At 41.5% G+C, this 121,908-nt stretch overlaps 9 protein-coding genes across 13 annotated transcripts; 6 read left to right on the top strand and 3 right to left on the bottom strand.

The window, feature by feature from the left end:
• Positions 1–9,070: 9,070 nt before the first annotated feature.
• ccbe1 (collagen and calcium binding EGF domains 1) lies at positions 9,071–36,871 on the top strand. Of its 2 annotated transcripts, XM_053850641.1 has the most exons (11): positions 9,071–9,349; positions 9,430–9,510; positions 26,969–27,021; positions 27,228–27,362; positions 27,704–27,841; positions 29,114–29,223; positions 30,305–30,410; positions 30,477–30,607; positions 33,138–33,173; positions 34,654–34,689; positions 34,996–36,867. In XM_053850641.1, exons 1-11 carry the CDS (start codon positions 9,246–9,248, stop codon positions 35,269–35,271), a joined length of 1,206 nt encoding a protein of 401 aa, XP_053706616.1. In that variant the 5' UTR covers positions 9,071–9,245; the 3' UTR covers positions 35,272–36,867. The 2 variants fall into 2 exon arrangements, with proteins under 2 accessions (XP_053706616.1, XP_053706617.1); XM_053850642.1 differs by lacking the exon at positions 27,228–27,362 and having other exon boundaries at positions 34,996–36,871.
• A 6,583-nt stretch (positions 36,872–43,454) lies between these two features.
• On the top strand, positions 43,455–52,821 carry lman1 (lectin, mannose-binding, 1). Its single transcript, XM_053850640.1, has 13 exons — positions 43,455–43,671; positions 44,248–44,402; positions 44,892–44,999; positions 46,544–46,605; positions 46,917–47,016; positions 47,100–47,223; positions 47,615–47,673; positions 47,821–47,953; positions 48,127–48,314; positions 49,061–49,131; positions 52,076–52,238; positions 52,413–52,537; positions 52,621–52,821. Exons 1-13 carry the CDS (start codon positions 43,461–43,463, stop codon positions 52,655–52,657), a joined length of 1,536 nt encoding a protein of 511 aa, XP_053706615.1. The 5' UTR covers positions 43,455–43,460; the 3' UTR covers positions 52,658–52,821.
• A 2,792-nt stretch (positions 52,822–55,613) lies between these two features.
• Positions 55,614–61,653, top strand: cplx4a (complexin 4a). The gene is made up of 3 exons (XM_053853777.1): positions 55,614–55,919; positions 56,839–56,926; positions 60,478–61,653. The coding sequence occupies exons 1-3, from the start codon at positions 55,756–55,758 to the stop codon at positions 60,703–60,705; spliced, it is 480 nt and encodes a 159-aa protein (XP_053709752.1). The 5' UTR covers positions 55,614–55,755; the 3' UTR covers positions 60,706–61,653.
• Positions 61,654–61,810: 157 nt separating this feature from the next.
• rx3 (retinal homeobox gene 3) lies at positions 61,811–66,536 on the top strand. The gene is made up of 3 exons (XM_053853776.1): positions 61,811–64,464; positions 64,608–64,843; positions 65,755–66,536. The coding sequence occupies exons 1-3, from the start codon at positions 64,206–64,208 to the stop codon at positions 66,190–66,192; spliced, it is 933 nt and encodes a 310-aa protein (XP_053709751.1). The 5' UTR covers positions 61,811–64,205; the 3' UTR covers positions 66,193–66,536.
• Positions 66,537–68,234: 1,698 nt separating this feature from the next.
• Positions 68,235–69,452, bottom strand: grp (gastrin-releasing peptide). Its single transcript, XM_053853757.1, has 3 exons — positions 69,256–69,452; positions 68,489–68,721; positions 68,235–68,419 (listed from the first exon to the last, which is right to left on the bottom strand). Exons 1-3 carry the CDS (start codon positions 69,419–69,421, stop codon positions 68,348–68,350), a joined length of 471 nt encoding a protein of 156 aa, XP_053709732.1. The 5' UTR covers positions 69,422–69,452; the 3' UTR covers positions 68,235–68,347.
• Positions 69,453–74,297: 4,845 nt separating this feature from the next.
• On the top strand, positions 74,298–86,250 carry znf532 (zinc finger protein 532). 2 transcript variants are annotated; one of them, XM_053854441.1, is made up of 10 exons: positions 74,298–74,513; positions 75,461–75,752; positions 78,086–80,255; positions 80,322–80,503; positions 80,809–80,985; positions 82,373–82,535; positions 82,630–82,929; positions 83,005–83,117; positions 83,236–83,362; positions 84,738–86,250. In XM_053854441.1, the coding sequence occupies exons 3-10, from the start codon at positions 78,117–78,119 to the stop codon at positions 85,215–85,217; spliced, it is 3,681 nt and encodes a 1,226-aa protein (XP_053710416.1). In that variant the 5' UTR covers positions 74,298–74,513; positions 75,461–75,752; positions 78,086–78,116; the 3' UTR covers positions 85,218–86,250. The 2 variants fall into 2 exon arrangements, with proteins under 2 accessions (XP_053710416.1, XP_053710417.1); XM_053854442.1 differs by lacking the exon at positions 84,738–86,250 and having other exon boundaries at positions 83,005–83,121; positions 83,236–83,363.
• A 1,030-nt stretch (positions 86,251–87,280) lies between these two features.
• On the top strand, positions 87,281–92,465 carry oacyl (O-acyltransferase like). Its single transcript, XM_053873525.1, has 15 exons — positions 87,281–87,431; positions 88,288–88,421; positions 88,500–88,578; positions 88,652–88,787; positions 89,860–90,050; positions 90,109–90,312; positions 90,386–90,488; positions 90,581–90,682; positions 90,753–90,918; positions 90,993–91,072; positions 91,168–91,278; positions 91,591–91,714; positions 91,782–91,968; positions 92,127–92,269; positions 92,340–92,465. Exons 1-15 carry the CDS (start codon positions 87,281–87,283, stop codon positions 92,430–92,432), a joined length of 2,004 nt encoding a protein of 667 aa, XP_053729500.1. The 3' UTR covers positions 92,433–92,465.
• A 763-nt stretch (positions 92,466–93,228) lies between these two features.
• On the bottom strand, positions 93,229–104,136 carry LOC128752922 (O-acyltransferase like protein-like). The gene is made up of 15 exons (XM_053854723.1): positions 104,017–104,136; positions 100,873–101,006; positions 99,814–99,892; positions 99,177–99,312; positions 98,625–98,809; positions 97,908–98,114; positions 97,742–97,844; positions 97,438–97,539; positions 97,185–97,350; positions 97,012–97,091; positions 96,839–96,922; positions 96,576–96,699; positions 96,304–96,490; positions 94,192–94,334; positions 93,229–94,121 (listed from the first exon to the last, which is right to left on the bottom strand). Exons 1-15 carry the CDS (start codon positions 104,081–104,083, stop codon positions 94,023–94,025), a joined length of 1,896 nt encoding a protein of 631 aa, XP_053710698.1. The 5' UTR covers positions 104,084–104,136; the 3' UTR covers positions 93,229–94,022.
• Positions 104,137–109,001: 4,865 nt separating this feature from the next.
• Positions 109,002–120,328, bottom strand: LOC128752921 (O-acyltransferase like protein-like). 3 transcript variants are annotated; one of them, XM_053854721.1, is made up of 15 exons: positions 119,912–120,325; positions 118,410–118,543; positions 117,410–117,488; positions 116,750–116,885; positions 116,198–116,382; positions 113,833–114,039; positions 113,667–113,769; positions 112,399–112,500; positions 112,146–112,311; positions 111,971–112,050; positions 111,798–111,881; positions 111,533–111,608; positions 111,260–111,446; positions 109,343–109,485; positions 109,041–109,269 (listed from the first exon to the last, which is right to left on the bottom strand). In XM_053854721.1, the coding sequence occupies exons 1-15, from the start codon at positions 120,036–120,038 to the stop codon at positions 109,171–109,173; spliced, it is 1,908 nt and encodes a 635-aa protein (XP_053710696.1). In that variant the 5' UTR covers positions 120,039–120,325; the 3' UTR covers positions 109,041–109,170. The 3 variants fall into 3 exon arrangements, with proteins under 3 accessions (XP_053710697.1, XP_053710696.1, XP_053710695.1); XM_053854720.1 differs by having other exon boundaries at positions 111,533–111,656; positions 119,912–120,324; XM_053854722.1 differs by lacking the exons at positions 111,260–111,446; positions 111,533–111,608 and having other exon boundaries at positions 109,002–109,269; positions 119,912–120,328.
• Positions 120,329–121,908: the final 1,580 nt, after the last annotated feature.

Consider the following 121,908-nt stretch of genomic DNA (forward strand, 5'->3'; position numbering starts at 1 on the left):
CAGCCATCTAAATCCCTATATTCCCAAAACCAGGACCTGTGGTTTGTCAGTGGGTGCTGTAAGACTGCATTTGACCTGCTGTATCGCAGAGTGCATTTATTGATTCACTCGTGGCTCGTAGCTTCAGTTGTATAGCGTAAAATCACATGGACCCTTAAGCAGCAACACATGCAGTGGGTGCTGTTTAATAACAACCATAAGGACAGTTTATAACTAATGCACACAGTGTAATAGTGTAATAACTGTAACTGTTAATCCTGCTCCCCCGTTTTTATCCACCTTCCAGTGCCAACCTGTACAACAGTATAAGCCTGCTCACACACACACACTTCCATCATATTTATAGATTTTCTCCTTTTATTGTTATGTGTTTTGTCTTAGCGAATCAAGTGGTGGGACATGAACACGTGATAAGCCATGTTTTGGTATGTGACACGTTAACAACAAGCATTTCGGTTGGTCAGATGTGAGGTTGTGGCAAGCCACACGTTGGAAAAATCCATCTCGGTCATAATGTTGCTGATGCACACAAAAACAACAGTTCGAAAACGATAAATAACGTGCAAAATATTCACATGAAAAATACAAGTAAAATCGGACTTACCACTGGGATTGGTTCCGACCAACCGGCCGTAAGTAAGATTGGCATTGGTGAGAATGCCATTCAACATAGCTGACGCGAGGGTTAGGTACTACTGTAGAGAATGTGTAGTGTCTTTCAGAACTTTCAGTCAACAGCTTTGCGTTGACTGACTGACATTAACTCCTTTAAGTAAAGACTGATTCTAATTCTCCGCACACAGTGAGGTCAAAACAAAGACGCATTGCCTGTTCTATTTTTTCCAAGTTAATGTATCTGAAGGACTCACTCAGGACTGCAGCCATGTCTCCCCTCTGTCACGAATCCTTTCAGGTAATTCAATTACCCGGACATGAATGTTCCTTTGGCATCTCACATGTTTTCGAAGTTGGCGCCTGTTCATTTGATGGACACTGTCCTCTGCGCCGTCAAAGTCACATTGAAACCATCTGGCAGAACAATGGTGGTATGAAATTCTTGGACAAAACTATAAGATAATATAAGATTGGTTCTATTTACTAAAGAACAATTTATTATTCTTGTTTTTCCATCCAACATGAAGAACTCTATTCAAAGAGCGTTCCTCATCCAGTTTTGCCGACTTTCTGAGTGTTAATTTTCATCTCTGTCACCGAACATCATCAATAATTGACCAAGACTCACTGTTATATAATCGCCGGTGTGTTAGACTTTTGAAAGAGAGTGAGCCGATCATGTGGCTCGCCTCAAAGCCGCCAGGACAACAGTGACCGGTGCCCCGCTGGCTTATTCATATTAATGCCGTATTTACCCTCGCAGTCACCACTAAGCTCCAAGTTCTGGTGCGATGCATAATTCAATGTGCTGAGGACCTCAAAGGGTCTTAAGGTGGACACGAGAGGATGTTGGAAGGCTTATGTAACTAAGTAGCTGTGCTAAAATAGATTCCAAAACTTGTCGAGTAATGGAGCTGTAAACGGAGAGCAGGGAAAGTTGACACGCAACATGCCAAGGGTTTGAAATGGTCCCTTTTTTTTAGTGAGTGATTTCATCTGGTACCAACTGTAGCCTTATTAGAAAAGTCTTCCTCAGTCTGAGGGAGCCGTGATGGGGACACCTGTGTCAGTAGTTCCCTATTTGTTTATTGGAGACACCAGCCGATTTTTGCAGATTTAGAGATTGAAGGATTACAATAAAATTCCTTGTTATTCACTCTATATGAACACTGATGAAGGTTGCTAGGTGTGTTAATATTTTCAACAGAGACTAAAATTCTATAAAGAAATATCTTAAATACTAAAGTTGATATATATTCCTCATCTTATTGTGCATTTTTCCCATTTTTTCTACTTTATTTAAAGCAAAAATAAAACTTTAATTTTTAATTCAGACTGTGTTTCATTTATGAATATAGTAAAAATAATTTTCTTGTATCATGGGTCTACATTTTACCACAAAAAGGTACAAACTACTTCATGATATAAATGTGTTTGCAATAGAATAAAGTGTCAGTTATCTCATCATACTTTATTCTTATGTCTTAAACTCTTTAAAATTAAATTGAATTAAATTAAATTAAATTAAATTTCCACTACTCTGAATGTATTTGAAATTCTTATAAAATTGAAATTCTTATGCAAATATTTTCAAGACATTAATCGAGCTTTAGTTTAAATAAGGTTATATAAAAAACTTGAATATAGCCGCTACTGTGATTTATTGTTCTATTGTCACAAAACAATATATAACAATATTTTGTTGTTTAAATGTATGTATGGGTCCATAATTCAATTCAGTAATATACCAAATTCATTCAAATTGAAAAATGTGGCTTATGTCTTACGTCTATTCTGGACAATGTTTATGCATTTTGCTACTGAACACACTGTCATTGTGTTGTTTTTCAACTTTCTACTTTTTCATATTTAAACTTTGCATCTGCTGTAATAATTACATTTCTCTTCAAGTATGAACAGGACGGCAACTAGAACTGGCCGAGTGGAATCTGCTCTTGTTGTAGGGCAGGCATGACATGGGACATTCAAATGGGAAAAGACTGCATGATAAAACCAAAGCGAAGGCCCATGATGGAGACAAATCGCAGTGAGTGGACTCGGCTTCAGCTCTTCACAGACACTGAGTTTGTGGCGCTGTTTCACGGCCACTTGTCATCTGCGATCAAGGTCAAAGTCCTCTGATTAAAAATCAGCAGCGGAAATCTGAGCGTGGAGATGGACATGTTCCATGAGTGCTGGAATTGCAGCTGGGTGGTTGGCAACCCCTGCCCTGGTGGGTCACGGGGGAAGCGCTTGTGTGTGTTTTGTGTTAGTAGCAGGAGACGTGGCATCACAACCTCCACTCAGTTTGTCTTACATCAGATAATGTCAGTCAGAGAAGAACTTCTGCCTACTTAAAGGACAGGGAGCCAACGCGCCGCCCGCCATCGCAGATTTACTTCCCTCCCTGCTGAAGCTGCAGAGCTGGCATTTGAAATGTACGACTATTCCATCAGAGACATTTGTGAGGGCTACATCGATCAAAAGCTGGAACAGGTGCAGGTTTTGAGCCGATGTGGCTGAAGATTGACATCTTGACTTGCTCACCTCATACACAATTAACATTAGGAGTCTGAGGTCACCAGGGTGAGGTCATAGGCGTTATCTCTTCTTACCTTGTCAGTCAATGTCGCTAGATTTTTGCTGCTAACTGGGTGTCAGAAAACTGTAAAGCAGGAAACAAGACTGTCGCACCTTCGTGTGACTTTCTGTCCCGGCGTCTATCAGAACACAGGGGCAATATTTTTATTTTCATTTAATAATTTTTTATTCTTTTGCTTGTCGCTGAGGTAATTCAGTCAAGAAGTCCTACTGTTGATGTGCAAATTGAGTGATTGAGCTTTCTCCTTTTCTTATTTTTAAAATGATGATGATGATGATGATGATGATGATGATGATTATTATTATTTTATTTATTTATTTATTTATTTTTAACCTCGCAATTTATGTTTAGTAAATTCAGTGAAAAAATGAATTGCACATAACCTGCACCAATACCCACATGTATTAACAGTGCTTTGTCCAAAGTTAGTGGCATATTCTGAGAGGTAGACATATTTTTTATCGCATTTTCAATGAATGACTGTGAATGATTTTATTATTTCCCTGTCACATTATCATTTCCCCCCAAACTCATTGAAATTGTATTTTCCTTATAGCTAACCCTTTTCCATGGTGACCTCTGACCACTGCAGAGAGCAACATAGCTCATGTTAGGGTTGCTAATGGTGTACATAATGTTATCTATTATACGCATTGTTCACTCATGATCATATATAATGAGTGAGTCATGCAGTCTTTAAGACGACTCCATTACCCCCACAATAAAAGGACTCTCTCCTTTATCTGCATGTGATGGGCTGATAAAGAGGAAGGATATATTTAAGGGGATGTGCGTCTGTGGACGACAGCGAGGGGGGAGTGAGGGTGGGCTGTAAACCAATCAGCAGCACCAGAGGAGTTGTCGTCTCAAGGACACTGCGCTGTGCTTATTGTTATTGATCACTGTGATGTTGCGGCGAACGTGTGCCGTTGGATGGAATGGACAAGGCTTACTTACTAACCATGCTTCAGCGGTCAACCACGGTCATTAAATGATCTCAAAAGTGAGTCGGGATTAACTCAAACTCAAGTCTGTCTGCTTTCTTTGCTCCCCCTGAAACTGTGCGATTGGTCTGAACTATTGTCAACTAACATTTTGCTTAAACATCCTCCAACATCAGCCAATTGAAAGCATGCGTTTTGCTGTATTTCCCAACACCTCATGCACGTGTGGGCTTCAGCCCGTGGCCAGGCAGGAAAAGACCATGCAGTTTTTTTGTGTTGCTGCCTCAGGAAAAACCTCTCGACCTTTTTGCTGACAGTCTTCCGTTCCTCCACATGCAAAGAATGCAAATACTGAATATGGAAAATACTTTCTGCACTGAGGAACTTTTTTCCTTTGTTTCCATAACTCTGTTCCATCTGTTCAGCAGTGCAATAATAGAACCTCAGACTTCCCTCTCCCCTTAAAGCTCCTCTTCTTAGTGACTGCTGAGGTGACCAGTGGACATCTTTTGCTGTCACAGTTTAGACGTGCACAGTGCCTACATACAATAGCACCAGTGAGGGACAGTCTGTTTATATGTGCTCGGGACGGAGTGGTCCGGGGTGACCTCCGCTCCCCTCCATTCCTCTTTCAAGAAACAAGAATACTTCTGTGTGAGCAGCGACCAGACCTGGTGAATACTGCAATACATGCTGACTTTGTTAATAGATAAATGTATAATTCAACACCTGTAAATCCACAAGTCGAGGAACCATGCTGAGTAATTTACTGTTCTGGGACACCATTAACATAAAATTATGGAACTACAAACAGAGCTAAACGTGGCTATGCAAATGCTGTTATGATACATCTCTTGAGCTCAGATGTTTATAATAGTGTGGTTACTTTTCAGTAATATAAATGTAGTAAATAAATCTCCCCGGACTGACGTGAGATCACTCAGCAGCTCAAACATAATAACGTTTGTCTTAGAAGCATCCGTGATAGTTTGATTCCAAACCTCCGTGCCTGGACCCAAACAGCTTGTGGGAGGTGTAGTGACCTTGAGACAAAACACTGCCTCGCAAAACCACCGGTTTAATCCCAGTGACGCAAATCCATCGTCAGCCACTACGGCACGTCACTGAGGGATCCATCGAAATAAGAATTTACCACCTGATCTTAAAGAGAACTTGGGAAAGTGTCTGTCAGGCAAGCGGGATATAATGTTTCTGGTGAGAGTCGCGGTGCCGGCTCGGCTCCGTCTGGGCATGTGCAGAAAGAGAGGCACTGCAGTGCTGCACAGAGGGAACGACACAGAGAAGAGTTATGGCAGAGAAACGCATGTCCACTGCACTAGTCCGTTTGCTGTCCACTGTGCCATTTTAACTGAGAACAGTCGGTGAAAACTGATCTTCATGGGGGAAGAAACTCTTCAATTCAGTTGGGATTCAGAGACAAAATAAGGACATAAGTAAACATAACACATCAGGAGCCATGCTTTTGGTAAGTAAAGTTAACGTAAAAATGGGACCAACAAAACATCATACCACACAGTGAAGTATTCTCATGTTTTCAACTCGATCTTTCTGTCCATTTATGCCAAATTGCCACTCAGTGAGAGCTGAGGGTGCGACTAAGTACTTACTAACACACTTGTTTGTGTGACTATATAGAATGCACAGTTTAGACTTAAGAGAGAACGAGGGGAGGCATGAGCAGTTAAAGAGCAAGGTGTAGCATTTCAGGCAACTTTTTTATAGTCAAGTCTGTGCAAAGTTTGATCATTTCAGTTTTTGATAATCTACTAATTTGAATTACAGACACACACGACTCCATAAATATGCATTTGTCTCGATGGCTCGCTTATATAATTTTTTAGCATGAGGAAACAAGTTTGCACGTTTTTGTATGTGCATATTTGCAAAACAGCCCAGAATTCCAACTGGTAAACAAAAACATAAATAAATAAATACAATTTAATAAATAAAAAAAATATAAAAAATAATAATAATAATAATAATTCTGAATGGAAAAATATGAAAGTTGAATCTAACGTCATGATTAAAATACATGATATTTTTTTTAATTTATTTTAACAGCCTGTTCTAATTCTTTATCTATTCTTTTCTTGTTATAAGCGGGTATTCATACAGTTTAAATAATGTTCACATATCTAACACGACACATGCTGAAGCCCAACTCCAAGTGAAAGTAGAAAATGAATCTGACACACACCGAACGTGTAAATCTCCTCCTTTATATCACGCCTTGTACTTTTGGGTCATAATGTCTTGGCAAGCGTAACTGTTAATTATTTTGTGACTCAAAGGCAAAAAGGCTGTTGCAGGAAATGACTGAGGTTTTTTAGCCTTGCAACATTAATTGGCCGGCTCTGCTGAATGTTCATTTCTCTGCGTCACAAGCTGCTGAGGCATCAAAACAGGTGGGAAACGAATGGCACAGCGTGTGTACCTCAGAGTCGTGACGCACCCTGGTATCTACACGCTGTCATCCATTTTGTGGGCAACAATGACGCCAGTAAAGGATGGGTGGGGTGAGATGTGCTGGCTGAAAGAGCCATCAAGTGGAGAGATGAGGCGCTGCACCAGGCTGCACCACTGAAGGACCGTGTTTCTGCTTCAGGTGCCACGGCCACGCTTGAGCTGACCTTTAGAAAGCGCCTCAATGGGTCGTTTTCTGAGCAGTGATACAGAGGGCCGTCGCTTTTCCAGCTATAAATGACAAGTGCGATATGCTAAAGAACATTTGCATGACAGTTCTAGCGAACAGCAACTGCAAAAATGAGCCATTTTCTGAATCAATTTCAAGAGTTAATTCACCTGCCTGACCTCACCATCACATCACGGCTGTAAGCGACACCGCAGACCTCTTGTTTCACTCAGATATACTTACAGACTCCTCCCTGGCTTGTAACGTCACACTGCGTTTGTGGGAAACTCAAGAACTCATGGAGATCCACTGATGTAAGCAAGCAGTGGTTAGATCCTGATCAAGGTCATTCGAAGGTCAAGTTCAGTGATGCGACCTCAAATTAACCACAAGAACAAACATATTGTGCGAATATGAAACCTTCTACAGCCTGTCAGCCACAAATACAAACCAAACATGTTCAGGTTTTGTTGCACTGGCCATGTTTTTATTCTCTTCCTGGACTTGCACACTTGAAATGATTAAAGATATGAGTTTGCCTGGTTCTAATAAGGAGACCAGATGTGAGTTGATGGCGCCAGAAATCCGTGGACAGCATTTCTTTTCACATTTTAAAATACACAAGATTCAACTCATAACACATATCACTGGAGGAAAAACTGCACATTTGTTTAAAAATCACAACTGTTGAAGTTAGAAGCTGTGGACCTTTGTTGTGTTCATCATGCATGGTTAGGCAACACTGGCGACTGTGCAGTCTGCCGTCACCGTGACTTCACTGCTACGTGAGATTGGGCCGCTCTTGAAATGATTCATGGTGATATCATTGAGCCACTTGTCCTTGTTGTCAACAGAAATATTGCACCTGTGATACACTTTATTGAACATTATTTGAACCTATTATATTTGTATATTTACTATTGTATGTAGTGTTTTCTAGCTAATTGAAATCAATAATGCAATTCTCTCCTCAAATATATATATATATATATATATATATATATATATATATATATATATATATATATATATATATATATATATATATATTAGTGCTGTCAGTCGATTAAAAAAGTAATTAATTAATTAAAAAAGTAATTAATTAATGGAATTCATCGCATTTTTATGTCATATCTGCTAAAGGTCTCCTTATAAAGAATTTGAGTTCTACGATATTAAAAAATTGTACTGCATGACTAATCAGTTGAATACAGTAAGAAGAGAAGATTTGAAATCCATTTTTTTATTGGTGAACTGTGAACTCATAAATGAACTCATAAATGAAATCCAAAAGTAAAAGTAAAGGTCTAGCACATCCGCAAACCAGTTAGGCCAGGTGCATTATTCAAAAATGTAAAACAAACAGCAATACAGTTAAGTAAATAAAATGAGGCTGTTTTCAAAAATGTAATACAAATACAGCGATTCAGTTAAATAAATAAAATTGTGAAATAAAATAAGGCTGTCTCAAATAGGCATTTAAGCTCAATATAGCAATTCAACAATGAATAATAAAAATATAACATGCCTCTAAATGAGGCAAAATGAAGAACCGTTGATACTCATAATTAATTGCGTAATAATTTTTAACGTGTTAAATTGTGGCATAATTAATTAATCGAATTAACACATTAAAATGACAGCACTTATATATATATATATATATATATATATATATATATATATATATATATATATATATAATCTCAATTTATCACAGTTTAATGGTGTAAGAATATTTGCCACAAGAAGCCACATTTTTCTATTTTAATGACTTGAAACTAATGATGGACCCATACATACATTTAAACAACACAATATTGTTTATTTTGCATCAATAACACAATAAATCACGACGGTGGCTCAATTCAAGTTTTTATATCACCTTATTTAAGCCAAAGCTCTTTTAATGCCTTGGAAATATTTGTATAAGAATTTCAATTTTCTAAGAATGTCAAGTGCATTCAGTCTAGTGGAAACTCTGGCCATTGTGTAGTGAAAAACGGCCCTGAACAAAAGCAAACAGATGCTTTTGTTTGCTTTTTGTGTATATATATATATATATATATATATATATATATATATATATGAGTCATGGTGGTATGAAGAAAGGTGTGTTTTAGGTTAAATTCTGTCCTTTAACCGCACGGGGGCAGCAAAGAAGCATCTTATTGCGCATGCACCCTGCATCTATTTATGTTTACGCACGAATTCGCCTGAACGCGCTCCCTCCGTTCATTGAGTTTGGTTGACACCTTCCGGGTTCAGTGAGATGTTCGTTTCTGCGAGCGTGATTTTACAGGGTGATGACGAGTTGAAAAAAAGAGTTGATGAAGGAGGCTCAGCGAGGAGGAGGGTCACAAACTTCCCCGCGTAAAGCAGCGACGAGCTGCTCCTTCCAACATTCTCAGTCTGGAACAGCGAGGAGGAGATGATCCCCGGACAGCGCGGGAGTCCTCTGCTGCTGACCGTCACCTGCTTGTCCTTCTCAGGGGGGCTGCTGTGGTCCTTCCAGGAGGAAGATGCGTCCAACGGGTAGCTTTACCAGACAAATGCCAGCCTTTTATTTCGCATTTGAATGTGACGCGATATTGTTTGTGTTGCTCGATGCACAGGGACGGTTGTTCTGAGGGTCACATCTCCACCACCAAGTATCCCTGCCTCAAGTCCTCTGGCGAAGTTACCACTTGTTACAGGTGAGTGGCAGCTTCTGCTAGCAACCACGTGGGTTCTTCCAATGTTTGAATGAGATGTGGCTGGAGTTTTCTCTGGTTAAAGCTCAGTACAATGAATTGCATGTAACAATGACAGCAGTGTGACTAATGTGTGTGTGTATACAAAAGTCTAAAGGTCTTGAGGTACTGACTTTTTCTGTACTGTTGGTATAGAATATTTACGTGGTGGGAACCCTTAAAGTTTGCTGGAACGGCACATGAAGCAGTTACTGCAGCTTTTTGTTAACTTATACTTGAGCTCTTTTTTTGTATTTTATGTGAAGCAACAAGACTTAACGGAGTTTTCAACAACATTTCTATGCACAAATTAACAGTGACAGTGAAACCCACATGACCAAGAACTGTTTCAAACAGTGAAACAAAAAACAAAAAAAAATAAGGCAGTGAGTGTTGGGGGACGCCACCTTATGCTGGATGAGAACCCTGGACAGGCTTCTCTCGTTTTAGCTGCCATACTTTAGATTTGTTCCCAAGAAGGTGTTGCTCGAAGATTACAGCACCACTTATGGGGGACATCAGGTGACCTCACGCAACATGGGCACTTCAGTTCTCGCTCCGCTCTGGATGTCAAACTTTTATATAATGTCCAGCATCAAACCCAAAAACTATAAGTAAGACGGGGTGAAACAGAGTTCCTGTCCTTTTTTTTTTTTTTTTTTTTTTTTGTATCTGGACCCTCCATTGGAAAGCAGAAAGGAACACAACACCACCTATAGGCCTGGCATATGTACTACAACCTTTTTCATCAACCTGGGACCCGTCTGAGAAAAAATCCTGGTGAGAATCCAGTTACCAATGTATGAAAATTTTTCTAGGCTCAGTGTGAATTAGATCTCTCATAGCTCCACAAGCTAACCTCATCTTACGTGTGCACCATAAACATAATTTGGTTTGCGTGCTGGAAATTTGTGGAAAATGGATTGAGCTCTGAAGGGAAGCCGTCTAGCAAGCGATCTCCTCTGAGAAATTTGATCCAAAAGCAGATTCACCATTTAGAATATTTCTGCCCTCGGTTCAAGCCGAGAGCGACATCCTGTTTGATCCGGAAATCTCCGCTGCAGTAAGTTTCCCACAAGTTTTATTTAAGGATGTGTAAGTGCTCGCAGACTGAATCTGGGTGCATTGCAGTTCACCTGTGGACTGTCGGCTTGTAGCAAAATATGAAGATTTAAAAGACAGCGTAATCCCCATTAGGAAGCTTTGATCAATTCTGTGCTTCATTCAGGAAGAGTCATAAGGCTGTCACCTGTTAACTTATATGTCTCTCACACTGTTTATGTATATAATGAATTTGCCCTCTAAAGACCAAAGGTAAAAATAAAGGTTTTCAAGACTTTGAACTGGGCCATTCATTACTTTAGTAAGGCAATACAATCCACATGGGCTGCCTAAAAGCATGCTTGTTTGAGGAATGGCAGAACAGACGAGAGACAAATCTGAACTGGACGGCACTTTGATCCAAACCTAACCCCCTCAAAGGTTCCCAAATCTGTCCTGTAGCCTTGACTTATTCTTTAGGAAGGGTTGTGCCACTGAGCGCCAACGTGAACTCTTTCTTTGTTGCAATCTCTCAGTCCACACACTAAAGAGCACGTCAAAGGCTGCAACTGCAGAGAGGTCATGTGATTGTTGGTGTCTTTCTGTTAAGGCTGTGTATTGTTTAGAATCTTTCGATTCAGTTTCAGTTCTTTAGGTTGCTGTTCGATTCTGTATCCATTCTATTTCATTGTAATTCAAATGCTTTGATGCAAATTCAGTGAAAGATTAGAAAAGAGAGAGAGAATCTTGTTAAATATTCATATTTGAATTTGATCATATGTCACATCACATATTGCACAATGAAAAAATCTGAAACAAAAGTGTTTACTATCAGCTATTTGTACATATAAAGTATAGATGTGTGAAACATAACAGGGATTAAAATTCTTGGAAATGTGGGTGAGCTTACGCCTCACTTTGAGCATGAAAATTTTTGTTTAGGAAGAGCAGCTGGCCATTAAGTTCAGGCGTCACGGCGCATCTCTGGGCTGTGAAACTTTCAGCTGTAGCTGAGCACATTAGCGGGGAGCAGACTTGTCACCTCTGCATTACAGGCTCGCGAAGACACACAAAAATAATGTGTACAAAGTGCGAAATTGTACCTGTTGCAAACGTTGTTACCATCACTGATCTCGTACATGCATGTGTTCTTTATGTCTGTATTGCTGTTCGATTTAAAACCAGTCAAAACCAACATGGTGACTGTGGAAAAAAGTATTGATAATGTTCCTCTTGCACAAAATAGTAAAACAGAAGCAGTGTCATAGGAGGCGGTGGTTGGTGAGGCCATTAAATGCATCACACCATTTAAATATACTGGCCATTTCCACCCATCCGTTGCAACTCACCATTGATGTCTGGGATGATATAATACTCGACAATGTAAACAAAACATTCCGAAGCTGCTTTTCCGGTCGGCGACGTGTTTTTGGAAAACTATTTACAGCATTATGTTTATTGAACATACAAAGAAATAGCAAAGTATATTCACATGAAGTGTGAGTGAATACATTAGCTATGTTCTTAGATATGGCATGTGAGGTGTTTTTAAAGCGTTAGATGAATGTAAATAACATGTTCGTCTACACTTTAATGTGGATATGCTTTGCTGTTTGTTTGGACGTTCAATATAAAGCTTGCTGTTAATAGTTTTGCCAAAAGTCAGCATCGCTGAATAGTGGCGTCACTGAAAGTAACGTGCCGTGACTTCGGATGGGCAAAATTTGTTTGCCAGGTCAGAGGCAACTAGAGTGGAAATACGTTTTTTTTTTTTTTTTTGAATTATCAACGTTTCCCAACTATGATGTCAGAGTATCTCTTGATACAGCGCACTGATTGCACTGAACCAGACATTTGAATTTTTGTGATCACTAAGTAAATAAGCGGCTGGATGAAACATCATTGAAGAATGCTGCTGCTATAAATCAGTGGATGGAAGAAGACCTGGATGACTTTTTGTTTTGTGAGCGTCATTAATAAACTGTGAGTGATTCACAGGTCGACCTTTCACAAGCCAAGAAAAGGAATAATCAGGCGCTGTTTTGTAATCTGACTGTGCTTTTTTGTCCGAAAGCATTCGTCATTGGAGCATTTGCAAGTTGTGAAATAGCCAGGAGGAGATAGATAGTGCCTGCCACTGTCCAAACACATCATCTATATTTGAGCAGTGATACACTTTTAAAAAGTATGTGTTTATTCTCATATCTTTTGTACGTATTAGTGCCCAATGTGAACAAAAGACCGAGCGCCATTCTTCTGACTGCCACATTAAATGGCTGAAGCCGCGTCACTGAGGAATACGTCACACTGCTGCCAATGCTGTGCTTTCCAAGAGCTTATCGCACGTCACATTTTTCACATTTCTCTTATTTAAAACGCTTCCAAACCACAGTCGCTGCTCTGGCTGCAAACACAACCTCTGAACATTTTTTTCTGTGACTCATCAAAAAGACAGATTAGCTGGACGACCCCGCAGAGTCTAACCTTTAGTGTATGAGTGGTTTTGCTTGGAGTCCATGCAGCAGATTTTGCAGAGCTTCATCATTTAGTCAGCAGTTATCCTGCTAAGTGTTAAACCCTGCTTTGTGCCTGTGGAGCCCTGCAGAGAATATACCTGACGGCAAATCTCTGAGCTTTCAAAACATAAAAAAGCTCTGGAGATTTGCCAACCACTATTTAAAAAAATAAGAGGGAAAAGAAAAGCCACTGTACTTATTGGGTTTATCTTTCATTCATTGTGCAAAAATGGGCAGTTTGTTTTTTTCAATTTGCCCACCTGCTTAAACCTTTATGACGTAGGTGAACTTCTCCTTGTGGTGATGTGTTTATATTCCATCATAGTCTTGATAATACATTTTACGAATAGGAATATTGTTTGAAGGCTAGTTATAGTGACACTACTTATAGTGGTGCAGTGACATTCTGTTTACAGTAGAAGCTAACAAAGAACAATATAAAATAATACTGAAATATTCATAATCATATCATTTTTGTGAGTGTGACATGGATGGCAATGTTTGTTTTGTGATTGTGAATTTTTGCCAGACCACCCGCATGGTAGTGAGTTCATATTCATTTCATCCGTTATTTGTCCACTCGAGCTGATTATTTATCAGACAGATCAGATGCTCTCATATCACTGTGCTCTAGTTATTTATGATATTTTGTGTTTGCTTCTTCCTAAGTTGACTCATAGGAGAAGCTGCCATTTTCCCAGAAACATTTTAGTAGCAAGGACAACAGAGGCATGTTCTCTCAGGCAGGTCCTGGGTCTGTCCTCATCTGGGTCCACGGGTCATCCTGAGGAGATGCTCATCTGGCTTCTGTTGTTGATCAGGAAGCGCCCCTCATGGATGACAGTGCTCCTCCCCTCTTTCTAAGGGACTGTCCTGCCACTCCAATTCATTTCTGAAGCCATTTACTTTTGGCACCCACTCAACTTGTGACCAAACGTGAGCGGAGGAATTCAGATCGATCTGTTTTTCCTTGCCGTCACGATGATGGATGAATCTCAAAATCTCCTTAAAATGTTAGTGGCCTTGCTTTTTGTAAGGGACTCCCTTCCTTGAGGTCGTCCTTATGGAACATAGAACTTGACTGTTCCTGACTGTAGGACTGGTGTCCAAACGGCATAAGCGGCTCATGTGTTTCTCCTCTCTGTAAGCTGTTTTGTGAGTTATTTTGCTGCATGTTTGATATCATGGACCATCACAGTCATTACAAGATGCGATCCGATGTTTGTCACGTTCACAGTCTTGTGTGTGGGTAATCATTCTTCTGCGACTAAAACACCGATTACACTGACCTGATATATTGTGTACACAAAGTCTGCTCTCTGACCGAGCGCGCTCTCTCCTGCTGAAGCAGTTACACATAATTGATGTGTGGCATGTGTAATTGGTGCTTTGTTATGATTCCAAGTCGTTTGGCTGGTACTGAGCATTTTGTTGTGCGCCTCAAAACTCTTGTCCTCCTTTCTGCTCTTCAACTCAGGAATTCAAAGGAAAAACTTAAGGCTTAATCTCTTGGCTGGTCCAAACAACACTGTTTATACTCCAGGACATTACTGTAACAGTGTGCAAATCAACTTCATTGGTGTTTTTGGAGATGTCTTTGCTTTATTCTTCATCCCCCCCACACATTAGTCTTTCTTTTTGTCTGTGACATTGCCATAAATAATTCAAATTCAAGTCTTCTAGATATTGCCTAATCAGGAAGTGATTTATCATTGGTTAGAGTCCAACACCGGAGGGGGGGAGATTTTTTTCCGATGTAATAATCACTTTAATCTGATTATTCCCCTTGGCAAAAACAGCAAGAGGCCGTATATTCTTTAATTCACCGATCTGCTTACTAGATTTTCTCCAACATACAATTCCCATTTTAGCGGAACTTGTGTTTCCTCCATGACTGTGAGAGGCTTTCAACCTCCTTTTGATATGCAGTATTTCTGGCAGAGTACTATCAGGCTACTGCTTGTCTGACCCCCTGACTGTTACGCAAAAGAGTAAATTTATGGAATGTGTACGATTACCATCGCTGTTGCTGGAAAGCAAAGACATTCAGGTGCAACTCAATACTCGAAAGGTTCTCAGAGGACAGCTGGGATTCTTTAAGGGTCCATTGTGATGTACATTAAGTGACTTTTTGGCTCTGCATAATGTCTGTCTGTTTTGATGTATAGCTTCTGATATATCAAGAAATATTCGCCCAGGTGTATTAATTTACACTGGGGTGTTCTATATAAGGCTCAATAAGAATACATTCAAAGTTATGATCAAAGAGGGCTAACATACCCCCCTCCCCCGCACAATGTCAAAATATCGTCATTCTTGTACGTGCACATTTTCACGCTCTGTATTTATTGCTCAAGTCAGTGAGCTGAAATGTACTACATTATCTTTCATTGAATTATACTGAATGCATGTCTTTAATGTGTAACACATTAGCTAGTCGACTTGTTCTGTATTTTTTAAATAGATACATTTTTGAGTTGAAGATGAAAGCTGAAAGCTATTGGCATGCACAAAACAGTGACCAGCGCCAAAACATATACATGTCAGCTCTTGTTCTGTTGTTCGAAGGCAGCCACCTAGTTCAGGGAAATGATTATGCGTAATATCTTGATTCAAACCACATCTGGGATTACTATCAAAATATTTTTAGGTTTACTCTCAACCATAAATTGTTTTTAGGCAGGAGTGCATTGTGAGCTAACACAGCTTACCATTCAAAAAGTGAGGAAATAAATTACTCCTCTGAAGTGGAATAATTCCAAACTGTTTCCCAACTCGTGGAAAATGCTTTTCAGGGCTAGTAATGCCAGCTAATAAAGTCAAATGCTTTCGTACAGTACGCATCATAAATGCTACTTAAAGCAGAAGTTGTTTGCCTAATTGATGTTGTTAAGAAGCTGCCAGTGAAATATTGCACACTTCTTCTTTTGCAAATGCACTTGACACATCATTACTTAAAGTGAGGCCTGTCAGGGCAAAAACTCCACCATCTGTTTTTCATACATGATCAGAACGTCAAAGCATATTTAGAAATGTCTGTCTACTGTACTTCCTGCCACTGCTGCTACTTAAAATGGTGGAGCGTAGCTGTCACTTTAAAATCGCCGTCCTGGATTGATGTTGCGATAGCGTCACCAAATAAGCTCAGCAACAAGCGCGAGCACTTCCTGATCTGTCTTTTTAAGGCCCACTGTTTTCACAGATATGAATCAGGGATTAAAATTCTCAGTTGCAGGCCAATTATTTCCAACTCTTATCGGTTTATCACAGAAAAGAAAACCTGAATACTCCATAAACGTTTCTGTGTGTATAAGACTTTATAATTTAGTCGAAATTTGAAGCCGACCAGCCGAGTCATACAAAACTTGTATGATGATGACCCGCGTTTAAATTATGTGATTTACAAATAATACATTAGTACTGTACTTATTTATTTGATCAAATTTGGCAAGAAATCTGTCAATCTGATTGATGGTTTTAGGTATACAATAAGGTTCTGCGTGTTAAAGCAAAAATGACAAACCCGAGTGCAACATTCATTTAGCAAGTCATTTAGCAACTCAAGAAAAGACTACAAGTCCCATCAATTGTGTCATACATGTTGTTAAATACTAAGTGCAATAACATCAATATGTTGTTGAAAAATTTTTGATTTAGATAAATGCGTCAAAAGGTGCAAAGATACTGTAGCAACACTGGGAAATTCTACACAAAAACTATTGTTCAAGATTCTCTTTGTAGATCACGTGTGTCAAACTTACAGCATCTGGACTAAAACCAGTTCCCGAGTTTTTTTTAAACATTTTGACGGATATATATATATATATCCGTCAAAATGTATATATATATATATATATATATATATATATATATATATATATATATATATATACAGGAGAGGTAAAACAATACATGGATACATATCTTTTGTGTCATGCAAGGAAATGCTTTCCCTCATTTTCCACTCCCTTACATGTGTTGGAAGGATTTAAGTGTCAAGTGGATGGGAGGACATGTTGGGGGATTCCACGGCGATAGAGAAACAGTCAACATCCTCCTCATGCCTCTCTAGCTCAAAAATGAAAGTGGCATTTTAGGATGATGAAGTAAACGGTCTCATATACAATATGTTCACCAATGTATTCTTCTTTCTTTCATTAACAGGATGACAGATTTTGCCCTTATTTCTGAAGCTTATGTTTCCCCCTTTAATTTGGTTAGTGCTGATTGTGTTTAGCAAATAGTATAATTATTCGATTTATCTTTTGCATAAAGAAGAAAATATGGCGAAGAACAGACCAGGAAGGACCTGGGCATCATTCCATAACTGAGATTGGCCTGCACAGTAGATTTAAATAATCCCCCGTCTTTGCTAACTGAAACGTGCTGGGCTTGTCCAGACCCTTGCGGAAATATACCATGGATTACAATAAATACATTTGTTAAAAAAAATTCAATAAAGGACCAAGTGTAAATGCTTAAGCCAAGACGCCTAACGTTTACAGAATAACATGCCAAGCGTTTGGACGTGAGTAACAGCAGACAACAGCCAGTCATCCTTCAAACCTTGCGTCTAACTAAACCTGGTGAGCAGATTAATGAAGGGTAAAAGCGGTATTTCATTTTAACATTTCAGGTGGACTTTTCTGCTTCTCTTATGTGAGGCTTTGTTTTCAAATCAATCCTCTTTCACTCAGTTTGTTTTCCACTTATACACGTTGTCATAAAACCAGCTTTTGTTTGATTTGGCTGCCTCAAGTTGATCCATCTTTTTTTTTTTCTTTCACTGTGGTCACGCTCTGGTCATTCTGCGGGTAAAGACATGGTGATGTATAGAACACAGAATGCTAGGTTTTTCCCACCCAATTTATTTTGGGTTTGTTTAGTTGTCATGGGGAAGATAAATAATGTTTCATTTTTTTATGTCCCTGTTTTTTCCTGAATCCATTAGCAGTCCAAACAATAAGATGAGTGGTTATTAGAGTTTTCATCACAAAGGATAGAAGTATTTACAGTATTTTAACCCCACCTTATTTCAGACATCGTCTACATCTGTGTAGAATGTTTTTACCCACTAAGCCAATTTACCAGTTTAAAGAAATAGCCATTATCATGACTCTGGACGTCCTGCAGAAGACCTTCAGGTTATTATTGAAGTAACTTAGCAACCACAAAATTCACCAAATATGTTTCACATTAAGGGGAAAGAAACAGAAACCCAATATTAAAGGCCTGGATTACAAAATTGCTGACAGGAAGTTGCTAATTTTTCCCTAAATGAATACAGTATATCAAATAATCTCAATGTGGTTTCTGTAGGAAGGAAAGTCCATGGTAAAAATCTTTGTTGACATCTAGAGGTGTATCAGCAGAATGTTGGGAAATTTGAGGGGAAACAAGGGCCACCCTGGAAAGATGTTGATAGATTTCCCAAAAATATAGTTCTGCTGGTCAACACCAGGGGTGTCTGAGTTGGACTCCTGTGAATACTTAACCTTGCTTTGGATCTCTTCAATGTTGATGTTCAAAAGTGCTGGATTGTGCGCCCAAGAGTTCAAAAAAATAAAACTAACTGAAAAGCACCAACTGATTCTGGTTCCCTGCTGCACGATTATGGCCGACGTTATTGTACCAATTATTTTTATCGATATTATGATCAAGATTATTCATTTTTATTAATTTTTCATGATGGATTTTCATTTCTTGACTTTAAAATCATCCCATCGGCACCGTGAGGTCTTTAGTTCCTGACCTGATGTCACTGACTAAGTGGCTTCAAGTACCATTTGTTTTCTATCACACCTTATTTTATGTTCAGAAGTGTGATCACGCAGAAGCCACTCGCTCAGCAGTGAACGGTATTGATTTGTCTTTTATTTACCAGAGTGCAGTTACAGTCCAGTTTATTTGATTCACCGTACACTTTGTCAGTCAACTGCAGTTTTTAAATACTTGCAGTAGCTTCTGCCCTCCAGGTAGTTGCTGGTAAGAAAGCACTTTGTGATTAAACTATGTTTTGAAAGAACATAAACTTGAGTCATACATGGTGTTACGATAGATAGATAGATCTGGTCTTCATTTACCACTTGTGCGTGAAACAGCAATAGAGTTTGGAGTTTTGGATGTGATGATAGCAGTTAAAATTTGAAACTGATTTGTGGAGCGAGCAGAAATATCTCAAAATGTTTGAACGTTTTGAGTACAGTACAGGTCAAAAGTCTGATGAACCCTCAGACTACTTGCAACAGCAGGAGTAAAGGATTGAAATCGGCATTGTTAGTCACCATGTTGGGATGTTACAGTGCCTCAAGTTCTTTTCTCCAGAATTTGGGAGTATATTTTGCGGCTAGACAGTACGAAATGTTGTTGTTTTTGGAATGGATACACATATGAAGAGGGGAACCAAAACGACAACCCACGTTTGGCACTCAAAAAGCCCTTCAACATTAAGAGCTTTTTTACGTTTCCTCACAGATCACATCAACCTCTGGGGCTTTGCTAGTGTGGAGTTTTTAGACCACCCCAGTGACCTTAACCAGAGTGATTGATAATGATAGTCTTTCATCTTCGTGCTCCGCCGTGGAAGCAGCCGGAGTCAAAGTGGTCTTTCTACCCTTTGATAACATTCTCAACATCAACAATGTCATACCCTAAATGTATTGGCTCGGATTGTTCCCACACACACTTTGGTCACTCACTGTGGCTTTATAATTTCACATTGTGGTCGTGAGTTTATCACAGAAAATTGAAATAGCATTCTGTATTTGACATTCTGATTTAGGTTGTTTTTAACGATAAGTCTGACTCAGGTGCCTTTGTAGCTGTGAAACAGGGGCCAAGAACATTGACTCAGCAGTCATTTACCAAAGGGGCTAAGTTAATGTACCATGATGCAGATCAAATGGGCTGCCATTAGTTCTGTAGGACGAATGAGTGCAAAGATGGAAAGTGCACTATAGGAGGCCATTACTTTTCAATTGTGGTTTTATTTAGACAGATATCACTCATTTCTGATACTATTAGTCTCTTTACCACCCAGGTCTGCTACATTTAACTAGACCACCTATTCTGCTTTGTGGAAAAGTTGAAACCTGAGAAGTTCGTACTTCATTTTCGTGTTTTTCTTCTTGGTACGATGCTGAAGTGGTGAAAGTAATTACCACCACTAGGTGATGTGGTCAGCTGTGTCCGAAAATAACTTCCTATGGTGGTGATCTGGACCCTGGCCGTATTCCGATTCATTGTGAGAGAAGATGGGGGGGACGCTGCAGGGGTGTTTGTTGTCTTAGTGAAACAAAAACGATCAACCATCTCTTTGCTTGACCAGAGGTCAGCACTCTCTCTGTGATTTCCTAGTTAAAGCCTCATCAAGGTCAAAACTGTTTTCCGAAAATGTGCTCTGCACACTTGACACAAAAACAGTGAATGTCGATTAGGAATTGGGTCTATCCAAGGACAGAAGCCGCGCTGTGACATCACTTGGTTGGACAAAAATAAACAAGTGTCTCCTAATCCTAATACTAAAAAAAAACTTTGAATAGTTGTCTGATAACAATAATGCTGAGTGTCGTCGTTCTGCTGGGTATTTATTTATTTATTTCTTGAAGCATACATTCACACATGGGCAGAACTCAGCATGGTGTCTTTTGTTAGTGATATCCATACTGAAAGTGGGCCATTCATTTGATTTATTCTTGTAAATATGTGTTTTGATTTGACATGTTTTGTTGAGCATATGTCCTTTATATGACCATTTCAATCTTTTACATGAACCCATTTGATGATTGGGATCGATTAAAGAAGAATGCAGGTCAAAGAAAACAAAAGTGTGAACATAAAACGGATATAACTGCTGTTACAGTATGTTGTAATTCACTTGCCTAATCCTCAAAATACTGATCTCATGTGCTTTATGAAACCTGAGTTTCCATCCAGGAGCTCAAATCCTTTCCTCTTTCGATTCTGTTCCATCAAACTATGACTAAGCGCTTTTCTATCTCTGTTTCCCATCTGCGCGATGTTTCTCTGTTGAAGAGCTTTACTGGAGTTTTGGATCCTTTCGACAGATCTGTGAGAGATTGTCTGATGTCATTCTGTGTCCATAACTATCCTCGGCTACCTTTCAAAGGTTGCATCTTTAACTTAACTCGTCATTTAATTCCAAAAGATTGCGAACGTTGGTATATGAGAAACAGTTTCCACTTCAAGTGTACCATCATTTGCAGTTGTCATTCGATGTCCAACGTTTCCAGTCAGATGGTATCACTGTGCAAAGCTAATATGGGACTGCTATCTGTTCTATTGGCAGATCATGGCAGCAATTTCTTTTGTCTTTACCCTCATTTTAACTAATAGTCCAGTTCAAATTAATTTCCTTGCTGAAGTCCCCATTAAACACGGAGAGTGTGAATGATCTGTTCCTCAGTTTAAGGTCTTATTTGAAGGAAACTGTACACCATTGATCTCAGCACTCTATTGAAATGTACTCTCCAGTTCTTCAGTATATTTATGAACAAACAAAATCAGCCTTCAGGTTTTTGGTGACAAGATTTAACAACCGTCAAACCAGCAGTAATGAAGATGGAGCAAGAGCACACCATCTGTCCAGCATGGTCGTCTTTGAAAATAAGTGGTTTATTATTTCATGTCTCACCAAAACTCTCTGTTGTCCAGGATGTGTTCGAATTAGCACTCTCTTCATCAAAAAGCTTCAGTTTCTAAACTCCACAAACAGTGAATGTTTGGGTCAGGCCCCCGAGTAGCCTCCATTAGCGACAACAGTGGCTGCATCAGTCCTCAGAAAAAGGTCAATTTGCACTCACTGGCATCCATGCGGCTTCACTGTTGTAGCTATTGCAGCATCCGATGCCCATATGGTGATGCACAAGTAGGAAGACGGGGAGGCAGCCAAGCAGCAAATCAGCAGGGAATTACAGGTGGTATTTCGGGGAGTGTGACAGTGTCCAAATGCCATATGCAAGAGAATCAACCCATCCTATTTTTAGGGAGAGAGGAATATGCATGAGTTATTTAAAAATAGTTGTTTAAAACTAAGGGAGGTTGGGTTTTTTTAAGAGTTGAATGGAATAACTCAAACAATATTAGTGTAAGAGAACAAAAGAGGTTAGAGGTAATGACCATAAAATGATTCAAAATGCTAAATTCCACTATTAAAATTGAAGTCCAAGCCTTTAAGGAAAATAACACTCAACACCTACTTCACATGCATTTATCATCCCAGGGACCTCTCCATCACATTGTATTTATCTGGCGAAGGTTTAGTGCCAGTAATAACCATCCTCGCATGTAACTTTTTCTGCTTGCATGAATCTCTTACACAGCTGAGCTGATGTTGGAAACCTGCGGTCTATGAAATGTGCCTTCAGTTGCTGTGTTGTCTGTTACTCCAACAAGGACGCAACACTGATTGAGAGAACATATAACACAGAGATACACACTTTAATCTTGAATGGTTGTTGACATTAAATGGAGTAGCGTATCTGAGGGGAGCGTCATACCGCCGTGACGAAATGCTTTCCACTACAGAGGAAGCACAACCAGCCCCGTTGTCTGATTTGTCTCTCTCCTGAGACTGTTTTTATGGCATTTCCAAATTATTCTTTTCTGTCTGGAAGTTTGGGAAACACACTCATCCAGCCAGTCTGAAGAACCACATCATCATTCTCTGAACCCATTTTGTTGAGTTCTCCTTTTGTGCATTTGCCAGTCATTCATCAGACCAACCCACACAAATGTGGTGTGCTCCAGCACTCTCAGGAGATCATAAGCTGATACTGCCACACATCAGCCTCTCAGTTCCGGTATTAGTTGGGATAGCTATGCTGTTGTTGTATTGCAAAATTGCCAAAAAAAAAAAAGTACACATGGTAGCATCCTTTGGGTTGATGCTAGTTAGGGTGGCAGATGGGGTGGGGAGCTCAGTCTGACTAAGAAGACTGAGATATTTGCTTTGTTGTGCTTTTCAAATCTAGTGTACCCGAGTGCTTCAACAGTTCGCACTGGTTTGATGGCAAAGCCATTGAATAATGTAGGGATGCTCCGATCGATCGGTCAGCGATCATGACGCTCTGATGCTGGTATGATGCGTCCTACTCTCTGCTCACGAAGCAGCAGCATGTCTGGTGTGGAGCTTCTTTCAGTCTGTAATGTAAAGTTTGCATCCTGCAGCACAGAAAATGCCGCTCTGGGAAGCGCCTTCAAATTAAACACGTCATTTAAAGCGCCAGCACTTGACGGAGCACAGAGAGTTTTCTGGGCTCGTGAAAGTGAGATTGCTGGTAGAGTGATTAGTGAGGTGGCGGTTACCTATATTAATGAATCTAGAAAAATATAGCCACATCTATTGTCCGCTGCTCAAGTGCGGCCTCAGCCACTGGATCCCCGACGTCTGTCTCACCAGACACTGTTTTGTCCCCAGGACAAATGTATGTTATCCCTCATGCTTGTCCTGGACCTTCTCTCATTTATATCGGCAGAATACGATGTTCGTCATTGGGTCGTTCGCGAAGTATATGTCCGTTCTTCTCCCTGGTCTGCGGAACAACGCGTCGTGATTGGCTGTCATGTGTTGGTCATTGTTTTCGTTTGATATTGCGACAAAATCAGAATCAACTCGTCTGCAAGGGAAAATTTGCACCCATGAAGGAGTTAACCTTTACCGAATAGGTCATATGCAACGCATATTGTTTTCCCTGGCAAATATATAAAATGATCTACAGATGTGCAAAATTGCGAAATCAAATAAAAACAACAGTACAGCAGCCAATCACGATGCGCGGTTTGGCAAATGTGGTAGGGCCGATTCGGAAAAGGTTAGAACTCCTTCATGGATGCTCATTTTACCTTTGCAAATGAATAAAAATAGGTATAATTGTCTGCTCATTTCACATATTTCATTCCTCAGTGTGAATTATGCAAAAATAAACACACTTTTTTCAACCATTATGAACTATTACAACGGTCACCCTGACCCCACCATACCCCCCCCTTTTTTCTTCAGAATCTCACAATTGCTGCTGTTTATTTGTTACATGGTCATTAAACTCCAGAGCAAGTGCAATGGGTCGACTGGGTCAGTCCTTTTCCTGACTGTCTGTTTTTCTTCAATATCAGAGTTGAGCAACATCGGTAACAATCACATGCAAATAAAATGAATTGTGTTACCAGAAGTCAGGCCATGAGGTGTTGTTTATAAACCGTTTCCTCAAACAGCTGTAAGGAGATGATGGTGCAAAGATCTTTCACAGGAACTGGAAATTACTGTGGAAAAGTATCAGCAATTGCAGTTACAGAAAATTGTCTGGATGTTGTTTGGAAATTCCAGATGGTTGCACAAGAAATGGAGCTTTTATTGTGAAACTGGATGGAAACCTTTGAAGATTGAATCAGAGTCTGGCATAGAGTCACACAAATGCTGTCAGTGGAATTATAACTAACAACTATGTTGAGTGATTCTTATAACAAGAGAGAATTCACTCACATTTTACTCTGGAAATCTAATCAGTCCATTCAGTCTTCTGGTGTTTATAATTAAAATAATTGCCATGGTTGCAGTTGCTCTCCCAGACTTCCCACTCTGGAGCTTTGGTTTTTCACTGTTTCCTTGTAACGTAGAAATGACACAGACGTGCACTTTTAATAAACACTTTATTAAAAGTTTGGGTATGTGGATAAACTGAGGTTCATTTAATGTTGTATGTGCAACACAGCTGCTGAGGTTCAGTCTGAGCGAAACTTTCTTAGTAAAAGATCCATCTGTCACCGGGATGCACGCTGGCTGCTCAACTTAGGTGCTGAAATCTTCTGCTGTTCTGTCAAGTCACCTCCAAATGTATATCAGTCAACTTCAGTGTTATTGTGCAGAAAATCTACCAAAATAAACACTGAGAGGAAAGTGTTTTCTCACAGCTGTGTGTGTGTGAATTAGTGTTTTACTAGAAGACAGCTTTGACATGTTGGTTCAAGCCAGTTCTTTTGTTTATAAGGAGATTTTGGTACTTACTGGTAACCTGGGATGTCAGACGACGTCCTGCCTAGATTTTTAGTAGCAGCTGTAAAGTGATTCTCGGGTGACTAAACAGCCAGTGATGGTTTCGAACAAGTGACGAGAAAGTGACAAGGTCAAGTCAAAGGTCATGTTGTCAGTAATCTCATGCACATTACCTAAGTGTTGAAGTGTAAAATGAGAGCGTCAAGTCTCAGTCTGGAGAGAAGTGTCTTGGTTGCATTTGGGACGTCTGCCTTTTTGTTCTCGCGCTCATGAATATGGATGTATTCTACATCTGTTTTGGATTTATTTGCATGAAGCACATGTGCAGCAAGCAGCCAGCCAGCTCAGCACTTTCATTGTTATGAAAGGTGGTTTGCTTCCGTCTAAGTTTGCCGTTTGCTTTGTGTACTGAAGACTAATTAATCAGTCTTTCGGAAGTTACCAGCGGAACTGCTTGTCTCTTACATTACTTCACATGGCTTCGACTGTTTAAATGACACCAGGATTGATGTGGATGATTGAATGTGGGTTGTTATGAGTGTTATCACTCTTATTATTCACCCAAGGAAACCCATTTGGTGTGCTCCTATGCTTGAGCTTGTTCTCTCAGCTACACCCAAGCGTTAGATAGAAATACCAGTCAGAGAGCACAGTTCTCTGCCATGCATCTTTTGTCTGCATAATGAAATTCCTATTTTAGCCAAGGGCTATTCAAATGAGGTCAGTGGCAGAGCACGTGGGAGTAGTGTTCCGGAAGTCGGAGGTCAGTCAATCTTGGGTACAACAGTGGTAACTGTGCCGAGTCAGTGGTATCTAGTAATCCAGAACACAACATGTAACCCTAGAGAGGACACTCTTGAATCCAGGGAAGTCCGAAAAAACGCCCATTTGACCACAAACATGGATCTACTTTCCTTTTTGGGAAACTGTTCTCCCACATGGATGTTTGTATGCCATGATGTTGTGTGATTGTTCAACTGACCGTGCTTATTTTTCCTCGGCTTTGTTTGTTGTCAGAGTCCTCTTTCCTTTCCGGGATTTAATGTGATTTAAACTTGTGAGTCGCCAACCATATCGCCTTCCGATTGGCTATCCCTCTCTCACAGCCGCTCGAAAACATCTCATGTCATGCAGAACAAAATATGTTTCATTGCTTGTCTTGAAAGTTTTCAACACCCCAATCTTTCTTTGACAAACTCAATAACTCGTAGCTCGAAGGGCCTCGAAATTATATTTTTCTAATGTGGATGATGAACAGAAACCTAATTTTGGCACAAGAGGAAGTCTGGGAAACATTTTGTAAACTGTCTCAAGATATTAACTTGCATGTCATCTAAACTTTTAAAACATGTCGATGGCTAACTGTCAATGTGTGGAGTATTTGGCTGTGTAGATGTGACACTATTGACACGATCAAGGAAATGTGTCGACAGCTGGTGAATGAGTTAAGTCATTATACAGGTAAATCTCCCTCAAATTCATTAAGTCACTCAAGTGAAAATGTGTGGTAATGCAACATTCTTTTAGTGGTGTGAAATAAAGCAGCTGCTTCTGAACTAAATCACGGTCATGTTTTAGTCATGATCAGTAGAAGCGTCTATTCAGGCCAAAATTACAATAAGAACACAATGCTGTGTGCCACGAACACCACGCATCATTAGACAACATTCAGAGCTTTCAGATTCAGTGAGATGTTTTTTTTTCTTTAGTGACTTTTCAGACACTATTCAATGACAAGAAAGTCCTGACTTTCATGGCAAAACTTTGTAATGAATATGAGGAGTCCTGACAGTTCAGATGAGCTTTATATTTTTTAAAAAGTGGAACTTAAATATGTGTTTATCTCACTTTGCAGGAAGAAATGCTGCAGAGGATTTAAGTTTGTGTTGGGCCAGTGCATTCCTGAAGGTAGGAATTGTGTAATGTTCGTCCTCTTTGTATGGAGTAATTTTACTTGTGTCATTACCTCACTAAGTTTTTAATTATTCCTGACAGCCGTTGCGCTGAAAGTTTGCTTAACCTTCCTCGATTTTAGCTAACTTTCAGCGGCATGCCACTCAAAGCTGTGATTTAAGCAATGCACCCAGGAGTAGCTTTTGTTTTTCTTTCTTAAGAATTTGACGTGTGCGCCGGCGCCCCCTGTGAGCAGCAGTGTACGGACCATTTCGGGAGAGTAGTGTGCACCTGTTACCCCGGTTACCGCTATGATCGGGAGCGCCACCGAAATAGGCAGAAGCCATATTGTCTGGGTGAGTCCAGGTTTTGTTGAACTTTTCTTAAATGTAGTTTACATTTATAGTCAGTCATTGCTAAGTAAACAAGGCTAACAGTTCTGACACAAAATTTCTACCACCACGACAAGTGCTACATCTTTTCCAAACCTGAGTGGCCGTAACTATTTACCATAGGACTCTTTCAGAGATGCTTGGAATACCCAAGGTCGATATAATATAATAATCTTTCCCAAATTTTCAGAATAAAACCATGATTCTTTCATGTGTCACTGTGGTCTGTCCAGTAGGATTCAATGAGAATTTCTTTCTGTTAACTGTCAAATATAATTCTCCTCCTCCGGTCCATCACCACACAGACATTGACGAATGTGCGGAAAAGAACGTAAGCGTCTGCTCTCAAATCTGCCTCAACTCGGTGGGAAGCTACAGGTGTGAGTGTGAGAAAGGCTATTTCCTGGAAGAAGATGGGAAAACATGCACCAAGGGGGAAAGAGGTGAGGACTTTGTTTTATTTTTAACCCGAAACCCATTCTCCGCTCAACAGCTCTGCCTGTGATGTGAAGGTGATCACACACTGATATGTGCTTTGTGTCTGAGTGGGCTCAGGGAACTGTGCAAACACAGATGGCAGTCATTACACATCCCTCTTCTTTGCACTGCTTTGTCCTATAAACATCCATGCTGCCCAGTCGACTTCTGCCCTTCTCACATTTGCTTCAAAAAAACATCAGAAATGATCCAGGTGACCAAGCTCGAGTTACCAGTGGCACATTGAGGGTCGGCAGATTTGCTACTTCCTCCCATGAGCTTGTCTTCCATTACTCAAACATTTCACGGGGAACATGGGGCGAGTGAGAACAGACCCCACCGGCGGTCATGCTCCTGTGTTATGTCCAGCTGCTTCGTCATACAGTGAGAACAGAAGTGTCCAGACATTTTCAGTCATGCGTTAAATATATGCATCTTTAGAAATGGACTGATTGTCCCAGACAGGAAGCTAAACCAGCTCTGTAGTTCTTGGAATTCAATCCAAACTGCAGCAACGTATTGTAGAACCATCACCGGTGACATGCACGAATGGAAAACAATGTCTGTTGACAATCGATATGCTGCACTTTTAACAGTTTCAAGGAGCAGGGAATTCATTTAGATGCGTGTAAAAGTCACGACTATGAACACTTGTTTCTCTCTAGATTCAAGCAATGGCCATGACAAGTCTGAATGAATGGGGTAACATCTGTTCATTGTGTTCATTGATCCATTGATCAATCAACACCTCTAAAGCTCAGTTTATCCCACATGCAACGGTGCCACAGCAGGTACACAACAATACTAATCAATTTGGCAATTGACACCACCGCTGCTGCGGCTCGCGCCGCCCTCCGGCAAGTAAGGCTGCTATTTATGTTGGGGGAGCAAGTAGAGCACTGATACGAAATAAAATGATCAGGACACCTTGAAAATACTACAAAATCAATCTTGTTTCTTTAAAGTCTCCAGAAAGAAAACAAGCGCCAGGGGTCACTCCTTCATCGACTCAATACAATAGATTTATTATTATGCACGTGTCGTGAGATTTTGTAAACCTTTTAAGCTGGTGTGCTAATATTGCAGCTACTAGAAGATGCAAGGTCTTCATTACTGTTTTACACCCTCTGCTCATCTCATTGAGTTGACTTATACATTGATTTTTTTTTTCCCTGTGTTTTTCTTCTCAGTTATTTAATGAGTTCCATTCAGTACACTGACATCTATCTATCTTCCAGCACTTCATCTCTTTGATGAACCAGATAAGGCCAAGAACACTGGAACCTGCTCACTGTCCTGTGACGATTTCAACCAGCTCAAGATGTCAGTTCTGCAGCTAAAACAGAAGGTGAGACTCTCCGTTCTAAATATGGAAACCAGACTCGATAGGTTTCAAAGCTACATTAAATGTATTTGTAATGTCTTCCCTTACAGCAGAACACTTCTCTTGTTAGCCTACACGTCCATGCGATCGTATCGCATTAGAAAGAAAGCAAGTTTTATCATTCTCTGAGGACACGTTAGGCTGCTATAGTCCCCTTATATTTGTAATGTTTGCAGAAGACATTTTCACTGCAGATCATTGACTTTCATGTAAGTGTGAACCTGACAGTCACTGGTGCACGTTTCCCTCCGCCTTGACTCGGTCTACTTTACCAAAGTGCCTTTGCCAATTGGACCGCGAGTCCATCAACTGCGGCGCTCGGCAGCTCTGCGTTGCAACACATGATATATTGCTTCCAGCTGTGTGTTCTTTGAGCCGTCTGCTGTTACACTGGATATACATTTGAAAATTAAGCACTGTTTGTGTTGCCTGCCACGTCATATTATGTGTCAACGTTATTGCAAAAGGTGAAACTATAAATTCAGGTGCACTCGTCAGTCCATACTGTTGCGTTTAGCATGGGTTGTACTTGGCTCTCATCGAGGAGATGTCAGCCAACTCCTCGCAATGTTACACTTAGATCAAAGATACTAAAGATATCATAAAGCTTACGGAGGGGAAGATCCTCCACCCAGTTCTGAATAAAGCAGAAAGGTTGTATCGCCCTAGAGCTGTCGGTGTTGTTTCATATAGAGGACGTTACAACAAGAGTGGACCATTGAAATAACTGTTGTCACTTGTACATCACTCACTTATCCATAGCAATCGTCCACTCAAATGTGAAGTATGTCTCTGTTCAGAACATGTTTCACTGTGTTTCTTTCAGTCTGTGGAGAAAATCTTTACCTCAACTCATGTGAAAGTAGAAATGCCTGAGAGACGCACAACACTGTAGTCCTCGAATGCCAAATTGAATACTGTCGCTCACATAACATCTAAATTAAATGTTACTCCATTTAATTTAGATGTTAAATTAAATGGAGTTAGTGAATGTAATTAGTGAATGTAATTTTTTTTTTACCTTATTTAACTTTCCTTAATCAAGATGTCCATGCTGTCGAACAGCGCTGACGTCCCAGAGCAGATGACAAGTGAAAAAATCCTGACGCCCTTTATTTTAATGGGCCCTCCAGGACCCCCTGGTGCTCCAGGTAAGATAACCTCTTTATTAAACCAAATATATTTTAAGAAATTGTGCTTAAAACTAACTTTATTAGGTGACCAAGGTCCAGTCGGACCTCCAGGACAGTTGGGGAAGGCCGGCCCGCCAGGACCAAGGGGTAATATGGGACCCATTGGACCCACGCCAGACCTGTCCCATATTAAAAAGGGATCTCGTGGCCCTGTGGTGAGTGTAAAGAAAAATATGTTCATAAATTGTTCTAATAATTTGTTGGTCAGGAAAACCGACATTAGAAGACCAAAGTCAATCGGAAGACTGAGGTTAGAGTTCATAGAAGATTACAATTTTTTGGGGTGTTTAGGGTGACGGCAATGGATGGAGACTTGAAATTCTACCAAATTGTGTTTAACTCTGCAATGGTGCCTCGGTTTTTGAACGTCTCGGAATTCAAACAAATCGGAATTCGAACAAAAATTTCTAGATTTGGATTTCTTGCTTTGGATTTCGAACAAAAATCCAAAACTCGAACGCCCCCGAAATAAGCCGAAAAAAACATAACGTGCGCGGACCGATCAGCTGACCCACGACGCTCTTTGTTACTGTGTATAACGCAGCCTCTGTATGCAGACGTGTTCTGTTAGCTACATTTACTGACTGTTTTTTCTTCATATTGAGGTGTAAAACCTTTCCTGTCTCCACACTGGAACATGGTAGAGTGTCACAGGGTCGCTCCAGCCTCGGAGGTGTGGAGAGCCAAACTGCACAGAAGCGCACATTCAGAGCTGGACACGCACCGGGCACCTCTTCACTTCTGGAGAGACGTCACTCACTCTGCAACCCCTCCCACATGCAGCGGCCACACACATAGAGGAACAGCGCACCTGCAGCAGACACTCTACATTCACTCCGACAAAAGCCAATTTTAAGGCTTGGAACGCATTATTTATTTTTCCATTCATTGTAATGGGAAAATAGATTCAGATTTTGAACAATTCGCTTCTCAAACGGCCGTCTGGAACGGATTGTGGTCGAGAACCGAGGTACCACTGTATCTTGTTGCAACGCTACCACATATTATGTACTTCAATCTCGTATATGATGGCCACTACCGCTGGTATTGAGTAAGTTCTTCTGAACCAGGTGGTTCCCCTGCACCATGTCTCATCATGGCAACATCACTAAAGTCAAGAAGATGTCAGCAACATCATCCCTTTCTCCACCACAATTGGATGAAGGATGCCACGAGTTCCAGCATTGCATAAAAAATGTCTAAATGCATAACCAGGTCCACTTGTTTTCTTTGGCCTTGCAGTTTTTTGCATTGGCTTGTAAGCTCTGACCTTTCATGGCAGTGTGTGGGATAGAGTGTGCAGGACAGAGATGCATATCTGCATTTCAAGAAATTCTGTTTTCCGGCTTTCGTCAGGGTGATAAATCAAGCTATCAGCACCTATAATGGATCTTTTTCTTTTTTTTTTTTACCCACGGTTTCCAAACCAAGGAGTCTGGGGACATATGTCTGTTTGTACATTCTGGACATAGCAGTGTTGCTGTACATTAGGCTGGTGAGTTAAAATATCATCAAGGTTCAGGATGTTGATAAACAAAAAAAAATGAAAGTATAATTGGTTGGATTAGTAGCACAGTTTATAGATTTGACATGTCGGGCCTGTGATGGAGATTAATGTGAGATCACCGTGCCTCAGAGATGTTGGACCTCTTCGCGCTTCATCTATGTCACTTCTTTGGGAGACAGATCAAAGTGATTGAAAAGAGCCTGAAGGCGGGTCCTTATTATCGGATCATTGCTGTGATGCATTTTGATAAACTTGCCAGTCGTATGCTCCAAAATATTTGGGTGGAAAGAAACCTGAGATGTCCACGTTTAGCTGGGAAAGACACAGGTTACCCAAGTAACCTTTGGTGAGTGACCTGGCCACTTCATCTATAACCAAGCACATGACATCTCTGCCAGTTTATTTTGTCAACTTTTCAACAGAGAACAAAAAACATTGATATGGAGCTTTCCATCTATTGCATTTACTCGCATATAAATAGTGATAATGACAGTTGTGGATACAGAAGACATGTGCTCTAGAAATAATAATTCACTTTAACCAGGTTTATTGATGTGCCCTGACAAACTGCAGGCTTTGATGCGTTGACAGTCATCATAACTGATGTGCCGACAAAAACAAAACAAAACAATCCTGCATACTGTGTACTGTTGACTTTGCCGTTTTTGTATCCCCAATTAACCTCACTAATATCATGCCTGGGCAAATGAATGTGGCCTTGACGGCGCCAGAGAGGACCCACCTGACAAGTTCTGTTGCCAGGTTGCATCAATCAGAGCAAACAGCCAATGTAGTTTTCAGCCAGTCACTCTTTCACTTTGGCGTAGTGAGCTTCTAAGACGCAAAGTTCTGGTGCACCGGAACCTTGTATGAGCAGAATACAAAGAGGAAGTGACTTGCAGGAACAAATTGTTGTAAATAATGTTTCTTTTTTTTGTTCGTTTGTCTAATAATAATATCTATTGCACTGAAGCTGAACACTTCAAACATCTTATTGATGGAAACAGCTGTCTCAAGTCAAGAAGTTAAAGAGTATCAGCAGATGAAGAATAGCATCCCATTATTACAAGAGGAAGATTATTGTTAACCCTAGCAAGGACATCTAATCTAATCTAATCCCTCAGTGAACGTCGTTTGAATCTGCTACTACTATAATGGCATGTGTTCTTCATTCACAGGGGCCTCCAGGAGCACCAGGTAGAGATGGTCTGAAGGTGAGGTCTGGGGGCTGGAAATGTTCTTTTACATTAAAAACAAAACAAATCCAGCTCTATTGCCGCTTGAGAGTGGAGTCGCCTGATTTTGAGTTTGACTGCTGACACAGAGGAAAGTTGCGTTTGACTGCCAACTTTCATTGTGTTGTCTCCAGAATATAACTGAGGTTGAAGCCTTGGCATTTATTTACATGGTCAAAGGAGCACTTTTCTTTCAGGGATCCAGAAGGTTGGACGTCTGCATGCAACAGTTAGGTTATCTTTTTCTTTGAGAATTTTTACGATAGTAAAAAGTGAGTTACCTGGTAAGTCCATAGTTACTACTGTGAGATCTTGATACTGAAATGTTAATTCTCACATTTAAATTGCTTTTTAAATAAATATATGTTTAAGTCATGTGGAACGCGACGACACAGACTCACCTCCTTGACATTGGAAATTGACCCGTAATTCACAGTGCTGTTAATGCGTCGTCTTTTTTAGTTTGATTGTGTTTTGTTTTTCATTCATGGCTCATAATTCCATGTCTTACAGAGAAGTTTAAATGAAAACTTTCAGAGCACACAGATTGTGCTTCACCCACAGTAGGTCTGTTTTTTATGAAAGAGCAGCTCTGGTTTGAAGAGTTTAAAAATCCACCACCCTTAATGATGCTTCAAAGTTTTCATTGGAAAACAATTGAAAGGCTCCAAACACTTCGGCCTCATACAGCAATGTCACAGAGATGTCGGAATGAGTTTTGATGAAAAGCAGAGGACTTAGACGGATCGGCCAAGTGATTCAGAAGTTGAAGTGGGACAGACCCCCAAGTGACTTTGATTGCACAGGAAGTCTGTTGGATGGTAAAACAAACAGCCAAAATTGGATGTGAACCAAAATATTTACGCGGACAGGATAATGTGTTCGTCGATTATCCGATATATTTCAGCAGATGAAAACCTGCTTTCTAATGTCGCACCAGGAGATCTATTCCGGAACTGTGTTTGTTTTGGGATTCTGTTCTACCTGTCTGTCTGGAACAACGTTGTTACATCTGCCTTGTTGACTCAGTATGGTGGTCTTTGCTACGGCTGTCGGGATGTTTGTGTAGATAGATTGGAGGTTGATGGTAATCTGCCTCTGAGAGCAACAAATCCGAACCATCTGCCAAAACACTCACAGCCCCGCACTGACCCGGAGGCTGAGCTGCAACCCCAGTTGTCACATCAGAGTGCATCTTCTACAGGTCATTCAACCATAACCCTTCACACTTGAGAAGCACTCACGTCTCGGGAACTGTTGAGTTGAAGGGAACGGAGTAACAGAAATGATCTTAGGAATGACGCCCGAAAACACTGTCAATCAGTTAGACCTACCTGAAAAATGTTGATACATCAATATATCAGTAGAATGCTTTGACCTCTATATAACATTTCTATTTAACCTTTTACCTTTTCTCTGGTAACATGACTTTTCTTTTCTCTTGACGCTCATCCTCCAGGGGTCCAGAGGAGCTCCAGGGCCAGCTGGTCCACCAGTAAGACTTTTTCGATTGGCATTCATTTATTGAGCTAATAAAATGGTTTCCTGTATCATCATACTGAATCAAACCATATGGCTCACTGATACAATGGTGATTCTGAACTGAAAACTTTGAACTGGAGAACATGGGTTTTATCCCTGGTTCATTTGGGAATACACTTGAGGGTGATGTGTTTTGGGGTACTGCAGGCTTCACCCGCTTTCCACACCATAACAAGTTAATAGTTCATTGATTCATAGGTGGGCGTGGTTTTACTACTGTATGTCCGGTAAGTCAAACGTAGTGTCTTGTTGTCCTCAGGGTCCACCTGGCTCTTTTGACTTCCTCCTGCTGCTGATGGCCGACATTCGGAATGACATAGCTGAACTGCAGAACAAGGTGTACGGGCGCCCTCCCAACCTTCCGGGGGAGGGCATTCCAGATTTCCCCGATGGCTGGGGGGACCAGCCGGACAACTTGGACTTTGGCTCGGGTGACAGGGAGTACAAGGAAACTCCGAGATCTGGTGGAGGATCCAGGAGGAACAGGAAGAAGAAACCAGCACGAGAGAGAAAAGGCTTGGACGGGGATTATTGATTTTCAGTATTTTTATGTGATGTATATATTGTTTTTTTATTTATCTGCTGGGTGAATTACCTTCTTTTTTTAATCACAGATGTTTATTTTTCTATAATATACAAAATACTTTTTAAAAAAAAACAGTAAGAGCAAATATAATGGAAAGATACCTTACCTTGTGTGTAAGAATAATTACTCCAGATTTCATTTTGTTGCCACTTAATCCCCTACTAATTCATATCATATTCACAAGGAAACTATTAAGATCAAATGCCACTGAGAGAGCGGGACAAAAGGAAGCACTGGGGGGAAAAAAGGGAAAAGTTGCTACAGTCTTGACAATCCTGCTCTTTTTTTTTAATCTATCTATAATATGTGAATGGCATCGTGGTACTATTTTAAGTTTTACTTTAAATAAAGTCACTTTCTGTCTGTACCTGGCAATGACTATCAATTGCCAATGAAACAGTGTATGTATTTCAGGAGGGTCTTTTCTGCACTAGAGGGCGACATTTCAAAGCTGAAAACCAATGGATGACGTAATTCATTCATAGCCGTATGTTCCCACGACGAACTGACATGCGACCAGTTTAAAGCGACCTGTGAAAACTACCACACATCGCAACATTGTGACTTTGTGACACCACTCCCATTGTCCTGCTCAACGTGTAATAATGTTTTCACTCCAACTTGACGATGAAATATTGCGTGGTGACAAATGATGTCACAGTTGGAAGAAGCAGACCGGGACCCAGGGGTGGGAAGTTGGGCTATTGAATCAAACTGCAAACTGATTTTTGGACGTAGATGCCTTTTATAAATAATAACAACAACAATATGTTTTCAAACTCCTGCTTTTTGACTTGCAAATGTATGTTGCTTTATTTGAATGAGTTCCACAACCATGCAATTGTCCCAGTCATCACCTTCTCCCGATCCCCCCTGAAAAAAAAAGAAAGAAAACAAACCGCAGCATAGAAACCTGCTCCCAAATATTTATTAGCTGGCAAGTGAGACTGGGAACTTTCAAATGGCCTTTTCTGTCCGCATCATTAGTCTTGGCTAAATGTTTGGACCCAACCCCAAATATTCAATTTTCAGGCATAAATTTTATGGCCAGCTTGATAAGATTATAAAGTGGTCTCGACATGGTTCATGTCCTAAAGGTCCGTATTGTGTTTCCACGCATCCAGATTAAACCCAGCGCTTCTATGGGGTTTTCAATAGTTTGTGGGCTGCTGAGTTGCTTCCCAGCCTCTAAATCTTCTCTGAATTGTCAGTACTCCTCCTGTGACATGGTGAGTGTTCCTGAGCATCAACAGAGATACACATTTTCCCAAAGTCGCATTATGGTGCATTACTTTCCCTTTGGAATAACAATAGTTGATAAAAGATCTTGTGCGTAGGTTTCAACAAAACACTGCTCTGGTGGAGCAGCATCACAACATGAAGCCATTAACTTTACCCAAGGTCCTCATCGCACCATTCATCACATTGACGTCATGGATCCTCTCGTGAGTTATTGCATGCAACCTATCAAATACAACCTGAGCAGCAAACCCCACTAAGTCACACACACAGCTGTCAGCAGTGGTGAATTGTTTTGCTGCAGTCTCGATAGGCAGGGTGGACGGATGCCTCACCAACACTCGATATGAAGTCATGTCTGAAGAAGGACCACTGAGCTAATCTGGAGCTTAACTAAGATCATCGGACATATTATCTTTCATAAGGAATACAAATGTGGCTGAAGTCATTGCCGCTTATAACGTTATTTCTACTTAACTTGATGATGAGACTTGCATTGTTTGTTGCAAGTGCTCCATTAGTAATGAAAAATAAAACGAAAGAAATGGCTTATTACTTAAATAATGCATGAATCAATGAAGCTTGGAGTGAAAAATGAAAAATACATTTAAAAAAAATAGATTTTCTCAATACAGAACACTGGCTATGTTTGTCCACTAGAGGTCAGTGTTTCCTCAATCAAACACCCATCACGAGCCTCAGTTGCCCTCTGAACTCGGTTAACTTCGGATAAAACTGGCACCGGTCGTGGAAGTTTGAGAAACATCATGTCAAATATTTAACACCCATCAATCACGCAAACTGTTTGAAGCGTCAGGAGGAAAACCTGACGGACAGCTGCAACCAATAAACAATCCAAAGACATATCGTGTCGCATGTCAGCGCCTCATCGGCTTTATGGCATTTTGGCCAAAACACAATGTTTACAGTCTCTGCTGTCAGCTGCGATTAAATCCACAAAAGCATCATGGTAATTATATAAATTATAATCACGCTGGCATTTGATTCATCATTTTTTTTTAGCTGATGCCAGGAGTCGCTCTGATGCAGTCGCACTCGACTAGAATTAAACACTGCATCATTGTTTACATGTTGTGTGTTTGTTTCGTAATGAGGCCACTTTCAAAGAACCTGTCGGGAAGCTGGGCTCGTCATTCGCCTTCAAAACAAATCGCTCGGCCGCTGAAACCTCCTCTGGAAGTAATTCATCGCCGTCACAGGAATGATGGAAAAAGATTTGAAATATTTGCTGAAGTGTCCCCTTGTTCCTAATTATATCTCCCTACTTGACCCCCTCATTATTTAGAACCACAGTGAATGGGAACCGCTGCGTATCCAGTCCTCTTTTCACAGAATAAAAAAAATGTTTGGGGCCGAATGAATGGAGGAGTTACTGTGCCGTGATGAAGGCCTTAATGGGGTAATTTTATTAGTCGCGGCTGGTCAGAACTGTTGAAAACAGATGCGGGAAACAAACAGAGAGGGAGAGCGAAAAGAGAAAATTAGTGTTACCCAGTTCATTAATTAATGCATTACTGTGAGCAGCCCCAAAAGTCTCCCTTTCAGCGTCCAGCACAATGAAAGAAGGAGAAAAAAAAATACATTGTGTCCCTCCCGAGTAATTACAAGACAGTGCAAACTCAATTCTAATGAGGCGAAAGGCCTTTTCCCCCTGTTTCCCCTCCAAAAGAGGCAGCTCTTGTTGAGTTTAAGGAAGTATTGAGGGTGAAGGAAACAATGATGAGAGATCAGCTTGGCCCTCGCTGCAAACAGGTAAAGAGGATTGAATGGTTCTCTCTCTCTCTGGGACTCCTGGGGGGCCGCTCTTCCCAGCACAACAACACTTGGCCCTGAGAAAAAGGGCCCTCTGAGGAGCCCGGGCCCTGAATGGAGCTGCGCTGTAGAGGGTCAAGCTGAATGGCAACAAGTTTTCCCCCCTCACAAAACCATGTTGTGCCGGCAAAAGCCTGCACACATGTACACAAACACAAGCGCGCTCGCACATATTCAGCCGCCTCCCAGCGCCTCATGGAGTTATCTTTGCTCAGCCTTTGTCTCCTCTAATTGGAGCTGATGAGGGACTAATTGGTAGCTTTTTTACAAGCCGCCGTACTTAAGATGAGGGAGGCAGCATGAGCAGAGTTAATGAGAGGCTTTGCACAAGTAAAGGCTTTAAAATGGGCCTGTCTCACAGGATGGGAGAAAAGGGAAAGTTGAGGATAGCTTTTGTGTCCTGGCCATCTCTCACTGATGTGCAGGTATCTGAAAAGACCCAGGAGTGGTGGAGGGTGCGCGGCGGAGGCTGAAACACCCAGTACTTGTGCGGATAAAGGGATCTGTTCCGCATTGTCCTGCGCCCATCGTTTAGAGCGTCTGCTGATAATGAGAGAAGCCTGCTCCTGAAATGAATGTGGCAAAGTCCTTAGTGGGCAACAAGTGCTCTCGCTCGCTCTCCTCAACGGACCACACTGGACACAGCTGAAGCAAAGTGAAATAAAGGCTCAGTCATTCGGAATTGTTGAGGGTGAGAGTGTGAATTATGGAGAAATTTGAACTCACCACAGGGAGATGGGAATACATGGAGGAGCGTGTGGGCTGCTGTAAGATTTTCACATATCTGGAGAAGACACAAAAAAATGTTCGATTGAGTCATTCACGCTCCTATAGTTCTAAATAATAAAATCTAATGACGATAAATCAATAATAATTGTCCACAACAAGGCTAAAACAGGACAAAGGACTCAAGTAAATGAATAAAACAACTACGCAGCGATGGTAAACTTAACCATGGTCTGTCCTCTGAGTTTACTCTGAAGAACTCCAGGATCCTTAGATCTGGACTTGGTGTTTGAACCTCCATGATGGTTAACCGTACATAAGTAATAATTTATATCGTCATTTATAAACAACATGGACAAATGCCATCAAGAAAGTTAGCTTCCTAAACATTATCCATAGTATTGGGGGGTGAGGGTCTTTACTGGTACATAATGTAGGCGGCTCGCCGGAATTTTACGATTGAAGAAACGAGAACCAAAAAGTTTGTTATTTTTGCCATAGCACTAATTTCAAGTGGCTAGAGGTGGGAGCGCGTCACAAAAGCTATTGACAATTTGCAAAAGATGGCGGCCATTATGAAAAATGAAAATGACTTTATCACAAATCAGCCCATTTGATTTGTTTTCACAGTTCCCCTGGTCACCTAAACCAGAGCAGCGTGTGTTTAACAGCAGGACTTTCCCCATCCCGCTGTCGTCCCAGCAGCCACCCACTTCATGTGATAATTATTTCTTTTGTGTCGTGAATCACGACTGCGAAGCCTCAAGTCTCATTTAACTGAGCCACTGTATCAAACCAGGAGGAAGCCGCTCACTCTCTCTTTCACCCCAAACACAAACATCCTCCTGCAGGTACTGCAGCGCAGATTCATTTGTCACTCCTCCTTTGGTTTATTTCATCATCTAGAATGTAAACAAAATAAGGGAGCCTCTTGATTTTCCAGTATATATTAAGAAACAGTTAAGAAACAACAAAATTATTTTTTTAAGAAGAGAAATGTCAGTATTTGTCATTACAAAAATGATATTAATGTCTCTTAATCATGTGACAGAAAAAACAAATTTTCTTGGCTCGAGTTTTGAGTGTTGACTGGGAAAATAATGTTTCAAAATTCTTCAAAATAGGAACGACAACAAACAACACCAACTTCCAGACATGTACTTATCATCATCTCTAATACACAACACCACACAAGATCTTTGTCCCTCAATTAAATGTATTCTTCCAGCAATGAAAGCAGTACATAACAGCATGTTTATGTTATCTTATATATTCATGTTTTTAATCCACCTAAAAATGCCATCATAATAAAAGATGGCCGACTCGTTTTCCTACCCAGATTTACGACACTGTCGTATAATTCACTGGCCAAATATTTGTGCTGACTCATGTGAGCGGCTATTCACGGTCTCAGTGGCCCATTAACATCCTGCAGGTTCTTATTGTTCCCTCCTAAATCGATCCATTAGCATCGTCATTGTCATTTAAATCCCACATTTCCCCACAAAGAGTGTGGTTTAACTCTCTAATGAGGACTTCCTCTCACAAGAGACCGAGGCCTCTATTTTCTTTGCGCCCTAAATCCCCTCAGAGTTCATTTGTCTTCATGCGTTGAGAGTTTATTTACAATGGCTGGTGAAACGATATTGACTCCAGTGCGCTCCTTGATACACTTTACTTTGTTCATTTTATATTCAAAAGTCACTCTCTTACTAAAGATGATCATTAAATACCATAAAATAGTTGAATGCAACTTCAAATTTCCACATTTTCGAGAACCATCTTTGGACTAAAAGTTTTCCATCATAGACCTTTTTCTCAAATCATGTTTTTTTTTTTTTTTTTAAATCAAACATGGCTGCAAACAAACCTCTGAGGATGATGGACAGCTATAATCTAAAAAAAATGTAATTTCTTAAGATTAATTCATGTAATATCATCTGTACGTCCTGTCTCCAACTGAAATTGAACCCCATTAGGCCACTGTTTTTGTCTCTCCTTTATTCTTTTTCCCAGCATAAGGGGGTGCCTCCAATCAGGGGTGAGGGCAGCGATGTGTAGGATTTTGGACGGAAAACACAAAAGCAGAATGCAGTGTACATCCTTCAGGCTCCTCCTTAAGTTCCGCCCTCAAAAGGTTTAGCCATACTCCTCTCACAGTGAGGGAGCGGTGACATTGGCGTCATATTTCACTACATTTTGTGGGGAAAAAAAGCGTCGGAGGGGAGCACGTATGCTGCCAAAGGGGGAGAGAACCCTCTTCTGACCACTTTCTACAAGCTTCAACATAAACCTCAGTCACAGAAGTCACAGTTGTTGTACTGCTACACCATCTAAACTTTTTTAGACTAGTTTGACTAGTTATCAGTTCACTGCAAATATCGAGAATCAGAAAAACTTTATTAATCCCAAGGGAAATTATGTTCCAAACATGCTCTGTACTCAACATTTCACAATAAATTAAAAATAAATAATATTATAAATTGCAAAAAAAAGCTATACTAAAGAGCTTAGAAACCATGGGAACAATGTGCAAGAAAATGCAGTTCAAGAAGAATCCTTCATTGTGATTTTTTCCAGAGATGAATTGTACGTTTTTATTGCCACAGGAAGAAAGGACCTCCTGTGGCAAGTCTTTGAGTTGGCTAGTCTCAGTCTAACAACTTGAGATTATGTCAGTACAAAATGAAAAACAGGCTCTTAGATCCACGTGATGTGGATGTATATGTGATCGTATATACTGTTATCAGACCTAGCCTTCACCGTAGGAGTAGTTGACTGTTTAGAAAGAATCAGAATCAGAATCAGAATCAGAATCAAATTTATTGCCATGGTCAGTGGGGAGCCCACTGACTAGGAAAGTGCCTTGGAATAAAGTGCAACAAAAAACAAATAAAATAAAATAAATAGAATAACATTACAACAAGGCTGTTCATGAATTTAACAGTCTGACGGCCGAGGGGAAGAAGCTGTTCCTGTGACGGGAGGTTCTGGTCTGGATGGACCGTAGCCTCCTGCCAGAGGGAAGAGGAACAAACAGTCCATGTCCAGGGTGAGAAGGGTCGGCTCTGATCCGACCTACACGTCTCTGTTTACATCTGTTCCGTATCATGGTCAAGCTAAACAGCTACACGCAGACTTAGTCGAGCTGCTAACTGCGCTATCCTGGTCGTGTAGCCCGACTAAAAGAAATTCAAAAGTGTCTTCCAGAGTTGACTGTTTATTTCAAAAGTTAGTCAAACTAACGCAAACATTTGGTTTTTGGTGAGATGCAATGCCTCATGCAGTATTTGTGTAAGACAAACATTCACCTGTTGGTTTATGTTAGGGTCATTTTTGTGGCTAACTTTTGTTTTAACACATGTAAAACAAAAGTTAGCACAGCATGTCGCTTGAGATATTGTTTGTATGTGCCATCTACAGTTTTGACTGTGTTGCTGCTGTATGTCTTTGATGTTTAATATCTGCCTTACTGTCTTTAAAGGTATCATGCTGCCGACAAGCATGGTTTCCCAAGTGAGAGAAGAATAAAGACAAATCTATCGAGGGCAAAACAATGAAACCTTCTAGGACTAACAATTGTGTCCCTTGATAAAATTGTACGCTTGGTTCATTTTTCTTAGTTGTGCGTGTCTCATTTAGCTGATATTATTCATGATCATGTAACATCAATGTAAACCACTTCAATGACCACTTGCTATTTTGAATTTGTCAGCTGCAGACAAATCCGCATCAATGAACAGGCAGATACTGTATGACTGATTTGAATCAATAGAATTATGAAAATGACTGAAACTTTGTTAAATAAATCAGTTTGTTTTCCATGATCCACTCACTGATGGTGCCATTTATGGTACTTGATTTACATGATGCTTTAATGTTAAAATGCTCAAAATGTAAAGAGACACTTCACGAGGAAGGATAAGTTTACTTACTTCTATTGTCATGATAATTTATCAAATCAGCTATGTTTTAGACATGTTTTATTTTTCATCTTATTGCAGACCGACATTTCTGAAACAGATTCTATTGCATATTTACTTTAAGAAAAATAAAATGAAATAAACTGCTCATCATCGACTGCTGTTGTGACACCTGTTACGAGTGCAGCAGTGAGCATTAACTGAGTTAACACCGTTTAAAATGGTGGTGAAACAAAGAGGCTCTCCACGGCATTGATCTGAATATTTTCGCGAGACGACGCCACTTGTTTGCACACCGCTGCAGAATGAGGCAGAAAAACGGTCCTGCTCTCGACCAATCAGAAAGCGCCCTGTTGGCCCTTCAGCAATCCCGTCATGCTCGTGGCCGCTGCGCTACGTCAGCAGTGATACGGAAACATGGCGGTGTCCACGGCACAGCGGCCGGCTGCCCGAGCTTCAGTGTTCGTGTTAACTTTCCTCGCCGCGTTAATACTACACGACAGTGTCGCCGACGTTGCCCCGCCAAGCGACACACCGACACACCGTCGCTTCGAGTACAAATACAGCTTCAAAGGACCGCACCTGTCTCAGACTGACGGCAGCATTCCCTTCTGGATCCACACTGGAAGTAAGTTTGCCCAGCTGTCAACATCCACTCGCCCAGCTCGTGTCACTCTAACTTGCTCTAAACGCAAAGCCTCGTTCGAGCGCTGCGTTTAGTGCATTGATAAATTCATCCGCCGACGTGACATAAGCACGTTAAAAGCTCTAGACGCATGAAGCGACTGAAATATTGAACTTTCCTCCTGCAATGAGCCTTTGGATCCTTGCATCACACTGGAGGGCTGATATGAGATTACAGTCATGGCAGCAGAACTTATTTACATTTAGCAACCTACAGTTGTCTCAGAATCTCCTTTCTTTCCATTTCAGTGCAGGTTTATACTTTTCATTCCTGTTAGCAGGCAGTAAGGTTTATTCATATTCTGCGCATAAATGCCCCCAAAATGATTGAGTCATCTACATTGATGAACAAATGTTCACCCTTGTTTTACTGTAACAGTCTGCGTATAATTCACTGCTGTTTAGTTTCCCCTGATGCCGCCAATGGTGTTGTCATAAACAAAACTGCTAGCAACCATCTACAGTTATTGAGAAGGCAATGCACGACTGCGAAACTGACTCCTCACCTCGTCTTTCTCAGATGCCATCCCCAGCGCCGACCAAGTCCGAATCACGCCGTCCCTCAAGAGTCAAAGAGGATCCGTGTGGACCAAGAACAAAGTTAACTTTGAAAACTGGGAGGCTGAAGTGACATTCCGGGTGTCTGGAAGAGGAAGAATGGGAGCAGATGGGCTGGTAAGGCAACAAAAACATGACTGTGACAGATGATTTTTAATCTGTTCTGAAAATATACAGGATGACAAGAGTTTCATTGTGTAATTTAGGAAATGTAGAACACATTTAAGGTTTTTTTAAAAAGAAAAATCTCTGGATTGCTAGTTACTCTTATACCTATGGATACCACCTTGTCAGTTAGAACTTAAAGCCCTGGCTTACAACCCATAAAACATGCCACCACACAATGTTTATTGATCCACAGATACATGGAGGCTTTCATGGGAAATACAGCTCCATCACTGGTTGAATGGTTAGAATGGGTTAATGTGTTTCTCACAACAGATACAGCGCTATTTACTTGATGTGATGGGGTTGGATTCGAAACAATCCAACCTCATCACTGTACTGTATCAAAATAGAGATAAGACTGCAGGCAATTGACGCAGGAGCAAACAATTGGTGACGTGTTTTGGTTGAAAAGTAATTGGGCTGAATCTGTCTGCGCAGGCCGTGTGGTTCACCGCTGAACAGGGTCTGGACGGTCCTGTCTATGGTGCTGCTGACAAGTGGAATGGTGTTGGAATCTTCTTTGACTCTTTTGACAACGACGGGAAAGTAAGTTTCAATCCGTTTCTCATATCACTTTTATTCAGTTAGTTACTTAATAGAGAGTCAATGGGGCTTGTGAAACATGAGTTGCTGTTGGACTGTTGCAACCTTCATTACACATTTGAGTCCCATGGGCTCCCTGTGACAGGAAATAAGGCCCCTGCAGCATCGTGAGGAGGAAGCGTGAATGTGATGGCTGTCTCGTTGAGAATCATTAAAGTGACGCTTGTGCGACTCTTTTTTTTGTTTAAAATAACAGCAGAGGAAGGGACAGTTTGAAAGGTTCCTCCTGATGGATGTAAATAATAGTGTGGAAAAAATGTGAGCTGTAGTTGAGAGCAAAGGTTGAGACCAGATGTCATCATGTCAATATGCAAATGATTTACTTCTCAAAGAAAATCAAAAGCCGAAATGGCCTTGTGACTCCAATTATCAAGACGTGGCTTACAACAATTACTATAAAAATAATATTTCATCACTTTGAGGTAAGTGTGAATCATAATCATTTGTAACTTTGATCCTAACAGATGCAAAGATTATGGCTGTGGCTTTGTCCGTCAGAATTAAATATCTGACACGGTTTTTCAGAGTAGTGCTGGTCAAATCCCTTACTTGAAACACCTTGAAAGAACAGGGTGTTTTAGGTTGCACTGACGGACATCTATTATTTAGGTTATTGTCCATAGATCATTATTGTCACTTGTTAGTTACCACCTAACGTGTACTATAATAGTGGACTCCATCATCATAACCTAAGGATCAGTTCAAATTTTGGCTTGTTTGAGGTCACAAGGTTCTCACAGAGCTTTTGGTCCCCTACGCTTGGTCATAATGTTTTGGCTGAATGGCGTTTCTTCGATTGCACACCCCTTGTACGATTAGTGCTGGTGAAAACCCCTTTTTGGCTCTGTCTTTGTTGAGGAAATACAAAAAACTGAAATGGTGCTCTCAACAAAGTGTGTGCAAGTGATGTATTTAATTCAGTTTGAACTTTTTTATCTGGTTTTCATGGAGAAAACTATTTCTGCTGAAGAACTGCAGGTTGTCATTAACAATTTTATTATTTTATTGACTGTTTTAAAAATAGTTTGAGTAGTGACTAAATTTGGTGCCCCCCAGCTGTTGGATCGTTGTGTATGAAATTGGTGTATTTGCCTTTTGTGACAGTCCTGAGGCTGTGCTGAGGAGTAGTTTCCAGTCCAATATAAACGGAATTAATAAAAAAATAATTGACGCATACCACAAGATTTGGATAATTACGCTGACCAAGAAATACGGCATGATCCAGAATTCAGAACATTTCTGGCCAAACCGATTATGATTGTAAAATCTAGGTTTAGAATTTAGTATTGCAGGAGACTGCAACTATTGTAACAATTATAGTATATGTTTTTTTTCTTCTGCAAATTGGCCATTGATAAAAATCCAGATATCCCAAAAGAGCGCACCTTCCATATCTGTTTTTAACCAGTTGAATAGAAGTATTAGTGAAGTGATTACCAAAAGGCAAATCAATAGGATTAATGTTCTTTCGTTTCTTTATCTTTCAGAAAAATAACCCTGCTATAATTGTTGTGGGAAACAATGGCCAGCTTGTTTATGACCACCAAAAGTAAGTAAACATTTCTTCTGCTTCGTGCTGACGTCTACTCTAACTTAAAGAAGATTAGGAAATATGATTATATTTGCTTGAAAGTAAATAATCCTCTGTCTTTCCTAATCTCTCCGGGGCCAGTGAAAGCTTCGGATAACTTTTTTTTTTTCTGTTTGTCTTTGAGTTGTCAATGTTTACTCGCGCATTTTAAACCAAAAACAGAACCAGTATTTGCTGTTGTTCAGGTATTCACTTAGGCTGTTTGTGTCGGTATGTACATCTCATTGCAATGGACATGACTTCAAAAATAATTCTGTTTTTCAATGCAGCGATGGCAGCACACAAGCTTTGGGCACATGTTTACGAGATTTTCGTAACAAACCGTATCCAGTCAGAGCCAAGATAACATACTACCAAAAGACCTTGACAGTACGTGAAAGAAGGATCTACGTTCTTTATTCTATCATTGTTGTTCTACAGTTTCCGCAGTGCACTTGTGCTTTTCCACCCAGGTCATGATCAACAACGGTTTTACTCCGGACAGAGAAGACTATGAATTCTGTGTGAAGGTGGACAACATGATCGTACCCTCTGAAGCTTTCTTTGGTATTTCTGCTGCCACCGGAGGTTTGGCAGGTACGACTTGTCTTAAGGAAAGCCATTCCTGCATGTCTGTAATGTCCAAGTATTCATCTTTATTTTGCTCCAAAATCTTGTACACAAGACCAAAGAATGGCTGAGTTTCTGATATCACAAGTGTTAAACTCATGTTTCACAGATGCTGCATAGAAAATCTTGAGACTTAAGTTGACATCCAGATGTGTTTTTCTTTTCATACAAAAAAAACATATCTGTGCTCGTTTGTGAAGTCGGCAAGATTGTGTAATAATCGCTGTTAAAACAAATATGTTTGCTTTTGAAAATCTTCGCTAGTACAATTTCAGCCAAACGTTTGTTTTCTGAGACTTTCTTCTGCTTGGTTAAATAATAATAGTAATAATAATAATAATAATATTTTCTCTTTCAGATGACCATGATGTTCTGTCCTTCCTGCTGTTCAGACTCTCAGAACCGGGCCAACAACTGGTAACTGCACTTAACTAGTTTCCAATTCAGTGAGTTCAGTGCACAATTGTGTGCGTGTCTGCGTGCATGTGAGTGTGTGCGTGTATACAAGGACAAAACAGTCAGTGTTTGCGTCCATTGAAGGTTTTTTTTGTTGTCCTGTTGAAGCCTCCACCTGAATCCGAGATTCCTAAAGAAGAGAAGGACAAGTACCAGGAGGAATTTCAGAACTTTCAGCAAGAGCTGGACAAAAAGAAAGAGGAGTTTCAGAAGGAGCACCCAGACGTCCAAGGACAGCCAAGTTAGTTTTGTCCAATATGTACAGATCAAAGAATTACCCAGAATCTAATGCACAAGCCAACAGCTTGGTTTGGTCAATTTGATTGAATTGTTTTATTCATTGTGTGAATCAGAAATCTCTCGTCTTCATTTAGTCATTCAAACCACATTTTAATAATGTGTCTGTTTTTATAGTCGAGGACCTGTATGAAAGTGTAAATGACCGGGAGATCCGTCAGATCTTTGAGGGACAGAATCGCATCCATCTTGAGATCAAACAGCTCAATCGGCAGCTGGCGATGATCCTGGACGAGCAGCGAAGATACGTGTCTGTGATCACCGATGAAATCGCCAAGAAGGGAACCAACGCAGAGTCTGGACAGGTAAGGATGGCAATTCCAAAACTGACTGGTAGCAGATGAAATGGTTGTTAGACCAGTTCTGTTTCGGCCCTGACCATGTACGTCGTACAGGAGCTCGATACGCCTTCACTTAAATTCACATGCTGTGTTCTATAAATCTGTATTCCGCCCCTCAGGGTTCCTTAAAGAGGCGGCAGAGGAACAATGAATCGGAGGGGATAGTTTTTACGTTTTTAATCGCGAGAACTAAATTTCTGTCCAATCGGCAGCGGTCTGTCTCTTCATATGTCATATGGCCAGAATGTGCCACTTGAGTTCTGCAAGCAACAATCTTCAGTCATTGTGATACAGATTTTTCCATGAAAAAGCCACTGAATACCATCACGTTCACGTCCACCTCCGTGAAGCGGCATGTGTTTTGTTTGTTGCGATGTTTCCACTTTGTTTCAACACGTTCAATAACGTGAGGATTTATAAAGAGATAATTTTTCTGATGGCTTTCACATTGAAGCCGTGGAGGTCACATGTCGAGGAAACCCTGCCCCTGCTTTAGGTGGACGGAGATCTGCTGATAAAGATCCTGAAATCTTGCAGCAAATCAGTGCAATTGTTTGAGAATCGAGACCTGTCAAAGGAAGGTCACATCTCCTCACACCGAGCAAACCTTTGCGTCTTGTTTGAGCTTGTCACGAGATATTTGCAGCGGTTGAACAGACTGCTTCAAGTGGCTGTTAAAAACTCTAACCTGTTCTTTCTTGGCCACACAGCTGGACAGTCAGCAGCTGAGCGCCATCATCTCCAATCAGCATGAAGTTCTTCGAAATCTGGATGTGCTGAGGTGAGTCACCGCACTGTAGCGCTCTTGAAACGCACCATCTTGTTTTGCATCAGTGCGACGGCTCCAGAAAAACAAGGGAAATCCGCACTGCTAAATCCCTTAAATCAAATTTAATCTCAGGATGGTGGAAGCTTGGCAGGTATGTGTCAGGACGATAATCCAGCTGCAGTTACAGTCACACGCATGTTTGTTCACATATGCCAAAAGGCTCCTAACAACACGAGATCATCACTGTCAGACTTTGAGCCTGTCGTGGCCCTGTAATAAAATAATAATAATAATCATGACACAGCACACTAGTTAGTCACGTAGAGTTGAGGGTGAAAAATGAGTCCTGCCTCATGTCTTTATTCCTGTGTAGCACTCACAGTACTCCCCCCTCACCCCTCTTCACGACCCTGAATTAAGGCAGGTCGCACCAGAAAATCTGAAGAAAAAAAAAGGTTTCAAGTCAATTTTCTGAATCCTATTTGACATAACAAACCTACAACTGCATGATGGTTAATATTAAACACCTAAAATCATCTCGTGTGTTTCACATATTCCTGCTCTGAATTAGGTTTCTGTCACTCTGAAAAAACTCTAATGAAATAATCTCATGTTTGACGGACGCCACCGTTTGATTGTGTCTTAATTTTGAACCACCATCTGCATAAAGAATTAATCGGAATTACAAGATGCTACAAGATATTAAAGATTTCATTAATCTGCTGGTCGCATGTATCATAAAAGAATCAAGCTGTTTATATGCCCTAAATCCAACAAGGACACACATGATTTTGCATAAATGATTTTTTAGTATTGTTCTTATTGTTATTTATTGTTGAGCCTGAGCAGAGTGTAGCTGTGGCCGACTGTGTATCCTCCATATTTCTCTCAGGATCAGGTTTGTTGGAAGCGTATTATCAGGCAAGATATGTTGCGATCCTTCGGTCCAAACAGTTGTAAGCTGATTGACACAGCAGCGAAGTCAGAGCCTGACAAAAGACCGCGGCGGCGGCTAATGTGCTAATGTGAGCGACTGATCTGTATTCCTTTGTAGATTAAGAGCTGCGTTCATCCTGACCCGTCTTTCACGCGACTTTATCTCTATATCCAAGGAGGGTTTTTCTGCTCAAAAATGGGTCACATGTCGAAGATGAAGATTAGATACTAGGCTTTAATAAATGCTCACTTACTTTCTGAAGAGAGATTTTTTTTTTTTATTCTCTCCGGGAAACAAATTAGATTTTGTTTATCTGCCGTCCCCGGCCGACCGTTCAGACTCCAGCCATGTGGTCAAGCAAGAAAAGGCCAAATCTTAGCACCATTTTTAGTCCTTATCAGATTAGGAGTCTTTAAATACATCTGTCATACACGGGCCAAACATGGCTTCGCTGTAAACCATGGCTTGTCACAGTCCTCCCTCGCTCCCGCGCCGCGTACTCTGCCTGAACCAGTCTCCTTCTTCTTCCCATTATAATCGTCTTAGATGAGTTTAAGATGATAAGGGAAACTTATTGCCTGCAACGCATGTAATCAACTTTCAGAAATGTCATTTTGCTGAGAAATATGATCCGATTTATGCTCTCCTCAATCTGAAATTGAAAGTTAAGACTTCGAACACTTTAATACGAAAGGGTTTAATCAATTACGGGTCAAAGTTGTGGATTTTCCTTTGAGGAAATTTGGCTTCTTGCTTCAGAACTTGAACTGAGGTGAACTTGGTAGCGCAAGTAAATGTATGTAATAACAAGGCTTGGGTAAATCGGCGTGAGCCGTGGGTCCGTTATTGGGAATCTTAGTGTTCAACATTGTATCTGACAGTTACAGTTACGTATGAGTTATAAGGTTCGGACAGGAAAAACCTGACTTGACATATAAGTTTCTTATGACTACAATTGAAATGAATCTCCATAAATGTGATTTGCCCATGTGCTGTGATGGGTGTTTATTTTCTATGTGTGAACTCTGTGTGTTCTTTTTCATCACTGCGTTTTCCAACTTTGTATTGTCCAGTTTTTAAGAAGACAGAATTCCCTATTACTGCTTTAAATAAACTGTGGCTTTTAGGGCTTTTTTTTTTTTGGCTTCATTTAATTCCTGCCTGGTTGTTTTGACATTTCTTACCCAATTCTGATATGATGGTGGTGAATTTCTCCCCAATATTAATGTCCGGCGGCGCTAGCTTGACACCACTTTTAGATTTGGAACAGTTAAATAAATGCTTCACTCCGCTTCTCCAGTTGACATCATTTCCCATCACATGCGTTCCATTTGGACTGGTGACCAGAAACCCCAAATTGAATTTCCCAGCTAGTGTCGCGCTTCTCGGCTGTCTTTTTCTTGACCTTGGCTCCTTGTAATCTGTTGTAAGAACATGTTTTTATAGGGGATTATTCCAGCAATCATGACCTCTTTTTATCAGATGGCAATTTTACTGTTTTTTAAACTTTGTGAATATGGAGCCCCTCGTGAATAGGGATTAAGAGATTAATTTTGGACAATTTTATTACTTTAAATAAATGATACGCCACAACACACTTCTCATCGAAAATATTTACCAAGATGAATAACACGCAACATGTAGCGGATTACCGAAATCTGCTGAGATTTTCATTTGTTGGACGCTTCATATTTAGGTTTTTTTGTTTTATTTATTTTTTTTTGTTGTGTTTTTATCCCGTGGGATGTTGGTATCCATCCAGGTCATCCAGTCTGGGCTGTCTTCTACATGCATGGTGGTTAATTGGGGAATCTTGGCTGTCCTCGGGTTAGGGTACCCCAGATTGAACCAGCGATCTGTCCCAAGCGAGTCAATGTATAAGTGAGAGAGTAAAAAAACAGGAACGTGGCGGGTCAGCTGTCATTTGGAAATGACAGAGTGAAATCTAAAAACAGTCTTTTCGACAGTCTTTTGAGTGTTCAGGATATTTGAGCAGTTGTTGTCGACGTTTCTCTACAGAAACAGCTTCCATGAATCGGTGAAGCAGATCGGATCGGCCCAGCACCAGGGGGGCGCTGGTGGTGCGGGAACATATGAGAGCATTCAGCACTTCAACGACATCAAGGAGCATTTGCACACAGTCAAAAGAGCTGTGGAGCATCTGGTGGAGCGGAATTCCCAGGTATGATTCAAACAGATCTGTCCGACGCCGCCATGCCTGCACTCTTCCCCTTGGGTAACTCATCCCTGACTCCTGAACCCATCTGTTCACCGGGGTCTCTCCCTCTTCACTTTCTCTTTCCTCCTCACGTCATCAGTCCTGGAGAAATGTCTGATTTATTGTGGTCTCCTTCAGAACCCTGCTGAAAAAGCGACCAAGTGCCCAGAGTTGCCGCCCATGCCGTCCTGTTTATCCACCGTCCACTTTATAATCTTCATCGTCACCCAGTCCGTTCTGTTCTTGTGCTACATCATGTACAAGTAAGACGCGTTGCTCTCTTTAAAATGAATGGTCCGTTGACAGAAGTACTTGAAGTTCATGTTGTGCCTTGTTTATTTTGCAGAAGCCAACAAGAAGCAGCAGCAAAGAAGTTCTTTTGATTTGGAAAAAAGACATATCATTGTAAAAATGAAGAAATATTAATTTTGTCATCCATTTTTTCGATTGATTTTTCTTCTAATTTTAAGTTATTGTACCCAAATTGGACTAGAAATATACCTTTAATCACCGATTCCGTTTGAATAAAATATCTTTTGGGACATACCAGCATGATCCAAACAGTATTTTTGTCAGACACTTGGATTTCTTTTTTCAGAACCTGAAACCTGCCAGCGCCCCCCGGGGGCTGTGACACTGACAAGCAAACCTGTGTTTTCAAACGTGTGCTTTTGTAAGAAAACAGAAAACAAACAAAAAAAGCTGACACGATCGTGGTGCATAAGCAGATGTGGCTGCTTTGGATTTTTAAAAGAGTCGAATTGTCAGAATCTGACAAGTTTGAATAAACGGAACCTTTTTTGAGTCTGTGATGCTGCTCTTTGTCGTGACTCATTTACTTATCCCATCAAACACGTCGCCGGCGGAGAGGCCCGTGTCACCGCGACAGATGGCTCTGTCACTCAACGGTGCTGGAGTGAGAACTCCACCATTCATCCTGTTCCTTTCTACTTGAAATTTTCAAGGGCTATTGATGATTTGGTTTGGTCTTGACAGGATTTTTTTTTTTTTTTTCATTGTGACTTTATGGCAGAAAAGTGCTGGGCAGTGTTGACATCAAACACACATAGAGTGTAACACAAGCCAGAGTGCAAACAGAAATGTCTCACAGGTGTTTGACCTATGGAGGCCAGTCAGATGTATAACAGTAGCTGGTTCCATAACTGAGCCTTAAGAAAAATGGACACATAGCTCAACATAATCCAGTGAATTCAATGTCATTCATTTGTGAAGTTTATCCCTCTGTGAGTTTCAAGTCTGCGCAGTGTGCTGCGTTCTTTTTCATTTTAGGTCCTACGGCAGATTCGGTCAGGTTCCAGACGCACTCAGCTGCATTACAGAACACCCTGGATTTCAGCCGAACTGTCGGAGTCCTTATACACTCCAGAGTTTATTTTCTGTCTTTGTGCACAGAAGTCAAAGATCATGAGGCAAATAATAGCAGGTAGCTGCTGTTGGGACCATTTGGGAAGAGATATCTGGGTGTTCATTCCATCATGTGGCGTGACCAGAATATGCCTCCACTTTCCCGATCAGGCTGGTGTGTACATACTTATGTCATAAACAGACGGACGATGTAACTGTTCTGTACAACCACCCAACCAACATCACATTCTTTGTACTTTGAAAGCTTCTTAAACAAACCTGCAGAGAGTGTGTCAGTAAACATTACCGCATTACTCAGGAAAGAAAAAAAAAAGAATCATATCAAGACATGTTCTGAAAGATAATCCTATCTTGCCTGAACCATCTGAATGTCTGTGACTTTGTTGCTATCTAGGAGCATCGATTTACAGCTGCCAAACTTGGCTGAGTGTCATTTTCACAGTAAGGTGATGTCCAGGTCTTGTCTTCTTTTTGAAGCTGTTCTGCGAATGTACACTCCACTTACTGTATGGACGATGGCAGGTTCCAGACAGTTTCAAGCATGAACCCAGAAAGCATCATACTTGAAGACAACAATTGCAGTGTTGGTAGAATGAAGGCTGGTGCACACAGGGCAGCACTGGGTGAGTGCTCTCAAATGATCCTCTAAAACAATTCACTTCCTGCTGTAATGTTTTTGAGATTCCGTCTCCATTTTGCTGAAAATAAATAAAGTCTTATTAGCCTAAAGTATTATGCTACAGACTAGCATCATTGCATTTCAAATGTATCACCTCAGTTCAGAATCTTCCGTCGATGAATACTGAGGCTCGTGTGTTGAGTCGTGGTGGACACAAAAAGAAGTGCTGCCTTCTTCATGATCTTCACCCTCAGTCAGCATCGCTTTGCCGAGGACAGTTGCAAGTCCAACTTAGCAGCAGCTCAGTTTTCAGTGTGATCTCTGTACATTACAGTGCATTGCTGGAGACAAAATGTCCATTCTTCTTAACGCTTCTTTTGTGCGATATAGATGGCCACCACACACACACACACAGGCTTGTTGTTATTCCGTCTTATACAGCGCTCTCTTTATGTACCATTTATGCACCATTTCACACTCATACCTTGACACAGCTCAGGGAAACTGGATTATTTGCTCTTAGTTGTTGATGCTACTGGAGGATGGTCAGACCACAGTTATGATAAAGTTTTGCTTTCATTAATTCAGTACAGTGTTGCCTTATGGCAACTTCAACAAAAATTTAAATTTTGTTTACTGGATCATCATGGTGTCATGGTGCACGAGGATGGTGAAGCACTGGACCCTGTTTCCTCATAAATGCGTTCAGACACTGAGTTGAAATCTTCTCAAAATGTCACCCTTCATCTCAGCTGCCTGTCTCTATTTAACTTCAGTGGCCTTGATGTGGCGAGTCGGCACGCTTCCTCGGTGCTGACAAAAGGAAGTGGAGCTGACATTGGAAATGAGGAAGCAGCATCTCCTCCTCCTCCTCCTCCCTCATCATTATTCTCTGTGTTAACAATAGCACGGCAGGCAGGGCGGCTTGGCCGGGATAAACAAGCCTGTAATCCCGCTCCTCTCTCCTCTGCAGCAGAATAAGCTGCGTGTGGGCCGGGCCAGGCTCACTAATATGATTAAGCAACCAGTGGGCGGACGCTGCACATACGCCCACAAGCCACAAGCGCCCACTTCCTAACCAGCACCATTAAGAATCCCGTTAGTTTTGGCGAAGATTGTTCTGATTCTTGACATTGACCAAGTTGAAAAAAAAAACAAAAAAGAAACAGCACAAAACACATTCACACGGTCTGGTTGACTTAAAAATAGATGGTAAACAGGCCATCTGTCCCGTAGCATGGCGGAGTAGGGAGGATTAAATCCAGATTATGGCCCCAGCGAAACATTGTGTACGTGTGTGTGTGTGTGAGGGAGATTGTGTGTCTATTGCTTGTCATCAGTGTGTCCTTGGCGCCATAGTCCAGCAGCAGGTTAGCTAGAGAGCTACCACTGCGCTTGACAACTTAGGAAGCTGAAGCAGGCAGCCAGGAGCGGAAGCGGCGTTTATCTTGCCTTTCAAACTCTCATCCATCCGAGATGGCTTTCTTAATCAAGAGCATGATCGGGAACCCCCTGTCGGGAATGGGCCTTGGAGGTGGAGGTGACAAAGAAGAAGAGGCCACCCCCTCAGATCCAGCCAAAGCAGCAGGCATGACGCGAGAAGAGTATGAAGAGTACCAGAAGCAGTTGGTGGAGGAGAAGTAAGTCACAGCACGGACCCTTTTTCAACTGCCGTCCTCGGCCCGGGAACATGGTCGATCGCGGCTTAATCTGACCTTGACGGGCAGCTTTACTTTCACTTGCAAAGCCGTCACTTTCACTTTGTGTTTTCAAAGTTGTCTTGTATTCTGTGCATTTAAATGATATTCCAAAGACGAAGCCGGTTACATGTAAATAAAGCTTTTTAAAGCTATTTCACGGAGGTTGGAGGCTGAGCTGAAGCAGCCCGCTCTTTCAGAACAAGGCATATCATGAATGTTGTCGCCGCTTTATCACCATGCAACTTGACCATTACTTTTGTGACATCTATTCACAACAAACAGCACAAGCTCCAACTAGCCTCCCCTCCCACTCTGGCCTCAGCAGTGCCCTGGTGGACTGTAGACTCCAGTGTAACCGTGACACCAAACAATGAATGCAACTGAACTAAATGTGGAAATAAGATGTTTTCACCTGCAGTGTTTTGCCTGTTGAACTTGTTGGCGTGATGTCAGTTGAGCTCTACTCAGTCTGGTCTAATCCCTGACTTTAATTGGCTGAGGGAAAGTTCATGTCTCACCTCTGAAAAACTCTAGAATGTACCTGTTTATATTGGAGGTATTGTAGTAACAGGAAACACAGTTATTGCGTCACCTGCTCTGGAACATATTTACATTAATGGAGGTAAAGCTTATGGCAGAATGACAATGAAACCTGGAGCTCACTTCGCAAAAGTTGTTTTTTTTCGAGGCAACTGTCCATGGAAACACCTTCCAAATCTCAACAGTTTACTTAGACCAGTATGACTCACTCGTGATCATCATATAACAATGGCTTACATCTTTGCACACCACGCTTCTTTAACTTCAGTTATCATCATAAAACTGAACATGTATCTTGTGTGTGTGTTGTTTCTCTCAGGATGGAAAGAGACGCTGACTTCCTCCACAAAAAGGCAGAGAGGGCGACACTGCGAGTGTGTCTGAGGGAAAAGTACAGGCTGCCAAAGGTAAACACAGTGCCCAGTGAAGAAAGCAGTTTCATGGGGCACAAGAGGCAACTCTTATCTTGATGTTGATATCCTCCAGGCACTCACACCCTCCCACATTCCAAAAAACATACAGAGATTGACTGATTACCACAAATGATCTGTGTTGACTGAAATATTTTCGACTGTCTAAATGTTAGAATGGGAATGTTAATAGTCAGTAAGTAATAGTCAACAGATACAAGACATAACTGTTGTTCTAAAAGTGCTCCAAATTATTTGGCTGTGAATGTAAAATACAGTTTGGTCATTTTAGTTTGGTGTAAGCATAAAAATGAACACATTTTCTAAGTACATGCTCAGCGGGCAAAAATCTGACTTAAAAGCAAACATATCTGTCATGGCTGTCTATGGGATCAGACCCAGTGGCTGGATTGCTGCAGGCTGACAGAAGACTTGGGAGGTCGAGGGTAGATTTAACAAGGTTTATGAACTATTACATGAGAACTCAAAAGACAAACAGGAACGGAGAACCAAGGACGCCGATACCAGGAACGGGAAATACACTCAAGGCAAGGGCACCCTAACCCTGAAACAGAAAAGAGGCAAATTATAGTCAGGCCTAACTAACAGGGACAAGGCAAACGCACTCGGACGTTAAGTCACAAGGCCCAAATAACAGAAAGCGCTCGGTGGTGGTTACACACACACACACACACACACACACGAGAGCGGAGGATGGAGAGAGAGTTACCGTGAGGACGCGTAGCAACCATCTGGTGTCGCAGACTGGAACCCAGGTGTAGAAATCAGTGGAGTCTGATCAGCGGAATGGGACCCAGCTGCGCTGCTGTGAAGTTGAAGAGAGAGAGGGAAAAGGAAACGACACAGGACACAGGAACACCAGAAATAATCAAATAAAAGCACAACAGAAACAAAACATGACTTTAATAATGCACTAAAGAGAGCACTTTAGTAATGCTCACATCTTTGAGCACAAAAAGTGGCAGTAAATATTGTGGTTTTAGTAGCAGTGATCATGGATTAAAGCTGTTGCTACCTTAGCAACACCTACACAGTACATGAAACAGAAGACAGTTAAAGTAGTTAAGACCCAAACATGGTGGCCAAAAACAACACCAGCAGATATCACTATAGAATTGGTTACAATAGGAGAAGTAATAATTGTCAATGAATTCCAGATGACACTTGAGTAGTAACTCATAATAACAGCAGTACAAGCAGCAGAGCTAGGATGTATCAGATGGGAACACAGGTGAAATATTATAAAAATCTATTCACAATTACAATACAGTAAAGGTACATACTGGTATTTGCACTGGTTGGCAGTAAAACTAGCTGAAGGAAATGCAGCTGTAACTGCATTAACACAGATAATTGTAAGATGGCAGAGTAGTAGGACAAGGGTGAAGCAACAGTAATAGTAGTGGTGAAAGTATTGTTATGAGTCATAACAGCGGTTGTAACGCCAACGCCAGTGTTCGAGGTCGTGCTCGGGAAAGAATAGGTGCTAATGCCCTTCAGCGATTGTTTTTTGCGGATAACTCAAAGTAAACTGCCTCTTTTACTTTGCATGCGTAGGTGCATCAAGAAATAGCAGTATTTATTTAAGTTGTCCTGAAATAGCAGCATTTGGCAGCAGTATTTGGTTGGACGGAAGGCGGAAGTGATGCAAGTAGATTAGACAGAAAGACGTTGAACCCGAGCCCAGGAGTCGCCAGGGTAACGCCATGTTGCACCTTGAGTCCTCCAAAGCCAAAAGCCAGTGAGCAGGTGTCACAGGCGCATTAGGCAGCGCCGGGCGAACAGGCTTATACTGTGGGTGCAGGTGAACGGAACTTTGTCAGTAACTGGCTTATTCTCGGCCACAATGGAAGGCGCAAAAAAGGTACGTTTGCATTCAACTCAAAGTAGTTTAGCGGTTTCTTTTGCTAATAACATTCCATTATTTATTTATTTTTTTCAATTAGCCTTTAACAATACGGCTAATGAAGCCATCGCTAAGAGAACAATGCAACACTTCTGCTCCATTTCTTTTCACCTCTCCTTATAAAAGGGAAACCATATGAGGTATGGTAAATGAGGGGAGTCGAAACAATAGATGCATTCATGTATACACATGCAAATGTAAATCTAATTATGTTCTGTGAATGATGTATACATTTTTTTTCCTGGTTTGGAAGTGGTCATATTATATTCACCAGCTAAACAATACGTCACCTAAATAAATCATGCTTGCGGTTTCAATGCCATTATTGCAGGAAAACCACGTGAGGTGCTAGACACAGAAGAAAGATATCTTTAGACAGTCGCTGGGATTCAGTGAGGAAGGCTGCAGCAGGCCTGAGATAATCCCACAGATTGAAGTGGTCACAGTAACGTGCCGACTGAACGACTACACCAGCTATTAAGATTAAATACGATTTAAAGGTGAGAGTCACAATGATGCAATATCCCGTGATTTACAAGACCTCCACCACAAAAATGAGGATTAAAGTGGATGATTCAAGGGCTTCTTTTATTGTTCCCAAATAATCTGCATCAGTTCATACGTATAAAGAAGAATACGTCAACTATTCATTCTAAACTAGCAAACTGGTGTGTGGAATAAGACATGGGCCGGTCGGATTCAATTCATGTTGCTTGAATTTCTATTTCAAAGTGAGTCTGTTCTGAATGCCAGGAGCAGGCACTTGGGGACAATGAGAAGTATTTTCTTGAAATGTCAGAAACCTTGAGCACAACTCAACCACTACACTGTTACAGAACCAGAACACCAAATAAAAACTTCACTCAAACACTCGAGGCATGTCTCGCGAAGTAGTATCATCAATGACGTTGGCAGGAATATGTTGCGACTAGACTCATTCCATGGGTCAACTTTTGCTACGCAGCAGTTTGAGTTGAAAAACAATGCCTCCATTAGTTGCATGTCTTTGTTATCAAACGACATTTAGTGAGCTATGGTGTCGGGTTTTCTAGATTTAAAAGTGTAATTTCATGTGCTAAAGCACGCTCAAACCGCAAACGCACAGCCAAGTTGCAGCGTTTTTTTTCCTTGCCTTCATTTGTAGGGATTTTATTTGAAACTCATAGATAGAATTCTGGAACTTAGAAAGGACACGACACAGGAAGTGAGGCAGAAGAAAGTCTACACTGCAGATGTCTCTCGACAGAAAGTGAAATTTGGTGGCTCTGGAACGCTACCAGAATTGAATCATCTTTGTCCTGTTATCAGCAGTGGCTGAAAATGTGGAATCCGTTCTTGAGTTTTTTTTTTTGAATGACATTGCTCAACTTTATTACTTTAAAAAGCATCTAACTCAGTGCAGTTGCACTTGAAAAGTAATTTCATTTGAACTCCTTAAGAACCAGTAAAGCCCAGATTTATCTACTAACTTTGCCTTACGGTTGAAGCGGTGTACTGGGTATTTCCAGATAGGAGTCTCGGGTGAGGTATTTCCGAAGGTGATCATGAAACACATCGACAGTGAAGGAAACACCTAAGTAGTTGGAAAGTCTCAGACCTCTCTTTGTTCTTTCGACCGCAGAGTGAGCAGGATGAGAACATGATCGAGATGGCCGGGGATGACGTGGACGTGCCGGAGGAGTTGTTGAAGATGGTAGACGAGGACGCCACGGAGGAGGAGGGCAAGGATTCCATCATGGGCCAGATACAGAACTTGCAGAACATGGACATGGATCAGCTGAAGGAGAAAGCCTCGGCCACCGTCACTGAGCTGAAGACCAAAGCAGAGGAGAAGTGCTCCGTCATGTGAAAGGCTCCAAATTATGAGGATGGGGGGGTAAAAGAAAACGCTGTGGCGGAGAAGTCTTTTCCACCACCAGGAGTCCAACAGTCAGGATTAAATGAAAATATAATATATTTAAATATTTAATTGTTGCTGCTGTCCTTTGACAGTTTCTGTGTCTCCTAAATTGAAAAGTCATTCCCTGATATAGAAGTCACCTACCCTGAGCCATAACTCTTCCTTTGCCTATCTTTACCATGCACATAATCAGCTCAATACTCCCCAAAATACTTATTAATGTTCATATTTATCGCAAAAAAAAAAACCCAAAACAACTACGGACTTTGTGGTCTTCAATCTTCAGTCAAAGTCAAACATCCAGAAACGTGCATCCATCAATACAACAACGGTCCTGGTTGAGTGTTTACAACTTTCCTTCAGGCATGTTAGATTCTCTTTTGCATGTGGTGTTCAAGTTAATGTTATATCATCTTCTAGTGGTTCATTTTTTTTCTTCCCGATTCTTTATGTGCTAAGATATGAATACACACATAAGATAAATGTACATACACCGATTTTATATATATATATATATATATATATATATATATATATATATATATATATATATATATATATATATATATATATATATATATATATATATATATATGATGCTTCAATCTGACGCGTGTGTTCTGTCCTGTGAATTAAAACCACAGTGTGTGAAACCCAATGGTGGCCCACTCATGATCCCTTCAGTATCTAAAATGTAGCTGCAGTTTCTCACTTTACTAGTTCCTACAACATTTTACATGCTATAAAACCAGCTGTTTTTTAAGTTCAGGTTCTCCATTCTGCCAGGTGCACTGTCAAACCTAGTGTCTGATACAAGTTACTCCACAATAACAACAGTAATATACCAATAATATCAATTGAACAAAAATACCTTTCAATAAAGGATTTTTTTTCCTTCTTTTTGCCATTTCACATTTTTTGGTTCAGTTAGTTACAGTATTTCCAAGAAAAAAAAAAAAAGCCTTTTTCTCCGGAGCAAATGTATCTTCTAACGTATGATGCTAGAAATACAGTAGAGATGAAGACTTGCATACATGGATTCGAACCCGGAACCTTCGTACTAACCATTGCTGTTCCGCCCACAAGGGAAATATGATGCGTGAAATAAGTCTGAAGATTCTTGGGGCCTGGGTTGCTTCTCTTAGAGGCAAAATTTCTTACATATCTGCCCTATTAATGTCGCATTTTGGGGTCACAATATTGGCACGCAACGTCTAGTTAGCATTTAAGCTTATTGAAGTACGGTGACCAAAAGGACACACACGAAACCCATGAAAAACTGAATCACAATGGTTGTGCTGGCACTTCTGACATTGTCACTTGAAGTCCCGGCCACCGCATTGAACCACAGACACACATTTCAGGTTCCTGTAGGCCTCATGGGAAGTACAGCCAACTAAAGGGAACATTAAGACTCGGCTTGCTGAAAAAGCTTAGCCACTGAAGGAGATGTCAAAACACACAGCAACATATGAGCAGAGAATGAATCTTCTCCACAGTGAAGTCACCAGCTCACATTTCATTTCCTTAATTGGATTTAAAAATCTGTGAAACTCTGGTGAACGGCCATGAAACATGCCATTAATCCGAACTACCTGTGTCAGATCTAACGCGGTAATTTAGTTGTGAGGTCTTAATTTAATGAGGAATCAGCCACACACTTGGGAGATTAGGAGCAAACACGAGGACGGACGTGGTGGGGGTCAACATTTGGAGTTTCTCATGGACTCCAACTGGATTTGTCAAGTCCGAAGATTAGCATCTAATAGGATCAGTGGTGGCAAGGTCAGTGTGTGGCCTCACTTTGGTCTGTGATGAATTCAGGAAGAGCCGGTCACCATGAGCATCATCTGAGGGCGGCACATATCTGACGTCTCCTGCACTTCAGCTGTGACAGCAGAGGGAAAAACAACAGAGGCAGGTTCACTGAAAATAAAGATGTTTTGACGGGAGAACCGGGATGCTATAAAACACACATAAGCTAAATCCCCATATCCTGCTGAAACAATCAATAACAAGACCAAACACAAAAAGATCAAAATACATGGCGAGGATGTTGTCAGTATTGGAGATTATTTTCCTTTTTTTTAAACATCTCTTTGACTACACAGTAAAGTGCTTTTCTGTTGGACTTGGTGCCATCACCATCATTTCATTTAACAACCTCAAGGTGCCCAGTCATAATGGACGGTCAGGCTCTGACTCTGAGTCAGAGCTGTTCAGATTGACTGAAGACTGCATTTCATAGCTTTGCATTTTAGTTTTCTGTAAGTTTGTCTTATTAGAACATTAACTTATTGTAACTAAAGCTATATATATATATATATATATATATATATATATATATTCTATCACACACACACATATACATATATATATATATGTATATATGCTGAATACATCCAACTTAGTCTTACTATTAGTTAATTATTTGAGAGCACTATCGTGACTTACAACAGTAATAGTTGAAAGAATATGCATTTTAGAAATAGGAATATGATGAAGATAAGAATGATGTGGGCCCATATTAGTTGCATTTCCTTATGTAGTGGCACATTTATTTCTTGATATTGACAACCGTGCCGTTTCGTAATACTCGATCGATGCCTAGAAAACCTCTATTCAAAAGTGAAACATTGCTGAGGAGCCCGCTGACTTAAAGGGAGATGGGCATCCAACTTGAGACAATCTGGCAAACAAAGGACGACATCACCTTCTGTAATTAGGAAAGCTCAATAGTTTCAGGGGTTTTAACTCTTTTGAGTAAAATAATGTAATCCCCTTAAGAGGGATTACCACACTGCTGTCAATCTTTGTTTGCCGTTAACTGGTAACAGCTCGAATGTGTTATTGTTGTGGATTGAGCTCAGACAGGATGTGTCATGATGTGTTAGTCAAGTGATCATAACAAGCATTTCAGCTGGCTTCGTTTCCATGAGAAGACCATTTTGCTTTTTTTTTTTTTTTTTAAAGGGAGTTAACAATTCACAAGCCACTTTTCTGGCAACAATATAGTGGCACTTTGATTAAACACTGAGCTGTCATTTTTCAATCCTTGTATGTGCAGCAAATCTCGTAGTTATGATGATTTTTTCTTTCTTTTTTTTGTAACCGCATAATCTGTAAATCCATAATCTTCCTCTTTTTCCGACAGCCTGACATGGACATGACATCTGGAGGAGTGGAGAGATGGTTTTAAGATTTATGTAAGTCGCGCTGGAGTATGGGGATGCACTTGGATGGGGAGGAGTCAGGTGCAGGGCCAAATCCTGCAGGACGTCCCCTCGGTGACGCGCGGCGGGGCTGCAACGGGAGCAGGTGGTCTTCACTGGAGGCGTCTTTAAAAGCCCTCGCTGGAGACGTGTCGGGCATATTGCGAGCCACAACTTTCCGTTTGGCTCGAACTTACCACGAAGCCTCCCACCACGACCACAGCTTCCCTCAGACAGATGTGGCTTCTGGGGTCACCTGCTCAGCTGATGATGATGGAGGAGAGACTGTCTCCTTCCGCGCGCGCCCTCCAGAGTCCGGCCCATCCGTCCACGGTGCACAGCATCGAGGCGATACTGGGGTTCAGAGAAGACATCATTTTCCACAAGTCGGCCGCCTACACCTGCTCTGAGAAAACTGGGGCGAAAGATGCGGAGCGCAGCGGGAACACGAACGCGTCGCCCGCGAAGAAAAGTATCTACGCGGAAACTTTTGACGGTAAGTCGATCCGCGTCCAGACACAGCGTCTGAACCAATTCGCTGCCAAACAAATGAAAGCAGCGCATTGCGATAAACATTTAGCCGTTCCATGAAAACTCTTTGTCTCTTCCGGGTGTGTGAATTTCACTTTATTCTTGCAGGTGTCTGCTGCCCGAGCAGCTCTGTTGACGGCCCGGTCTGTCCGGACTCACCTGACAGAGAAGGGAAACTGTCCGACGACGAGAACCCGAAGAAGAAACATCGGCGGAACCGAACCACGTTCACCACTTTTCAATTACATGAACTGGAGCGCGCGTTCGAAAAGTCTCATTACCCGGATGTGTATAGCCGAGAGGAGCTCGCGTTGAAGGTCAACCTGCCGGAGGTTCGAGTCCAGGTACGTGCGGCTCGAAGGATGGGAAACACACACTTTCAAACTTCGCAATAAAATAGATATTTATCGCTAATATGGAAACTTATGATAAAATGTTTTTGATAGAATTAAAAATGTCTTTGCGTTCTCAAATTCTATTTAGTAAATATTTACTCCAACCTAACAATAATTGTATCTCACTGAAAGTTATCAGCTCTATTTACATGTTAAAAAAAAAAAAAAAAAGTTTAAATTAAAATATAACCGACGGGAAAAATGGGATTACGCTGTTTTAAGAGGATGGCAGTAAGAAAACGATTTTCTGACAAGAATTGATTTATTGCTGAGTCAAAATGAGTTTTTTCCTTCCTTATATATTGTTTTTTTCATGTTTTATAAATCAGTAAATGTGACTTTAAAGAAAAAAGCAGAGTTTTAGCAGATAAAACCAGGCAGAAATATTGCTCTAGAAATTTGGAGGATGACACCAATGAGCAAAGTAATTTTGCTTCAAAAAAGAAAAAGGAAATCAATCGATTGTTATGATCAAGTTTCATGTTCAATAATACTGAATAACAATCAAGGAGATAGATTCCGAAATGCCCGTCTAACAACATTGAGAGAAACAATGCCCTTAAATCTCAGTTGAAATCCAAAAGGATGTTTAGCACTTTGATTTTTTTTTTCTAGTTCAAAGATCTACAAACATTAAAGACCTGATTTACCTCACACAGCTCCCTTAGATATTAGTTATTTTGGTTCTAAATTTGGGCTTTTCCCGCCATTTTGCACACCATTGTCTTCTTGATTTATTTCAACTCAGAAAAAGCAGACTCTCACAATGCATGGATTTCATGATTTTGAAATTTGCTATTTCTGTGCATTTCTTACTTTTTATTGATTTATTTATTGATTTATTTTTACTTGGATTCCAGGTTTGGTTCCAGAATCGAAGGGCCAAGTGGCGGCGCCAGGAAAAGCTGGAGGTCAGCGCTATAAAACTGCAGGATTCCTCCTCCCTACTCTCCTTCAGCCGATCCACGTCCACTAATCTGGGCTCTGGACTGCAGCTGGACCCTTGGCTGACCGCCCCACTGACCACCTCTACCTCTCTACAGTCTCTCCCCGGCTTCATCGGCAACTCGCAGGGCCTCACAGGCACTTATACATCATCACCTCCCCCCTCCATGCCCTCGTCTCTGCCTGCTCCCTTCCTAAGCTCCCCTACAATGGGACATACTCCTCACTTGCCTCGCATGGGCTCCATGTGCCCGCCAGCCTATCAGTGCTCAGCGGACCCCAGGAACTCCAGTATTGCCTCCTTGCGGCTAAAGGCCAAGGAACATATCCAGTCTATTGGGAAGACGTGGTGATCTGGATTTTGGAAGTACGCAACTGACTATATGCCACCTCCTGACGGGATTGTATGATTTAAAAAAAAAAAGACTTCATTTGAAAATCTGATCACTTTATTAACCTGCTGACTGAAAAGCTGTGAGCTTGAATATTTGTGTCACCTTTTTGTTTCTTTTTTTGCCGACAAAATCCAGTCCTACTTCACCGTCTTTACTGCCGTGACTATGAAACTTTAACATCAGCATCATTTACTGCATCTATTTATTATTGAACCCGTTTTGTGACTGTGATCCATGATGACATTTGTTCCTTGCCGTCAGAGAATTAACAAATGTGACACATTCTTCTCCCCAATAAAGCCCAGGTGTAAAATCAACAGCTCCCCTCAAGTTTTTCAGAACGGATCTGAGCACTGTTTTTTTTTTTTTTTTTTTTTTTTTTTTTTATACAAACAAAATGGTGTCAGAAACTACAACCAAGAAATTATGATTTCATGACACAAGGACAACTTACTTTATTGAACTCTATTTGTGACTCACCAACATTTGAAATTATTGAATAATTTGTTTATCATCATAATAATGATAATAATAATAATTCTTAACTTAGCCACTGTCACATCTTACCCTCAGACAAATGAATGATGTGTTCCTCTTCTTCGCTCTTCAATATTTCCCTTCAACGTTGCCACATAAACGAACCCTCCCACATCTAAAACTCTCCCGTTCATCCTTCCGAGCCAAACCTCAGAAGGTCCACAGTGAACCACAGTGGCTGCCTTCCTCTTGTCCTCTTAGCTGGTGTCACCATTTCTATTATTATTTGTCAGGCCTCCCTAACTTTGACTCAGCCCCCCTTATCGCGACTCCCAAAGAATTACAGTCCATATAGGTCAATGTGACATCTTGCCGAAATAAGAACTTGAACCAAATACACAACGGGATAACAGGGAATGTGACGACCTCTAGTGGAAGGATGAGGCCTAGAAGATGCCATTAAAAAAAAAAAACTCAAGTTCTTTATTTCAGAGTCCAATAGATGGCACTCTCTTTAAATGAATGGTCAAAATTGATCGGAGCTCACAAGGTAAAGCATTGTTAGACAGACAGACAGACAGACAGACAGACAGATAGATAGATAGATAGATATAAACGATCTATTAAAAACTCTTCGATGGACGTTACATATGGTGTTTTCTTTTGTGAATTGATCATGTATTTCAATGGACTAAAAAAAGTAAAATTATCTCCCATAAATCCAAGCAGCTTTAACTTCACCACTTGACTTAACCACCTAAACTTTAGGAGGCTTCAATTCTCTGGCTACTCAATTAATTTCCTCCTGTAAACATCACCCCATTCACTTGTGGGATTAAACGAATAATGCGGAAGTGAAAGTGCCTTGTACCGTCATTGTTCACCAGTCAGACGAGACAAAAGAGGGAGAGGGCAGAAGAGGAAACTTTGTCTTTGGCTTAAGCGAAACGTGGCATTTTCCACGGTCTGCGAGACGCTGCTGTGAGCGCTTCCTCCCCTCATTGACATCATCATAGAGACGTTTCTGAGCGCATGTGCGTCTGAGTATGTGGCCACACACACGTTAAATGAAGATATACGTGCGGGGAACACATTACAGACACATGCTCCGTTTATATCATGTTTTATTGTTTCAGTAATTTACACATTAGCACCAGTACACTAAGAATATATGCATAATAATTCAGACGGCTAATATTATCAAGCTATATTTATCCTATTAAGAGAAATATGACTGCAGAATCGATGGTGATAGATGGATTAATGGTGGATGGATGGATGGATGAGGTGAAATGAAAAAGGAGGGACTAAATGCAATAGATCATATGAATGATGAATGGATTTCATGACGCCTTGAAAGTATGAAGGGATTTGTAAACATGCTGAGATGAAAACAGATAGATAGATAGATAGGCACCGGCAGGCCCAAAAAAGAGGCAACACTGCCATCTTCTGGTGGAAATATGAAAGCAAATAAAAACTGTGCAACAAAGTTTTCCGCATGTATTTATTGCAGTACTGGATTTGCTGGACACTCTTGTTACATCCTACATTCGGACAAGGATTTGAAATATGTCTTACAGCTGTGATATGGGTTTTACAGGAACAATATTGAAGTACCATGATTTGAACTGTGTCAGTACTCTTCCTGTACCGAGGTGGAGTCACTTTCTTGTAGTTTCCTCATCAGAAGAAGGAGGTCTGACATCTACAGGGACAAGATACAGTCACATGGTCAACATCTGATCGAAATGTGTAGAGAAATGGCCACGCTGACCTCTTGAAGGTAATCGTTTCTGTCTTTGTCCCTCCAGCCACTGCGTGACCAGCGAAGCCTCTTGTCAGCCGTGGTGGTCATCTGTTTGCTGGACTTTTGGAGCATCAGAGCTTCTAGAAGATGCTTGATGGTGAGCAGCTCTGACATTTCTGAGTCGGACGATGTGACAGTGCGATCGTCAGTGTCCTGAACTCTGGGCTGACTCCCCACACTCTTTTTCCCCATTAAATGACCTGCAAGAACAAGGGATGTGTCAGACGGGGAGCCAAAAATAAACAAGCACATTAGGACTTTTACTCAGATTAAATACCTCAATATTAGTAGTATTAATAGTGCAATTCATTGGTGAGTTGGTTCCTTAGTGAATATGATTTGTGGAATGTGCACCAACATTTATATCAAAGTGTATTTAAATCCATTTACTCTTCACTACTTGATGCAATTGTTCCCTTGTTTGTCAAATGTAAGGTAACTCCATTGCCTCACATCAGGATATCTGACTTTCAACCTGATCAATTGGATTTAAATCCAAATTACTCTTGCGTATTGTGGTCTTTATCCTCTATATATATTGCTAATAAATGGTGGTTGTTAATCTTAGATGAAGTCAGCGCAGTAACTCTATGAAGCAGAAAACACTGTTCCGAATTACCTTTTTTAATGATAAGAAAGAGAAAGAAAACGAGAAAAACTTAAATATTAAAGCTGATATTTTTACTTGTGAGAAAAACATTGGGCATGAAGCAGAGGAATGGAACTTTTCTCACCCACAGCCCAGTGGTTTCCGCGTGGATACATCTTCTCAGGAGCAGGAGGATTGTCTGAGCAGTGAGAGACACTTGGAAAAGTCAGCAACACGATGAAAAGCGGCCACGCGGCTCTGCACATCCACGACGCACACAAACTCGAAGCGCGCATCTTCTCCGAGCCCATGAAAAGTCAGTTTCGCGCGCCGCTCCTCCTCGCAAATCACCTCAGTGTAACTTTCGCCAACCGTCCACATGCCGTTTTTATTGATGGAGCAGTGCAGCGCAGGAGTTGAACGGCCCCTCCTGGTGCGTCACTGGCTGCGGGGTAACGAGGGAGTCAAAGGTGGGGCGATGACAAGTCACATCAAAGCTAGAAATCTGAATGACCACTGTAGGAGCGGAAGTGGGCGGCTGACACGGTGGAGCCACCGTCATCGACACCAAGACACAATACACACTCAAACCAGCACTTTTTTTTTTCCAATAATAATTTTGCGACTAAAAATAGCACCTTTTGCTCATAATTTATATTCCAGAAGTGAAGGGAAGAAAGCTATTAGCAAAAGTGACTTGTGAGAAGTCCACATTATAGCTTTTTATTTCGGTTCGGCCTCTATAAAAGTGGCTTATTACAAGTGAAGTACCGCGTGAAACTGAAACATAAATAAAACACTGTGTAAATATAGTAACGGTTGAGATGAAAGAGCGCTGTTGTATGTATGTTTGATATGAGAAATAAACATTCAGTCATATTTATTATGTTATGTGTTAAGTATACCGACAGTTCAGCATGGATCTTAAGATGTTGGATGTCAAAGAACTTGAAACAACTGCTATGAATATTTATCTGAGCGATTGATAAACAGGAATTCCTCTTTAGTGAGACTTTTTTTGTCCACTTTAGGCCACCATAGATTGAGCTACTGCTTGAGTGGATTGGGCTTAAATAAACAAGGAATATTTATTTTCCTCCTAGCACTGTCATCTTTTCACACCTTTTTCAACTGACAGTATGCTGACTGTGGAAAAAAAAGTCAAGGGAATCAGAAATAAACAGGTATTGTTTTGCCTAAAGGGTTTGCAGGATTTGTGTGTGGTGGTACTTCATCTCTTCCCCCAGTATGATATGCCAGCTGGAAAAAAATAAACATCAGGTTAATACAGAGGGCAGCTGTTGCGCAGGGCATCCGCTCTGATGATGCAACATGTTCATTAAAACGGCACGGTAAAGGTGATGAAGACTATCCAACAGCTGCTGTGTGCTCAACGACACATTATTTATCAGAGCGGTTTATTGGAGAAGTCATTGTTCCAGAACTGTCACCAATATAAATGAAGAAGTGCTCACACCCACGTGTGCTCTTTTGTTGAATTCCGATATTTGACTGATCCCTTTCATGACTGTATTGACACACAGATTGCTGCAGAATGAGAATAGATCAAGTGAGACAGGCAGTGCGTGCCCTCCCCCGTGTGCCATTGAGTCTCCAGGAGTGTTGAAAAGGTTGAGGGCTTCCTCTGGGTATTGTCAGGATGGAGACGCAGATCCAAGCAGGTCGTAGGTGAAAGTCATCTGGTGACCTTAACAGAAAGAATTAAACAGAATGAATCAGAGAAAACAAAAATTGAAACAAAAAGAAGCAACATCTTGAACTTTTGGAAAAAAAACATCATGTGATGACAAAATTCCTCTCTTATTTCCATAACCTGGAAGCAGGTGTTTGCCTTGCACCTTTTGCTTTTTTTATTTCTTCTCATCTTCACACACCTCATAATGCGCTACACACCAAAGACCTTACCGTTTTCTTTATCAATGTGTTCGGGGGCTCTGCTTCCGAAGCTCTCCGGATGTGAGTAAAGGCCATAGCGTGTTATAGTTTGTCCTGTTTTAGGTCTGTTCACAGTTGCATACCAACAAAAAGATTGCAAATTCCGTCATCAAAAAGTCACCCTGACAGATGAAAAAAAATGTTCTCATCTTGCTAATGCTCCTTTGATGTGCATGGGCTGTCTACATGCCAATAAATCACTCACCTGAGAGAAAAAGTTTCATTTTCTATAAAGTTATTACATTGTGGTTCTTTTCAACAGCACAGCAGATGTTTATCCAAGCGTAAACCACTGTGTCCGATCTTAGTTGAGCTTGCGGTTTACATGCTTGCCTAATAATTAAAGTAATATAAAGGTGGTGTAGTCACACTACGAGAAATGTCGGCTTGTCATCTATAGTTGGACTAAGTGTTTAGAAGCATTTCAAAGGTCTCCACTTAGCTAACGCAAAAATGTGATTTTCTGGACTGTCATGCAACCGTGGTCTGTAATATGTTTTTTTTTTTTTTTTGAGAACACTGATCATTAGGAAATAAAAAAAGTAAGATTTAGTTAGTTTTACGGTCCATCACTAATATCCAGTCCAGTCACTCAAACCTACAAACAATTTAAAAAGTAGTGGTATCAGGCAAGAACACTGTTTGTTTATTCGTATGTATTATTAAAGTATTGAAAACAAATCACGCGGAATTAACCCTGTGTATTAGCAGCGACTTTTTTCATCTTCTACTAGATTCATATTAAACTCTATTTACGTGCAGTAAAACGCAAAAATATTTCCGTGGTTGAAGCGTTTTTATTGTCCGATTTGTTTCACTTGTTTAGTGTCATTGAATATTAGCATTAGGTGTGACGTTAGTAACAGCCAGTTTATCTCATGAGCATCCATCTATATTTCTTCGTTTCAAAAACTACAACAAACAGTTGTTGTAGTAAACACAAGATGGCACTGTTGAGGAGACAGAGTCCGTCAACGTCCTCCCGTGTGGTTCATGCACAGCCTCCCAGTCCGTGGCCTTGTGCTGATCTATAATCATATCCTGTCTTTCTATTTCAGATGTGTCCACAGTCGTTCCTACGTAAAAGGGGTGAAAGATTTCCCATTGCTGCGTCAAAAGTCTTAATTTCGCTCCTATTAAAGGGACAAATGAGTGATTCGCGGTGAACACATATTTAGTTTCTGTTGCCTATAAAATTCATTTCAAACGTCAGCTTGCTTTTGTGGTAGTAAGAAATAATGAGGGTGAGGAAAGTGAAATGTGCAGGCCTGTCAGCGGGAAAGTGTTCATTAAAAACGACAGTCTTCCACGATGACGTCTTCGTCCGCCCGTCATGGTTGAAAGAAACCCCAGCGGTTCAGCGAGAATGTAAGGACTGTGAGAGAGAAAGCTGCCATACACAACTGCACAAAAACAATAACAACAACAACAACAAGGTCAGAGCAAGAAGAACAACAATACGAACAATAACCTTGCAAAATGATAACATTTCCAGACAGATGCTCTACTGTGTGTCTTGGATGGAAGGCTGCTCACCTCCTGGCACGCAGACAAACAAAGACAGTCTTATTCCTGATATCCTCAGCTCTTACCTGCCAGCGTCTCATTTGTCTTAAACAAAACTTCCCAATAACAAGCTACAAAGATTCCTGGGGCAATACCCTTCATTCATATCGCTCTCAGTATCATGGAGAGCTTGCATGACATTTGCACAGTTGTACAGGAGGTTCAGAATCTCTAGAAACAGTCATCAATTGTTGGCATTCATTTCATTTTTACTTCACACATCTTGATGATGCTATTTTTCTGATTTGAAAATAACATCTTACAGTCACCATCTAATTTTCCCCACAATCACTTTGCTTTTATATTCATCTTGTGATGGCAAGCATAAATTCAGGCATAATCCAATTTCAATATGTGAACCTCCTGCCGAGATTTTGCACGAAACATTGTCTTATAGCGCAAACCCTACAATGACACTAAGACTGCTTTTACAGGGTCTGATATGCAAAGGTGTTAGTACACAAGAGTATTTTTTGGGGGGTATTTGTTGCCTTAGCATGTAACAAGGCCAAGATTTTTTTTATTACGTGCAGATTTCTGAAATCTTCCTGCAGTGCTGTGTGTGCTCAGCAGTTTCAATTTTGTCCAGCTTGCTACACAATGACACTCAACTCCACTAACTCCACTTGTGTTGTATTCTATCCAATGTAATTTAGCTCTCAATTGGGACTGTAAATGAATGAATTCACTTGTGTGTTAGGTGCGTCCTTCGACTTACAGGTTCAGGATGACAGTGAGAGAAGATTTCCTTAAAATTATCCTGAAAAAAAAAAAACAAAAAACAAGAAGAAGAAGACACGCCAGGGGTCAACCCGAAACCAAGATAGTTTCCAGCTCCACTTGAATCTTCATGTGGACTGAAGACTGAATTTAGACATAAACGTATTTTCAGAAACAGATAGATATCTCTTTATTTCCACCCTTCATTTATACTCAGAGAATTTGCCTCTAGAAATGATCCTTCATCTCCAACAACAACCACTGAAAAAAAAAAACAAAAAAAACATTGCATTCACAACAAAAACCTTGTGGGAATGCAATGTTTTCTGTGAGTGGATACATGTGCATGGGATTATTATGATTATCCTTTGACCAATCACAGCAAAGGGTGTGGTCAGGGAGGAGGGCATCTTCTGAGCAGTTTGAGGTCAGATGAGAAGATCAGCAGCTTTCTTTCCTCATACCTGACAGCACTGTATGTCAGAAAGCAGCATTGCAGTGATGTGGAAAACCAAAAATATGGCAGGAAGATCCTCCTGTCAAATGCGATGACTATGAAAGTCAACAAAAAAAGACTCCCTCCTATTGTGTGTCTAATAAAATGTGTTATTTGGCATTACCACAATCCTCCTTTATTAAACATATTTACGACTCCACATTGTGTGTCACAAATGTCATCAGCTTGAGGTCTTTATTCTGCATAGAGGTGAACACAAAGGACTGCACTGCTTCACTCAGCAAACAAAAGACTGAACTGGGAGGGACAAATCAACATTTCATATTGACATTAGCGTGTGTGTGATTTTACGAATGACAGCTTTAACTCATGTGAATCTTTCAGCGGCGCCAATCTGCTGCAGTCAACCAGCATGAATCGCTGACGTCACGTGTCTGTGAGGGGAGGGCAGCGCAACAACCTTCCTGGCAGCACTGGATCTGACACTCTAGACAGGAAGGAGGCACCACAGGCCCTGTGATACTAGTCAGCCCCAAATCTTACAGACTGACATGCAGTGCATCCAAATCAATGCCACTTTTCACATGAATGAATAGCACCTGACCAGATCAGGTTAGATTTGGCAGCCAGATATCTTCAAGACTGGTAGCAGGCCACTGAGAGGGAGCCTTGTTCGACTGAAATGCTTCTGTGCAGTCTGCCAGGTAGGTCATGAATATCAATCTCTTCATCTGTGGTGTTGTTATGGGCCCGGTCGGGTCGTGTTTGATCCGATATGAATTACAGTCCTCAGATAACGGTGTCATGTACCCATCAAAAGTGGAATCAGTAGCTCCCAAACTCTTACAGATCCTACTTGAAACATTTCAAGACACACCAGTGTTGTTGAATACAGTAACTGAAGCTCAACCATTGTCTTTTTTTTTTTTGTTTAACCATTATAACCTGGGTTTCATGAGAGACATCAGTGCTAGGTTGGATGTGAGCTGTCCCATCTCAGCTACATGCAACTGAAATGACTGGCTATCACATCACTCCTTGTTGCCTTATATCGTACCCTGTCATGGGTTCCCGCCAGTCAATGTGAGCAAATCTTAGATCCAAGCTGAACTCACATTAGATGTGCAGCATCTTCTTTGTTGAGATAAATGTCATGTGTTACAAGCTACTGATGAAGCTGCAAAGGCACTGTAGCGTGCACAGACCATTCGTGTTCCAGCTTCTTGAGTTCTAACCATCACATGGGTAAATATCAGGAACACATTTGTCCTGCTCATAAGTACACAACATGTAGGAGATCAGCACATGCTGAGTAATGGGAACAGCATATAAAGTGGACCAACGCTGTCGCAAAACAAAGGCTGAACCATTTTTTTTCTCAGAAAAATGCTAGGAATGGCACCTTGGTAAGCAACAAAGCAATATGCTAGATAGTTCTAAATGACAGCTCTCTTGCTCACCTCCGAAAGATGACATGGTCATTGATTCTACCCCTGTACTAAGCAGGATTGAGGAAAAAAATCACCACAACCTGGAGTGGACAGCTCAACATGAAAACATCACAGTCATTTCTGCTCCTTTTCTTCGCTTCCTGTGTCACCCCACCTCCCTCGATCTCCATCTCACTCTCTCTCCTCTTTCTCCGCACCAGCTGCTGCTTCTGCTCCTGAGCCACAGTGGAGAGTTTCCCTCACCCCCCTGCATAGACAGAGACAAAAGGCCTGATTCGCCTTTCGAACACTGCCCCCTCTACCCTTCCGTCCCTTCATGAAGGTTTGAGAGGGTGGCAGGGGCTTAACCAGGACGCCCTGCCTGAACTAGGATCTGGGACTAAACCAGAGACGGAGAGAGGGCATTGAGGGTGGGGTGGAGCAGGATGAGGGCTGAAATGGCTGGGAGAGTATAAGGCCTCGACAACCAGAGAGGAAAAAAGCCTGACAAGGGTATGGCACGTCTACCTCTCTCTCACTCTCGCTATATATATATATATATATATATATATATATATATATATATATATATATATATATATATATATATATATACACGTGTGTGTATGCATGGCTTTGCATGCTTATTTGTGTCGGTGTGGGCATGGAGTACAAAAGGCACGTTTGCTAGACATCTGGAGTAGGAGGAGCCTGCTGGTCGATCAGGGTTTCCGCTATACATATTAGTGACAATTGCATGCTTGTGTAGTAACTACTGATCACTAATAGACCAATGGGAAAAGCAAGAAGGAGACAACAGATTCATGACCACGCACTATACATCTGTCTCTTCTATGGATTGCTTGCAAGTTCATTTCTTTTCTGGCCTTACATTCATCAACAGCCAGCAGAATGCGTGGCTGGCTGTTCCACACGAGTAATGAAAAGTCCAAGTAGTAATCCCATATCCAAGTGGAAAATGGATTCCTGGTTGTTGGGCATGCAGCTCCTGTGTGCTTCTGAGGCCGCGGCGCAGTGCAGGGCATTAGGTTTGCTGTGCAGAACCAGCTGAAACCGGTTTAAAGCAGGCTGATGGATGACAGGAACAATGCTGCCCTTGTCGTGAAATCAGGAAAAGAGCGGCCAGACACCTCCATGGCAGGCCTGTCCACAGGCTAACGTGTCTTTCTCCTGCTAGTCACCAGCCAGAAGGGCTAGGACAAGCCATGCAGGGCGACTTGGGAATGAAAGAGGGACGTGGCTGCTGTCTGCGGCCTGCCTCTCTCTCCCTCTCCCTCTCCCTCTCTCTCTCTCTCTGACACACATACACACATAGGAGCATAGTCTCTCACTCAGGATGTCTGAGGGCTGCTAGTTTGGCAGATAATGCAAAGCAAGGACAATAACTTACTGAACCCAGGATGTAAGCTGACCCCGTTATCTAGGCCTTTGAAGACAGGGTGGGGTGGACTACTTTTCAGGGGAAGGAAGGACAGTCAGAAGGGTGAGAAAGGCAATGATGCATGTTTGCACTGATACGATTTCACATTCACGGAAAATCCTCACCTTATGTGAACGTGTTGTTGTTGCCATGTATTAAAAACACGTGGATCATAAAGCTTGTTTTGGTGTTGGTATATTTAGCTTTTGTCTGTGGCTCCTTCTCGCAATGAAGGGCTGCATCCTGTAGCTGCAGGCCTTGCTCTTGTGCGGTAGCTCTTCAACACAGCCATTTCAATCCCTCACTTAATTTGCCATCCGTCCCCTTCATCACACGTCAAACGCTAATTCAATATAGTTGTCAACCTCCTTTTAGCATAAATAACAGCTTTGTGTGATAAACGAATGGAACCCAAAACCACTAAGAAAAGAGAGGTCAACGTTTTCTTCTTACATTGTTCAGTGTTGGATTCATTGAACCTGCTCTTCATATTTCTACTTATATAGAACAGAAACGTACAATTTAACCCCTCAGGTGCCAAAGGGTTCAAAATTGGTTAAGGCCACAACGCGGCATTTAAACATGCTGCAGCTGCAAATATGAAGCCTCACGTAATTACTACTTGACACAATTAGATGGCAGACAGTTGTAGTCTCGCAGTAGCAAAGCAAGAAAGAGAATTTCACTGACTCCGATTCTGAAGAGTAACATCCACATTCTGAAGAAGCTCGTACAGTGAGAGATAAGATGAAGGCAATGGTGCTTCTGCGTGTCGCGAGAGCACTTCTGTTAGTGGTGGCAGTCCACAAGAAGCACAGGCTGGACAGTGGTAGCAGGAAAAAAAGCAAAACAAAGAAATGCAGAAATAGCTGTGGGGGAAAATGCAGTGTGAATAGTAAAAGTGAAAAAGTACTTATTCAGAATGGCTGTATCCTGTTCATAATATACAAATTAGATGAGTGACTTTACTCGCATCCCAACGTTTGAGACATAGTGAAGATTAACAGTACGCCCTCATCTCTAACCGTTTTGAAGGTGCCTTTGGAAATGGGTAGTTTCGAACTGGATCCATCAATTACTTCATGAGAAATATCAGTAACAGGATGAACTAGAAAAGCACTGTGACAGAGAGCATTTTATAAGTCCACAGCATACAGCTATAGAACAACCTCCATGATTGATGGATTGCATTGGTTCACTGGTTGTCTTGATGGGGAAAAAGACCAAGGCATTCAGGGCAGAAGCACAGTCTTTAACCTCCATTCCCCACATGATTTTAGCTTGGCAGCATTCCTAAGTTAACATATCATCTAGCAACTCCAAAGCAATATTGACTAAAACATAACATCTGCACTACACACATCGCAAGTAATGGATCTTGATCAGTGTCCCTACGCTTTTCCAGGTTTTTTTTTTTCAGGTGAAGAAGCAAGAGCATGGGCGATATGAAGACCCCAGACTTTGATGATCTGTTAGCAGCCTTTGACATACCTGATATGGTGGATCCTAAAGCCACCATCGACTCTGACCACCCAGATGGCCACGCAGTGCAGCTTAAGCCCTCGCCCAGTGGGTCTACCATTAATGAAGACGAAGCCCACAACTCATCAGCCGGACATGATATTGGCATCAGTGTTATTGTCAAAAACATCAGAAACATGGACCCTACCAAGAACGTTGGGGCTCTGTCTGAAGAGAACAAGGAGTTGTTCGCCAAGGCATTTGCCCACTCTGTTAGCAGTAGCAAAGCTGTCAACAATGGCATCCTGCCCTGCCAAGCAAAGCGCTTTCACCCTCCTAAAGCAGGTTGGAAGAAAAGAATCGGGCAACCAGCAACAAAGCATTTTAATCAGTTCAGTCCAATCTCAAGTGCAGAAGAGTATGATGAGGAAGAAAAGAATGACGTAGATGAGCCAAAGGAAAGAAAAGCTACATCTGAAAAAGACCATTTCAAGTCCCCATTGCTAGTACCAAGCACAGAAAAGCAGGAGCAAAACAACCACCATAACTCAGTGAGGTGTCTCGCCTCTCCATCAAACTTAACAACAGAGGCACCAAATGAAAGGCTCCATAAGCTTCAGGAGGTCAGAGAGGTGTTGAGAGCCGATAATGAATGTAACATCAACATGAAATCCAAGACCTCGGCTAAACTTTCATCGTGTATGGCTGCTATAGCTGCTCTAAGTGCCAAAAATGGAAGCCCTATAGAAGCCAATAGAAGTTCTCTAAATACTGTGAAAAAACCATTTGAATCAGATGAAAACATGAAGACTCCAGAGGCATTAACAGAAGCAGAACCAGCTTTGGAGACAGCAAAGAGACAGTTATCAAAGCAACCAGCCAGTGACAACAGTGGTAAATGCTCAGTAGCCTCAAGCACAGACGCGCTGGTTATCCCAAAAGTCAGGATAAAAACAATCAAGACCTCCTCTGGACAGATCAAACGTACAGTCACTCATGTGCTTCCAGATTTCGAAAAAGACAACATTTCCGATGGGCAAACTGCAGTGGCTACAAACGCAATTTCAGCCTCTCCCGCAAGGTCACTTTTACCTGCCAGTACGGCCACACAAATACCCAAGCATATGACAATTAAACCAGTTGCAACAGCGTTTTTGCCAGTATGTGCCGTAAAGACAGCCGGCTCCCAGGTCATCAACCTTAAGCTGTCCAACAACACGACAGTCAAGGCAACGGTCATCCCAGCCTCTTCTGTGCAAAGCGCCAGCAGCACCATCCTAAAAGCAGCTAATGCGATCCAGCAACAAGCGATTGTGGTGCCAGCATCCAGCCTTGCTAATGCCAAACTTGTGCCCAAAGCAGTACATCTGACTGACCTCAACATTCTCCCTCCCAACACGACTACAAGCACCACAGCGTCCAGTGTGAAGAACAAAAAATCAACCCACCAAGTTAAGCAGCGACCTGTTCTGAAGGCTCAGCCCTCCAAGAAAGTCTCAAAGGTTCAACTGACAAACAGTTCTCAAAGTTCGGTTGTGGACGCATTCAATAAAGTGCTCAGTAGCATCAACCCTGTTCCTGTGTATGTCCCAAACCTCTCGCCACCGACCTCCACCGATATCGCTATTCCTTCCCGTGGATACAAATGCCTGGAGTGTGGGGACTCTTTTGCGCTAGAGAAGAGCTTGTCCCAGCACTACGAACGACGCAGTGTGAGGATCGAGGTCACGTGCAATCACTGTGCCAAAGGGTTAGTGTTCTACAACAAGTGCAGCCTCTTGTCTCACGCCCGAGGACACAAGGACAAGGGGATCGTCATGCAATGTTCCCATCTTATCCTTAAACCTATACCGGCTGATCAGATGCTCAAACGGACAACCTCACCACCTGGTCTACCTGACATCTCCGACCCCATCATCACCTCTACTGCACAGTCTTCAGAAGGCCAAAGAAAAGCCCTCAGTAGAGGACCCCAAACCACCGCCAATTCCTTGGAGGACCATGCATTGAAACCCAATCAGACCTGCCTCAAGTGTTCGGAGTGCAACAAGAAATTTCACGACGACTGCTCACTAGCCCTGCATTATCAACAGACCCTTGACTCCAGTGGGCAGGTGTGTTTACGTTAGCATGACGTTCTCAAGTTTGGTAAAGTGATTTTGTTTTTGATTTCGTCATAGATATCTTGCTCGTCCTGCCAAATGCTTCTGCCCAGTCCATGCAGCCTCCGCTCACACCAGCGAATCCATCAGCACAAGTCTCCGTACATTTGTCCAGAATGTGGCACGAGCTGCCCGTCACTTCACTTTCAGTCCCACCTCGCTAAAGACTGCCTTCACTATACGCGTAGAGTTGGGTACCGGTGAGTTTCGAACAGGACATGTCATTTTAGCTGGATGAAATTTCTCCCTACTTTCTCTTACATGTATTGTTCCAATTCTAAGTGCCACTTTTATTGTCACTTCCTAATTGCTGTCATTATATTTTCCTCACATTTGACAGACAGAACTATTATTAAGGACTTTTCAAACATCCATCATTAAAATGTGAAATTTAAAACTGAAGACCACTTTGGAAAGGTCCTGCTTTGTGTTAAACACCAGTCATGCTCTACTATTATTTTTGGACCGAAACACTGGGAGCTGATGTTTTCTTCTTTTCCACCAGATGCGTTCACTGCACTGTGGTCTTTGCTGATGCCGCATCACTGAAATCCCACATCCAGAGTTCACACTGCGAGCTCTTCTACAAATGTCCGCTGTGTCCAATGGCCTTCAAGTCTGCGCCTGGAACGCATTCCCATGCTGACTCGCAGCATCCTGGTGTAAAGGCCGGAGAACCAAAGTATGCTACTGCTTTTAACAAGGCTTCCACCTGTGACTCCAGCTGATATCAACCATTCAAACTAAATATATGTGTTGAAGAATGAGTTTAAATACCATTTCATGAAACTTCATCCATGTATCAACACTTGACCTGGGTCCTCCACAGCTCCCCCTACGCTGAGATTGTTCCTACACAGGGGGAAATTTTTGCTGTTTTTGTTGATATGTATCAAGTGTGACTCATGACAGACTTTACTTCAAGGAGGACACTGTTTGATGTGTGTCATCAAACTCCCCCTTAACAAAAAGCAGAAGTTCATTAACTGGAACCTTTTGAGTTTACAAAAGTACACTTTCAAGTACACCCCAAACCATATACTAGTAGTTTACTAGAAAGTCTGATACTTCTTTGGACTGAATTGGAGCATTTTTAGTTTATTAAGTATACTAACAATGTATACCTCTAGTGTACTGGGCATATATACATTTCAAATAGTTGATGCATGTTTTATGGACTAATCTCTGTACATCATGTACACCATCCCAAAGAGTACACAGTCACCTTCCAGCTGTGTACAGATGGCAATGTACGTATCGCCCTAGTACATCCACAACTAATGGCTAAAGAGTACAATACATGCCACCTATAGTTGACGGCAGAGGGTCACACTCACATTGGCCAACAACTATTTAGTCATTCAATGGAAACACTCATGAACTAACTGTCTAATGAGAACAAAACTATAACAGAGCAACAGATTTTCTGCCCCCAGTCCACTCCCATGATCACACAGTTTGCTTCTGAATCGTCTCAATAATATACTTTAAAAAAAGTGGTATACCTGAACTTTACTTTTGGCTATACGTATAAGTATACTTCAGTGTCATACTTTTAAGTATTTCAAGTGCAGTATGTCAGCAGTAAACTTCAAGTATACTTCCTCAGTTTTAGTATAAAATAGATCTACTCATAGTACACTTTCATTTTGCTAAGAGGCTGTGACCCCCTCAGCCATGGCTGGGAGAGCCAAAGTCCCTGGGAGCACCCTGCTGATGTCATAAGAAGAGCACTATGAGAGCAAAAACCTTCGTCAAGCCGTCCATTTTCACCCTTCATTATTGCCCACCATTTGTTCTATCTATACAATTCATTACCTTTTTAGCTTTTGAAAGCCATCCATGTGGTCAACAGTGAAGATCTAAGAAGTTAGACAGCAGGTGGCAGTAGCATTCTGGAAATGACTCACACAACACTCAGTAAATGTGGAACAAAGTTAGTGAATCTCAGGCTTCAGCTCTAAAAAAACAACCAAACCATCAACGTGTCCTGACACGCCAAAAGTAGAATATCAGACGAGGATTCTTTATCACCACACATGACATTGTTTCTTTCTTTTTCTTCTCAGATTGATATACAAGTGTTCCATGTGTGACACCGTGTTCACTCAGCAGTCCCTGCTATTCACTCATTTTGACCAGCATGTAGCCAACCATAAGGTTCCAGTGTTCAAGTGCCCAGAATGCTCCATCTACTACGCACAGAGACAAGTCATGTTGGACCACATAAAGGTAAGAAGGCAGTATTTTGAAGATCTGATTTGATAGTGCGCATAAAAAAATGTATTTAGTTTGCATTTTAAGCAAAGCTTCCACTTTTTTCCAGGCTATCCATGGGACGCTGAAGACCTCTGATGGAGCATCAAACATTGGAGTTTTCCAGCCACTGAGCTCCAAAACAACAAATTCAAACAGCTCAAAGGGAAACAGCAGCCCAAGCAGTGATAAGGACAAGGATGGAGGAAAGGTAACTTGTCAAAACAAGGAAGATGACAAACCAAAAGTCCCGGATAATAACAACAAAGCGGTGAGGAAGAAGACAACCGGATACACATGCACAGAATGCAACCTTCCCTTCAGCTCAAAGGATGCGTTTGTGGCTCACATGAAGTATGAGCATAACAAAGTAAGAGAGATTTTATATCCGAACATGATCGATCCCTAATCTTGTTTTGCTGATGCAGCCAGTTTCCTGTTTTAGGTGCTGAAGAAGCACCCGTGTCGACTGTGTGAGAAGTCCTTCAACTCCTCCCACAGTCTTTGTCGACACAATCGAATCAAGCACAGGGGGCTTCGCAAAGTGTACGCCTGCCCGTGAGTAAGAAGCTTTTACATTAGTTATCTGTCTTTCACATTCTGCTATTTTTGAAGATTATGGGGTTGTAAAAAAAAAAAAAACTTCACTTGATTGACATACTTCTCACTCTATTAGAGACGGTCCAGCTGAGAATTTCACAAAGAGAGCAGCGCTAGCTCAGCGCACCCTGATGATGCACAGCCAAGCCGAGAAGAGGACGGAAGACTCTCTTGATGAGAGCTCAAGGCAGCAGAAGGAAACGGTATTGGATCGTGCTTAAATTGTTATTGTTGACCACAACGTCAGCAGTGATTTGCCTTTTCCCCTTCATCTGGGTTAGGAAATGCTTTGCTCTTTGGTCCACCATCTATGTCACACACCATTTTAAGGACTTTTAAGGACCTTTTCACTAAGACGTTGAGGTTCTACAAATTCGCTACCAGTGGTGACCATGACATCTACCTCAGAGTGGAAACCGACTAACTTGTGTCCACATGGTCACTTCTCTTACTTATTACTGGGAACACAGTGGTACCTCGATTCTCGACCACAATCCGTTCCAGCCGGCCGTTCGAGAAGCGATTTGTTCAAAATCTGAATCGATTTTTCAAGTAATGGAAAAAGAACTAATGCGTTCCAAGCCCTAAAATAGGCGTTTGTAGGAGTGAATGTCGTGTGTCTGCTGCAGGACATGTCTGCATACAGAGGCTGCGTTATACACAATAACAAAGCGCGCCGTGGGTCAGCTGATCGGTCCGCGCATGTTATGTTTTTTCCGGCTTTTTTTTCGGGGGGCGTTCTGGATTTTTGTTCGAAATCAGAAGCAAAAAAATCTTGAATTTTTTGTTCGAACTCCGATTTGTTCGAAGTCTGGGACGTTCGAAAACCGAGGTACCACTGTACAAGTAAAATGTGACTTACGACCTGCTTAACTTATGTTCACCCGTACTTACGACCATGGCCAGAAGATGCTGATTTATTATTATTTTTTTTTATTTCTGACATAGCAGTACGTACAACAGTTACGGCAGCACAGTATCCCAGCATCTCACTTTCATACAGTGATCTACCATTACAGTAGTACCTGTAACCCTTGCGTCGTATTTTGAATGACATTCGACTTACGTCCAATCCGACTTGCGACCGGTTGGCTGGAACTGATCCCAGTCGTAAGTCGGATGTTAGTTGTACAGGACACACTTTCATGTTATCAAACAAGGTGCCATGTACTGACCGGGCACTTAAAGCCCACACACCATGTGAGAACTAGTTGTGCAAACACCCATGACTCTTTGAAAATGCTGTACAGTTAAGAGGTAGTCCACCCTTCCCAGACCAAGACCAAAACAACACCAGTTCTGCTTTGAAGAGATCTTGAATGGGTGGTTGAAAACTGCGCTGTTCTTTCCGAAACGATACTCATTACTCATAACTATACTTATCTAACAGGAAACGTGATTATATCATGTTTCCAGAAGTAAATATGCAGAAGTAAAACACTTGCAATCCTGGTTGATAAGACATGGTCTCTCGCAGATGGAGTTTTATCTTGTTGTTGACGCTATCTGCTTCAAACACATAACTCCTCTCTGGGGTAATAATTTTCCTTCTTTCCTTCTTCTTAAACATTACTTCAGGCTGACATTCTAAAGAGGAAGCAAGAGGAGGATGAGGAGTCCATGACCCTCACCGTAAGAGACTCACAGCCTCTGAAGAAACTCAAGGTGAACATTCCCAAAATCCACAAGTGCGCAGTCTGCGGCTTCACCAGTGAAGACATCACTGCTTTTCACAAGCACATTCCTCAGCACAAGTCCAACGGCTCGTCCTTCCAGTGCCACGAGTGCGGCCTGTGCTACACCTCCCACCGTTCACAGGCCCGACACCTGTTCATCGTCCATCGCCTGAAGGAGCCACGTTGTCTTGGCAATAATGATGATGAGAGCCAGCGAGAGAACACGCTGGATGTTACAGATGAGAACAGTGACGGGAAACCAAACACCCAATGCAAAGTGTGTGGTAAGGTTTTTGAAACAGAGGGCAGGTTAAACACTCACATGAGGACTCATGGCATGGCCTTCATAAAGGCGAAGAGACTGAGCGCAGCCGAAAAGTAAAAACTGCTTGGAAATTATGAACTTTTTAGGCAAAGAAATGTTTTAGGTGCAATGTTATACATACCAAATAAGTTAAACTTATTTATATTTAATGCATCAAGTTTTTGCAAAATACTATTTTCATTTAAACAAATGTTTATAAAGGACAAGAATCTTGTCTATGTCTTTATAGTAGCAGATCGTGGTTGTGCAATGAGATGTTCAGTGCTAAATAATGCTGCTAGTGTCTCACTTTGTCTGGATAGAAGGAAATGCAGTCGCTGTTTCTCAGATGCATAGTTTCTAAGACTTATTTACTTTTACACTTGTATTTGACATATGACTTTACAAAGAGGGAGCTGCTTCCATGAGATGAAAATCACATCATCTATTTAAAAAGGACAGCAAATGATCTTAAACAACATTGAATGTTTGAAATGGACCCAAACCTATCAAGCTGCCGTTTGTCTGTGTTCCCTTTTTAATGTGTAGCAACTGCAGTTTTTTATCAGCATGAGTCGGGCAGAGAAATTGATGATTTGTAGTCGAGCAATACTCTTCAACATAGATTTCATGTGAAGTGAATATTTTTATACCTGTGTTATTTGCTCTCTTGCATCACATGTAACAATTATATGAATAAAAAAATGTTGTGTGGCTAGACAACATTCTCAGAAGGTACAGCAGATGAATACTCTGGATCTTATCTGCAGCCACGACAGGTTTAATTCACTGCAGTACCTCTGCTAGAATTCGTTTTGCACAGTTGTGACACATGTGTATTTGTCTTTAGAAGCTGTTGCTATTTTCCAGTGTTTCTGATGAACAAGACTGTTGTTATTGTCAAAGAAAATACAGAGCATTTGCCTATCAAGAGTTGCTTTTATTTGGATGAAGTGATCAAGTGTCGAGATACAGGCGGGAGTGAAGAGCAAACCTGTCTTCTGGCGACTCTCCCACCAGGAGTCGTCCTCCTACACCTGAAGCCATTTTGATCACCCTACTTCGACGCGCCAGTCCCCTTCATGTCCTCATCTGCAGTAAAGACAAACCTCATGGCAGGTCTCACTACTGTCATGTAAAGCTTGCCTTTCACTCTCGTGCTGCAGAAATCATTTTCATCTATCTCACCCAGCCTGCACTCTCTTCTTTACCCTCCATAATCTCTGTCCGTTACACGGACACCAATTTCAACGGTCGGTAATAATTCCTCAAATATTCCTTATCAGAAGATTATTTATGTTATTGTTATGTGGGGTACCTTATTACCTGTGTAGAAGACTGCTACACCGTGGTATTTGTTAAAAATAATATAATAGAAAAAAATACATAGGATAATGTAAAATTTGAAAAAAAAAAAAAAAAAAAAAAAAAAAAAAAGGTATATATATATATATATATATATATATATATATATATATATATATATATATATATATATATATATATATATATATATATATATATATATATATATATATATATATATATATATATATATATTTCTGTTTTGGCATTTTATGCTGTTATTCTACTTGACTTCCTATTTAATTCCATCATGAAGTCAATAACAATGCAATGTAATGACCTCATATTAGGAAATATTCCATTCAACTGCTATTTCTAAGCCTTCCATGGGGCTTGTCGACAGACTACCAGTTTCTAGCGCAAGGGTGCCCTCTAGTTGTCGACAAATGTAAAGTAATATGCATGGCAGCATTCATGTGTACTCACTTCCTTTATGAAAACAAATGCTGCTGTGTGAATGAAATAAAACTAGTGGAGCTGTTTAAGAAGGAATAAGTTTCATACCTGGGGTGTTATTTTCAGCGGTGGAAATTCCAATCTTTATACCTGTCTGAAAGGTCTCCACCATAAAAACTGTTTTTTCTTTGGGGATTTAAAGACATCTGGACCGTTTTGTCTTGCCCTTATCCTCAGGTAAATGGATCCTCTTGCACCTGCTTTGAAACCTGGTGTTTCCGTTTTCAATCGCAACCGTAGAAAATTCATTTTAAACACCTTAGTCCCCACCACAGCAGGGTTATTTAAGCAGCCAAAGACAGTTGTGAGCTCCAAGTATGATGGCAGTAGGTCAGTTGCTGCTGCTGCTGCTGTCTACTGGGTGCATCACGGCACTGAAGAAGCAGAACGTGACAGAGAGATGTCTGGTGGATACCAACAGTTTCCTCTGGGAGCTGAAACAGAGCAGGCCAAAGGAGTATGCTGTTGCCAGTAAGTCTTTCACCGCCTCATTTCTTGATGCTCAGAGCAGAAGTCTAGTAGATTATATCTCCAGCCTTTGTGTTATCATAGAAGGCCCAGCAAAAAGTTACTCGTTTGGTGACCTTCACCAAGTTTTATGGATACTTCAGAGGCGACACAGGTAGTGTGGACCCACCTTAGTGAAGTACCATGAATGTCATAAAAGACTAAATGTATAAATAAATGTAAAAATATCGAAAGTAAAGTATTGAGTACCATGCGCCCACTGACTTCATACAGCATCGGGTGCAGACGTGATGGTTTCAAGATCAGCATCGATTGTTTGGTTTCTTTTGTCTAACCAATTGCTGCTTCGGACTGAGGTTTGTCCCGCCTATTTATTTTGCATACTGTCAGCAAAATATTGAAATAACTAAAGGACAAAAAGTCGAAAAAACGAAATAAATAGAAAACAAAATCTATAAATGCACACATAAATACTCGAAATAACAGAATGTAAAAATATTAAATGTACAAATCAATAACAGTCAAAATATATAAAATAATTAAGTTTACATATACACAGAAATAGCACCAATGTTTGACAAAAATAAAATGGGATAAAATTAACACTGTATGGATTTTTTTATTTATACATTTATACATATATTTATGTATTTATTTATTTATACTTATGTTATTAATGGTCCTTCATACCCTTTAAGATGAGCTTGATGGGGTTCAAACCTAACAGACTTAATACAGTAACTTCGCTGATTTTTGCAGTTGGGAGATGATTTTTCAATGTTTAAATCAGATGGTGCGAGAGTGTGACAATTCCCTCCATGTCTGCTGGTGTATATTTATTGTGCTTGCATGTTTGCAGTGTTTGATGCTTTTGGAAAGATGGGTAGCAATGTCAAAGGAGGAAACGTCAACCAGCCTGGCCTACTGCAAGAGTGTCGCTCCGTCCACGGTCCGTCCTTCTCCGGACAATACTGTCAAGTATTCCTTAGACAGGTGAAAGCATAGATGACTTTAACTCTGAAAGAGGATCCACTTATTTTCAACTATCTTTTTTTTTTTCATCTCCCTAAGGAGACATTCGTGTATTTTGTGGGTATCTGTGTTCCTGATTCCTGTAAAGAAGAGGACTTACAACTGCTGGTCCTGGACGGTAATAGATTCTGGGAATCTTTTAAGTATTCGTGATGTCTGAAAATGCGTTTGGTGACCTCTACACCCAGAAGACAGTTTTCAGTTTGGGAAGACTCCTCTCCTCCCTCCTCTCCCGTCCATCTTCATAAATCAGTCATCGCAGGAGTTGATCACGGTACACTGTTTACCCAGCAGTGTTTCCCCGGGAATAGCTGAAGTCACATGCTTGTAAGTTTCTTCACATGACATGCTGTCAGTCTCAAAATAAACTAGGGGTGGGATTCGATAAAAAAAAAAAAAAAAAAATCTAGTTAATTTGAGAATTTGTGATTCATGTCAATTCATCACGATGATGACTATATTCAAGTTTTTATATCACCTGATTTAAACTAAAGCTCTTTTAATGTCTTGAAAATATTTGTATAAGAATTTCAATTTCATAAGAATTTCAAATACATTCAGAGTAGTGGAAACCCTGGCCATTGTGTCGTGAAAAACATGAAACGACATCCCTGAACAAAAGCAAACAAAAGCATCTGTTTGCTTTTGTTCAGGGATTCCTCCATGTTTGTTGTTGTTGTTATCATCCCAGCTGCCACGTGTCTTGTGCATCAGTGGACCAGGAACTCCTGCACTTACAAAGGTTCCCTGTTGCCTGGAGAGCAAACTGTTCAATTAAATAAAATAAAATAAAGTTAAATTGCTTGGCCACAGTTAATGTCCGACAACAGGCATTATTATTGTTATTGCTGGCTGCAGTATACACATTTGGGTAGATTTGATCATAGATTGAGAGAGTAACCTCTGCTCTTGAAAATGTAAGAATGAAGAAAAGAAATGTGTTTGAGCAAAATAGGTAGTATTCTCATGCAGGGAAAAACGACGGGTGTGCCAGCACTACTGAGGATCATGCTGTGCATGAACCTGTCTAACATGGATGCTAAAGTAATGGAGGGAAGGAATCTTTGTGGGATACCTAGATTGGCCGAGTTATAGAAGGTGAGATAAAATACAGGTAACATCCGATTTACGTCAGGGATCGGTTCCAAAGTTCGTGGTCGTAAATACGGGTGGACGTAAGTTGAGCAGGTCGTAAGTTACTTGTAAACTGTACTCATTGGAGTATGGATCTGCCAGACTCACGGGTCGTAGCATATAGGGTAAAAAGTGGGCGGGCAGTAGTCTTTATTTTAATACTAAAAACTGGAAATGCACTTCAAACCTGCCTAATGTCAACAGAAAAAAAATCATTTGCAAATTGAAAATGAATGAACAGAATTTTTGCTATTGTTTTGTGCAGGTTTGTCTGCTGTGTGATGGTCGCTCTTCCTCTTGCTGCCACATTGTTCACAGCCTTGGTGAGATGGCAGAGGAACAGAGTGGTTTCGCCAAAAGATGAGTCATGCTGTTTAAACCCAGGCCTGGATGTTTACGGGAGCTTGAGAACAGACGATTCCTCATCGAGCTGCATGAACGGTTCAGAAGTCAAGCGTAGCTGCTCATTAGTTTTGATCATGAATTATTATTATTCTTTTTTCTTTCATTATAGAACACACCAGGAAGAATCCAATGGGTTTTCCAGGACATATTTGGTGGTGTCTACAGACTTTCTCCTTGCACACTACCACACAAGGGGTCTTGAGTATCTCTGGCAATGAAGGAAGTTACTCCTCATTAAATGGGATTCGTGTTCTCAGCCTGTTATGGATCATGTGTGGACATTCTGTGCAATTTCCTGTCGTTAACAACCTTGGTAGGAGAACACATGACTTCTCTAAATCTCGCATACACTTGACTTGGACAAATGATCTGAAATGTTCTCACAGATAACTACAAAGATTGGAGGAGCACAGTAGAAAGCAGCCCTCTACATGTGTTAGCTATCAGCGGACCCATCTTTCTGGCTGTGGACACTTTCCTTCTGCTCGGGTGAGACAGCAATGTTTGAGATCTTTTTTTGTGGTGGCCCTACAGCATGGATTGAAGCTCAGGTGGATGGATGGGTCTTTGTCTCGTTGCAGAGGTCTGCTCAGTGCCAGGACGTTGCTTCGGTCCATCCACCAAGCAGAAGATACGCTGAGTCCAAGTTTGGTCGCAAACTACCTCCTTAAGAGAATTACAAGGTAGAACTTGAGCACACACTCGTAAGCCCAAGATGCAGTTTTAGCATCATGTATTGGCATTTCTCCACAGAATCCAACCTCTCCATATGTTCATCATATGTCTGGCCATTGGGCTCATCTCTGTCATCCAGTGGGGGCCCTTCTGGTTCCCATTTCTAAACACACTAACGGACTGCAAGGCATACTGGTGGGCCAACCTTCTCTTAGTTAGCAATCTCCTCCCAGTTCATGAGATAGTACGTCCAACCAACAAACATTTTGATGCTACATTGAAAGATTTGTGTTCATGTATGATGTTCTTATTCTCCAGTGCGTTCCATGGACATGGTACCTTTCTCTTGACTTCCAGTGTTACATCACCACACCTTTGCTGGTCTACATTTACAGGCTGTAAACATTTATCATCTTTTAAATGCACCCAACCTTCTTTGTGCCATTTAATCCCTATGATTCTGTACTGACACTATGTTTCTTTTGTCGCTCAGAAGTAAAGGAGTATTTACTGTAGTGGCAGGAGTACTGATGCTGCTGACCATCCTGAGTGGTTCTCTGGTAACTGCAGTCATGCACCTGCCTGTCTTCCAGCCTTCCACACTGTAAGACTCTTTGACCTGAACAAACAGAAAAAACAGATGAATGTGTTTCAGTGAAATTTTCATGAAAAGAGAGAGCTTCCTTGCTCCTGGTGTGTGTCTTATGCTTGACTACCGAACCACGACTGGGACTCATTGGCCTAATGGCAAGCAACGCCATTTCAAATTCTAATACCAGAACAGTCATATGGAAATGACCGGCTTGGGTGAGGTCTGACTTGCTGAACGCATTTCCGTATGTCTTTTCTATATGTGTTCAGTTTTAATAACAAACAAGGGAGATTGACCAACATGAAAGCACATCTTATCTTCCAGGACTTCAGACGACTACGCCATGTACTACTATGTAAAACCCTACACCCGATATGGGCCTTTTTTAATCGGAATACTTACTGGAATCTATATGACGATGCGGCAAGACAAACTGCTGTTGAAGAAAGTAAGATTTGAAATGTCCTCACAGGTGTCTGAGGACATTTTTCATCATTCACTTTGATTTCTTTCAGTGGCAGGCAGCACTTGGATGGTTCTTGTGTCTGGCCAGTATGGCACTGGTGGTGGGACTGGCCTACGCGCTCAGAGAGACACCCAGTGGTCCCTCGCTGCAACACGCTCTCTACCAGGGACTGCACAGACATGTCTGGGCACTAGCAGTCACCTGGATCATACTTGCTTGTGAGGAGGGTTTTGGAGGTGCACAAACTTTAAATGATCCATAATGGTTCTTGCTAATTCACATTGTTTTATGGGGATGCCTTTGTGACTAAGAGCACATTGTTCTTCATGCAGCAGAAAGTGTTTGAAAAGTCTTCTTTTCCTTTCGTTATTTCCCATCTTTATTGTTGCACTAGGTTTTGTGAAGACCCTCCTGTCACTGCGTGTCTGGACTCCCCTTGCCAACATCAGCTTTGCCTGCTACCTCACACATCCACTCTTCATCATACTCTACATCAGCTTACAAGAAACACCCATCCACTATACGAACATCAACTTTGTGAGTGGAGCACTGGCATCCATCACTTCGATTTGACTGAAGTTAATTTCACTGTGCCTCCCTCTTGCAGATGTACATGTTTCTGAGTCACCTGGTGTTGACCCTTGTTGTGAGCCTCCTGTTGACCATACTGGTGGAAAGACCCTACATCGTCCAGAATTAGGGCTAAACAGCAACAGCAATCTCTCCCACACCTTCACCTTCACCTTCTTCTACCGCTTATCCGGGGTCGGGTCGCGGAGGCAGCATTCGGAGCAGGGAAGCCCAAACTTCCTGGTCTGCACAAACCTCCTCCAGCTCCTCCCGGGGGATCCCGAGGCGTTCCCAGGCCAGACCGGAGACATAATCTCTCTAGCGAGTCTCCTCCCGGTAGGACATGCCCGGAACACCTCCCCAGGGAGGCGTCCAGGGGGCATCCGGATCAGATGCCCGAGCCACCTCAACTGGTTCCTCTCGATGTGGAGGAGCAGCGGCTCCACCCCGAGCTCCTCCCGGATGACCGAACTCCTCACCCTATCTCTCTCCCACACCATCTTTTTAAAATTTCATGGAACTATATGGTATCAAATATTCAAAGACGTTCAAAATATAAAACCTTGCTTTATGTACTTTTTACCATGCTGAATTCACTCCGCAAAACCTACTATTTTCGTCACACCCCCACCGAACTACATAACTTCTTTCTTTCCAACACACCTACTGAGTTTGTTGGTTTTCAACATAATTCTTTGATCATGCTGTTTTTTTTTTCAGATTTTTTATCAGTATGACCATCAATCTCTATTGTACAATGGACCTTAGTGGATGAAATGTCCGGAAGAACTCAAAACAAATTAAAACAATAGTCCGTGGATTTGACTTTGTAGTTCATTTATTCATGTTATTCTGTTGACCTTCTTAAATGATTAACTTTTTCATTCAAGTCAAATTTTATTGACATTCTATATAAATGGCTTCTCATTAAAAAAATGTGCATAACTTTGAACTTCAATTCGTGTACAAATTTGTGAAGTACTGATTCTAAAAATTAGGCCTGGGTCATAGGTCACTTATTTCCAAAACAATTCTCCAAAACACGGAAACTCTTATCAGCTGTCCCATAAGTGGAAAGATGGAGGTCTTGGACAACTTTTCCTTCAAGACTATCCAAAAGTTGAAGACCATTCTTGGCAGACTAGGCTCTCTCTCTCTCTCTCTCTCTCTCTCTCTTTATATATATATATATATATATATATATATATATATATATATAGGAACCCAGGTTCTGGAACCCAGCTGTGTTGTTGTTGTGTGTTGTTGCGGCTTAGGCCTAAAGGAGGAAAAACTCTGACTGCTGTTTATGCATATGCAACAAATAGTAATTTGGAGTATATCTCTTCACTGGCCTGGCTGTATCATAGGAACCCGCAGTTGGAACTAGTGGATGTTGCCTGGGAGAAGGCGGGACCGACCTTCTGAAGCTGTAACACGGCAACAGATAATTGGATGAGGATGGATGGCTCTTTTTCAAGGTTAATTACTATGTAATAGTCACGTCACTAGATGCAGGCCTTTCCCCTCATTTTCACGACAACATGTATGAAGACAGTGAGACAGTGGTGAGTGGATTCAAGGTGAGAGCAATGTAATTTTGAAAATAATAATGATCACAATGAAAAGTAAAAAGGAAGAGACTAGCACTTGGAAAGGTTGTTTAAACATGGATGTGGACGTTGTGAAAAGTATCGTTGACTCCTTCGGTGATGTTTTATTTTCACTTCCACTTCAGAAGAATGAAAGGCCTCTCCACCAGCACAGTCATAACATAGCTGAGGACAATGGTGAGCGCTGTGTGACCAAGGAACGAATACATCTAGAGAGAAACAATACAGACCATGAAAAATACATTTGGGAATGAATATCATTAAAATAAAAAGACTTACAAAGTTGATGTGTACATAGTGGGTCGGGGTTTCTTGTAGGCCAATGTACATTAAAATAATGAAGGGATGAATGAGGTAGCAGGCGTAGCTGAGGTTGGAAAAAGGAACCCAGAACTTCAGCGAGAGGAGACTCATGATGTAACCTGGGAAGCAGAAACAATTCAGTTGCTATTTCTAAATACAAACACTTTAACAAGAGTCATTCTCAGCATTTCCTGGTTACTTTCTGTTCATTATACTTAAAGAGGTGCACAGGTGAATAATCTGGTTTCAAATAATGACTAACATGGTCATTTATTCCTATTCAACACCCTGCCTTGACTGAAAACAAGAGTTCCATCGGCGCTTAAATATGTAGCTTGTGATATGTATTTGCATCTGGTCCCACATGTTTCACAGCTTGTGATTTGCTTTCAAATTACAAACTCTAGCCTAATTCCTATTTCTCAGATGTAGACGATCTGGTATTAATTCATACCATTTTTTAAGCATTTCTATTTGTTTCAGTCCATGCAACAAACATTACAACGATCACACTGTCCTTGGAAAGATTGAAGAACAGGCCAAACAAGTGCAGTCTATATGTCTTTCAGCATTTCCATTTTCCCATACAGGTTTCGAATATAACTCATTTTCTGTTAGCTCTCATAACACTCTTCATTGGGTTCATTTGACAGTTTAATATTATGTCAGAGGGGTTTTCAACTCACACCTCCGGGAGGCTTTTGCCTGCATCCCTGCGGAGGTAGAGGACATTGAGCAGGAGTGGTTGGTGTTCAAAGCCGCCATGGCTGTAGCTTCAGTGATGAGCTGTGGCATGAAGGTCATAGGTGCCTCAAGGGGCGGTAACCCAAGGACATCATGGTGGACACCAGATGTCAGGGAAGCTGTCCTACTGGGCAGTCATTGTCGATTTCTCTGGCTTAAGTCTCTGTGGTAGTCAAAAAGCTCCATGTTGGCAGGAGTGTGGAAGTTACTGAGATTCTCTCATAATTTTGAGGAGCTGTCTTGGCTGACACGCCTCTTCAACACAGCATGGATGTCTTGGTCAGTACTGGACGAGTGGCAGACTGGGATGGTGGTTCCCCTATTTAAAAAGGGGGACCAGAGGGTGTGTTCTCACTGTAGGCGAATCACACTCTTCAGCCTCCCAGGTAAGGTCTACTTTAAGGTGCTGGAGAGGAGGGTCTGATCGATTGTTGGACCTCGGATTCAAGAGGAACAACGTGGGTTCCGTCCTGGCCGTGGTACTACAGACCAACTCTTTACTCTCTCAACAGTTGTTGAGGGTGCCTGGGAGTATGACCTGCCAGTCTATGTGCTTTGTAGACTTAGAAAAGACATATGAGATGACAAGTTGTGGGAGGTGCTTCAGGAGTATGGGGTCCGAGGCTCCCTATTGAGGGCCGCTCAATCTCTTTATTTCTGGAACGGGAGTTGTGTCCGGATCCTTGTGAGCAAGTCTGATGTGTTTCCAGTGGGGATTAGTCTCGGTCAGGGATGTGCTTTTTCTTCAATCCAGTTTTTTGTTTACATGGACTGGATTTCCAGGTGCAGCTCTGGTGAGGAGGGCACAGGAGTCACAAAGTAGAAGGGATCATTGTATGGGTCCTCATCAGACAACTCAGAAGACAAAGACTAAGGAATCTCCGTCAGCGTTTCTGTGGGAAGACTGCTAGACAAAATCTTCCTGCTGTAGTTAAGGAGTGGCAATCTATAACACACGATCATATCATCCCAAACAATGGCGCTCCTCACAAGGATGGAGACTGACGGACGCTTGGAAGGGCAGCGCCTGAGGGGTAAAGCTGGGGAATATTTGTGTGTGTGTGTGTGAATGTGTGGGTGATGATTGTGAGTTTCTGATGTGAATTTACATGTATATCTAAACAATAGAGAAGAATGTTGAAGCGCTGCATGGCGGCTGAATGTTGTATCCACCAGTCAGTGTTTTGTAGAACTGCCAACTGCTGATTCTTCACCTTAAGACCCTTCATCCTCTGACATTGCTTATATTTGGCATCTGTCGTCACGTCACAAGTTGGCAGTGGCATATGACCCACATACAAGAACCTTGTCAGAATCATTCATGGTCGTATATGGAAAATGTACCTCCGTAGCCCTCCTCACAGGCTAATATCACCCAGGTAATAGCCGTCGTCCAGATTATTCTGTGAAGTCCCTGGTAAATGGCATGTAGTACTGATATATGGCCTGGTACATATTTGAGGGGGTAACTCAATCCCACAACCAGAGCCAGGAGTGACAACGATGCAATCCACCCAAGAGCCACTTGCCACTATGTAGAGACACAGAAGATAAAACGTGATTCGTCAATGAACTTGTATAAAAAGGGCGAACAAATAACTTGTATGAGAGCCTACCTTTTTCTTCAAAATCTTTTCCTTCTTCTCTTTCAGGAACATTCCAAACAAGACACCGACCAAAAATGATCCATATCTGGAGTAAGGTTTCATGTAACTCAAGTTGATGTAATCGTCCCAATTTCTGAAATGGAAAAATAGTTTATTCGACTTGTTACAGTCTGTCTTTACGCTCTTTCAGTTGCATCCTAAATTAGAGCCACAGCTTGAGATTTGAAGTTTATGATTTCAAATACATAATAATTAAAAAAGACTCATCTCACCGAGAAAAAGGTGCCAAAATAGAATTTGTCAAAATGGTCATCAGCAGCAGGGCAACAACTAAAATGGCGAATACGACTTTGTTCCTGGCAATAAAAAGCAAACTAGTCATTGGCAAACAAATGTACTCAACTGTAGTACTTTTAGACTGTACATTTGAGGGCGGCTGACATACTTTCTGTGGGCAAGAATCAGCAGAGGAGTTATGGCAAAGCACTGGAAGTCAAGCGAGAGGTACCATGTCCAAGATAGGCACTTGGTTAGAGAATTAGAGGCAACGGTGAAAACAAAAAGCATTAAAAAATACATTCTGCCAATCACAAGCTGCTTCTTGTTAGACAGACTTACACGTAAATCTTTAGCAAATAGATTGTTGATCAACAGCACGTTTGTCCACCAGTACTGGTGACATTCCAGCCCCGATGCTTTTGCTTTCTCCCAGTAAGGTCCTCCATTGAAGAATGATGTAACAGCTATGAAAAGTAGCATCGCAAACATGTGGAGCGGTTGTACCCTGGAATGGAAACGGTGAAATGCATTTGAAGTCAAAGAAGTTTGTTCTTGAAATAATTCCACCATGCTTTATCAGACATTGTGATACCTTCTGAGCCTTTTAAAGAAGTAATCTGCCACAAGACGTGGACTCATGGTGTCACCGTTCCTCTGGATTGAGCTCAGGAGACTTTTGGCACTTAACAAACCCCTGAGGGACAATACAAGTTTTACAACCATGTCGTGGTCATATTTACAACAACAGATTTGATATATAAGTCTGATAATGTGAGTGCAATTTAAATCGCACAACACAAAAAAATTCAAAAGGCATCACTGGTGGAGCAAAAAACACAGACAGAAAAAAAAAACAATCTCCACCAAAGCAGTCCGTATATACTCATGTGCTTCACCCCAAAAGCAGAAACGCGTCCACAGCCAGGTATATCCCCCCTTGGATGGTAAAGATATGCAGGGGATTTGTTTCCAGAGATGCTTGCAGGCTGTTGATGTTATCTATGGTAGAAGAAATGCAGTTGAATAATCATCATTGTTGATCAGGACAGAAATCTGTCACACCAATAGAAACTGTTGTCAGTTGCACATTATGGCCAGAAATGATCCACAACATGCTCAATGCTCGAATGCCATTGAGGGAAAGGTAAGTGCCCTTGACAGATGTCGAGGTGCTGAGGACTCCTTTTGTTGTTGTCTGTAGAGAGAAGGCCTGAAGGAACTGCTGCAAGCAACGACTGAGGAACCGATGCTGACTTTTATTGCCCTGGTCTGTGAAAAAGAAAGACACAAAGTTAGATTCCAAATGATAAGACACTAAAATTCTCTCAACTTCCTTGCCTCACAGCAAAGAGCAGTTACTGTAGTTACAGTACTCATGTGCCCCACACATTCATGAGGGCAGGAAAAATGGCTGTAAAAGCAGTGGAACAGCTCATGTTAGGAGGTATATCGACAAAGTTTGGGAGGCCATATGGTTTGGGAATGTAGACAGGAGAGAGGGAGACATGCTGCCCTATGAGGTCAATGGACGGGGTACATGAAGGCATGAAGAGGGCACACACACAGATGAATTAAATGTTCCTTTGAAAGAAATGTATCAAAAAAACACACAGGTACAATGTAACATATTACATGGCGGATGAGAACATTTTGATACGTAAGTAAACACATTGCTCGTCAAATCTGCATATAAGTCATGACTGTGCCACTCCAGGTTTTAGCTTCTGTTGACTCATATTAGCTAAGCGAAATCAGCATTTATGACAGGTTTTAACTTACCATTTTCCTTTAAGCGATGAGCATTCATGTCAGAATATGAGAAACTGTTGAGGTCTCCGTTTTGCACCATGGACAGAGCGGAGGGTTCCTCTGTTGGAGGCACTTGCCTGCTCCTGCGCCAAATCTTCACAGCAGTCACAAGTGTTGCAGCAAGAGGAAGTGCTACTATCACACAACAAAGGACCCTGCAAGAGAACAAATACATGGATTTCTCCCATGGAACAGCTGCAGTCTGAGCAACCAGGAAAAACAAAGTGTTGAGGCCTTCAGCCATTTTGGAACGGACTCATTTGCAATTGCGATTATGCCTTAAATTATAATTATTAAAAATAAACATCAATAAAAGAGTTTCAACAAGAGATTAACATGGAACAACAGAATAAAAATGCTATTAACAAGTGAAATCAGGAAGTGCAACTTAATAGAGACAAGTACAGGATGCAGGAACTAACGCAGTTCTTATGTGCATGTTGTCCTTGCATGGCCATCGATAATAACAGTATAATAAGAGCAGTGCAGGTTCTTAATATTGCATCAGAAATGGCTACTTACAGACATGCGATACCCGAGGCATCTGGAGTTACAGTTCTGGGCAGACATGTTGTCCATAGCACCCTCCGAAGAGAGTTATTCACCAATAGCGGAGGCAAAGGAGGGATGAGAGGAGTGTTATGGAATTTCAGTTTACCTTTAAATAGAAAGACGCCGTTAGAAATGTGTACATGGAGGCTCCGTCGCTCACATGATTTGTTGTATGAATGCACATATGCCTGGTGAAACTAGTAGAGCATTGTAGATGAGAATATCAAAATACCTCACCCCACTAATGGAACTGAAATTGACGTTTGGCGATTTGCCTGGGACACAGCATGTTATACTGTTACCTCAGTGAATATTGTCACTAGCATAATCTCACAATGTGTATCATGAATGGCAATCCAGCAAAAAACCTCCCACCACTCGGACTAGACATCCCATAATGACACAGTGACAGTATGAGCCACATTTATTGAATGTTTAAATCCATTGTGTAACTGAGATTTAGTCCAGTGTTCCTCAACCCTGAAAACGCTTCAACACATCAGTATTTGTGGCTTACAAAAGCCCCAAGTTCAACCTGAGCAAGAGAACGTCCCGGGTGATAAACAGTGCAAGAGTTGCATCTTTCCAGCACACAAGTCAAACTTACCCCGTAGCACCATCTTGTGAACCTGTGTTTTACTGCAGGAGTCAGGAACACAGATCCCCACAAAGTGAACAGCTCTGCCCTGAAAGAAAAAAATGATCCTAGTAAAACGCATCCATGTGTGGTGGTCATCTATTAGGATGAGGAATGAATAAATCATAATTCAAAAACATTTTAAGGCAGTCCATAGCTTTTCAGCAGTGTCTCTTGAAGGAGAAAGTCTGGCATCTTAGATGGAAAATGCTTGATGGCTTCAGATGGATCAGATCAGTGATCAACTCATGAGTGATCAAGTTATTTCACTGTTGCTGAATTTTTGGATTAGATTGGCTGAATCACAGGATTAGATGGAAGTTTATTAGTCCCACAGTGGGGAAATTCCACATGTCACAGTAGCCAATGACAGCAAAGACAGCAAAAGAATAATAATGATAATTGAACACTGTTCATATGAAGAGGGAAACAATACAATCCACCACCGTTTAGTGTGGTTCTGACCCACAATATTTATATTAATATATTTACATGTCTGTATTCTGTGGTGACTAAACCAAACACCTCGTGTGTGCAGAGATCACAATTAATAAGATGGAGTGAGTTCATCTCTCAAGGATCTCTTGGAAAGTCCTGGGAAACTTGAAGAGAAAATGGATCACGAGACAAAACCTACAGCTTTAATGACTTCTTTAAGTCGTGTTTGAAGGAGTTCACAATGTCTCATGTCAAAGTCTTTTTTTTTTTTAACGTGTCGCACAGCTGCAGAAGGCAGAAAGTTCTTCAATCTTAATTTGTCATTAGTATCGGATGGAGAAGTCCACTTTCCCAAAGTCAATATATTACGCCATTGGAGTGCGGATGGGTTGTCCAATAGTCACATGATCCAAGCAGGCTTAAAGTGACACAAAGCTTCAGGTGTCTCTGAGAGGGAGACATTTCAAACCAACAGACAGCATGTGTATAACTGAATCCTGGGCCACACAGTGTGACTGTTTTGGAAGTGCTTTTATCTCCCTGAATGGTGAAGTGAAGGATTCATATTTTGTGAGACTGTTGAATCATTACCTGAGAAATAAATACTTGGCAGTATTGTCCAGAGAAAGATGCAGTTTGGACAGAAAGGCATTCATGTAGTGAACCAGGTTGGTTGACGTTGCCTCCGACAACTCCACTTCCCATCTTTCCGAATGAATCATACACTACAATGAGAAACAACCACATCAGAGAAGAATTACTCATGAAAAGGAGAAAAGATTTTCTGTACTTCATTTCTCTGTCCCTCTCTCTCGTGCTCTCTCTCTTTCTCGCTCTCATTTCGTTTTACAGCAATAGATAACTCTACTCCATTCAGACATAAGTTCCTGTCTCTCTGTAAGTTGAATGTCTGAGAGGTTTATAGCTGGAGACCAGAAACAGTCCAGTAAGGAGAAGAATAGATTAAATAGACGTGGATTATTTGTTTTTTAACATCTCACTCAGCATGGATGGTTTTTAAGTGGTTGTTTTATACAATAATGGAATAAGTGAAATAAAGAGCAAATATTTATAAAAATGTACAACTGAAATGGATTGATATACTTTAGATACGAGCGATTTTGAGTGATTTTTTAATCATCATTATTGGGTGGAGATGGTGACTGAACTAAAAATGCCACTGGGTGAGGTTCTGCATGTGATGGAATCACGCAGAACTACACACAGCCTTAAGGCAGCTGGTCCGCCCCAGTGCCTGGTGGACGTGTGGAGGAGCATGCACCCAGGCTGTCGACAGTTCACCTGTTTGCATTTCAGAGAGAGCTGGCTTTAAAAAACTTCTTTTTAATGTTTTTACATGCTCATGTAGCTTAAGTGCTTTTATTGACCACTGTCTGCTTCCATGTGACATATTTATCAGAAATGTAATCGGAAGTGCTTACTGGCATTTTCACACAGTTTTATCCCACAGCAAGCGTTTCAAAGAAGTGTTATTAGGGATATTTTTAGACAGCCAAAAAATTTGTCTCCGTTGCAGATATTTGTTTCCTAGGAATGTCATATTGACCTGCCAGTTATTCTAATGACATTAAAATACCCTCAAGTCAGAGAGGATCCCACCAACTAGGAGAGCGCTTTGGAACATAAACAACTAAACATATTAATAATAATAAAGAAAGAAAAAGAAAATGAAAGAATAAACAATAATAATAGAAGTAACAAACAACAAGGGACAGACAGCCGAGGGGAAAAAGCTGTTCTTGTGACGGGAGGATCTGGTCTGGAAGAGGGACAAACAGTCCATAATCAGGGTGAGAGGCTCTGATCCAACCTGCTGGTGTCTGAGTCCTGGAGACATGCAGGTCATGAAGAGGTGGCAGTTTGCAACTGATCACCTCGTCAGCAGAACACACAATGCGCTGCAGTCTGCTCTTGTCCCTGGAGGGACAGTTGTTCAGAGTGGGGGGTGCACGCCGCCTGTAGTTTGTGACTACCTTGAGCCCTATCCACACTGTAGCCCAGTCATTGGCTGAGAACTGCTGCCTAAGTTTATCTGAATATATGGTCCATACAAGTCTGCGGCTCCTCTACCATCACTCGTCCAGATCTTCATGCTCCTCACTACAGGCTCCTCTTCCCACACACTCCGAAGCCGGCAACTTCCAGCTGTTTTTAAACCTGATGCACCTCAAACATGACCACACACCTTCACCGCAGAACCATGGAGGGAAGGACCCGCGACGCCAAAGACTATCTGCACCGCAGAGCTAACAGAGCTAACGGCCAATGTAACGTCTCTTCAGAACTCTATTGATACTCATGGACTGTCAAAGTTTGCTTTGTGGTATAAAAGTTGACGAAAAACAAAATGTACAACAAAACAAATGTGCTCCAAAAGATGAAGAGAGAAAGAATAATTGTTTTTATGAAGCATGTTCAGGCAAAGAATGCTGAGGATTTCAGAATCAGAATCAGAATCAGAATCAAATTTATTGCCACGGTCAGTGGGGAGCCCACTAACTAGGAAAGTGACCTGCACGTCGGATCACAGCATTGTCTGGAAACTCAAAACTACAATAAAGTCATGCAAAAGAGAAGTGATAAAATTGAAACAGTTATTTAAAGTAAGTAAATAAATGAATAATTCATGATATATTTTGCCATATTGCCCACCCCTTTCTGGACTAATACATTTTCTGCAATTTGTTTCTGCAAATAGCAACCGAGTGTCAGTAGCTGCAGTTCACAAATGAATAGGGATTTTCTATAGGACTTCAAGCACAAGTGTGCTTTGGCCGAGGTTCCTTTGGTGGTGTGCCCTGGGATTTTTTCAATGAACCAAGGGTGCCGTGGCTTGAAAAAGGTTGAAAAACACTGCTGTATAAGACATTCCAGAGAAGGAGAGCAGTGTTGAAAAATCAACCTCACGTCTGTCCTCGTTGATGTAGAAACACACTCCACCACCTCTGGGAACCCAGTGCTAGAATCCCTCCAGATGAAGTGTAATGTCTGGGTGCAGTGTCCGATTTCACTCGACCATGTCTCTGTGAAACACACAACACAAGAGGAAAAAAAGTCCCTGTTCCTTCTCAACATTAGCACCAGTTCATCCATCTTATTGCTGAGGACATGAGCCAAAAGGTGGACTATCTCCGAAACTGACACCAAAAATACAGGTAAAAAGTCAGGCGGAGAGATAGCCCTGATGTTCATCAACTCATCTTGTGTGTACGAACTCTGGGATGCACCATTAAAACATAAAAACCAAGCAAAATAACAAACATGATAATTCCAGGCCAGCGTTCGTCTCCTCTACCTCTCTCAGCACCACAGTATAAACAGTGAGACGTTAGAATCTGAGGGACTTATGTGTTCATTCATTCACTCATGCACACTCATACACTGGGTGCCACAGGGAGGGCAGTTTTTAGCCAGAGATGATGGGGGCCAAAAAAAAAAAAAGGAGACCACTTATGTATTTATGGAGTAGAAGACACTGAGCAGCTTCTTCTCTCTTTTAAGTTTTTAGTCTATCCACAAGAAGGTTGCAGGTTTCTGATTCTCTGGTTGGACCGGTAACTCTTCTCCCACAAAGACATGTTCTCTAGGTTAATTGGAGACTGTAGTATTGCTCCTCGCCCAATGACTGCTCCTGCACTCGCCGCGAACCTAAACAGGACTAAGCGGTGATTAACTGACAAAATATGTACGTGTAGGTGTTAGGTTTGTACTTACTGACAACGGCAAAATCTTTTGGTTTGTCCTGGTTGAGTTCCTGGAGAAAAACATCTGTGTCGTTCATGCATTTTTCCAGGGCAGAGCAGGTCACGATCAGCAGCAGCAACAGGTATCCTGAAGCCATTGCAACTTCTAACTGCAGTACAAACACTCAGCAGGTTTAAGTATCATTGGTTTATTCTAATCAGCACTGTCTTCCTTGGTGGAGTTGACAGATATGTAAGATAAGGGGTGGGTCTCCAACAGAAAGTGCTTCATTCTGAAGGAAAATAACAGATTTGACTCGATGTGACACAGAGTGAACACATGAACACAGAAACAGAGGAGCAGATATGGTCAAGACAGCAAGTGCAGTCAATGACAGGATTAGGGGTAGATGCAGACAAGATGGACACAGGAAGACCAGACAAAACCTTGCCAAAATAAAACTAACAAAATGAACTAACTCTGCCTTAATATAACCAAACTGAACATAGCTGACGACGCATAACACATACCATCCAAAACTAATGGTTGACCTTAACCAGGACCTAGACCAAACTTATGATGATCTTCTTCTTCTTCTTCTTCTTCTTCTTCTTCTTCCTCTCTCTCTTTCGGCTTCTCCCTTCAGGCGTCGCCACAGCGGATCATCCCAACCCTGTGCTCTGCTTCCTCTTCTCTCAAACCTACAAACCTCATGTCCTCCTTCACCACCTCCATAAATCTGTGTTTTATTCAGAATCAAACAAAAATAGTGAGCACACTATTGATGTACAAAACTCAAAGACGTGCAGTAATTACTCGTAATAAATAACCTGGTCTGGTTTTGGTTAACTTTAATCTTGCTAAAATCGCATTATAATAACCTAGTTCTTTTGAAGCTATTTCCCTTCAAAATGAGGCTTGAAGAAATGAGGACTGGCCTAAGCAAAAAAAAACCAAAACTCTTAACTGGCACTAGACAAAACTGAAACCAGAGTTACACGACACAAATACAAAGTTCGACAACGGTACTGGAGCACTAAAATCATATATGTTAACATCTGGGCAGCACAACTTACCTGTTCAGAAATAGGTCCACTGATCTGTCTGTCCCTGTGGTCCTTGAAGACGCAGCACTTTAGTAGCCGATGACAATGCCTGTTTAAAAATTAGTTGACAGTACGTGCGTGCGCGCACCTGCATGCACGACAAATAGGTTTCATTTATTTCCACGAAAATGTGGCACAGTCACGAATCTGATTCAGACAAATTTAAACCAATAAAATGCACGTACATATTATGAGTCTCGTTTTCACTCGTTTTTCTCTGTGGATTGTCGGGAAACAGAGCAGAACAGTAATTGAAATCAGAATCAGAAATCAGAATCAAATTTATTGCCATGGTCAGTGGGGAGCCCACTAACTAGGAAAGTGTTTTGGAATAACGTGCAGTCAAAAAGTAAATAAATAAAATAAAATAAAATAATAATAAAAAAAAAAAGAAATAATAATAATATAAAATAACAAAGCTGTTCACGAATTCTGACTGAATTCTACAGTCTGACGGCCGAGGGGAAGAAGCTGTTCCTGTGATGGGAGGTTCTGGTCTGGATGGACCATAGCCTCTGGCCAGAGGGAAGAGGAACAAACAGTCCATGTCCAGGGTGAGAAGGGTCGGCTCTGATCCCACCTGCACGTCTCTGGGTCCTAGAGGCATACAGGTCCTGAAGAGGTGGCAGGCTGCAATCGATCGCCTTCTCAGTGATCGGTTCGGAATTGTGATTCTATTTCAGCCCTCTAGACAGGCTTTGTTTCAGAATATTTTCCCAGTATGACTTTCTGGCTCCGAAGGAAAAATGAACCAAAAACAAACGTATTTGTTGCTTGGCAGGTGGGGGATGTTGCTCAGTACCCTCGAGCAGGGCTTCCAACTCCACGCATCGCAGCAAACAGTTTCCATACGGCTCCTCGGATATGCAGATCAGCATCATCGCAGTGTTAGGTTAAAAGCGGGCTGTTGGTGGGCTGAAGGTTGTCAAACGACTGAATACGGACTGGTGGCGAATTAAAGCTGGTCAGTTAAGTCAGGGTAGCCGGTATTCCGGGTAGCAGTATTTCTGGCTCAGTACCAACGATAATGCGCTGGTGCAGGTTAACATTTTGTTAACACACAAATTTCATTTTTGCTTTTAACAGAGGGGAAGATTTCAACAGCGTGTCTATTGTTTTGCAATAAGGCAGGGCCTTCCATCCAGGGATACCTTGACTGCCAGTGTGGTTCCTTGCAATGGTGATCGCCTGTTACATATGTTAGACCATTCCAGACTTGCTCCAACTCCCACTCCTTTGACAAAGTCATCTCCTTTCCCCTGGGCGGGCAGTTTCCACAGTGACAACCCGCGCACTTTGGCTTAAAAACAGGATTGACACTATTTAGACCACTCCAGGAAATCATGACTGAGGATTGAGGTTGTGTGCACGAAGGGTGGAGGAATACAAGCTGGTTTCTTTTACAAACAATCTTGATTTCTTCTGCGATCCACTGTTGCCTCTGGTGTTGGAACAGAGGTCCCGGTTTTCTCTACACCATCCGTGGGAGGAAACCGGAGTGCCCGGAAAATTCCCACAGGCAAGTGGGTGAGAACATGCAAAAGGTCACCTGTCCGACCCAGGAATCGAACCCAAAACCTTCATGCTGCAAGGTGAGAATGCAAGCCACTAGGCCGCAGTGTTGCCAAAAGTGCAGTGGGTAAAAATATACACATATAAATATATATTTATACCGCACTGTGGAAGACCTGCTGTGTGGTCCCGGTTTCTAAGACACAGTAAGCCAGGGAACCGCCCACTACAGACCAGTTGCCTTGACCTACCACCTCATGAAGACCAGGGAGAGGCTCCACATGGACCCGATGCAGTTTGTCTACAGACCCAGCATCGGGGTAGAAGACGCTGTCATCTACCTGCTGCAGCGGGCGCTCACCAACCTGGAGACTGCCAGTAGGGTCATGCTTTTTTATTCTCGAGTGCCTTCAACACCATCAGGCCGGCAGTGCTGCGGCGGAAGCTGGAGGATGCAGGAGTGGACAGACATCTCACTGATTGGACCATAGACTACCTCACTGACTGTCCACATTACATAAAGCTGAGCAGCTGTGAGTCAGAGGTGGTAGTCTGCAGCATGGGGGCGACCCAGGGCACCGTCCTCTCACATTTCCTCTTCACCATCTACACCTTGGACTACTTGGAATTTGTGGACTGGTGTGAACGCAACCATCTGTGCCTGAACACCAATAAGACGAAGGAGATGGTGGTCGACCTCAGAAGGAAAACACTGCCACACATGCCGGTGTACATCCCGGGGGAGGACAACGAGACTGTGGACAGTTTCATGTACCTGGGTGTTCACCTCAACAATAAACTGAACTGGCCCTACGACACCGACGCCCTGTACAAGAAGGGCCAAAGTCGCCTCCATCTTATGAGGAAACTCAGGTTTTTTGGTGGGTGCAGACCTCTGTTCTGGACCTTTTATGACTCTGTGGTGGCTTCACCGGAAGAGACTTAAACTGGTCAGGAGGGCCAGCTCTGTCCTGGCCTGTGCTCTGGACTCGGATGATGGAGATGAGTGAGATGAGTGAGAGGAGGATGTTGGCCAAGCTCACCACCATCATGGACAACAGCTCTAACCCACTGCACCAGACCGTAGCGGAGCTGAGCAGCTGCTCCATCAGTGGACAACTGAGGCACCCTCAGTGCAGGAAGGAGCTCTCCAGCAGGTCCTTCTTCCCCACAGCCCTCAGACTGCACAACTCCACTGAGTACTTAACACTGTGTGTTAGCAATAACCTGTGGACCTGATAATAACCTGGAACCAGCAGTACAGAAAATGGATACACACCATATTTAGTACATTGTACCAATTCAGACCTGCGGTCAGGGACCCGGATTAACGGCTACAGTCTGCAACATTTCAGCTTGTTGTTAAACTATCAATATGTGAATGACAGGCTTTACACTGGAGTATGTGACGGTGATCTGAATCAGAAAAAGCTTTATTGCCAATGTCAGTGAGGATCCCACCAACTAGGAAAGTGCTTTGTGGACAGCGTGCAACAAATGAACAAAATAAACAATAATAATGTAAGTCATTTATGAATAAATAAACCACAAACAACAAGGGCTGTTCACAAATCCATCATTCTGACTGCAGAGGAGAAACAGCTGTTCTTCTGTCCGGAGGTTCTGGTCTTGACTGTGGCCTCCTGCCAGAGGGAAGAGGCACAAAGAGTTGATAACCAGTGTGAGAAGTCGGCTCTGATCCGACCTGCCCGTCTATGGGTCCTGGAGACATAACAGGTCATGAAGAGGAGCTGCAGTCCGCAACCCATCACCTTCCCGGCAGAATGCACAATGCGCTGCAGTCTGCTCTTGTCCCTGGCGGTGGCGCTGCTATAACATACGGTGATAGAGAAAGTGAAAATGGACTCAATGACAGCGGTGTAGAACTCCACCAGCATCTTTGTTGGCAGTCGTAGTTTTCGTAGCTGATGCAAGAAGAACATTCTCTGCTGCGCCTTTTTCACGAGGGACCTGATGATGATCCTTGGTGATGGTTCCCAGGAAGCAGATGGAGTCCACAATGGGAATAGGCGAACCAGCCATCATGACAGGGGGCGGAGGAGCTGTTATTCTCCTGAAGTCCATGATCATCTCCACTGTTTTCTGGGCGTTCAGCTACAGGTTGTTGTGGCAGAGAGACAGTGGGGGGTAGTTTGTGACCACCTTGAGCCCTCTCCACACTGCAGCCAAATCATTGGCCGTGAACTGCTGCCTACTGCCTGAATATATGGTCCTGGCTTTCTTCAGCTCGCTCAGATACTTCAGCTCTTTTCAGCAGTTCCTATCCCCACTCTTGCGAGCTGCAGGACATTATAGTGAGATTCCTTCTAATCTGATCTTCAATCGTGTTCCATTGACGGACAGAGACTTGATGAGCAAAACCAGTGTGTGGTCAAATTTATTTGTGTATTAAAACAAATATTTCTTCTACAAATATTGGTTACAGGTACCAGACTCTCAAGACGAGAGTCATGTAACAATGGATTGTCCTCTCGTCCGCCATTGGATGATGTGTGTGGTTGACAGAATCATTTGAATCTTACATCATTGCAAATTCTTTTTGTTTTCACTTCCACTTTAGAAGAATGAAAGGCCTCTCCACCAGCACAGTCATAACATAGCTGAGGACAATGGTGAGCGCTGTGTGACCAAGGAACAAATACATCTAGAGAGAAACAATACAGACCATGAAAATACATTTGGGAATGAATATCATTAAAAAAAACAAAAAAACTTACAAAGTTGATGTCTAAATAGTGGATCGGGGTTTCTTGCAGGCCAATGTATATAAAGATAATGAAGGGATGAATGAGGTAGCAGGCGTAGCTGAGGTTGGAAAAAGGAACCCAGAACTTCAGCGAGAGGAGACTCATGATGTAACCTGGGAAGCAGAAACAATTCAGTTGCATTTCCTGGTTACTTTCTGTTCATTATACTTAAAGAGGTGCACAGGTGAATAATCTGGTTTCAAATAATGACTAACATGGTCATTTATTCCTATTCAACACCCTGCCTTGACTGAAAACAAGAGTTCCATCGGCGCTTAAATATGTAGCTTGTGATATGTATTTGCATCTGGTCCCACCAGATGTTTCACAGTTCGTGATTTGGTTTCAAGTTACAAACGCTAGCCTATTGCCTATTTCTCATATGTAGATGATCTGAAGAAGGTAGGCCAAGTATCTGAAACGTTACCAGTTTTTAGTATTAGTCATTGCTAAGTGTTTCTGTTTCAATCCTTGTAACAAACATTACAACAATCATATTGTGGAGAGGTTGAAGAACAGGCCAAACGCAGTCTACATGTCTTTCAGCATTTCCATTTTCCCATACAGGTTTCGAATTTCACTCACTTACCATTTGTTCTCTGAACACCCTGCTTCATTGAGTTCATTTGACCGTTCAATATGAAGGCAAGTGTAAATAGTCAAAATCCTCACCAGCGCATCCCGATGGTGATATACAATAGTTGTAGGTGTTGTGGTCACTAACGTTTTAAGTCTGCATGCGCCATTACAATGATGTCATCACCAGAAAGGATGTCAACACAGGAGAAGCTAAATAGAAGAGGTCTTCCTAGGAGTCTTCATCAGACAACTCCGGAGACAAAGACAAAGGAATTCCCGTCAGCAGTTCCTGCTGTAGTTAAGGAGTGGCAAGGTACACTGTCAGATACCACATGATATCCTAAAACAATGGAGCCCTTCTCAAGTACGGAGACTGACGGAACGTTTGGAAGGGCAGTGCCTGAGAAGGTAGGGAATGTTTGTGTGTGAACGTGTGGGTGATGATTGTGAGCTTCTGATGTGAATTTACATATACATGAGTCAGAATAGAGAAAAACGTTGAAGCTTTGCATTGCGGCTGAATGTTGTAATCGTGACAGAGACCATGCAGGCCTGTTCTTTGAGCCAAAATATGAAGAGCGTCATACAGTAAGAAATGCCAGTTTAAAGTATGAGGGACAAGTGGCGGCCATCACTATTATTTCGCTCCTCTGCAGGAAACTTCAGGCCTAAAAGTTTGCCACTGGGCTCAGAAACCGACTACAAGTGCCTCCAGTTTTCAAAGATAATGAACAAACTGCAACCAATGATACTAACCTATCAAAACAGCAATGGGAGGCGTCAAAGCAACTTGCCCACATAAACAGACCCCGTTTACACACACACAATGTTTTTTGTAGGGCTGACCTTCTGCAGAGACTATCACATTAGGGCTGAATGATATATTGTTATCCTATCGATATAGTGTTGTGAAAAATAAAAAAAACATTCACAACCACAAAAAGGATATAATTTTTCCCCTCGCTCGTCCAGCTGTGAACATTGCGTAATACAAACCGCCTTCCAAATTTGCGAGGATGACACCAAACACAGCAGAGAGTATGCCGAGCATACAGTTGGTTCAGTGTCTGCATGGTTAACTGATTCAAGAGCCAAATAAAGTCCTCAACCACAATATGGTGATAATTTGGATTTAAAAACAAGGATGCAGAGTGAGGTGTTGTGCAGGTCGTGCTTGACAAAACTCACAGTGAAGGAAAGTGGCGCAACAGACTAGTAGGCAAACTAGGCAGCTCAGCAGTCATTGAAGGTGTCATTGGATTACTATGTTATATGCATGTTCCCTTTTCTGTAGAGATAAAAATGTACCTCCGTAGCCCTCCTCACAGGCTAATATCACCCAGGTTACAGCCGTTGCCCAGACTGTCCTGTGAAGACCCCCATAGATGGCATGCGGCACTGATGATTGGCCTGGGCCATATGGGAGGGCATAGTTCACTCCCACAACCAGAGCCATTATGGACAAGGATGCGATCCACCCAAGAGCCACTTGCCACTATGTAGAGACACAGAAGATAAAACGTGATCCATCAATGAACTTGGATTAAAAGGGCGAACAAATAACTTTGTATGAGAGCCTACCTTTTTCTTCAAAATCTTTTCCTTCTTCTCTTTCAGGAACATTCCAAACAAGACACCGACCAAAAATGATCCATACCTGGAGTAAGGTTTATTGTAAAGCAAGTAGGAAAAACTGTCCCAATTTCTGAAATGGAAAAATACTTGATTCGACTCAATGCAGTCATTTTCACTTTTTTTCTTTCCGTTGCATCTTAAAATAGAGCCACTGCTCTTGAATCGAAGTTTATGATTTCAAATACATAATTAAAAAAGCAACTCATCTCACCGAGAAAAAGCTGTCACAAAAGAATTTGTCAAAATGGTCATCAGCAGCAGGGCAACAACTAAAATGGCGAATACGACTTTGTTCCTGGCAATAAAAAGCAAACTAGTCATTGGCAAACAAATGTACTCAGCTGTAGTACTTCTAGACTGTACATTTGAGGGCGGCTGACATACTTTCTGTGGGCAAGAATCAGCAGAGGCGTTGTGGCAAAGCACTGGAAGTCAAGCGAGAGGTACCATGTCCAAGGTAGGCACTTGGTTAGAGAATTAGAGGCAACGGTGAAAACAAAAAGCATTAAAAAAAATATATTCTGCCAATCACAAGCTGCTTCTTGTTAGACAGACTTACATGTAAATCTTGACCAAATAGATTGTTGATCAACAGCACGTTAGTCCACCAGTACTGGTGACATTCCAGCCCCGATGTTTTTGCTTTCTCCCAGTAAGGTCCTCCATTGAAGAATGATGTAACAGCTATGAAAAGTAGCATCGCAAACATGTGGAGCGGTTGTACCCTGGAATGGAAACGGTGAAATGCATTTGAAGTCAAAGAAGTTTGTTCTTGAAATAATTCCATCATGCTTTATCAGACATTGTGATACCTTCTGAGCCTTTTAAAGAAGTAATCTGCCACAAGACGTGGACTCATGGTGTCACCGTTCCTCTGGATTGAGCTCAGGAGACTTTTGGCACTTAACAAACCCCTGAGGGACAATACAAGTTTTACAACCAGGTCGTGGCCATACAGACCTGATCAAAATGTTAAACCCAGTTGAAAAATGGCTAGAATATGTATTTGGTGCATTTGGACTTCATTGAAGTTTTAAGTAGAGCTACAATATGCAAAAGCAAGAAGGGGGAGTGAGATAAAACTATGAAACTATGTTGTTTATCACCTGATCAAAAGTTTAAGAGCACAGGCTGTAAAAGCCAAAATCTGCTTGAAGTTCTCATTTTCTGTCAGGCTTTCACACCGTCATGTACTCCTGATGGCTAACGCGAAGAAGCTTTCTCTTCTTAAACATGGTCAGATCGTTGAGCTGCATAAGCAAGGCTTCTCGCAGTGTGCCATTGCTGCTGAGGTTGGGCACAGCAAAACAGTCTTTCTAATATTTTTGAAAGATCCCGAGCATCATGAAACAAAAAAGCCAAGTGGTAAACCCAAAAAAATTACACCTGCGCTGAGTTGGAAGATCCGATCGGCTGTTACTGGCATGACAAAGAGATCCCACCTCAGATGTTTTCTACCCAGCACAGTGGATGGGCGTCAAACGGTGGCTGGTTATGTGTAGCTGTTGCCGCGGGCATCCCTCATGACTGAGGGCCCTCGTCTTGTGTGGCAACAACTGTTTTTTCAACAGGACAAGGCTGCAGTTCACAATGTAACCAAGGACTTCTTCAGGGAGAATAACATTGCTCTTTTGGACCATCCCGCATGTTCCCCTGATTTAATCCCCTAGAGAACATTTGGGGATGGATAGCAAGGGAGTTGATAAAAATCAGTTTCAGATAGTTGATTCCCTTCATGAAGCCATCTTCACCACTTGGAGCAATGTTCCCAATAGCTTCCTGGAAACACTCGCATCAGCAGCTCTACTTAAAACCTCAGTAAGATCCAAATGTGCAAAAGGTAAATTCCAGCTCTTTTCCCACTGGTCTTAAGATTTTGATCAGAGCTGTACTGACAACAGATTTGATACACATGTCTTATGATGTGAGTGCAATTTCAATAATGTCCCCGGGTGAACGTACAGCACTGAAAAAGACCAAAGTAACAAATTCAAAAGGCATCACTGATGGAGCAAAAAACACAGACAGAAAAGAAAAACAATCTCCACCAAAGCAGTCCGTATATACTCATGTGCTTCACCCCAAAAGCAGAAATGTGTCCACAGCCAGGTATAGCCCTCCTTTCATGGTGAAGATATGCAGGGGATTTGTTTCCAGAGATGCTTGCAGGTTGTTGATGTTATCTATGGTAGAAGAAATGCAGTTGAATAATCATCAATGTTGATCAGGACAGAAATCTGTCACACCAATAGAAACTGTTGTCAGTTGCACATTATGGCCAGAAATGATCCACAACATGCTCAGTGCTCGAATGCCATTGAGGGAAAGGTAGGTGCCCTTGACAGATGTCGAGGTGCTGAGGACTCCTTTTGTTGTTGTCTGTAGAGAGAAGGCCTGAAGGAACTGCTGCAAGCAACGACTGAGGAACCGCTGCTGACTTTTATTGCCTTGGTCTGTGAAAAAGAAAGACACGCAGTTAGATTCCAAATGATAAGACACTAAAATTCTCTCAACTTCCTTGCCTCACAGCAAAGAGCAGTTACTGTAGTTACAGTACTCATGTGCCCCACACATTCATGAGGGCAGGAAAAATGGCTGTAAAAGCAGTGGAACAGCTCATGTTAGGAGGTATATCGACAAAGTTTGGGAGGCCATATGGTTTGGGAATGTAGACAGGAGAGAGGGAGAGTGGACATGCTGCCCTATGAGGTCAATGGACGGGGTACATGAAGGCATGAAGAGGACAGCTGTGACTCGGGAGGACGATGCTGTGGTAACTTTTGATGGGAGATAATGAAGCATTGCACACTGCCCAATATACCATTGTGTTTGTTAGTATTTGCCACAGTGTGGAAAGATGAAACGATGTCACTGTTCCCACACACACAGATGGTTTTAAACACAGAGAAAGAGACCAGGTCAATGGCTAAATCTGCCTGGGGAGGGTGTTCAGGACAGCATTGTATGAGGATGAAAGATGGTGTCTCAGTCCTCCACCTCTGTTTAGGAGAGGGTTTTTCCACTTTGACAAAAATGGCCTCTTTCACTCCTCTTTCAAACCACCGGTCTTCTATTGTCAAAATGTGGACATTGCTGTCTTCAAAAGAGTGTTTCTTGTCCTCTAGCTGTAAATGGACTGCTGAGTCTTGTCCAGAGGCAGAGTGAGGCGTTTTGTCCTTGGGATGGACGAGTTTCTGTCTTATGGTGTTGCATGGTTTGAACTGAACCTGGACTTCATGTTTGCCAAAGATCGGAGTTTCTCAGAGACGCCAGCCACGTAGGGAATAACAATGCAGTTACGCCGCTGGACACTGTTTTCTTTGTCCTTTGTGTTCCCTTTTGATGTTTTGGTAAAAGCACAGACCTTTACATTGGAGAAACTAAACAACCTCTCCACAAACGAATGGCCCAACACTGGACAAGACTTAGCAGTCCATTTACAGCTAGAGGACTGAATGACACCACACTTGCCTGTAATTCAATGAAGTCCTAAAATATTTCATTTCCGGCCTTGCAGCAAGAAGGTAGCAGGTTTCCTGGGTCGAACATCGCCTTTCTGCATGTCCTCCCAGTTTGCATGTGGGTTTTCTCCGGGTAATCCGGTACCCTGCGATGGACCTGTCCAGGATGTTTTCCTGCCTCTCGCCCAATGACTGCTGGGATAGGCTCCAGCACCCAGCACATGACTAAGCGGTGCATATTTCATTTTAGTTATAGACAAGTTTTGTGTTTGTTGGGTGTGGTTGAACACTTAAGGTGAAACTGATGAGAAGAAAAGTTATTTACTCAATTTATTGCTTATTTAGTTCATTACTTTAGGGAAATATTGCAGATGCACAAATGTTTGCCTGTGGCCAGTTCTCTTTGCCTGCAGGACTCATTATGGAACAAAGGTTCATGGGGTCGATGACGCACTGTTAGACTTGGCAGAACTATGGTAGCTGTAGCCTTTAAAGCTGAAGATATTTTTAGCTGTGAAGGAGCACAACAGCTATTTCAGAGTCACCCAATGCAGTGCTGCAGTCTGTGCTGGAAACACTTTCATAGACACCTGGACAGCAGGTTTTGCAGGAAACATAATCATGGAGGCTTTAAAACAATTTTTTTTTTGTTACATGGACTAATCTGCCATTTATTTTGAGCCTACATGTAAGCTGGCTGTTTAACTCTGACCACCACCTCAGTGTTAAAACAGCATGAGCAATCCAGTCTGCAAAAAATGAAATGCCCATTTGTGGCTGCAGTTACATGACATTGACTGCCTGTCGAAATCTGAAAATCCATCTACCGCTGATGTCACTGAAGTGTGTACTTGATTCTGCCATGTACTAAAATACCAACAAACTAATTAAAATGTGGACAGTATGTGGTCAACAGCAACATTTTAAATGATTGACGATGGGAACACTTTGATACGTATACAGTGCTCTACTGTGTTGTGTCATGGTTTTACCTTCTGTTTGCTCATATTAGCTAAGCTAAATCAGCATTTAAATGATATATATATATATATATATATATATATATATATATATATATATATATATATAATTTTTTTATTATTTTTTTATTTTCTTTTTTTCTTTCACTTTATGACAGGTTTTAACTTACCATTTTCCTTTAAGCGATGAGCATTCATGTCAGAATATGAGAAACTGTTGAGGTCTCCGTTTTGCACCATGGACAGAGCGGAGGGTTCCTCTGTTGGAGGCACTTGTCTGCTCCTGCGCCAAATCTTCACAGCAGTCACAAGTGTTGCAGCAAGAGGAAGTGCTACTATCACACAACAAAGGACCCTGCAAGACAACAAATACATGGATTTCTCCCATGGAACAGCTGCAGTCTGAGCAACCAGGAAAAACAAAGTGTTGAGGCCTTCAGCCATTTTGGAACGGACTCATTTGCAATTGCGATTATGCCTTAAATTATAATTATTAAAAATAAACATCAATAAAAGAGTTTCAACTAGAGATTAACATGGAACAACAAAATAAAAATGCTATTAACAAGTGAAATCAGGAAGTGCAACTTAATAGAGACAAGTACAGGATGCAGGAACTAACACAGTTCTTATGTGCATATTGTCCTTGCATGGCCATCGATAATAACAGTATAATAAGAGCAGTGCAGGTTCTTAATATTGCATCAGAAATGGCTACTTACAGACATGCGATACCCGAGGCATCTGGAGTTACAGTTCTGGGCAAACATGTTGTCCATAGCACCCTCCGAAGAGAGTTATTCACCAATAGCGGAGGCAACGGAGGGATGAGAGGAGTGTTATGGAATTTCAGTTTACCTTTAAATAGAAAGACGCCGTTAGAAATGCGTACATGGAGGCTCCGTCGCTCACATGATTTGTTGTATGAATGCACATATGCCTGGTGAAACTAGTAGAGGATTGTGGATGAGAATATCAAAATACCTCACCCCACTAATGGAACTGAGATTGATGTTTGGCGATTTGCCTAGGACTCAGCATGTTATACTGTTACCTCAGTGAATATTGTCACTAGCATAATCTCACAATGTGTATCATGAATGGCAATCCAGCAAAAAACCTCCCACCACTCGGACTAGACATCCCACAGTGACACAGTGACAGTGTGAGTCACATTTATTGAATGTTTAAATCCATTGTGTAACTGAGATTTAGTCCAGTGTTCCTCAACCCTGACAAAGCTTCAACACATCAGTATTTGTGGCTTACAAAAGCCTCAAGTTCAACCTGAGAAGCAGCGCAAGAGAACGTCCCAAGTGTCCTCCTACCTCTGGATAAACAGTGGAAGAGATAGATCTTTTCAGCACACAAGTCAAACTTACCCTGTAGCACCATCATGTGAACCTGTGTTTTACTGCAGGAGTCAGGAACACAGATCCCCACAAAGTGAACAGCTCTGCCCTGAAAGAAAAAAATGATCCTAGTAAAACGCATCCATGTGTGGTGATCATGTCATCTATTACCTTCAATTTATTACTTCACTTGTTTTCAAAATCAAAAACTATTTCACATTTCAGAAAATATATATGTAAAAACCATAACACAAAACATGCAAAAAAACAACAACAAACATTTGAAGGCATTACAGTGCTTATAAGCTTTTGTCTCTTCAGGGAGAAAGTTTGGCATCTTTGATGGAAAATGCTTGTTGGCTCTGCAGCCACAACAAACCATTCTACTGGCTGTACTTCCAATATGTCTCTGCTGTGGCTCGCCGCTGTCCTCATTCTATTTCAGTCAGAGCACAGACGCATGAATTCAGCCTAATGGCGTGCACTTGGGAAACAAGGTTGGTCCTGGTCACGAAAGAGACACACCCTGTTGCAATAATGCTTTAATATATGATAGTAATAGCACTGTATGTGATGAAATTGCTTTAAAAGACGATCTATTCCACCTTTTCTGACCTGACCGTGCATAAGCAAGTCCCTCATGACCGTGGTCTGTTTTGAAGGTATTGCTTCATGTACTTCTCCCTGTCTGAAATCTTGCGAATGAGAGGTGACTCGAGCCAAGCACGTGATGTCACACGTGATGCTTAACCCTGACACCACAGCAGCTTGAAACCTGGTCATCTCCTTACCGTCTGCATTGGATCAGCTCAGCGATCAACTCATGATTTAAGTGATTTGTGTTTCACACTGCTGTGATCCAAGCAAACTTGCATCAGGTAAAATGACCTGCTTGGGAAATGATCTGCGATCCACTCAAAGCGCCCAAACATTGCACTTTCTTTGTGATCAAATAAAACTCAATTTGCGTCACATTTCTGTTGCGAGTGAAGTTAAGGGTTCTAGTTTTGTGAGACCATTGAATCATTACCTGAGAAATAAATACTTGGCAGTATTGTCCAGAGAAAGATGCAGTTTGGACAGAAAGGCATTCATGTAGTGAACCAGGTTGGTTGACGTTGCCTCCGACAACTCCACTTCCCATCTTTCCGAATGAATCATACACTACAATGAGAAACAACCACATCAGAGAAGAATTACTCAAGAAAAGCAGCAAAGATTTTCTGTAATTCATTTTTTTCTCTCGCTCAGTCTCATTTCATTTTACAGCAACCGATAAAAATAATAACTCCTGTCTGACTGAAAGTCTCCTCTGTTGAAAATTGTAATGGATTGATATACTTTTAATCCTAGAAATGCACTGTGATTTTAGCAACAAATGCTTCAACATGAAACTTCTCTAAGTGGAGGAGTGGGCTTCCTCTTCTACAGGGCTTTTTAGCCCAACTCACTCGATGTCCAGAATATCATCCAGAGGAGGTTGCTTCTCATGAATGCATTTCTTTTATGTGTACGCTCCAATAACCATAGCAGGGAGGAGGCGTTTTTTAAGAGGAGTGAGGAGGTGTTTTTTATGAATATAAATGGTCTTTTAAAAAACAGTTAGATGGAGGACCTTTTAATTATTATTGGGTGGCGATTTTTGACTGAACTAAAAGGAGTTTACCTGTCCTCATTTCAGAGAGAGCTGGATCTCCTCAGCTAGACTTGACAGTATTTACTGTTTCAAACTTCATTCTGATGTTTTCAAATGTTCACGTAGCTTACTTGTTGTTTACCATTGTGTGCTTTTATGTCATATTTATATAAGAAATGTGATGAGAAAAGCGCTTACTGGAATTAAATTATGAAAATTATGAAATAACAGTGTTTTATGGCGATAGTAACAGTGTTTTATGGCGATAGTAGCTTCAGTAAAGCTTTTATTTCTTGACATTTGTATCACCCATTGACCAACTGTTGGATTTTGAACATTTTAAACATGTTTGGCCTGTAACAAACAGAAAATGATCATTTGTAAATTTTCACACTTCCACATCAATTGGAACGAAGTGCCCCTTTCTGTATTACATTTAACACAAGATTCCGATATGTATGGATTAAAATAAAATGGCACAATTTTACTGGTGTAATGCAAATAAAGCAATGCCAGTAGTCTGAACCTTGTGTTGACCATTTGGGTGGAGATAAAAAAAAAAAACGAGGTTGCTTCCTGTTCCTCAACCGATTTCTTGGTTACAAGATCATTTCTCCAAGTCTGAAGACTCTCCTTTGATCCAAATAATAATAGATTATAAAAATTTGATAACCGACTTGTTTTATTGAGATTTTGGATCGTGGAAAACCGGTCGTTCCAAGTAAAATGTTCATATTGACATTAAGGACATTAAAATACTCTTGCGGTATACATTTTAAATCATGCTTAAACCTTTATGTGTCCAAAGTGTAAATTCATAAACATCAACTCAAAAATTTTTCATTGTCTTTTCATGTCTGTGTGTGTGTGTGTGTGTGTGTTAGGTTTGTACTTACTGACAACAGCAAAATCCTTTGGTTTGTCCTGGCTGAGTTCCTGGAGAAAAACATCTGTGTCATTCTTACATTTTTCCAGGGCAGAGCAGGTCACGATCAGCAGCAGCAACACGTATCCCGCAGCCATTGTGACTTCTCACTCCAAGACAAACACACAGCAGGTTTAAGTATCATTGGTTTGTGCAGTCAATGACAGGATTCGGGGTAGATGCAGAGAAGATGCACACAGGAAGACCAGACAGAACCTTGCCAAAATAAAACAGGACCCGAACAAGAAAAAGACAACAGAAAGTAGACATTTTTGAAGTTTTAATTAATAGGTTTCCCGCAGATCCTTAAAAAGTCTTAAAGGTCATTGCGTTCATGAATTAAAATCAAGGCCTTAAAATGCATTAAAAAGTCTTGAACAAAATGTCAAATGTCCTCAGAGGTGACAAAAGCTCTGTGAGACCACTGACGATATTCTGCCAACCCACTCCACTTTTCTCAGAAGCGCCATGAAAATTCAACTCAAGTCGCAACTATTTTCACTCTCCAACCCATGTGTCACATGTTTCCTCTTCATTTGAGCATTTCTTTGTTGTTTGTTGTCATGTATCTAGCGTGTGACCCAGTCTGTATAACTTCAACGCTGTATCCAAGATGGAGAATAGAATTGACTCTTGCAGCGAGTGTTCATTATTATATTATAGTTTTTTATTATTATTATCTGAAAAGCAAAGTCTGAAATATAAAAAATGCCATGAGAACATGAACTTTCTTTGGCAAACATGTAAATATGTTCTCAACTATTTATGCAACATTTTAAGAAAAAACAAACACATTGGATATTCGGTATTCAGCTAAGAATTTTAAATTGTATTTGGCTTCGGTCGCAAAGTTTCAATTCACTGCATCCCTACTTAAAAATGTGAACGCAAAGGGAATTTCTTATGTTCGTTTCGAATTTCAAATTATTTGGTAACATTTATTCATGTATTGAAAATAATTTACACATTGACTCTTGAGCGCGAACAAACAGTGAAGTGGTTGCTCTCAGGATTTTCAGAGCAGATGCACGGTGTGGTTCATGTAAGCGAACTTCTGATCGAGTTGTTTACTTTGGTCCACCTTGCTAGGAGTAAATTCAATCAGAATTGACTCTCCAACCAACCTAACCCTACGTATTTGATGTGGTGTTTTTAATTGTTCACTTCAACTTTGAAAAGTCTTATGAAGTCTTGAATTTAACTGGCCTTTAGTTGTAGGAACCCTGTTTAATCCTCAAATTGAAGCTCAAATTTGTGGGCGCCAGCGAAGGGTCCCCACATGCAGGTGTATTTCCAAGAATCGATCCTCACAGGTATAACTCTACAAATTCAAACACACACACAATATGTTTATGCTCATGATTGCCAGGTTTATTTTCCAGAGGCACAAAGCCGCACTATCAAGGAATGAGTCAATAATGACTCACTCGTGGTTCACAAGTTAGAAAGTTGTCCAACTGTCATCCAACTGTTTGGTGACGGTAGTGTGTTCTGGCAGCCAGTCAAAGTGTGCTGGCAAAGTCTTAAATTCCAGGAACATTTTTAGTCCCAGATCAAAACAGTGCAGTTACACATTCTGTAAATAAGTTTGACATTGATTTATATATTGACAAAACAACAACAAAAAGAGATGAGGAGCTGTACAAAACTCAACTTAAATCCATGACAAATCCGACAAAAAGTGCTTCTGTCTGAAGGAAAACTTGACTCAATGTGACACAGAGTGAACACGAACTCAGAAACAGAGGAGCAGATATGGTCCAGACACCAGGTGCAGTCAATGACGGGATTAGGGGTAGATGCACACAAGATGCACACAGGAAGACCAGACAGAACCTCACCAAAATAAAATAGGAAGTGAATGACAAAGTGTTTTGAAGTTTTAATCCTCAAATTGAGGCTCAAATTTGTGGGGAGCAGTGTTTATGGAATTGAATCCACATTTTAATAGCATTTACTATAGTAGAA

The sequence above is a fragment of the Synchiropus splendidus genome, chromosome 1 (assembly GCF_027744825.2).
Source record: "Synchiropus splendidus isolate RoL2022-P1 chromosome 1, RoL_Sspl_1.0, whole genome shotgun sequence".
NCBI lineage: Eukaryota > Metazoa > Chordata > Actinopteri > Syngnathiformes > Callionymidae > Synchiropus > Synchiropus splendidus.

Coding starts and splice junctions, on each gene's coding strand:
- lman1 (XM_053850640.1), top strand. CDS start 43,461: ATGGCGGTGTCCACGGCACAGCGGCCGGCTGCCCGAGCTTCAGTGTTC. Junction 46,606..46,916: donor CTTGTTTATGACCACCAAAA/GTAAGTAAACAT, acceptor TTTTCAATGCAG/CGATGGCAGCACACAAGCTT. Junction 52,538..52,620: donor TTGTGCTACATCATGTACAA/GTAAGACGCGTT, acceptor TTTATTTTGCAG/AAGCCAACAAGAAGCAGCAG.
- rx3 (XM_053853776.1), top strand. CDS start 64,206: ATGTGGCTTCTGGGGTCACCTGCTCAGCTGATGATGATGGAGGAGAGA. Junction 64,465..64,607: donor CTACGCGGAAACTTTTGACG/GTAAGTCGATCC, acceptor TTATTCTTGCAG/GTGTCTGCTGCCCGAGCAGC. Junction 64,844..65,754: donor TGCCGGAGGTTCGAGTCCAG/GTACGTGCGGCT, acceptor CTTGGATTCCAG/GTTTGGTTCCAGAATCGAAG.
- cplx4a (XM_053853777.1), top strand. CDS start 55,756: ATGGCTTTCTTAATCAAGAGCATGATCGGGAACCCCCTGTCGGGAATG. Junction 55,920..56,838: donor AAGCAGTTGGTGGAGGAGAA/GTAAGTCACAGC, acceptor TGTTTCTCTCAG/GATGGAAAGAGACGCTGACT. Junction 56,927..60,477: donor AAAAGTACAGGCTGCCAAAG/GTAAACACAGTG, acceptor TTTCGACCGCAG/AGTGAGCAGGATGAGAACAT.
- znf532 (XM_053854441.1), top strand. CDS start 78,117: ATGGGCGATATGAAGACCCCAGACTTTGATGATCTGTTAGCAGCCTTT. Junction 80,256..80,321: donor CCCTTGACTCCAGTGGGCAG/GTGTGTTTACGT, acceptor ATTTCGTCATAG/ATATCTTGCTCGTCCTGCCA. Junction 83,118..83,235: donor CGCAAAGTGTACGCCTGCCC/GTGAGTAAGAAG, acceptor TCACTCTATTAG/AGACGGTCCAGCTGAGAATT.
- LOC128752921 (XM_053854720.1), bottom strand. CDS start 120,038: ATGGCTGCGGGATACGTGTTGCTGCTGCTGATCGTGACCTGCTCTGCC. Junction 114,040..116,197: donor TCATCGCTTAAAGGAAAATG/GTAAGTTAAAAC, acceptor TCTTTTTCACAG/ACCAAGGCAATAAAAGTCAG. Junction 112,051..112,145: donor TATTTGGTCAAGATTTACAT/GTAAGTCTGTCT, acceptor TCTCTAACCAAG/TGCCTACCTTGGACATGGTA.
- LOC128752922 (XM_053854723.1), bottom strand. CDS start 104,083: ATGAACGACACAGATGTTTTTCTCCAGGAACTCAACCAGGACAAACCA. Junction 99,313..99,813: donor TCACAAGATGGTGCTACGGG/GTAAGTTTGACT, acceptor TTCTATTTAAAG/GTAAACTGAAATTCCATAAC. Junction 97,092..97,184: donor TATTTGCTAAAGATTTACGT/GTAAGTCTGTCT, acceptor TCTCTAACCAAG/TGCCTATCTTGGACATGGTA.
- oacyl (XM_053873525.1), top strand. CDS start 87,281: ATGGCAGTAGGTCAGTTGCTGCTGCTGCTGCTGTCTACTGGGTGCATC. Junction 91,715..91,781: donor ACAAACTGCTGTTGAAGAAA/GTAAGATTTGAA, acceptor GATTTCTTTCAG/TGGCAGGCAGCACTTGGATG. Junction 92,270..92,339: donor ACTATACGAACATCAACTTT/GTGAGTGGAGCA, acceptor TCCCTCTTGCAG/ATGTACATGTTTCTGAGTCA.
- ccbe1 (XM_053850641.1), top strand. CDS start 9,246: ATGATCCCCGGACAGCGCGGGAGTCCTCTGCTGCTGACCGTCACCTGC. Junction 27,842..29,113: donor ATGCACCAAGGGGGAAAGAG/GTGAGGACTTTG, acceptor TCTATCTTCCAG/CACTTCATCTCTTTGATGAA. Junction 30,608..33,137: donor AGGGATCTCGTGGCCCTGTG/GTGAGTGTAAAG, acceptor CTTCATTCACAG/GGGCCTCCAGGAGCACCAGG.
- grp (XM_053853757.1), bottom strand. CDS start 69,421: ATGGGCTCGGAGAAGATGCGCGCTTCGAGTTTGTGTGCGTCGTGGATG. Junction 68,722..69,255: donor CGGAAACCACTGGGCTGTGG/GTGAGAAAAGTT, acceptor TTGTTCTTGCAG/GTCATTTAATGGGGAAAAAG. Junction 68,420..68,488: donor GAAACGATTACCTTCAAGAG/GTCAGCGTGGCC, acceptor TTGTCCCTGTAG/ATGTCAGACCTCCTTCTTCT.